General features: G+C 38.2%; 1 long non-coding RNA gene across 2 annotated transcripts; it reads right to left on the bottom strand.

Moving 5' to 3' along the window:
* Window positions 1-58,810: 58,810 nt before the first annotated feature.
* LOC134300025 (uncharacterized) lies at window positions 58,811-122,637 on the bottom strand. 2 transcript variants are annotated; one of them, XR_010007286.1, is made up of 6 exons: window positions 122,327-122,637; window positions 121,523-121,608; window positions 87,350-87,502; window positions 76,366-76,396; window positions 75,867-75,997; window positions 58,811-64,466 (listed from the first exon to the last, which is right to left on the bottom strand). It is a non-coding gene; the product is annotated as an uncharacterized LOC134300025 (long non-coding RNA). The 2 variants fall into 2 exon arrangements; XR_010007285.1 differs by having other exon boundaries at window positions 76,366-76,507; window positions 122,327-122,636.
* Window positions 122,638-144,179: the final 21,542 nt, after the last annotated feature.

The raw sequence follows: 144,179 nt of genomic DNA, 5'->3' as shown, positions 1-144,179 counted from the left end.
CAGTGTTACAGAAGGCTAGATGCTGTGTTTGATGTGGGAGAGCAGTCATGAAGATATTTGAATAGAGAGTAATTTATATTTATTGATTGAATATCCCATCTTTCTCCCAATATGGGTGATTTGCTATCCCTTCCTTTATACAATATTTTGGGGAGAGCAATTTGTATGCAAATAGCCTACCTTACAGAGGTGTTCCACAAGAAAAAATACAGATAAAATCTTCATAAATTCCATTCTCTTGGACAAGAGCAAATAATTTTATCATTTTTTCTTTGTGAGAAAGTCATTGAAAAATTGCACAATTTCTGAAGACAACTTGTAGTTCAAAATTTATTCCATGCCTCCCCCCCACCTCCCCCAAAGCAAATTCATATAGAACTGAAACTTCTTGAGCAGTTAAAATGTATAACTGCCCTAGTTACACAGTTATCCAGTGACTCTGGGCACAAACCCCCAATCAGACATCAGGTATTGCAATTGACAGTGGCCCATCTCCCAGCTGATTGGAAAGGAACTAACTAAAGTTCTCACAAACTCCCATGGGCAATATCCATTGAAACAAGCAGAAGTGAGGTCTCTACTACAATCCCCCCATACTCTACCCCATTGGAAATTACTTGTGTGGTGGTGCAAATGTCATTAAGCTTCTTTCCAAGTAAAGGGAGAATGTACCCTCTCAGATACAGTGGCTGCTTACTAGTCAGGGGGGATTATGAGGTTTTCATAGTTCCAATGAAACCCACTGAACTAGGACATAGATAAGGATTATTAATATGTGGGGATTGTAAACTTTAGGTTACACATTTGTAGTTCTCTAAGAAGATTATGGCCATAATTCTTTGTTTTGCTTCGAAATAATTTTTGATGTCAACACATTATATTATGTACAGAAAATATAAAAGGCAAATGAAAATGTGGAATTATGTAAAAACACACTTGCTCTCTTGAAAAGGGATTTGATTATTTATAGATTTGGTCAAAATCTCTAGGTTCTCCAGTATGACTATAATAAATTTCAATTGGAAGCTGATCATAGAGTCATGCTGAAGGACCTAGAGATTCCTAGAAAGGACACTTCCCTAATTATTTCTAGATCCTCCAGTGTAGTTCTGTGGTCAACTGCAGGCAGAAGTTGACCATAGAATTCCACTGGAAGACCAAAAGATTCCTAGAGAGATATTCTTTTTGGGTCAATATTGTTTCATTTGTGTTTTTTCACTTTAATGAGAGTCTTGTGTCCCTAACCAGGCAAATGTGGAAAGCTAACTGTACTATGGAGAGGGGGGAGGGGGAATAGTTCCAACATGATGGCAAGATAATTCTATTCATGTTTACACAGAGCTTAAATCCATGTAACTGAATGGTATTTATACTTTTTAGGAAACTATACATGAATTTTCAGCCTTTCTTTACGATATTCCTCTTGCTTAATTTTCTAAAAGTCTGTTTTTAAACCCACTGTCTTTTTTATATACACTGGGAATATATTTTTAGTAGAGAGGGGAAAATGGATTGGTTAAATAGACAAAGCCCTGCATTAAAGTGCCACAAAAGTGAAGGTGTTTTTTAAAAGAAAGCTTCTTCTGTTACACAGCCATCACTCAAACTGACAGCATCCTTTAGATTAAGTTTGGATTCCCCAGCACAAATTAATTAATCTGTCCAGGACTTCCTATCTCACTGTTTCAATCAGCCAACAAATAAAGCCAATCAAGATTTCAATTCTTTCCTGATTAGGCAGTAAACTGTGACTGTAGACTTCTGACAAGGCTTCCAGCACTCTCGTACCAGCTCATTTTATTGTAGGTAACAAATGTTATGATCAGTTTTTTGCTGAAACAAGTAAGAAGGATGCTTTGTTTCCTTTGCATCTATCTTTCGACTTTTGTGATAATAGATGCTTTGGAGAAAATCTGAGTTTTGTCCAAAGCATAAAAATGGAGTGCAGAATAAAAGATGTAAAGACTGATATCTTGAAAAGGCATGTACAAATCATATAGAATAGCAACATGAAAGAGATTCTCCTATTCTAGCAGGCTGATACATTTTCCTTTTTTACCTGCAAGTTTTTTCATGTATTAGGTTGCTCAATAGCTATAGCTTTTCACAATTGAGAAAAACTGAATAGCAGGGGTGCTGCAGAAATCTTACACTTTGTTGCAATGCATGCATAGAAGCTGCCATCTGTTGACTCAGGGCAGATATATATCACACACACACACACACACACACACACACACACACACACACACACATATTGAACATGCACAACTATAAAGTCTACCTATATGAATGTTCTCTCTTTACTGCATCCATGTTTTGCACAGCTTTGCTATTTCCTCTATCAATATTTTGCACTCTTTTCAATGATGCAATTTATCTTTTATATATATAAAAATGGACATGTTGCATGAATGCCAGCCTGCCATTGACTAAGGTATGTCATAGCAGTGTTTTGTCTATATGCAAAATCAATACATTTAACTATGGAAGCCTCCCAATATTTGTTTTTAAAATGATACTGAATTTGGAGACCATGACAGAGGGAAGTTGGTTAGAAGAGGGAAGTATCATTTACGTATTCTGCATTTTGTTAAGAATATCATTTTTACTAAGAAGAACAGAGGTTGGATAAAGGGAACATGTCTGTAAAAGTTGCATGAATGGTGAATGAAACCTCCCTCCCATATTTACCCAGAGACAGGGCTGTAGTTTACTCATGAATTTTAATTGATGAACCAAATCCCCATGAGTATCCACTGAGGTTTATCAATGGAGCCTGATTTCTAAATTATTTTGTGTTATAGAATTACTCTTCATGATTCGCAAAAGAAGTTTCAACTCCCTCCCCCACCCCGAAGTTTTTTTCTGGCTATGGTCCTGCCTAGAGATGTCAGTCCTTTGAAAAACATTGCCTTTTCTGACAGTTTCAGAATGCATTCAACTCCACACACAGTAGGAAAAGCAAGATTTTGCTGTTTTTTGTTGTTTTTTTTGCATCCATGTACTGATGTGAACATTTCCAAGTCTTAATTTCACTGTAGTTCTCTAGAGGTGTGCATTTTTGAAATTTATCATCATAAGTCATATCAAATTAGTTCAATTTGTACTTACGAGGCAATGTCCGACATGTGGGCATGGCCCGCACCATAAACTTAAGAATTGAAACTTACCCAATACCTTTTTGTTTGCCTTTTGTAAATCTCAGAAGACACCCAAAGTCAGTTTTATTTTCATCACATGGAAGCAAAGGAAAGTCACAAAGGCTGCATTTCCTCTTTAGAAATTAGAAATTTAGAAATTAATCCCCATTAGAAGAGGGGAAGCAGGGAACAGTGTTTGCTGGGAAAAAGACTGAGAAAGCACAGAACTCTGGGAAATGTAGTTTGGGAAGGCAAGGAGCCCTATGCCAGAGAATTCAAAAGGCCCTACCCTAAACTACATTTCCCAGAATTCTGCTCAGCGTCAGAAAGCTCCCAATCAGGATAGGGGAGAGATTTGTCCCTCTGTAGCAGTAGCCAGCCAGAGTTCAAATAAATAATTGTATCTACAAAGAGGAGGGCTGACTGATACTTTTAGTAAATAAATCTTCTTGCTGAACTGGAAAGAAATCCCTAAATGAATGACCCTTAGGGCCCCTTCCAACTCAGTAGGGGAAACGTATCAGTTAGTTTAGAGGCTGGATGGCCACCTGTCCTTCTGCCTGGAAGAAGAGAGTTGGACTAGATAGCCCTTCAGGGTCCCCTCCAGCTCTAGCATTCTATGAAAATGTAGAATTAATTAATATTGGTTTCTATTGGTTGATATGAGTGGCATTCAATGAAATAGCTGTTGTGGCTTTTTAAAAAAATTTTTTTTGTCAAAACATTTTTTTAAAATCCCTAAAATCACTACATGTATTAATATTTCTGAAAGTTGGGAGAAATGATCTCCCGTTATCTTGTGTCATTGTATACAAAATTCAAGGAGATAGCTCTTGTAGTTTTTAAAATGTTATTTATAAAAGACTTGAACATTCCCCAAAAATCAGTGATTAAGTGAAACATTCTGCAATTTGATAGGCTAATAGTGGTACACGTGTTCTATTATTGTAGCCTTTTTCACACCAATAGCTGTAAAAATAAGGGAGAACAGAGCCACTGAAGTTTCCCCAATTATAGTAATTACGCACAATGTCAATTACTATAACAAAAAGGTAACAAAATTTCATTACTCTTGTTACAGCAATGAAATTTTCACTAACTATACTTTAGAAACACTTTGAAAATGAAACGCCAGCACCCCCTAATTTTGTAATGACTTTTGAAAAAAATATTGATCACCCATGCCTATAGTTCTCTATCTCCCACTATGAGATGCTGTTTACTGGCTAGTAGGTTTGTGCATTTTGGCTTAAAGCCAACCTTAAAAGCTGTGGCATAGACACTGAGAACTGGGAAGCCTGGCTCTTGAGCGCTCTAATTGGAGGTCAGCTGTGACCAGCAGTGCTGCGGAGTTCGAAGAGGCACGAATGGAGGGCTTAAGGGAGAAACGTGCCAAGAGGAAGGAGTGTCAAGCCAACCCTGACCAGGACTGCCTTCCACCTGGAAACCAATGTCCTCACTGCGGGAAAACATGCGGGTCAAGAATAGGTCTCTTTAGCCATCTACAGACCCACCCCCAAGACACCAGAAATGGAAGACAATCGTCCTTGACCTACAAGGGATCGCCTAAGTAAGTAAGCAAGCATTTTGGCTGAACCTCAATCCGTTTCTGCTGGCTGGATACCTGTAGACTCCCATATCCACTTTTGCAAGCCTCCTGAAAATGGGTGCACAACCGGATGGTGCTTTTGAACTGCAGCTGAAAAATATGGTCAAATCCAGCCCAATGGCAGAACCTTCCCATCATTTAAGACAATGCAATTGTTTGTCCTTATATCCTTCATTAAAACCTGGATTAAAAAGCATCAGAGTTAATATATCACTCTTTCTGCAATTTGTTCCTTTTGGTCTGTAGAGAAGGCCTCTGTTTAATGTTTCCTTAAAGCTGTTTCAGCTCTAGAGGAGACAGGCGCTGCAGGTACACACACTCTCTCCCTGCATGCAGCTTTCCAAGACATTTTAAGGAGGCTTCCAACTTCCCAGGGAAGGAAAAGCGATGACCTGAAGCTATCCGACCCTGGGTTTCCTTTAAAAAATTCTCTCTTTAATCTTGACTGCACTGCAAGCTCTGCCTGTAGTGGTGTATGCCTCCCCCCCCCCCCCACGCCTTTCTGCTTTGGATTGAATGCTTCCTTAAAGCTGATTCTACTTTCTATTCTAGAGGAGAATAGAGGTGGTAGTAGTTTTCTGAGAATGAGGCTTTTCTTTTTGTTTGTTGGGATTACTATTATTATTATTATTAATAATAATAATCTTTTAGAAGTATTTTCTGAAGGACAGGAGGGGAGAAGAAAAATAAGCTAAAAGGGTGACTTTCCAAGCCCCAAATGCACGTGCGCACTCCACTCACTCGTCCCACATTGTCCAACTCACAGTCAGTCCCATTAAAAGAAAAAAGAAAATAATAAAGGAAAATCAAAAAGATTCAAGAGAGAGGCCAAGCCAAAGGCCAAGCCAAAAAAATACACTGAAGCCAGGATGCAACTGTGATGCTGAATAGGGGAGGAGGAGCTGTGATTGGCTGCCATGTGGTTCCTTTATGGACGGGAAAACATGATGGCTGGGCCCTTGCTGTTACTGCCATCCATTAGAGCCAAAGAAGCTGGCTTGGCCGAAGTAAAATGGTTAAAACGGATCCGTGCACAAGTCTATTGGCTAGCATCCTGTTAGACAGTTATTAGACTTGATGAATTCATAACTGCTTCATAGTCACACACAATTAAGCAAAGATGTGAAAAAGTACTTTTTGACCCACATTTTCTGGAATCTCCAACTCACCATGCTGTCTAAAGAATTCTGGGAGATGTATATGAAAAGTAAACTTTTCAAGTTGTACAACTGAGTTAAATCCCTCCCTATTATTACTATAAAACTAAACTTGCATTTATCTAATTACATTTTAATAGTAAAATTTTAATATTTTAAATCACTTTGCCAAACAACAGCAAAACATCCAAGTGTGAACCAGTAATATTAGATTTCAAATTATTTTCATTTTCCTGATTGTAGTTCCAGTAATATGCAAATTGATATTAAAATGCCACCTTCATTCCAACAGTTTTCCAATAGAATTGATGTAATTAGATACATTAGAATTTTCAAGGCATTGAGGGGCAGATTAATAATGAATCATAAAATATTTAATGTAACTCTTGCACAGAAACTGTATTATAAATTAAGAATACTTGGTTTAGTATAGTCATTTTTTTTATTCGTAATGTAATATCACTGTGGCTGTCAAACAACAAGGCATTCACATACACATTGATGAACACTAGTTCCTCCATTCAAACCTATGATTTCAATGAGTTATGAGCCTTCCTTCATAAACCTAAATTCATTCTGTTTCTCTGAATCTCAACTGAATTTTATTTCCACCTTAGTTTTGCATTAGACTATCCACACAGAATGTTGTACACTTTTTTCTAATTCATAAAATCATAGATTTGGAAGAGATCTCATGGGCCATCCAGTCCAACCCACTGCCAAGAAGCAGGAAAATCGCATTCAAAGCACCCCCGACAGATGGCCATTGAGCTTCTGTTTAAAAGCCTGTAAAAAAGGAGCCTCCACCTCCAACTGTGATTGGTACCGTTATTTACACATTTACCCCATTGATTAAAGCATTTTCACTTAGACATACATTTTGGTCACTCACATTTTAAAATAACTCTTGCATATATATTTATTTCTCTGAAATCCTCCAAAGCTTTACAATTATATGACTTCTCAAGACAAAGTGGATTTATTTTCTTAAGTCTCAGGAAGTGTGAAAGTGATGTTTTCCTAGGCTTTTCCACAGTGGTGACAGAAAATGTTATTATCAACAAAAGCTATTATACAGAACTTTAAAAACAAATACTGATGCCATACATTATGCTGTAGTTCAGTAAATGATCCCCTGTAAATATAAGTTCTAAATTATCCCCAAAACACTTGTATATGCATACACACAACCTGTTGAAATATTCATTTCAAGACCTGTTTTTAAAGACAAGGGTTATTCTTAGCAACAGAGCTTGGTATCTATTTCTTCATATATCTCCAAACTATATAAATCTCAAAATTGTCATTATTTGAGATGTGTGTAGTTATGAGCAGCAATTGAAAATATCACACTCAGGTGTACACATAAGAAAATATTGATATTTAGAAAATAATATAACTGTTTTAAAGGTATCTCAAACCCCCATAGTTGTGGAATGTGATAGATTTCAGTGCTTTCATTTGGTCATATCAAGAGTGTCACTTCTCTTCTCACATCAAACGTTCCATCTGATGTGATCCAATGCAGAACATCAAAAGCTATGCCATGGGTGTCATCGCAGAAATGCAAGTCGATACTGTTAACAGTAATCTCATGGTTCATTTGATTGCACAAGACACTTAGGTGTATACAAAAGAAAACAAAATGTGTTTTGACTCATGAGATCAGGCTAGATACCAGCTTTAGAAAGAAGTGGTAGTCTAGTGAAGAAGGTGACAATATCAGTGTTTATCTCCCTGTAGTGAGGATTGCTGAAAAGTGAACATATTAGACTGAAGACTGCATGATTTTTGCTGCATTTACTAATAGTAGTTCTTCAATAAATTTCTACATATTTCATCTATCAAGGCATTTAACTCATAATTGGCCCTCAAGGGTGAAACTTGTGTTCCTCCACCAGGTGAAAGCTTCTACCAGTGGAACAGCAGACACCAACCCTTCATAGCATTGGGGAAAATTGGGGCACATTATAAGAAGATTGTGGGAGGATTATCACATATCCTTTTGACGGAAGCCTTAGGTTGGTTGGATTTCACCTTGATTTTCTTGGAAGACTGTGCAACAGGTTACACAACATATGTGCACCCACTCACACAAACAAAATCTTTCTATTAACTCAGAAAATAAGTGGCTACTAGGCACGTGCAATCATTAAAAATAGTTCAAAAGTACTTACAAAACTGGGGGAAGCTGGCGGTTAGTTTCTAAAGTGTTTCTAAAGTATTCATAGTGAAAAACTAATTACTATAACGAGACTAGTGAAATTTCATTACTATTTTGTTACAGTAATTGTGCATGCGCATAATTAAATAATAACTATCACTGGAAAAACTTCAGGGGCTCCTTTCTCCATCATTTTTAAAGCTATTGGAGTGAAACTTGCTACAATGGTAGAACACATTTACCACTGTTAGCCCACCAAATTTCAAAATGTTTCACTTATCCACAGATTTTGGGAAATTTTCAACTTTTTATAAACAACATTTAAAAATCTACAAGAGCTATCTACAGTATAGTCTTGCTTATCCAACAGAAATGGGCTGGCAGAATGCTGGATAAGCAAACAGTTGTGGATCTGGGTGGGAGGCAGACTGTGTTGGATAATACAGGACACTGGGTGAGCGAAGGTTGGATAAGCAAGACTCTACTATACTTGAATTTTATATACAATGCACAAGATAACCAGTACATCAATTCCCAGAAGTTTCAGAAAAATTCATACAACTCTGGATTTTTGAAGATTTTTAAAAGTTTAGACAAAACTATTTATCCCCCAAAAAGCGACCCTCTGAATGTCCGTCTGTCTTTATGACACACAACCACATAACTTCAACTTACCACAAATTTATACTATTACTTACTTACTTTAGTCCTTTTTGCAGATTCAATACTTTTATTTATTAAAAGGCACACTCTAAACAGCTGGCTGGTTACAGCCCTCATTGGGTCCATCAGATGCTGAGTAAGCATTGCATTCTGGGAAATGTAGTTTAGGGCAGGATCTTTTGCATTCTCTGTCACTGGGTGGCCTTGCCTTTCCAAACTATATTTTTAAGCTTGTTGTGTTCTCAATCTCCTGCCCATAATCCCACCCAAAGTGCCTTCTTTATGGCGATTGGGCCAAAGACCGACAAGCAGACTGGGTCTTAATTTAAATGCTAGCAATGGCCTCTTTGGCTTTGTCAAAGTTGCTTAATGTTTCTACAGAAAATCAAACTGACCTCGGGAAACATCTGAATGTTACAGAATCTTAACGAAAATTATTAGTCAGTGTTTCAATTTCTAAATTCTCCTCCTTTCCTGCATGTTTCTAATGCTGCACCTAGAAAATGGGAGGCCTCCCGCGTTCCACTGAAAACCACAGGGTCAGTGCGGGGGGAGGCCGTACGGTGGGGAAGCATCACTGGTGGTGAGGCATGGTGCTGGGATTGCTCCGCTGCCTCTCCAATTTGCCATGAAGGCTGGCAAATTGCCCCTCAATGTGATGACTTCTTTTGTCTAACCATATAAATATGCAAAGTTTTAAAAAAATGCATCCCAAAATATAGCCAAAAGTTAACAGAACACTCACCTATATTTAACATGGATTCCATTATTTCTTAAGGTTCTCTGCCACCCCACTTCATCATTGGATTTGGCTCTGGGGGTTGGTGCTCATCTCTAAGCCGAAGACCTGGCGTTGTCCATAAATACCTCCAAGGTCATGTGGCCGGCATGACTGCATGGAGCACTGTTACCTTCCTGCCAGGGCAGTACCTATTGATCTATTCACATCTGCATGTTTTCAAACTGCTAGGTTGGCAGAAGCTGAGGCTAACAGTAGGAGCTCACACCACTCCCTGGATTCAAACCACTGACCTTTTGGTCAGCAAATTCAGCAGCTCAGCAGTTTAACCTGCTGAGCCACTGGAGGACCCATCTACACAGCCCTAAAACACGGATTGGTAGACAGATTAGCCTGAGGTGTCCAAATGACATTTCAGACTAATCCACTTAAAACTGGAGTAAACTGGATTTACTAGGTTTAATCCAGGTTTTAAAAATACTTCTAAATATCCAGACCTTCTCTGAAGTTCCAGATGTTTGGAGGCATTGGGCCAGTGGAAACAGACACCCAGGATCAACTTCTGGAACCCCAGTGTCAGTTTCCACCACCATTTCTATTCCCCAGATTCAGGCAACCTGGAGAGGAGAAATGGGACTGCCATATTCCCCTCCCTACCCCCCATTTCCCCCTCAACCTACTGGAAGAAATCTCCAAAGCAAGTCTGCTTCTTCCTCCCCTTTCCTTTGAACAGTCAACAGAGGGCTTTGGAGAAGGAGTCCTCCTCCCCTCCCCTCTCCAAAGCTACCTGTCCGCTCTTCCAAGGGAAGAAGGAGGGAAAAAAAGGCTTCAGGCCTCCGTCTGACTCTTCCTCTTGTAGGTTGAAGGGGAAATGGACCGCAGGGAGCAGGAGGCTGGCAGTGCCCCTGCCCAGAGTTTGGGACTGCTGTTTGGACTAAATACCGGGAGGAACTGGGATTTAAAATCCCGGTTTTGGAATTTAGCCCTGCCTGGAAAGGCCCTTAGTACTATATCCCCAATATTGAACTTTCTGAAACTGACACTTTTCTGTTAAAACTGCACTTTTTTTTTTTTTGCTGTACTGGGATTCTATAACTCAATCTTCAGCAAGCTAACTGGAATAATTTAGTTGTGAAAGATCAATACAAATATGCTGCACAACACAGAACTGTAAGCATTTAATTTCCATAGGATGCTACTGTATGTACATTTTTAATAGGCACCATGTACATTTCTAATAACTTCCCTCCAAGTAATATTACTCCAAGGGTATTTTAAACCTTCTACATTATTGTATTGTCAAAGGCTTTTAAAAAGTTGATTCTTAGGAGAGAAAGCTTCTGGAACATGCTCATACAGCCCATTTTTAAGTAACAAGTGAGAATCAATAAGTTGGTCCAAAAAAGAAAGAAATTGAAAAACCATCCTTTGTAATATGCTGCTACTAATGTAGTGAAAGAAATATTATACAAATGGAAGTGTGTCATCTTATTCAGAAACTCATCTGATGTTGGGATTGTATTTTTCTCTGCTCTAAAATCACTTAGAACAGAGGGGGGAAAAACAGTTTCAACAACATATCTTGAATGGGAGATCTAGCAAGCTGTGATGTGAACATAGTTTGAGAAACCAGTCAATCCAACCTGGCTTTACTACTTTATTTTGTGTGACACCCGTTTAACACACATTGACTAGATATGTACTAGAACTGATAATCTGCTCACTTTGGACAGCTGCAAAGATTTTTGCGATTGTAATTCAGTGTCCATCAAACATACATATACCCGAAAATGCAAAAGAAATTGGTGTCAGCAAAGCTTTCATGCTTTATAGATTTGGTTCTAAATCTTAAGTGAAGTTGACTTGGAAAACAATACAATACAAAGGCCTTTTTAAAAAGTTGATTCTTACAATATAATCCCCAAAATGATAAGAAAGAGAATCACATACGTTTTCTGCCTTCCTGCTTCCCCCCGTCCTCCCTCTCACACATTTCCACTGTTTGTATGATTTTATTTCTTATTCTATTAAACATAATAGCATTTGTCCTATTTCTGCCCCCTAGGGTAAAAATCAGAATGGATAATTCAAAAGATTTAAATCCCTTTGAGACATAGCCCTTCTAGCAATACTGTAAATTCTTTCTCACTCCAAGGTTAGATGTTATGTTGGCCTTGATTTAAAACCCTGGATTGTGTACAAAATGCAATGATATCTCGCTCTGACAAATTGAATTGGTCTCAAGGTATTGAAGGATGACTAATAAATCTGAGACCTGATTCCAAAACTTTTTATACAGGCAATGAGTTGCCTTCTTGACGATGTTTATGATATTGTTAAGTGTTCAAATTATGCTGCACCACTGATTGAGTTAATTTACTTAAGCCATGACTGATTTTTTCCTTTTGGTAAAAAGTGAAAACTTTAATGAAGTTGAATACATCTTGGCAGTATGTTAGGTGCAATTTCAACTTGCTCCAGATGAAATCCAATGAATTTTTAAAATCAGGCTTCATAGTACAAATAGTATTTTCTTTCCAGTCAGTTAAAAGTTTTGATGTGTTAAACAGGGAGAGAGGATACTTTTGTTGTGGTTGGATTATTCAGATAAGGTCTATTTCACTTTTACCAAGACTTGCCCTGTTTCATACTCCCAAAACCTGTGGAGAAGTAATAAACCTATGAAATCATGTGTGTGTGTGTGTGTGTGTGTGTGCAGTCTGCTCAAATGTGGATAATAGCACATATGAGGGAAGCCCATAGAAATGCGCACACATTAAAAGGATATTAATTTGTATAGTCTTATAGATGACTGCAGATAGTTTCCAAGGATAAAAACACTTTCCAATTTTGATGGCACTTACTGGAGGAGGGTCTAGCTTTATGAACTATATTAAATCCACACTATCTAAATGCCCCTGGTGGCACAGTGCGTTAAAGCGCTGAGCTACTGAACTTGCGGACCAAAAGGTCCCAGGTTCAAATCCCGGGAGTGGAATGAGCGTTCAGACATGACTGAACTTAACGTCAAGGGATACCTTTACCTTTACCTATACACACACACACACACACACATATGCAGGGACTATATATATATATATATATATATATATATATATATATATATCACACACACCAATTTAACAAAGTTTCAGCCACAAAAACAAAGTTTCTGAAGTAGAACAATGACTTTCACAGTAAAGACAACCCAATTTAACAGGAAATAAGACTTTCAAACCAGGAACAGATTTCTGCAATTATTAAAAAATGGTTTATTATAAAAGCTATGAAAATTCACCAAAAATCAGAGGATAAGGGAAACGTTCCAAATTTTGGTGAGCTATCAGTGTTAAATGTGTTCTACCACTGTACCAAGTTTGAAGAAGATCACTCAAAAAATGAGGGCGGGAGAGTCCTGTAAAATCTCCCCTCGTGCTGTTTTTTTTGGCCACTGCGCATGCGCGTCCGCCATTAACGAATTACTTTTGAAACTAACGAATTTTCATTAATTTCGAATTTTTTGGGGGGCAAAATTCGGAAATGACATCAGAAACGAAACGCTGGCGCCCCCTACTTTTGAAACGAGTTTAGAATCAATTTTTTCATGGATCGCTCAAGCCTATCATGTAAAGTATAGTTTTCAGACTGGGGAAGTCTGAATATGCCAGGCATTAACATTGTGCATTTTTAGGACAGTGAAATATAGCCAGTACAATATTAGTTTGCCTCTAGCTTTCAACACATATGAAAATATAATTATTAATTTTACTATAGGATAATATTTTCCAAGCTTGATTTCAATAAATGTGTGCATCTGTCCCTTCTGTATCACCTGTAGCCTGCAACTTTATTTCCACCTTTGTTTTGTATTAATTTTATTTTTCAAAAATCTCCAGGTTAGTTTGCAATAAGTTACAAATGAAGATAGACAGAAATTTTCCTGAGGAATGTGCTTTGGAATACAGTTGATGGTGACTGCAGTTTGAACAAAGTTGAAGTGTGACCTAAGGATACTTTAAATTGTGTAATGGAATTTTGCATTTAGATAAAAAAGGTAAAGGTTTTCCCCTGATGTTAAGTCCAGTCATGACTGACTCTGGGGGCTGGTGCTCATCTCCATTTCTAAGCCGAAGAGCTGGCGTTGTCCGTAGACACCTCCAAGGTCATGTGGCCGGCATGACTGCATGGAGCGCCGTTACCTTCCCGCCGGAGCGGTGCCTATTGATCTACTCACATTTGCATGTTTTCAAACTGCTAGGTTGGCGGGAGCTGGGGCTAACAGTGGGCACTCACTCTGTTCCCGGGATTTGAACCTGGGACCTTTCGGTCTGCAAGTTCAGCAGCTCAGTGCTTTAACACACTTTGCCATCGGGGCTCATGTATATATAGTATACATACACATACACACAATGTGGAGAATATGTGGAAAGGTAGATAGATAAGTTGGGAGCCACAGCGAAGGCACCTTCCTGGGAGCAAGGTCTAATAATAATAATAATAATAATAATAATAATAATAATAATAATAAATCCCTTACAATATCCAAGATGGCTCACTGCTACAGAATCTTGGGAGCTTTAGTTTGGTATGGTACCATTATTGGCAGAGAAAGCTAAGCTGTAGGAGTTGAAATCCAATCATTTATCCTCCCTATAGAATCAATTTTATATGCATTTTTAGCTACAGAAAAGCTAAAATCAGGACAGTAAAAGAACAACACCCAGAAAATGGGAATTCCAGACAGGAAACAATCAGGGCCAGCTAATACCTCCCAACAAAGGATTCCCCCAGGTAGGAAGCAGCCAGGCTTTGAAGCTGCAAGGCTATTCAATGCTAATCAAGATGACCAATTGCAACATTCACACTTGCCTCCCACAGACAAGAGTTCTTTCTCCCACCCTGGACCTTCCACAGATATATAAACCCCACTTGCCTAGCTTCACACAGACGTCAAAACCTCTGAGTATGTCTGCCACAGATGTGGGTGAAACGTCAGGAGAGAATGCTTCTGGCACATGGCCATAGAGCCCGGAAAACTCATAGCAACCCAGCCAGTAGGCTGTTGCTGAACAACCTATGAACTTTTAGCATTAAAGGAAAAAATGCCCAAGATTTTATCACTTAATACTGTTGGCATTTCTGGAGAAGAAGAATAGAATGCTTCTATACCAGGCAAGGGCAAACTTTGCCCATGTCTGGAGTTAGGAATTGTAGGAGTTGAAATCCAAAACAATTTGACAGAAAACTGGGAGTTGTAGTTTGGCATGGTACTGGCTCTCTTCTGCAGGGAAGGCTACGGACTTTGTAAAACTACAGCTCACATGATTACATGGCACTGAATCTGTTGCAATTGAGCTGGTGCCATAATCCTTTCCGGGAGATCTCCTCAGTGGAGATATCTCTTAAAGGGATATCCTCTGGCTCTAAGGATTCCGTTTAGGAAGGCAAGCCTGGTTCTGGTATTCCCCTTTAAGCCAGTGGCTGGAAAGTCTGGAAAGAAGCAAAACCAAACACGCGGCTCCAGAGGAGAGAAGGCCAAGCGCAGGCAGGCATGTCTCTTCTCTCTTCTCTTCCCTCCCTCCCTGCTTCTCTCTCTCTCTCTCTCTCTCTCTCTCTCTCTCTCTCAGAGAGAGAGAGAGAGAGAAGCAGGGAGGGGAGAGAGAGAAGGGAAGAGAGCAATGCGGAAGGCTTCTACGGGGCCGCGTCTCAATGGCATTTTTAAAATGCTAGCAGATCGATGGCCATGCCTCTCCCTCCCTCTTCCGCTCTGATTGGCTGAGAGGCATGCCAACATGGCTTCTCCTCTCAGAGGGGCTACAGCTACATCCGAAGACATCAGAAACAAACGAAAAAAAGGTACTTTTATTATTCAAATTCGTAATATTTGTAAGGCAGTGAGCAGATGGTTCAATATCAATTCAAAAGTAATTATGAAACGAATTTTAAACGAATTTAACGAACTAACGAAAAATTTGCTCAAGCCTATTACATGACTATATTCATTGGTACAGTAGAGTTCTGGTTATCTGTCTTCTGCTTATCCAACACTCCGTATTATCTGAGGCACCGCCAGGGGCTTGACGGCATGTCACATTCTCCCCGCTGCCGCAGCGCTCATGGCTGCCTCTACTGCTACATCTACCTCCTCCTCCTCCCTCTCCTCTGTGCCACCTCCTGGGGCAGCCCAAGGAAGGGAGCACTGCTGAGCCGGAGGGAACTCGAGAGAGAGGAGGACTTTTCCCTCCCTCTTCCTTGGGCTGCCCCACGAGGATGTGAAGGAGGAGGCAGAAGGGGAGGGGGAGGCAAACGCAGTGGCAGCCATGGAAGGTTACACGCACCGGGTTTCCCTTGGCCAGGCCATTGCTGGAGGAAGGAAACTCTTTCCTCCAGCAAGGGCTTAGCTGAGGATAATGCGCTCTCCACATTTCTCTGAAGGCCAGCCCCTTGCTGGAGGAAAGAGTTTCCTCCCTCCAGCAAGGGCTTGTCCCTTGGAGAAACACAGTTCAAAGCAGATATTGTGGGATTTTCTGCCTTGATATTCTGGGATAAAGGCCTGTATGGAAGGGACCCTGGAATGCTTTAATCTGGATGAATCAGGCGTGAAGATCACTGCAGATGCAGACTACAGCCAGGAAATCAGAAGATGTTTACTTCTTGGGAGGAGAGCAATGACCAACCTCGATAAAATAGTGAAAAACAATTGTGAAGGTCCACATAGTTAAAACAATGGTATTCCTCATAGTAACCTATGGATGAAAGAGTTGGACCATAAGGAACGGTGAGCGAAGAAAGATAGATGCTTTTGAACTTTGGTGCTGGAGGAAAATCCTGAGAATGCCTTGGACCACAAGAAGATCCAACCAGTCCATATACCAGGAAATAATGCCCGGCTGCTCACTGGAGGGAAGGATATTAGAGGCAAAGATAAAGTATTTTGGCTACATCATGAGAAGACAGGAAAGCTTGATTCTGTGGGAAATGGAAGGAAAAAGGAAGAGAGGCCGACCAAGGGCAAGATGGATGGATGGTATCCTTGAAGTGACTGGCTTGACCTTGGAGGAACTGGGAGCGGCGACGGCTGACAGGGAGCTCTGGCATGGACTGGTCCATGAAGTCACGAAGAATCAGAAACGACTGAGTGATTGAACAACAATCAGGTGAGTGTAGGCATGTCCAGAGTTTGGTCTCTTTCTCTGCATGACCTTCTGTATGAGATAGAGTGTGATAGTTGACTGTTAAATGTCTCCTTAGTGCATTAGCTATTTGAAAGGTCCACTACAATTTTTCACATTTCCCAATGTTAAAGACATGGGACAGAACCATTTTGGTATCTTATGCATTCTCAGTAGAAATAGCTGGATCCTTTTGTCCAGTGGAGAACATCACTTCAATATTGCAAGAGCAGAGTTGTACATACAATGCTGCTGTGAACATGGATTTACAAGAGATACACATGAGTTCTGTATGAGTCACACATGACCTCGGCATTTGGTTGTTCACCTGGTTGCACATTCAGGTGAATGTCAATGGTAAAATATTGCCATTCAACACAAGGGTTATGTACCACTGCTCCACATGGGGACTTTTATGTTTTGCAAAATGTAAGATCTCAACTATACTTGTTTCATGTTGCATGCAAGGTCTCATTTACATATGTGAATGTATACATTCAATTTAAAAGAAGATTTTAGATCATAATCATCACAGTTTTCCCCTATACATAATTTTCTATGCAGTTTTTTTGTGAATCAAAGATGTTTAATTTAACTTTCAGAAGGAAGTTTTCGTTTTGACATAGTTCCTCTGGACTGCCATTCTTGTTGTTGTTATTTACTTTTTGAACAGAAACCAGTCATTTCCCTCCAGTAAATATTTTAATCAATGCAGTTCCTTTTCAAAGAAGTGCTGAAAAAACAAACTTTTTGGGGCTGGTGTGTGTGTGTGTGTGTGTGTGGAGGGGAAGTAATCCAAAGGCTTTTCAAAACATCCCTGTCTTCCCTCAGGTCTTGTATGCCTAACTGTGTAAAATTTCCCCTAACACACTGTGTAATGAAAAATAGTAAGTAGTATAACATAAAAGATTTTTAATCGTCCAGAGTGGTAGCTCTGTAGTACAAATCAAGGAATTAGCAAGTGCTGATTATACATACCAGATAGAACAGAAGTGCCTTGAGGCAAATTAAAAGACAAACTGTACTCTTTATAAAATGCACACCACTGAATTTGATTCACAGTAAGACTGAAACGTGCCTTTCATATATTAGCTCCCTGTAATATGCTGTGTGTTTGAACTCATCTAACTTAAGTAGAGCAAGTTAATACATACATAAAACACTTCGTTTTGTTTGGGCGAAAATATGAAAAGTAGCATTTTAGTTTCATTATTGGCAATGTGAAGTGCGGTATAAGAGGGTCAAAGGGGTCGGGACACCTTGTTGTGAAATTTGTATCTAGTACTAATTCTAAAGTAGCAGTTTATTGATTCTACACATTGGCTTGGAAGTTCAGCTCTGAAATTGGACTTGGCAGTTCTTCTGATGTTCTCAGCTGAGATTAAAATCTGTTGTTTCTCTTATACTTGTTCTCATTCTGCAATAGAATTGGACAGCTACAGAAGGTTCAGAACAAAAGTGGCCCCCCATTCCCCATGCCCTGCCTTGGGGCACATATGCCCATTTCCCCTTCAAAATTGGAAGGTCACTGCTGGTTCTGAAAAAAGAAAATATTTAATAGGGCTGGGCTGTGATGCAGCTGGTTAGTAGCCAGCTGCAATAAATCATTACTGACCGCGAGGTCATGAGTTCAAAGACAGCTCAGGTCGGATTAAGCGCCCGACCATTAAATAGCCTAGCTTGTTGTTTACCTAAGCAACCCGAAAGACAGTAGCATCTGTCAAATAGGAAATTTAGGTACTGCTTTATGTGGGGAGGCTTATTTAACTAATTTATGACACCATAAAAAAACCTGTCCAGCAGCATGTGGAAGAATGAGGAAGTACTCCATCAAGCACTCAGTGTCACAGTGGACGATGAGGCAGCAGCTCCCCCTGTAGCTGGAATCGAGCATACCCTCATGAAGCCAGAAGCTGGAAAATGTTAAATTGCCTCTGTGTGTCTGTCTCTGTCTGTGTCTGTATGTTGTATGTCTAATGGCATTGAATGTACATTGTGATCAATCCTGAATCCCCTTCGGGGTGAGAAGGGTGGAATATAAATGCTGTAAATAAAATAAAATAAAATTTAGGGGCCACAATTGGTCCTATTATGTGACATGGCAAATCAAAGCCCTTGAAGGTTTCTGAAGGGATGGTTTTCCATTTGGTGACTTCAATTTATTACAGTGATGTAAGGTAGTAGTCTACACTGAGACTTTCATGGGTCTCTCCTATTCCATGTTTTCTTGAATGAATGTTTTTGAAGAGCTACTGAGCCATCTGAATGTATATTTAGGGCAACATTCTATGTTTGAAGATATTTTGAATCAATAAGATGTCACAATAAAAGCTAGTTTGTAGTATCCACAAACCATAGTCTTGGGGAGTGGGATGAGCTCATCTATCTCTTTGGGCTGAGATGTCTCCTTCCCCTCTTTAATCAAAGGATTCTCTTTGTTTGTATGTTTTAAACGTAATTCATGTTTTATTTCAAGACAACTAGGTGTGGATGGGACATCTCAATGAACGCTTTACTGATTGTTAGACTCAGTAGCCCATGAAGACTCTTCCAACACTATGATTCTATGGCATTCTATGATAGTGCAACATCTAAATTGCATTTGATTGTATTTTGTATTTCTTTATTTAAGGCTTTATGGTTGCATCTAAATATTTCAATATTACTGAGCAAAGCAAACAGAAGAATCCTGCACCAGGTTCATGGAGCTTTGAGAACAAGTGATATTTGTTAAATTTAATAGTTGTAGTGATACTAACATATTTATTGGGACCTAAATTGTGACTGTGTTTGCAATACTGAATTATAGCTGCTTCCATAGAACCCACTGGATTTAGTCCTACTTGCATATTGCTTGAAACAATTAAAATCACAGATTCTGTTTATTTAGACATAAGTTAGCAAATTGCAGTTGTAAAATTGACTCACTATTGGAAAGATAGGGCTATATTGCAGAGGAAAGACCTGGCAATAACTTTTCTGGGCATACCTTGCCTAATAAAATTTTACGAAAATCATAGGTTTGCTATTAGTTGACAGGCAACTCGAAGACACATACAGACTGTCTTCTACAAGAAAATATTTTCCAATGTTAGTCATTTAGGAGTGGCTGATCAAAAGCAGTACTTAAAAACCACTTTCTTATGACCAGTGCAAAGCATTGTAAGTGGCAAAAAATGCAAACCAACCAAAGTGTCAGGTAAGAGTTTATTATTTTGTTGGTTACATGGGCATAATCGACTTTAAAATGTTTTTAAGCATAATATTTACTAAAATAAGCAGGCTGATGAAAAATCCATTTTTAAATATTTTCTTCACCTCATCATTTTAAATGAAGAGACTCAGACTGGATGTTATGAAAATAATAATGTTGGGCTTCTAAACAGATGACAAAATGAATTTGCTCTTACCAGACACAACCTTCATCTGCTTCTGCTTTGCTTTTTCATTAATCAGGCATCAACATATTCATACTGTGTTCCCAATAAACAGAAAACAATTTATGCCTCCTATGTTTTTCCTCTCAATACAAAGCCATAACCATTTAGAACTGGTGTTGCAAGTGTCAGACATGCGAGGCAGCTTCTGAATTTGCAAGGTAACACAGCATTAATGCCAGAAATAGACTCTGGCAATGAAAAAGAGTGAAGGCTTTGAGATACCCCAAAGGAAAACAGTGCCGCTTCCATATTTTACAGCATTCTAGATTAGAAAGTTTTTTTAAAGAATAACAAATAATATTCCAAAGACTCTGAGGAAGAAAGTATCAAATACTGTCCAAGAGCAATGGTATACTTCCACACAAGCAAAATTCATTCTCTGTTTAATTCTGATAAAAATGGATGGTAAGGGAGCTCATGCAGTCACTTGCAAAAGCTGTGGAATTTTTGAGTTCTTGCTAAAGGATGTATGTAGCTAACCATCTATACTTGTAGCAGGTACAAATTAGGTGCCTTCTTGGAAGAGAAGGTCCAGAGCATACCAATAGCTCTAACCGTGCGGGAGAAAGGAGCCCCTGAAGCTTCCCCATTGGCACAATTCCTTAATTTTTTTTCATGTCAGAAGCGACTTGAGAAACTGCAACCCGCTTCTGGTGTGAGAGAATTGGTTGTCTGCAAGGACATTGCCCAGGGGACGCCCAGATGTTTAGATGGGTTTTTTTTTACAATCCTTGTGGGAGGCTTCTTTTATGTCCCTGCATGGAGCTGGAGCTGATAGAGGGAGCTCATCCACGCTCTCCCCAGGTTGGAGTCAAACCTGGCAACCTTCAGGTCAGCAACCCAACCTTCAAGTCACAAGGATTTAACCCACTATGCCACCAGGGGCTCCAATTCCTTAATGAAAAGTAACAAAAAAGTAGTTAATGTGTTATAGTTATGATACAGACCCCGTTCAATTTCAGAAATACTTTAGAAACAATCCTCTGCCCCCTAATTTTGTAATGAGCATTGAATTTTTTTAATTATTATTATTGATCGCACAGGCCTACTCATTACTAAATTGGGGGGAGGCAGCAAATAATTTCTACAGTGTTTCTAAAATATCAAAAGGGGTCTGTATCATAACTAAACTATAACAAACTTTCCTTACTTTTTCGTTATGTAACTGTAGAAGTGGGGGAGCTTCCAGGGCTCCTTTCTCCCTCATTTTTAGAGCTATAAGGATGAAACTTGCTACAATGGTAGAACAACATATTTATCACTGTTACCTGCCCCCCTCCCAAGCTTCAGAATGTTTCACACATCCACTGATTTTTGGAAATTTAAAAAGATTTTTGGAACAACATTTTTTAAAAAAAAAACTACAAGAGCTATCACCTTGATTTTTTTGTTTTTGATGATACAGCATAATCTGAACATCATTCCCCCCAAGTTTCAGAAAGATTTGCATGTCCACTGAATACAGTAGAGTCTCACTTATCCAACACTCACTTATCCAACATTCTGGATTATCCAACACATTTTTGTAGTCAATGTTTTCAATACATCGTGATATTTTGGTGCTAAATTCAAAAATACAGTCATTACTACAAAACATTACTGCGTATTGAACTACTTTTTCTGTCAAATTTGTTGTGTAACATGATGTTTTGGTGCTTAATTTGTAAAATCATAACCTAATTTGATGTTTAATAGGCTTTTCCTTAATCCCTCCTTATTATCCAAGATATTCACTTATCCAACGTTCTGCCAGCCCGTTTATGTTGGATAAGTGAGACTCTACTGTATTAGGGAATTTTAACTAACATAAACTTAACAGTACTATTTCACTGAAAGACCACAGGGGCCACCCAGTCCATCCCCTTCTGTCTAGCAAGAAAAGCACAGTCAAAGCACCCTCAACAGATGCACATACAGCCTTTGAAATAATAATAATAATAATAATAATAATAATAATAATAATAATAATAGGAAACCTACTAGGTGAACTTTGAAGTTACTGCCTCTCAACTTTGACTTCCTCACAGGGTTAATTTAACTCCCAACAATCCCCTTTTATCTTGAAATCCCTTTAGAGAGTGAACACCAAAACCTTCAGGGAGGAATTCTGGGAAATGTGGTTTGGAAAGGTAAGGTCCCCTGTGTCAAAGATTTCAAAAGGTCCCACCTTAAACTACATTTCCCAGAATTCTGCTCGCTTCAGAATACAGGGCTGCCCACGTTAAAGCCTAAATGTGAATGTAGTCTCTGCGTGTCTCTCTGGTCCGGCCATGTGCTGGAGGAGCTGCTTTCTTGCATGGCCATCCAGCCAGACATCCTTCACTCCCACTCGCCTTCCCTGAGTCCCCCTCGACACCCACTTTGGGTAAAAAGTGGGATTTCTCCCTTGACTTTGGGCCTAACCATCGTCCTGGGGCCCTTTAGGGGAACCAAAGCCAGCTCTTTTGGGGGAGGAGCAGCACCTGCGACTGAGACCTGAAGCCACTTGCATAACTCTTCAAAAGAGTCATAGGTCAGTGTTTTGAATCTTAAGATTTTTGTGTGGGTACCTCCAGCGTTTCTTAATATCACTAAGTATGTACGAATCTTATGAAATAGATCCGACATATGATGCATAACTGACTTTTTGCACATCTCTAGTTGTTAATTGAATATTTTCTGTATTTCAGAAGACCCTATGAATTTTAATTTAAATAATAATTAGCAGACTCCAAAGCTCCCATCACCATTTTTCACCTGGTTGTGTTTATTAGGAACTCAGTATAGCTCTGTAACTCAAGGAAAAAGCTTAGATAATTTCCAAACTAGCCTAACATTTGCAACGATAGACTGTAATGCATTTTAAAATGAATGGACTGAAAACTGAATGCCAGCTAAAAATAAATGATGGTACTTAAAAAAAATAAATTATAGAAAATGTCCCCTACCTTGTCCTTTCTATTTTGCCATTGTCACTTAGTTTATCTGTCACGTTTCTGCCACTCAAATCTCACAAAATTGTTTGGAATATAAAATAAGACAAAAATGACCATGCAGTTGTATATAATAAACACTTGATAAATTAACTCGACTTGTTGCAAAAGAAATCTACTGCTCACAATTATTTTACTTGTTTCTTCAATGATTTCCCCTTATTCTGTACTCACTCTCCTTTTCTCTCAGATGTTTTCCTAAAATTGAATATAATTCACATGTCTTTTATTTGTTCTCCACAGCGCATCTTTTATCTGTATTTGATGTTTCTCTTATGATTAAGACATCCTCTCAAGGCTTTCAACGGTTGATTTTATGGCTGCTTTTTTCACGTTCTGCCCTGAGGCTTAATTGCTTTTTAAAAAATCATACTTTAGATGTGTGGTGCTTTTCTATGCATGTTCAGTCAGAAATAAATCCCACTGTGTCCAGTGAAAGTTACTAGATGTTCTCCCAGAGAACATGTCTAAACACATTACATGCACATACATCTGTAAGACATCATTTAACTTTGGCAGGAGAACACCTTTGGCAGATAGGATTCAATAACCCACACAGAGCTAAAGGGGAACTTTATTTTATGTATATGAATCAAAATACAGCTTCCATTCAAGATACGTTCCAAGGCATTTTGTACATATCTGAAACCACAAATAATAGCAACTTCTATAAGTGTATCAGGGATACATCATAGAAAACATTGGAAGACCTTTGGAGGCACACAAACACTTCCATTTGTGGGCCTCTCTAGATCTTCCAGTGCTGTTCTAGGTTTTGCTTGGGCTAGGAGCATACAATAGAATAGCTGGAGATCTTGAGAGCTCCACAAATACTTGTAAGGGGGATTTTTGATTTTTTTTTGGAGCATGGGTTAGAGAAACCACCGATAAAAGTGTTGTTCTACAAACACAATACTGATAGTGCCTTTCCAGGCTTCTTAGACATACTACTACACATTTTTTTCATGTTGGTGGCAGATTTTTACAGTCCAACACTGGTGCTGATGGTTAGAGCATCTCAGAAGACATTCTAAGATGTAGTCTGCTTTTGAAAAATACATTGTTGAGGAAAGAGAGCCCTTTGTACTAATGTACTGAATGCTTAATATCTATTTGAGGGGCAAAATCAAAAAATTCAGTCCCGCACAAATTTTGGAGTCGAGGGTACTCAAAACTGACTGAGCCCTACTCTTCTCTCCTTTGTCTTACACTGCAATTCCCAATGGACTTAGGAACACATTGAATTCATGAAGACATTTATTTATTTATTTATTTACAGTATTTATATTCCGCCCTTCTCACCCCGAAGGGGACTCAGGGCGGATCACATTATACACACATAGGGCAAACATTCAATGCCCATAAACACATCAAACAGAGACCGAGACAGACAGACGCAAAGGCAATTTAACCTTCTCCTGAGGAGATGTTCGATTCTGGCCACAGGGGGGAACAGCTGCTTCATCATCCACTCTGATGGCACTTCCTCATTCTAGGTCGTAAATTATTTAAACTTGCCTCCCCACTTTTTTTTATAAGTGGTACCTTATTTCCTACTTGATAGATGCAACTATCTTTCGGGTTGCCAGGTCAGCAACTAGCAGGGGCTATTTTTTATTTTTTATTGACGGGTGCTCACCCCGCCACAGGCTGGCCTCGAACTCATGACCTCATGGTCAGAGTGATTTATTGCAGCTGCTCAACAGCCTGCGCCACAGCCCGGCCCCTGTTACATGTGACAGAATAGGTCCATGAAGGATGGAACTTCATATATTTCAAGTTTGCAGCATAGGTTTCATATCTGTCTGATTTTATGATTAATTTTTATTTTTGTTTTACAACACTAAATACTTTAATAGAAATATCAGATAGGAGTCAAATAAATAAGAGTTACATAAAATTGCATAGTTACCATTTTTTCAAGGCACTGCTAAACTGTTACTTGCTAATTTGAAAGTAAGCAAATAAACACATTTACATTTTGTGCCTTTTCCAATACAGATTTTCCAAAGGAAAGAAAATAAAGGGAAATATCATAAAACAATCTCTGATTCTAAAGGATTTGAGCAGCTATTGATGTGCAAACGAAAAGCAATTAAGCCTGCACAATGGTTTAAAAGAATTCTATGTTTTATTTATGTATTTATTGAATTAAAACAAGTGCATACCACCCTTCGTTGAAAAATACATGCAGAAAACATAAGAACATTATTTTCAAATACATTAATAGAATTTTAAATTTGTTTTATAGCTACTATTTTCCAGTTGTATTATTTTATTGACTTTATTATTAGACTTGTAGATAGTTTTAAAATAGTTTATGAATGGTAACATTAAGAAAAACCAGTGTGTTCTCATGCGCACTCTCCACTTTTTTGGAGCAAGCAAAATTTCCACAAAATATGCCATATGTGTTTTATGTTAAATTATATTAAAAGACGTGTTTTGTGTTAAATTTCATATGTTTGTTATCTGGGGATAAGTTATTTTTATTTTTTTGGTGTCTACTTTTATTGATTTAGGTTATTTGCTATATATTTTATGTTGTTTTGTTTTCATCACTATTGGCTTGTTGTAAGCCACCCCAAATCCCTCTGGGGAGATGGGGCAGTATACAAATAAAGATGATGATGATGATGATGATTATTATTATTATTATTATTATATGCATATGTCTGAAAATATTCAAGATACTTTGCTTTACAGACAGGAAAAGACTGCTGGGATTTGTTGTTGTTGCTAGAAGGACATAAGTGAACATTATGTCACTATCAAATCAAAATCTTTATTAAGGTCATAGACCAGCATAAGTGGGGTCTCATAGAAGCAGTCTCATAGAAGCACTGTACATTAAAATCTAAAAGGCATTGTATATTAAAGTCATTATGTCACTATTAAACAATAGGGCTCTGCACAGATCCATTTTTCAAAATAGGCTCTGGCTGACTTGGCTCTTCGACCAGTCTTAATGGCTCAGGCTCACCGCCATTTTTTTTTTTTTGCTAAAACAGACCATGCAGCTGCTGACCAAAGTTACTGTACTTTTGGTTTCATTCAGCTACATGTGGAGGGCGGAGAGGCAGCCACTCGCCTGCATGGGGGTTTCTTTATGAGTCCTGCCTGTTGAGCCAATCAGAATAGAAGAAAGTCATGATGTGACTTTTAGCCAAGCTGGGCCTCCATTTTTCTGTTGCAAGCAGGCTTCTGAGATAGTTCATGATCCAGTCTGCTGGTGATCTAAATTCTCAGTGCCACCAATGGTGCCCTTGCACATGACACAAGCGTCGAATGTGGGGTAGCGGTATTTTGCCATTTGCCATGTCATAAAATGAGGAGGTAATTTATATCTTTTTAAAAGAATGTTAATGTTTCTCCAGGTGGTGTGGCTCCACTGCAATAACTGTTTTAAAAGGGTGCCTTAACTTAGCTTCATTGAAAGGGTGTTGAGGGCAAACGATCCCAGAAAGGATGATTTCTTAAGTGTGATGCCTTAACTGAGGTCTTATTGAAGGATATAAGGAGAAAAGATCCCAGAAAGGGTGGCTGATGCCCTAAAAATGATGTAAATTGCTGCCATTGGGCCAAATCTTCCCAGATTGACAATGGATCTTCTGGCTACTGGATCAAAATTTAGGGGGGGAGGCACCGAAATCCAGACACCAAAAATAGCACGGGATTTAGCTGAATTGCACACCCACATTACACAATGGTTTCCTAACAAGCACATATCTCTGTAGTGTTTCAATTCACACATAATGTTATGCGTCTCCTGTTTAAATTATATAGTGGGCTGAAATTCCATGCAGGGTTGGAGCATTACAGTAAGACACTTGGCTATTCTAAGCTCAGTTTCTTGAGTCACTTGCCATATAACAGAGAATACTTGGTTTTGTTTCCACAGTGCATTTTAATTCAATATCTACTGTTATCAGGTCATGCAGAGACTAACACAAATTATTTTAGTTGTAAATGTATTTAACAAAAAGGTATATGTGTGATGCGTGCACATATACCTCTATATTGGTCACTAATACATACACTTTCCAATTATACCTTTCAGGAGACAAAAGATTAATCTGGGGATAAGTGAACAATTAGCAGAGTCAGCATTTTCAGGCTGGAAGAAAGGTAATTCTGAAATTATTGTGTTGCTGAAATTGCAAAAATCTTGCAGGAGATGCTCTGAGGAATAGACATGAGATTGCATTCTGTGGCAAGTTGGAACACAGCTTGGTTTCTGTATATTTTCAGCTTCCCCAATCATCCCACTCTCACCATTAAAGTGCAAGAATATTACTAACTCATATATAAGTCTAGACATTTTGGTGAAAAAGTAGGCCAAAAACTCTGTGTCAATGTATTCAAAGATCAATGTAAGCACTAGTCTGGTGCAAAAGTTTCTAAAGTTTCTAAAGACGGATTAAAATTTGTAAAATCTGTACTTCCAAAGTGATTTGTAACACTTGGGCGTGGCCTGCTCCTAAAATGTAAGAATCAAAACTTATCCAATCCTTTTTCATTTGTATATTGTAAATCTCGTAATCCTCCCTCTCAAAGTCAGCTTCATTTTCATGGCAAGCAAGCAAAGCAAAGCCAAAAAGGCTTTCATTCCTCTGTAAATTAATGGTCTCTTGCCATTAGGAGAGGGAAAGCAGGGAGCAGTGTTTGCCAGAAAAGGTAGCACAGAATTCTGGGAAATGTAGTTTGAGAAGAAGAGCCCTATGGCAGAGAATGCAAAAGGGCCTGCCCTAAACTACATTCCCCAGATTTCTGTTCACATCAGAAAGCCCCAATCAGGATAGATTTGTCCCTCTGTAGCAGCAGCCAGCCAGCAACCAGCCAGCCAGAATTCGAATAAATTGTTGAATCTGAGAAAAGGAGGACGGAGACTGACTGATACATTTTAATTCAGATTAGAGTGATACAAAAAGATAGGGAGATGGAAGCACAAACAAACATTAAGTCAATAATCATGCAAACTATAAATTAGTGGTATAAGCACACTGAGGTTGCTGCCACTTCTATACTTAACAATTAAAAATTATATTGGAATTAACACAGTTTGAATTTGTACACTTATTGGATCCAGATAATGAAGGTTTAAATCTTCCCCATACCTACATTAGAGTCACAGTTCATGTTTCCCCCTTTACATTGGTTTTTTTCTGAAAAAAAATTCACACACTCTAGAGTAAGACATGTGATGTTCATTCGGCATTGAGTTAAAGATGATGGAAAACATCTCAACTAAAATAGTGGATCACTAGAATACACAATAGAATGGCGGTGCAGCATGTACATTCAGGCCTGTAACCTGAATGTACATTAGGGATTCAACCCCCCCCCCCCCCAAATTTTTCAGGTTAAAAAAACCTGATTGACTCATGAATTTTAACTGGTTAACCAAATCCATATGCTAAGTCTATGAGAAGAAAAGAATTAAGAGTCCCCCCAGAACTGCAAGAAATTAGGATTCCTCACCACTGTTCATGGGAGACTTGTCAGAACAACATCCATGCAACTTCACCAACACCAATGGAATATTATAGGCTACATGTGTACATCTCATTTCTGGACTTTCCCTGCAGCCAGCTTCAAGAAAATTTTACAAGGTACAGGAAAGTAGTTCAGGAACTGTAATTGTCCCCCCCTATTAATTGTGGCCATTAAAAATCCAACTTGAACAAGTGCACACAACTTTACAATAAATGCCTTCAAGATACTGACACACTGATGGAAGAATTTGACCTGTGGTGTAGAAAATGGAAAAAGATTGCATCTGCAGAAAAACCATCAAATGCACTGGAAGCATATCTTGTCTGTGATGGACAAGTTTTTTCCAAATGTGAAGAAACTTATTCAGATTTCTACACCATTTCCAGTGTCAACAACCACAAATGAAAGGTCATTTTCAACTCTGAAATGTTTGAAAGCATACATAAGAAGCACAATACGGCAAGAAAGACTGACTAGACTTGCATTTTATCGATGGAGCCTGATTTCTGTCAAAGTGTATTGACATAGGGTTGTTGTATGTCTTTCGGGCTGTGTGGCCATGTTCCAGAAGCATTCTCTCCTGACGTTTCGCCCACATCTATGGCAGGCATCCTCAGAGGTTGTGAGGTATGGATAAACTAAGTCAGGAAAGGAAAGAATATATATCTGTGTAGAGTCCAAGGTGTGGCAAGAGTTCTTTGTCACTGGGAGCCAGCATTAATGTTTCAGTTAATCACCCTAATTGGCACTGGAAATGTTTTGTCCCTTGCCTGGGGGCATCCTTTGTTCAGTCAAGTCCTCATTGTGTTGGTTCCCATCTACTGTTTTGATTTTGGAGTTTTGTAATACTGGTAGCCAGATTTTGTTCATTTTCATGGTTTCTTCCTTTCTGTTGAAGTTGTCCACATGCTTGTGGATTTCAATGGCTTCTCTGTGTAGTCTGACATGATAGTTGTTAGAATGGTCCAGCATTTTTGTGTTCTCAAATAGTATTCTGTGTCCAGGCTGGTTCATCAAATGCTCTGCTATGGCTGATTTCTCTGGTTGAATTAGTCTGCAGTGCCTTTCATGTTCTTTGACTCTTGTTTGGGCGCTGCGTTTGGTGGTCCCTATGTAGACTTGTCCACAGCTGCATGGTATCCGGTAGACTCCTGCAGAAGAGAGAGGATCCCTCTTGTCCTTCGCTGACCGTAGCATTTGTTGGATTTTCTTCATGGGTCTGTAGATAGTTTGTAGGTTGTGCTTCTTCATCAGCTTCCCTATGCGGTCAGTAGTTCCCTTGATGTATGGTAAGAACACCTTTCCTCTGGGTGGATCTTTGTCTTGACTCTCATGGCTTGTTCTTGGCCTTGCAGCTCTTCTGATGTCTGTGGTGGAGTATCCATTGGCCTGTAGAGCCCAGTTTAGGTGGTTGAGTTCACCTTGGAGGAGGTGAGGTTCGCAGATTCTTTGTGCACGGTCTGTCAGGGCTTTGATTGTGCTCCTTTTTTGACTTGGGTGATGGTTGGAGTTTTTATGAAGGTATCTATCTGTATGTGTAGGTTTTCCATTCTAACAACTATCATGTCAGACTACACAGAGAAGCCATTGAAATCCACAAGCATGTGGACAACTTCAACAGAAAGGAAGAAACCATGAAAATGAACAAAATCTGGCTACCAGTATTACAAAACTCCAAAATCAAAACAGTAGATGGGAACCAACACAATGAGGACTTGACTGAACAAAGGATGCCCCCAGGCAAGGGACAAAACATTTCCAGTGCCAATTAGGGTGATTAACTGAAACATTAATGCTGGCTCCCAGTGACAAAGAACTCTTGCCACACCTTGGACTCTACACAGATATATATTCTTTCCTTTCCTGACTTAGTTTATCCATACCTCACAACTTCTGAGGATGCCTGCCATAGATGTGGGCGAAACGTCAGGAGAGAATGCTTCTGGAACATGGCCACACAGCCCGAAAGACATACAACAACCCTGTGATTCTGGCCATGAAAGCCTTCGACAACACATTGTATTGACATAGTTTTCAAGTGTTTCCAATAGATGTTTAGTATTGTTTTGTAACCACTAAATTACCAATTAAGAACAATTTTCATTTTTTAGACTTTTAACTTTGTAACTAAAATTGAAATTTAATTTAATTAGGTCTTTATAAAAATACAGAATAAATCATATAATTTAAATTATTTTGTGTTATGGACCTACTCTTCATGATTTGCTTTAAAATGTTTCAACCACCCCACCCACAAAAAAAGTTTTCTGGCTACGGCCCTGTGTGCATTCCTGTACGTTCACTTTCCCAGAAACATTTCAAGGTGCCCTGTCTATCTGCCTGGCATAAAGAGGTTACTCACTACTCAGAATACTGGGTTGGACAAGTTGGAAATAGAAATAAATAACTGAATTGCAGAGATTGCTCTTTGAAGAGAAATGTCCTGTATGCAAGTTTAGGTTATTGTGGATAACAAATACCCTCTTTCTCCCTTGTTTTATTCTACCTTCACACCAATTACTTTGCATTAAGCACTACCAAGTGCATTTGTCATCTATTAGTAGTGTTATTGAATGCATTGTTTCTCATTATTTACTGTTCTTCCTAATTCTAAATCACCTAGAAATCTGGCTTCCCTTGGCATTGCCCTATTCATTTATTTAATAAAAAGTAAAATACTGCAGAACATTGTACCCAATGATAGAGCACTCGGCATGACACCAACGGAGTCACAACACCATAACTTTTAAATGTTGCTTACATTATGGTTCTTGCTTTGTTTGCAGCCTTTAGCATAAGGAAGTAAAAATTTTGAACTCATTCTTTCCTTCTTTTAGAGATAGGGGACTTTTCTGCATCGGAAGATATGGCTCTTTGATAGCCCCTTAATAAATTCCCTAAGCTCCACAGTTTCTCAGTTCTCCAAACTCCATGATTTCCCAGTCAGTGGAAAGTAAAGAGAAGCATAGGAAAAGTGTTCAATTATTTTCCCAAAGCTGGGCATTTAGCAAGAGGCATTCACAGGGACATCCAAGGGTCTTCCTATAGATATAGCATTGCTCTGCATTAAACTATAGGAAGATCACTGAATGGTTGCGGGCTGCTCCCCTTGATCTCCACTGACCAAGAAATGACTGGCTGATGACAGTTGGGGGGCTACAGCTGAGAAAATATGGGTTTGGGAAGGCATTTTGGTCATCGCACATTTAATGGTGAATCTGGATTCTTGCAACAACCCCAAAGGTGTGTTGTGATTATAGAAGTCTGACTTACGCCATTATAATTCACCAACAGGGTATCAATCCAGTTCCATGTAGTCTGGGCTGACCTCTTTTCAAACAGGAAGCCTCAGGGTTAATTCGACATGCACCTATAAAGTTTGCTGCTTTTCATGCAAATAAATCCCTTAAAAAAATTGTGGACCTCAGTCCTAAGAATTCAGACTGGCTTTTGTCATGGTGCTTTGGTTGCATCTGTTGTGAGAGAATTGGCCATCTGCAAGGACTTTGCCCAGGGGATGCCCGAATGTTTTACCATCCTGTGGGAAGCTTCTCTCATGTCCCCACAGAGAGACTGCTAAAAAGCCAGAAATGAATGAACTCCCCAAAATGACCATACATTCACTTCTAAATTTGGAATATTTGTATTTGTATGGTAAAAGTGGGTGAATTATTTATAATGGGAGATCTTTTCTCATTCCAACATGCCAATAGTCATGGGCTTAACTTTGTTGTAGACATGGAAGAGAGCCATTTTGATGGTCTCTTTGAGATTTTCAGGTTTGTTTCCCATGAGAGGCTCGGTTAACCCTTTCTATACTCTGTTTCTACTGGCAGGTATACATCTTCTTATTATGCTTTTGAAGTCATAGAAGAGCCTTTTAATGAGGTGTGCTGTATTTTCATCTTTTTACAATGTTTTGAATGTGTTTTAAATAGTTCTAATTTTTTGTTGTTGGATAAGCTTTAAACCTTTGTGCTATACCTGGGTTCAGTTAGGGTTTGTTTAAAATGAGTTTTTAGTTGTTTCAAATACATATTTTAATTGATAGCTTATTTGTTTACAAACCCTTGAACTATATAATGTTTCAGCTCAATTTTTTAAAAACGTATATACTGTCAGTCACTTTGGATTCTATATTGAGAGAAATACATACATACAATTCACATTTTTTGATGTTTGAAGAAGGATAGTTCAGAGGAATCTGGGAATGTCATTCCTTGACTAGATTTGGCTTGGTGAGTAATGTGATTGACATGTTTTGGATCTTGGTAAACTTTTATTGTCTACGGGAACAGATTTACTGCCATTATATTCAAATATGAATTTAGTCACTGAATATAATAGAATAGCTTTATTGTCATTGTGCTATTGTACAACAAAATTAAATGCCTTCCCCAGCATACACCACAAAACAACACACCCATCCCTCCACACCCCAGCCACCATCAGGGGATTGCTGTATTCATTTGCTTCAGTCTATTTGGAAACTCATTGACAATTATTGACATGAAGTCATTACAACTGAGTATTGCACATTTGGGGCTGTGTTTATGCCTACTCATTTTCATAACAGGAGAAAAATGAGATACAGATTTGCATTCTCAATAGTCAAAACTGATACTTTGTATTCTTATTTTATTTTTCCATATGTGGCTATCCAGAAGTGATCCAGCCAAATATATGTACCAACAAAGTAGCATAGGCAAAATAAGCAACACCTGGAAAGGCATCTTCAAGAAGGTCAATATGATGTGGGTCTCTTTTTGCTCCGAAAACTAGAGCATCATCTTATAATCACAGGTCAGTTTGGAAAGGCTTCTAAAAGTTTTACACCACACTTGAATATTCAGATTAAGTAAATTTGATTGTACCATGTGCAGTGGCAATACTCTATGGGGTAACGAGTAAAGAAAGGCTAAGATTTATGAACCTGGGAGAAAGAGTTTCACAGCTTCTCTACATGGAAAGCAAATATCATCAGATAGTGTTCATGTTGTTGATGTACACTGACAACCTCCATTAACCTGGTAGGCTTCTGTTGTATGAAAAACATAGGTAGCCAAATTCATTGTGTGCCATCCACACAGTGTCATTTCAATAGACTCCTAGCAGAAATAGATCTTCCCTAGAAGACATTTAATATTTTTAAAGGCTTTGCCTATCATCCCCTCTATTAGCATAAATTAAACTGTGCTATATTTAGCTTATGACGCAGCCTTCAGACCTGCATTACCTATACACTGTCCTTCTCCCCCACCATCCTTTTCTTCAAGAGAAAAGAGTTTGGCAAATGAACTGGGAAATAAGCACATAATCTGGATCTTTCCCATCTTCCTTTTTTGTGTGGACACACATTTCTTTTTTCTGGACTGACACAAGAAACTTGCACTAAAGCAATAAACTGTGGTTCCTGGGAAGGTACAGTCCCTGCCATTTGTAGCTACTGGCTTCTTCTATTGCTGTACCTACACTGTAGAATTAATGCAGTTTGACACCATTTTAACTACCATGCCTCAATGCTATGGAATCCTGGGAGTTGTAGTTTTACAAGGTCTTTAGCTTTCTCTGTCAAAAAGTGTTTGTGCCTCACCAAACTACAAGCCCTGGGATCCCACAGTATTGAGCCACAGCAGTTAAAGTGGTGTCAAACTGCACTGAGTTACAGTATACATGCATCCTGTGTCAGTGGGACGTTGAAGCTGTTTTGAGTTTTAATCTGAATTTTAAAGGAGTGATCCAAAGTTCTGCATCTCACTGGGGTAAATAATGTATCAAACTTTGGATACAGCCTTAACATTTGGATTAAAATCCAGAGTTGATTCAATGCTAGACTGATAAGGAAGCCATCATTCATAAGTGTCCCTTCTATCCAACTGGCACAACTATTGCTACTGTGGTGTGCGGCATAAAGCTATGGATACTCCTTTTATTGATATCTGTTGTCTAGGATTGTTTATATCAATATCAATATTGAGATCACATGTGTGCATACAACACACAGATACAAGCACACACTAACATCTCTATTCTGTCTGTGCTGTATAGTTCTCTTTCAATTCATCTTCACTGAATCCTGTACTCTCATCCTGAAAGCACGACTCTCCCATATTTTTAAACAGATATTTCTCACTGTTTGTAGCTTTCCCAACCCTAAAAAACCATGCTTGTAATTTAACATTCTCCTGTCATAGAATTAGCAAGAGTATAAGCATAGCATTCAGGAGGAAAGTGCTCCTTATGATCATCAACACAAATCTTATGAATATTTGCAAATCATCATAGTAATTTGACTTGTATTAATTTCCTGGTTTTCCATTGTCTTTATTTTATTACAGTGAATGTCTTCAATGTTTCCTTTTGGTGGTGAAATTCAGAATTTGGCATTGTTAGGCAACTGCAAGAGGGTAGAAAACCTCAAGATGGCCCACAGTCACTGTTTGTTAATCCAGAAATTTGGGGTTCTTTTCTTTTGTGACACACTTCTGAAAGGATAAGGTACTAAGTGGATAGAGGTAGCATATGCTCCTGGCCACCATCAGTTGCCTGCTCTCAGAAAATTAAACTGGAGAGGAATAAAGTTTTGAAGGACTAGTGGAAGATTCCGATGACCACAAGACTGGGAATCAGGATCTGCAACCATCATATGGGCCAAAGCTTTGCCTATCCCTGCAGCATAGAAGTAGGACAAGCAAAGGCCTGCCAGAAATGTGTTGCCAAGATTCCTTAAAAATATAGAAGGTTTCACTTTAAATACTTTTCTAGGCTGCTTACCAATTTTCAGTGTTTGTCTAAAGACTAATGTGATATAGAACGTTGATACTGCATTCTTTGAACCAAAGTACATTTGCCATCTCTATTCATTTACATCCAGATCTAGTCTCAATAGTTAAGATGGGCCATGTCTGCAGAGATCATACACATTTCAGGGCTTTTTAAGTCCTGTGAAGCTCCTCTAGGATTTGATCCAGCTCAGTGAGGGGAAACTCAATTTTGAATTTAAATACAGCAAAAGATTAAGGTCTCCTGCCAAGCCCGACATTTATAAAAACTCAGCACTTCTGGCGTTTCCTTATTACATTACTTATTTGCATAGGGTAAGCAAATCTCAGAAAATAGTCTCATGTCCCATTTTACTCTCGTTCTATATCCATTACTAATTAAAATCTATTTTTGGTTAAAATTTGGGCTCTATGCCCACTTGCTGAAATATAACCCAAAAAGTATATTTCTTTAGAGGTACTACCCTTAGAGATACTATAATTGATGCATCCATGGAAATGTCATTATCTGTCATCTTTTGATTTTGCCTATTAAGCACTTTTAGCATAATCCCCCAAAAGAAAAATAGAGAGCTAGAGTGGCCATATGGCCCATTTCCCCAAATCTTCCCTATATTGTGAACATTCCACTCTGCACCAATTTGAACAGTTTGTTGGTTCAAGTTCCCAGTTTCTTTTTCTTTTTCTTTGCTTTCCTTTGAATCACATCTTTAATCCAGGTTATCTTTAGTAAATGTAGTAGCCAAAGCCCACACCCCAGGATCCACTGAGGGCTGTAAGTCAGCCATCACCGCTATTTCTCCGCCATTTCTACAGTGGTGGGAAAAAAACGTAATTATTTTCTTCCTTTTAAACCTTAAAATTGGGTTCCTGAAAATACACGTGAGGTCCGATCCCCCCCCCCCCCGCTTTACTACACATCAAAGCCATTGGCATGCTAATGTAATCTTCCTTTGCCCCTATTTGTCCATGTGCAGGGGATATCACAATTAAATAACATATAATTATGACATTATAGCATTTTCCAGCTTGCAATAATGCTCCTGGAAACCTACATACTGGGAAGCAAGGCACATACAGTATGCCCCTTGTATCAAAATACCATTTTAGGATGCTTATGGAAGCATTGTTTTTCTCTAAAATTCAATGAAAAGAAAAGGGCAATAGCAAGGTTAGTTCTCTGCCACTAATATAATAGATTTGGTGGAGATCTAGAGCGATGATCCAAGCAGGAATATGAGGGCTATAAAAATGAGTGACGGTCCCATGCATACACCATGGGCTTCAGGTTTCCTATGCCTGCTTTAACCCTTTTAGATATAGACATAGGATAAAATGTGCAGACATTAACCCTCCCCAATTTAGCCCCAATTACTCTCTTACTTGTGTTTGTTAATAAGGAACAGGAGTGGCCTCTACTGACCTGCCTCCTCCAAAAGGGAAGTGCCACCTTTTCCATAGCACATTGGTGATAGACAGGGAGGGAGAGGAGAATGATATGATCCCCAGCTCCCAACTGCCCCATCCATGCCTGTCTAAGAAATTCCTATCATTCAAGGAGAAGGAGGAAGTGACAGTGGAGGATGCTGTTCTTCCAAAAGAAGAACAGCCTTCATTTCATTCTTTGGAGATTTCCAAACTCTGTGGAGCTGCATGGAGTGCACAGCTCAGTTTCAAAGAAGCAAGGGCTCCATCTGGGCAGGTTTTGGAGCACAGATGTCATCCCTACTTGCTGTTCACCTTCCGAGGCAACTGCTCCATTTTGACTTAGGGGGAGTCTTGTCCTGATGAGGGATGGCATAAAGAGGCTTCACCTATAACAAAACAATGATGTCCAAAGGACATGAAGAAAAAAAATATAACTGACAATTTGAGTCTGCAAAATGAAATTTTCTGGTTCTTTTCAGCCTGTTTTTTTGTCCACTGTGACAGTAAGGCACTTCTTCGAAGGCAGCCCCAGAGATCCCTGCAGGGTCTTGTTGCAATTGCTTGTTTCAAACTGTTCTGTCACAACAAGTGTGCATGCTTCTTTACTCAGATCCTCTCCCTAATACCTTGAAAATCCCAGTGTCAGTGATGTTGCCTAGCATCTAAGGAGGGAGTTGTAGCACTCATCATCATGAACATCTAATGAAAAATGTGAGATATTTTAAGTCCTGCTTATGAAATTGTAACTACTGAACAGGATTCCAATTCATGTGTGAATTTAGTGCACAGTAAGTCCCAGATTGCCTGCTTTGGTGTCACTGGACAGCCACCCTTACCATTCCCCTTGTGTTCTTGACTGGCCTGGGGATGGCAATTACGGCCTCCTACTGTCCTAGGTTTAGCAGCAACCATCAGGCACAAAATGATGTTGTCTGGAGAAATCGATCAACAAAAGAGAGGAGAGGTAGAAAAGGAGGAATTGCCCTCTCCTTTCACCCTCCCTTCTATGATCACTGTGGTGCTCGGGATAGTGAGTCCCGGGAAGGGATGGCCATATGAACAGCTGCAGATGGCTCTGACTTAGAACTAACCCAACTGTTAACACTGCTATAAAGCTCCAGAGCGTTGACTAACTTTTTAAAATACGGGAGTAGGCATGTTAACCTTTCTTGGCAGGCATTAGGGTAAACGGGCCCTGCACACCATGTGGATGCCATTGAGTCTATTTACTCCCATGCTACCTTGGTAGATGGGTCTTTAGTTTTATTTCAAAGTGTCCTTTGAACAAGGGCTGAGTGGAATCGGTCCTCCAGATCCCTTCAAAGACAGCTATGGCTTTAGCCTGTACAAGGAGGAAAGAAACAACCCATCTTCTTGATGAAATGGAAACAAGTGTCTCAATTCACCACCTGGGAACGTAATCTTAAATGGTCATTTTGCCTCAGGCCTATCAAAGACTAGTATATTTTTAAACAGCCTATTAAATATACATTCAGGGTAAGTCCTTTCACAAATCATAAATTATAACCATGCACTACTAAAGTAATTGTAAACTAGATAGACAACAAATTTTACTATTTTCTAATTAATCCAAATTAAGACAGATGCAGTAAGATGCAAGCTTCACAGCAAGTGAATGCAGAGAGTAATTTAAGCAAATCTTGTTCTTTATCTTCCTGGTGTTAATTTCTGTCCTGATTAGAAATTAAAGAAATGGCAATTGAGCAATGAATCAAAACATTAAGAGTTTCCATCTATCTGCAGAGGAAAGTTTACCATAGTAATGGCCTGTTTGCTGGAAAATAAATGTACAAGTCCAGAACTAGAGGGCATTGTAAGGAAAATGCAAACCAGGTAGCGTTAAATTTTATTGCACTCAGAGCAATATCAAAGCATGGCATGAGCGCAGCAATGACAGTGTTTGGTGTGCGTTGACAATGACACACTGAGCATTCTAAGCAATACTGTTTATCTCATGGAGGATCTGAAATATTCATAGATTCTGGCACTAGAATAAATTTATTATCTGCTCTGAAAGATATAAGAGGTTGATAAACTGCATTTCTGACCTTGAAGAACTTTGTCACTGCATTAAGGGACTTTGATACATAGCAGGGAAAAGATAGTCTCTGTGATTTGTTAGATGTATTCTGCATGGGGACTGCATGATCAGGTGCACTGAAAACACAAGGACCTCTTTAAATAGAGCAGCATGTGGGATGGATGGGAGTGGAAGCAGCACAACTTCACATTTTTGTTCTATCCCTGTGGAAAGGACCAGAGATGGAAAAACTCGGGAGGAAAATGCTGAATTGCTACTTTTAAATGCCCAACTGCATCTCTTTCTTTAATGGTTTTGCCTTGGCAATATTATATCTGTATTCCCCTTTTCCAGAATACCTTTGTTTTGTTTCTGAAATGAGTTTTGCTGCTGATGTGCATTCCTCTGTAGAAACACAGCATCTGACCCAGCGTACTTTGTTTATCAAGGGCTGCCCTCTCTTATTCACTGGGACTGTAATGAGTGACAGAAGAGCCTTGAAAAGTCTAAGAGGGAGAGAAGGGAAAATGAGAGATATGTAGTGTCTGTGAAGCATTAGTCTGGAACTGATGCATACAAGGAATCAAAAGTATGACTTCTTGTGTTCTTCTTGCCAAAGTGAAGTGCCCATCAAATCTGGGGAAAGTGCTGAAGAAAAGTGGCACATAAGCATTTTATATGTAGATCAAGTGATGTGATAAGGGGGAGACATGAGCAATGCATTGCTCTGCTAAGATAAATTGTCAGACTCGTAAAAGTAATACTGTACATTAAAAGCACATAAACAACATTTAGTTGGTGCCTCAGATTTTGTTCTTGAAGTGATTAGGTCACAAGGATTTTTTTTTTAAAGATGTAAATATTTGTGTTTCTGATAAATACAGTCTCCCTATAAAAAACATTTTCATACATTTTGTTACTTTCTAAATCACTCCCTGGGGAATGTCACTAGCCTTATAACAACTCTTCTGAGATCCTGTTAAAATTCCTCCTTCCTTTTTAATATGAGAAAACTAAAATCTCTCAGTGCACCCAAAATTCATTTTAGGAAAAGGCTAAATGCTACTTCAAAAGCAATTAGTTACAGTTACTATTTTGGTTATGATTTTTAATGTACTGATCTCACTATCCCCATTTATGTACAGAAAAGTCTTTTGTGTAGAAAAATCCTCTGAAACATTTCAGGATTTTCCAACATGGGGATAAGACTATTCAAAACTGCTGCTATTTTATTACTCTTCCTGAAGGGCTTTCCCAGCTGTTAGAAAACCTCACCATCATCTATTTTACCCCCCCCCCCCAAAAACCCCCAAATACTAGAGAATATAGGAGAATATTCTTTTAGAGCCCTTTTACACTAACCTAAAACCCGAAAGGAATCAGGTTTCAGTCCCCATCCCCAACCTAAACACAACCCAAACCATGGGCTTTCTGTAAGGAGTGGCTAGATGGCATAATGGGTCACCCAAAGATTGACATTGGATGACATCCAGCCTCCCTCCAGGCCTCAAAACATATCGAGGGGGCCTTCAGGTAGTGCATGCCCCTCTGTACAGGACTCCTGATGTGAGAAAATGACATCTAGAGGTGGGAGAAGGAGGAAGAAGCCAACCTCTCCTTCCCCCTCCACTTCCTGACACAATTTTCTCACATCAGGAGGGCCTGCGCTGCCTACAGGCTCCTCCCCTAGGTTTTTTGGGTTTGGGTTGGGAGGGTTGGCGGGGGGGCTGAGGGGATGAGTTGGCACCTTCCTGCTCCTTCAGGTTCCAGGACCCCAAAGAATCGGGATGGCTGTGGGGGTTAATGCCTGGGACTGAGGAAGCAGTCTTTGGAGTCCATCCCCACAGGGCCCATACCTGGAAAGGTCTGGACCTTAACATAAGATCTTAATCTTTCCAGGTGTTTAATTAATGTGGAGTAAACTGGGAAAACCCAGTTTATTCTGTGTTAATTCACTTTTACCTGAGGTCTCATTTGGATGCCTTAGGTAAAAGTGAGACAGGTCCCACATTTTGGCCCTGTCTGGAAGGGCCCTAAATCTTTCAGCCATTCAACTATATAGTGTAATATGAGATTTATTACCATACGGAAATTGCAACAGAGTAGCATGTGGACACCTAAAGAAACTAGAAGGCTTAATTACTTAGAATTTCATATCAGTTGAAACAAACCTGATTCTAAACTAGGGTTTATCATGACCAGTACAAGTTAACAGGGGGCTCCATGCTTCCTATGACTTTATTACTGGACTGCCTTCACAGAAGAGTCCCTGTATGGCTGAGGTTACTCACATCCCTGTAGCCAACCTGAATTAAATGATATATGTATTGTCCCCTTTCATAGTTGGTGCCTTAGGATGTTTACCAGGTAATTTATCTCAGGCAGGTACTGAGTGCCCATAGCATATCAGTTGTGAAAAATGCAGTCAAATAGCTGAAATCATAGCCTGATAACAATGACTATCATTTTGATACAGTATGAAACAGGTAAATAAATAACCAAAAGCAACCAGGGCACAAAGGGAAATCCATTGAGCTACCTAATGGACAGCAGGAGAAATCCCTATGTGGAGGACAGTAGGGTAGCCATTCATGGTGCAGAAAGAGCTGACTCTTTCTGCACCATGGAGACTGTATACAGATGCAATGTCCTGACATCACTTCTCCCTTACAAAATGTAAGGAAGGCCAAATTCATATCCAGTTTATCATCATGGGAATGGCATTGCATCAACAACTACAACAGAGCAGGAAGCAATAGCCTGGGCACAATACAAGCCAGCATTTGAACTATTTGATAATTCTCCTCCACCATTCTCCAAAGCCACACCCCATAACTGGAAAAGTAACTAATAAACTTCACTTTTTTTTTTACTTGTGAAGGAGTGCATGCCCCAGTACTGTCTCATACCACCTTCAAATGTCCTTTTGTACAGTGATTGGCAATAAGTAGTGCTGTTGCATGGCCTTCCATTTGGTTGGGAAACATGAAAGTTTTTGTGAGTGTTTCTCCATAGAAGATGCCAATACTAACACGTGGGCATCTAAAAACGTGGCCAGTGATACTTCGAAGTAATAATAGCATTCTACTTTCATGGGAATAATCCAAGAACTTATCTTTCTAGTCTGTGCTGTTATCCATCATTTATTTTATTTTTGTCTTATCTTGAGGCCTCTCTGTACCTTTGGCCATTGTGACAGATGGCAAGTTAACAATTTTGAGCTTATTTGTTCTTAAGCACATCTTCTGTGCTATATGTCATACTGACAAGCAGCCAATGTTCTGGATGTCCAAACCATTACATTCTTGATGCAAGGTTATAGTTCATTGGCCAAATCCATGCAGAAGATGTATGGGGGATTTGGTGACTGCAACTGAAAGCTCACTATGGGAGTATGTGTGCTTACAATTGAGAGGGAAGGAAGGAAAGAATAATACAGAATGTCAGTGAGTCAGAATAGGATAAAATTGAGGTCAAATGTGTACAGCTGTGGATCAACATAGATCAGAGAAGATTATATTTCATTATCTACCAGGTAACATACCCATCATTGGGCTGATGTTGATGAATTTCCTTATGACGAAAATGGAAAATATCTTGAGAGGTGGTAGCTACAATCCTTACAATTTACCTCATATAAGGGTTTATTGGAAATAAAGCAAAGACAGTATATTTCCAAAACAACAACACTAATCACACAAAAGCCAAAGCTTGCTTATTGGTCCCAAAATTGAATAAAACTATTTCATATCCCAACTTAAATATGGACAATTATGGATCAATGGGTGGAGCTGAAGACACCAGCAAAAAGCAAGAAAATGACAGCTGTAAGGAAAGTGTAACTGTTACCTCTCACTCTCTCTGCATGAGCCTGGAGATAATAGTAATTCGTATAGTAGGCCATTTTGTGAGCACTGTGTGTTTCAATAGCAGGTGTGGCAATTATGTAGATGTTGTTGGACTGCAACTCTGGGTGGGCTTAGTATACCCAATAGTGAGGGATGCTGTGAATTGCAGCCAAATAGGATCTGAGGGGCTGCACTTTTTTCATCCATGTCAAATAGGATTCTAATTCTTTTCTCTTCCACTTCATCTCTTAAATGTTGAAACTTGGAGAAGTGATGGTCATTTGATTTTATACAAAATACCTAATAAGCAATTACTACCATCTCCTATTATAGGCACTGGACATTTCAGAAGCCTGTGGTATAGCAGTTTGCTATACCTTTGCACAAATCTTACCAAGAAAACCTTAGAGTGTTGTAAATCAAAAATAATTTGAAGGTGCTCAACCACTGGATATATAATTTGTTAACTTCCTGTGCCTGTGAGAGTTTTAAAAAAAACATGTAGATAGCCAAGCAAGAGAAAGAGCCCTTGCTGAACCAAATTTTTATTTATGGAATTGTATGTCTTCTCTTTTCCTTTGTGAAGCTTTGAAGAATCCCCCATGAATCACCTCTCATGAATCAAACTTCTCATTTTATTTTGGTTTTTACTTTGGTATTTGCCCTTAATGTGAAAGAGATGGAGACAAATTACCAGCTCTATGCCATTCTAAAACTGTTTGGCAAAGTCCCATTTTAATCATTCGGATTCCAGACATTGAAAAAAATTTAAATTTTATTGGAACAATAAAACTTGTTTAAGCACAAGAATGTAAGTCAGTAAAGCTCACTGAACTCTGAATGCTTTTAATGAACCCCTTAAAGGTCTATTTCTGGACTATAAACTTGCTCTTTAGTTAAATGATCATTCATACGTTTCTATAGAAAGAATCCTGACCATAGCATGATGCCTTTCAAGTGGGCAGCAGGGAAAGAAATGAGATGACTCCACAATGCACCCGACTTTTTGCTTTAAATCTGTGCATCAAATTGCCAGCACAAGACAGTTATAATAACCATTTAAATATATTTCCTGCTAGAATGGGACATAAAACTGCTCCCACTCTTTTTCAACCTTGTCACATGGCTGCCAGAGTTGCCCCATTTCATTGGGGGGCATGGGGAACCCAGCACCCCATGCCCCATATCACCTGGTTCCAGCTGAGAGCAATCCCATGTGGGGGAGCATGGTGCTCACATGGAGTTCGTGGCTTCCTCCAATGGATTCCAATGGCAACACAGGAAGCTTGCCATGTTGCTGTGATGGTAGCATTTGCCAGCTCCACCCTCCTTCACCCATAGAGCCACAGCAATGTTGTTTGATGGGAGCCGGCAGGCTCAGTGGGTGACCTGGGCTAAATCGGCACATGCCACTGATTTTAGCCCTGTGTGAAGAGGCCCAAGTGCTGTTTTCTTTTGACAGATAACTAAATCTGTCTCTTTTCATTTTTAAGTCCATATATCAGAAATATTCCATTTAAAATAATATAAATGAAAATTTATTTTGAATCCAGATTTAGGCTATATAAGACAAATAAAGTGAATTCACTGCTCAACTACTAGGGGGAGATATAATAATAAATAATAAGAATAAAACTTTATTTATATACCGCCCTATCTCCTCAAGGGACTCAGGGCGGTTTCCAATAATATATACCTGGATTTGCAGGAAGAATGCTATATCCAATGGTTAATCTAGTGTAACTGGAAATCAGATTTACTGGAAGCTCTGAAATAATCCTGGTATTTTGGAGGGGTGGACAGCTAGATCAGGTTGAACACATCTAACAGATCTACAGCTGTGTCACTGACCACAAGCAGCTCCTTCAGAGGTTTGCTAGTGACATTGTTTCTGGTGAATTCACAATAGAATGTCCAACCATGTGACCAGGAGAAGCAACAATACCAGTGAGGATCTTTGAGGGAACTCTTGTGTCCAGAAAACAGTAGTAGTCCCCAATGCACCCTCAGGCCAGCTGGCTTTAGGATGCACCAGGGCAGCTCTGGGGCAGTTTACTTGGAATATGTGGATGATACACATAGATCCAACCTTAGTCATACCACAGCAAACCCATTGAAAGTCAGAATTCTAAAGATAGTGATGAGTAATTTTCCCAATGATTTCACTGGGGGACATTCACACTACTGAGCTGTGGCACTATTAGTCCATTTTAACTAACATGGATACATTTTTCAGTTTAGAAGGGTTCATTTGGAATGATCAGCCAGAGGGCTGTAACGTCTAACCAAGCTCAGGAACCTAATGGGTGCAGCCAAGGCTTCTAAAACCAAATAATGACACTTTAATTATTTATTGTGAGTGGGCTCTGGGTCTCCTTTAAAAACAACTTAAAAACTAATATTTATGAATTCATTTGAAACAAAATACACATATCTAAACACATTTATCTCAAAGTATGCAGTCCTAAATATATTTTATTATAAACACATACATTGTCCCCCCTCCCTCAAAGGCTGAGAAGAACACAGCAAACTTCAAAGAACTGCATCACCTGGAAAATAACTTGCATTCCAGCATGCACAATAGTCTGGAAAGTGTGGATCACTGTCAACTCATTTTAGAATTTGAAATAGAACACATTCCACAAGCATAACTAGGACCATCACATTTTCTCTTCTCTTCACCTGCTGTGTCACACATCTGGGGCTCTGCTCGCTACAGCAGGTGCAGGGGAGAAAACATGACATGACCACAGAAGGAACAAGAGAGAGGAGTGTAGCTATCTTGTCTATCAGTGGGACATTTTTAAATAGCAACCTCTGAAGTCTGGATTTCAGTGTGAGAGCCCTATCATGTATTGCAAATCAATCTTCTACAGACCTCTATTAATGTCTATGTTCACTCAGGAAGGACTAACTGAGGGTTGGTTTTTTTGCCTAATTTTCCCCTTCATTTCCTTTTAACTTCATTTGACAGTATTTTAATGTGTGAGATATCCTAGGATTCATTCTGAGAACTGAAACATAGTTTATAAATTAAGTATACACACACATTTAGAGAAAAACAAAATCACTGGGATGTATACAAGGTTTCTCAGCAGCTGCCTTTATCTCTAGGGACATAAGATTGGCCCAGTCCTTGCTCGGTTTTTTCACCAACAGGGTTGAAGATTTTTAAACAAAGAGATTGGAATCATGTTTGGTAGTTACAATTATGTAACCTACAGCCAAGCATTTGTAGATGCTTTTGATTCATAATCCCCATGTGTCCCTTAATTTAGGGCTTTGCAGGAACTGTGAAAGTCACCAAAATTCCAGCTTATCAAAAAGCAGCTGCTGTGATCAACAGGAATCTGTTCCCATATCCATCAAGAATCAGCTGCCTGACATCCCCCCCCCCCCCCCCAAGAGATCTCTGGCAGTTCTTTTTCTGTCCATTACATCAAATTTCATTCACAGAAGTAAGTAAGAATGTCAGGTAGCTGTTTCCCAATTGGCAGGAGATTTTGTTTCCAGTGGCTGCTTACCAATAAGTGGGATTAAAGGAGTCTGGCCAGAATCCACTGTGTTGCATCATAGTCACAGGTTATGTAGTATGTAATGGTTATGAGAACCTAGCAAGATATTTTAAGGACTGTTTTAATTCTACTATTTTTAAAAAACAAAAAAAAACATTTTAATGGTGTGCTTTAAACTGTGTTTAATGTTGTTGATAATTGAACTCCATTTTAATGAGGGAGATGTTACATTTTATAAACAACTTCATTCCCTAGAATGTGCAGCCAATGCCCTCTGACCTTTGAGGAGTGTAACAAATGTACTCCTATAAAATAGACACCTTTCTCTGACAAAATGAAAATTAAAAACAAGTATTGGGGCCGGGCTGTGGCGCAGGCTGTTGAACAACCAGCTGCAACAAATCACTCTGACCGAGGTCATGAGTTTGAGGCCAGCTCGGAGCCCCGTGTTTGTCTTGTCTTTGTTCTATGTTAAAGCATTGAATGTTTGCCTTATATGTGTAATGTGATCTGCCCTGAGTCCCCTTCGGGGTGAGAAGGGCGGAATATAAATACTGTAAATAAATAATAAATTAATATTGCCCTATTATCATTTAGGTAGAGCCCACAAGATGTACAGTGTTGGAATAGCCATCATGGAATAGTGATCTGAATACTGGATTAGGGCCAGAATGGATGGCCAGAGTTTGAATACACTCCCTCTCAGCTGTGGAAATCTACTGGTTAACCTTGGGCAAATGACACTCTCTCAGCCTAAGAGGAAGGAAATAACAAGCTTCCCTTGAATAAAACCTATAATAGGCCAGCAATCACTCAGAGTCAACATGAAGGCACATAAGCACAACAACAAAGCAGCAGAGAGATTTCCATCCAATCTATAATGAAATTGTCCAAAGTCTCAGTGTTTTGACAATGATATATTCTTGGCCTAGAGCTGTACAACATGGGTTAGACTCCTCATTCAGAAAGTTATTCAGAAAGTGGAAACACAGAATCCTGCTCACACTGATCTGGTTGCAAGAGATTCAAAAACTCCAGATTCCCCTTCTCATAAATGCTCATGCAATCTCGCAGTGGCACATTTATTCTCATCACTAACCTCAATGTGCCACTGCCCATTTACATAAGAACACAGAAAGTCAATGGATAATCTTTGGCCTGTGTTATAGAGATCAAGTTATTTTCTTTGGACACCTCATGGAAGCAATGATGATTTGAAACAGTGAAAAGGAATGCATTTAATCAAATCTTTGGAGTTTAGGGAGATTAAAAAGCAACAAAGACTATGTACACTGTAGAATTAATGCAATCTGACACTACTTTAACTGCCATGGCTCAATCCTATAGAATCCCAGGAGTTTCATGCTTTTAATTTCATTTCAGCAGAAATGGACCTCCCAGATTTGGGTGATAGACTACTGCTTAGCATCCTGGAATGATATACATGCATTCTTTAATAAGAAGAGGGAAACGTAGATGTTATTCCATACTTTTTTCCAGTGTATCACAAATTCAGTGGATACAGGAGAAAATACTGTCCTGAAATTATCAGTGTTCATTTCATTTTTAATTTATTTCCCTGTGCTCTTTAGAATCCCATTTTGTGTTTTTTTTTCCCTCCCCTCTTTTGAATTCTTAATGTGGGGAATTCCTCTAGACAGTTTTGTCTGACATGACTTTTTTTTGGTGGGGGAGGCACAGCATTTATTTCCAATCTGATTCCAGAAGCCAAACAGTCTGATGGGTATATTAGTGTAATGTTATCTTCTTTCCTCTGACAAGATTATAACACGAACAACAAAGAGAGTTCCTATTCCCTTTGGGGAAGAACTCTCAACTGACAACAACTCTAAAGGAGAAAGGCTGCCTTGTACCAAATCCATTGAGATCCAGAGATAAGACTCACACACATGTCATCAAAGCTTGTACCACAGAATGTAATATTAAAGGTTATGTTTCGCTCTGCTCAAGCAGAATTTCTTAACTTGGGAGAACATGAGCAGAGGCAGCCTGTTGAGATTTGACATGACAACCATGCTCATCTTATTGAGGTAAAGCTTAGACTAAAGATGTCCATTTATAGTGGAAAAATCTGTCAGCCCCTTTGAAATATTTGAAAAATGTATTTCTCAAGGGAACCACTCTGCTCCTCGCCATCACTACCTTCTCAGGACAAAAAGCTTCACAGGCTCCTTCATGTCAAAAGATATAACCCGTTCCCTCCCTTCTTTCTTTCACACTCTACGAATGATGGCTCAGGACGAACTCATAAGATGAATAGCCTCATCATTTCCCCAAAGACAGCAAGACTTAAAGCAAACCCTTGACTAATTGCTTACTGTTTATAATTAGGGCTATACATTTCTCAAGATGTCATAACACACGTGAAAGGGAAAAAGAAAAAAAGGTGTCTTCAGAGTCAAGAAATATGTGTTCCTATTTCCTTTCTGAATATTTTAACTTTGAATCAGAGAAGAAACATTTTTATATAGTAGAGTGTCAGTTAACTGGAACTCATACAATTGGGAATCTCAAGCAACCAGCAAAATTTTTTAAAAAATTGACAGCTGTGTATATGATTAATTACAACTGCAGAATTTATCATCCAGTTTCTATTTGTCTGATTCCCCAAACCTGATGTTGCCATATCCAATTTAATCTGGTTTCAGCTTTCTTGCAGGACTGCTACTGACTCCCCACCCCACCCCCACCCCCGCCACACACCTTTATTTACCTTCTGTTTTTTTCCCACAATTACTGTCCTCTTGGGAACTACTGTTGATCCCTGTGACCTTCTAGCTCAGGGTTCTTTTTAAACCTTCTTCCTGAGTCAAAGTCCAAGTCTCATACCTCTAGGCTCTAAAACCTCACTCTTCTTCTGGTTTTCCGAATAGAAAATGCTATTTTCTATGCAAATCAATAATGTGAAAATTCCACACTGAATAAATTTCCAACTTTCTGTACACACAAAAGCAGCAATTTATTTGAGCAGTAATAAATATTTCTACAATGAAATATTATTTTTCATACAGAAAATATTGTTTCATGTGCAGAAAATGCAAAACAACCATATGGGATTTTCCCCCCAGGATGAGTCTCAAACTGGAAAAGTCTTTAAAAACATCTTGATTTTAAAAGACTTTTCTTACAGTGGGAGGAAAACTGCTAAAATTACTTGCTAGTTTTGAAAGTGGAACGTGGTAAAGAATTATATCCCCATTCCAGGTTATTTTACTCTGCATGTGTGAACAGTGAAACAGAGAAAAATGAACAGCAGGGAAGTCTGATTAATCAATTTAATATACCAATCCCAGTATATTAAAGAAACAGATATGTGTAAGTCTGGTGGCCAAAATGGAAATAATAAGTAAACTGGAGGCTGTCCCATTTCACACATTCATATTTCGAACAAAAAATGGTTGAAATATGTCGAACTGTTCTCCTTTTTATGGTGCAGGATCTCTCCCTATCCTTTCCATGGTATTTATTCCTATAATACCATTTTTCCATTTCATTAACTGGGATATACCTGTATCGACATGCAAGGATACAGGTATATCCCCGGAGTGTGGTGGAGGCTCCTTCTTTGGAGGCTTTTAAGCAGAGGCTGGATGGCCATCTGTTGGGGGTGCTTTGAATGCGATTTCCTGCTTCTTGGCAGGGGGTTGGACTGGATGGCCCACGAGGTCTCTTCCAACTCTACGATTCTATGATTCTAGGAGCCAGGAGATTAAAGGAAGCACTTCAAACAAACTGGAATTTGGAAAATTTCACTTCAACGGCATCTGAAGTCTACAAGACTGCACAGTGCTCTTTTCTTATTTGTCAAATAAACATGTTATTACAAAATCTTACAAACCATATACTTAAATCCACATCATTGACTGAAAGCAGTTTGTGACAGTTGAAGATTCTAATCTGAATACAGAATAAAGTTCATTAAAACATGAATCCATCAAAGGGAGACCTCCAGATGTCATTCAAGCAGACTCTCCAGGAGTTCCTGTAAGATGCTGCTGGAGTAACTCAACTATCATTATGATTCATAAAACTAGTAAAAGAGAATCAAATATTTTCAAAAGTTACACTGTTGCTTTATCTCTTTCCATGTTTGATAAAACACTTGAATCATTCTTTAATCTATCAAGTCTGGAATTTAACTTCTCTCTTTTATGCATAGTCTCTTTAAGGGTAGTCTCCCAGGATAGAGCAAGTTGGGCATGCTTTTCACCACTGTCTAGTTAAGAAACTTGCTTTGGTAGAGCACTTATCATTTTGAACCAAAGCGCTTGCTTTCCCCTCTGGATGTCTCCACTAAACCTCTATACTTCCCCATATTTTCTGCAAACTCAAGACCCTCTTCCAAGAAGCTCTCTTTCTCTGTCACTGGTGAATAACTTCTCTTTTTCTCTCCGCTCTGCACTTTAGTCTCCTCCACCACAAACATAAATAGTTCATCCATTTCTTTCCTTCACTTTAAACAGTTTGGCTCTACCTGTCAGACCCCCCGCCCAAACCTCTGCTCCTTGGCAATATAGTCAACCTCATTAAAATTCTCATGACATTTCCCCACTCCTGTTTTTTTTTTTTAAATACTGCTTTTATGTATTTCTCCCAACTTCTTTTTTTCTTTAATTGGGTCTCCTACACTGTCTCTATCACTATTAGGAGATTGAGTTGACTGGTAGAGCAAGTGGTGTACAGCAGTGGAAGAATCATAATCTTTTAACGGATTGGGTATAGCATCCTATAACAGCAAGTGCCAGAACTGGAGACAGAAAGTATAGATTCAACCAAAATTATTCAAGATTATCCAATGCTTTAACCCATGGCTGCACTCATTTTCTGTGATAGGCAACTAGAAGATGGATCTCTGTCCTATAAATAAGACAATAACAAACCAAGGATATTGAACATCTCACATCTGAATAAATATGAAAACCATACAGCCACATTGCTAATTCTTTTACTACCCTGTACGTTAACAACTATCTCTGTATTCTTGAACTGCAAGATAGATGTAAAATTACCTATCAGGATTACTGCACACAAAATAATGCTTTTAATGCTATTGAGCAGCTATTAATGCTTGGTCATTATGCTTGCATGATCTTAGAATCCATCTTCCTGGTATCAGAGGCCATATTCAACATAGATACCACGTTAGATACCAACATGTCCTATTCCCATGCACCAACAGAATGATGACAATATCACAACATAAAGAACAGCTCAGTATAAACACAGCAGCCCATCAGATTATACTGTCAAGGAGACACTTTTTTCATTTTTAGGTGTAGAGAAATTTAGGCTGAGATCTTGTTAATCACTGGTGGAATATACCTTGTTCAACATTTGTGTGAAACTCTGCAGGGATGGTTACCTAGCAGTGATGTGCCAGTTAAGGTTGTGATGGGCATTCTAGACAGTTTTAATGGGTGTTCCAGAAGCTATTCCAGTGGCTATTCTGGGATGTGGCAGAAGACTGTCTGGTACTCCAAACCAGTTTTTAAGCTGCCCATTGCACTGCAGATGAAAAGAGAACTTATTGCATTAGGGAGTACTGGATACTTCGTTATGAAGGCATTTAAATGGAGGTGGGGGCAAGAATAGCTTGTGAGCAACATGTAGCACCTGGAGTCTCTAAAGACCCATAACACAGTGACCAAAGGATTTATAAAGCCCTGCTACAAACCTTGTGTTTAAAGCCTTGCCCTTTGACAAAGCCATATATCACATCCCACTTCCATACCAGTGAGGTAGGTTCCAGGCCAAAATTCAGTGAATTTATCCAAGGTGTTGAAAGTATTTGGGAAAATAGGTTCAGTAGCTTGCATAGTCTCTTTGCAATTTTAAAGAGTAAAACTCAGAGGAGATATACTTTTGCACTGACATGGGAGCCACGATTTGCCACTGCCTATCCCTGATACCCATTCTAAGATTTGGAAAGAAGGAGAGTGGCTGTATTGTTTTTGGTTAATTTTATTTCAGAGCAAGGATTTTCAAAACCTCTGCTGAGGCATATATTTACACATACCTTAAACATGTGTTAGGAGAATAATTATTTTTAATGTGTGCTTGAGAACAATATTTTAGTGAACTATTGGCTATTGGTTATGAGATGCAAAAATAAAATTATGTGTGTAACATCCTTTCAACAGGAGCAGCTCTTAATCTGTAAGCACTCTGCAACACTCCAGGCATTTCGCCTACTTATTATCTTGTTCTGATTTATCAAATTGCTTGTCTTACCTTGGAGACAAAAGTTCATGAAATGAACCTTTGTGACAGTTCGATTTTCACAGCAGAAACATTTTAATAATTCACTATATTTTTCCCAGGCAGCTTGGATACATCTGAAAACAGAAAGAGTAGTACTGCTAGAAAGCTAGCCATATTGAGCATGGACACCAAATCACAAGGACCAAGATGAGAAAAACCAAGCCAATGTTGCCTCAGCATTTCCATGTCAGGATGGCTTCAAGATAAAGTCATCTCAAAACCAGGTCACCTCAACATTCCACTGGTATGGTAGTTTTAAAGGAGTGGCTTTATGATTTATGAAATAGGCATGCCATAATAATAATAATAATAATAATAATAATAATAATAATAATAATAATAATAATAATAATAACTTTATTTTTATACCCCGCCTCTATCTCCCCAAAGGGGACTCAGGGCGGCTTACATGGGGCCAAGCCCGAATAAAAACAATAGCAATATAAAACACAACAATAGACCAAAAACATGCACAATTATAAAAATTTAAACATTCACATTGAGATTGCTTTGAGATGACAGAGGGCTTAGTTTGAGGATAGAGTTCCTTAGAGCTCCAGAGAGCTTTTGCCTGCCAAGTGAGAGCAACAAACAATGGCACAGGTAAGGCTAACTGAACAGCAAAGCTGAATCTAGACAGTGAGGAGACTCTGTTCCCATAGCTGACATGGATCAGGAGCAGAGTATTGTGAACACCAAGGCAGAATCTAAAGATGGTTCAGAGCAGCATTGTTTCATACAAACCCCAGATTTTGTTGCCCCTATAGATGCATCCTAAAATCATTCTCACTTTTAATTAGGGCCTGGAGATACAGCTAACTGATTCTTTAGGTCATCTATCACAGCATGGTAGTCCATTTTCAATGGGAAAATTGCATAAAACTTCCCCACCATAATTCACTTGACATAGTTGTATCCTTGCTAGGATTCCAGTATACCTGTGATTAAAAAGATCAACAAAGAAAGTGTTTGTAGTAGCTATGACACAGTGTCACACTGTCACTTGGAGAATCATTCACAATTTTCTCCTTAAATGTGGCATCAATGAGATGGGAAGTATGGCCATTCATTGGAGCAAAAAAAAAAAAACCAAAACAAAAAACATTCATTGGAGCAAAACCATTGAATTTGTATTCAACAGGAATGTATCAGATTTGTACTTAACTGTCTCACCATCTTTTATTCCAGGTGAGGATTTTCAGGAAAAGGACTAAAATGAAAGTTAAGATACTAGATTGTGTTCAGAAATGAGATCAATACTATTTTCCAGAAGTTTAACAATCCACTTTTAATTTGACTAGAGATGTGTTATAAACAACCTTGGTTGTTTCCCCCTCACTGTTACATATTTCTATTGAAATATTTTTGACACACAGTGCACATTACAATCCCCTTCTCCCTCCTGCTCCTCTGCCTCACACTCTTAGGAAATACTTTCCTCTCATTTTTTCATTAATTAGCTGGCTGATGGTCTATGGCCAACTCTACAGCTCACTGAACAGCCTAATATTAATATCTCGTAGCTTTGTCACTTCGCGCAAATGCCACATACCTTTTCCTCGTATGAGCAAACACCAGCTCAGTAATGAGAAAGTAGACCCTCTCCCTGCTCTTCTTTTTTTAAAAAGAGAAAGAAATGAATATTGCTTCGTATATTTGGTTAAGAGTTCAGAAGAACAACAGGCTATCCTCAGTCCATGAAATATTTCAAAGAAGCCTAAAACAAATGAATGACAATGGGTTTTGTATTGATGTACACTGTTCAGAATAAATATGGGTAATTGCCACGTTCACATGAGGCTTCCATTATTGAAAGAGATGAGATGTAGAATACTAGGCTTCATAATAGGCTAAATGGAAGATGAGAGTTTAAATGGAAGATGGTTAGGTAATAAAATAACTCATATGGAAAATATGGAGAAAACATAAGAGAGCTTGCTAAGGCCCAAGGCCCCTTCTACACCACCATACAAAAATCCAGATTATCTGCTTTGAACTGGATTATACGGAAGTGTATACTCATATAATCCAATTCAAAGCAGATAATTGCTTACATGGATAGGGCCCTCCCTATGGGCTGCTCTGTTTCATGCGCGGCCATTGAAAATTTCAGTACATTTTTGGAATGGGCCCTCAAATCATATATAGGATTGAAGGAAGTGGTTCACTACCGCGATGATTTTTTGTTTATTGGAAAATTGGGGACAGGCTAAAGTGTTGCATTGCTGTCCATCCACTCAGCTGATGTTTTGGACAGAGATAGATACTGATCAACAATTTTCAAGTTTGTCCTAAACTAAGGGTGCTGATCTAATATCTGGAACCTAACAGTTCCTTCCCCAGAACAAAACAACACACAGGGAATTCCAGGAACTAATTAGCCACCTTAATTTTGCTTGTAGAGTGGTGGAAATCAGGAATAGGTTTACATCCCGGTGTGCACCTAAGGCATCCCGTTGTGGTGTAGGCCACAAACGGGAACTCTCACCCACATTTTAAAGAACCGAGGTGAGGGTGAACAGAAATGGCCTTGAGCAGGGAGAGTTCTGGTCTCAATATCCTCTGGAATTGGCATGGAAATCTCCATCCATTTCCTTGAGCGGTTGCTCTGGAATCAACAGTTTGTTGTATCCTTGGACCCGGGTGTTTCGCCTATGGCATAGACACCAAGAACTGGGAAGTCCTGGCCCTTGAGCACTCTAACTGGAGGTCAGCTGTGACTAGTAGTGCTGTAGAATTTGAAGAGGCACAAATGGAGTGCAAAAGAGAGAAATATGCAAAGAGGAAGACACGTCAAACCAACCCTGACTGGGACTGCCTTCCACCTGGAAACCGATGTCCTCACTGTAGAAGAATATGCAGGTGATGAATAGGTGGGTACAGTCACCTATGTACCCACCGCCAAGACACTACACTTGGAAGGCCATCATATTTGGACAATGAGGGATCACCTAAATAAGTAAGTGTGTCGACTTTATTTTGGTGGTTTGGAAGCAATGTGGATTATCTGATTTGATAATCTGGATTATATTACAGTGTAGCAGAGACCTAAAATCCCTGACAAACTATTTTGTGTTTTCCCCATCTTTTCCATGTGAGTTATTTTATTACCTACCAATATCTCATTTAACTTCTCATTTTCCATTTTGCCTATAAAGAAGCCTAAGGGACCTAAGTTTCTTCTTAAAGTATTTTTAGTGGGTTGCTGTGAGTTTTCCAGGCTGTATGGCCATGTTCCAGAAGCATTCTCTCCTGACCTTTTGCCCACATCTATGGCAGGCATCCTTAGAGGTTGTGAGGTATATTGGAAACTAAGTAAGGGAGGTTTATATATCTGTGGAAGGTCCAGGTTGGGAGAAAGAACTCTTGTCTGTTGGAGGCAAGTGTGAATGTTGTAATTAATCACCTTGATTAGCATTTAATGGCCTTGTGGCTCAAAGCCAGGCTAATGCTGTCTTTTTGTTGAATTTTTAGTACTTTTTTCTGCTGTGAGTAAGTCATCAAAAGCCATACAGTTTTTGAAGGCTATTTGCAATTTGGGAGTTATTCTGTGCAAAATTCTTATGTGAGTGTTTTGTGCTCCTCTTTTTCCTTTCCTCTGAGTTGTGACGCATGGCCAGGAGCTCTTTGGAATTCTGTGCTTGCTGTTATGACACAATAGCACAACACACTTAGGGTGTCCATATAGCGGTGCCAAACTGGATTCAACCCCATTGGCGGTCTGGACTCCATCCCACTATGGCAGTGGGGTGGAGGTGAGCAATTATTGCCATGTATAAATGTTCTTTGAGTCTTTGGAGCAAAGTACTTAATTTTTATAAGACATCTCTTCAAGTATTGAAAAATGACTGTTGTATAATCACTTAACCTTCTCTTTTCTAGGCTAACCATATCCAGCTTTTCTAAGCCACTCCTAAGAGGGCATGGTTTTCCGGCCTTTTACCATTTTGGTCTCCTTCCTCTGGACACTTTCCAGCTTGTCAATGTATTTCTTGAATTGTGGTGCCTAGAACTGGACACAGCATTTCAAGTGGGATCTATTATTTTCCTGAACAGAAAATGCTGCTTTCTGTACAAAACAGCTACATGCAAATTTTGCAAAGAATACGTTATAGGCTGTGAAGATTCTTGTTAGTCCAGGATTTTTCTTTTCAGGTTTTTTCAACAGCCAAAAATGTATTTTTCAAATATTTTTCAGATATTCTTTCTATCCATAACAGATAGATTATTCTATTGTGGGTGACATAATAAAGCAACTCTGTATGTTGAAACTGGGATGTAAAAAGAAAGACAATTTTCAGAAGTGTAGCATTTTCTTTTTCTTTCTTTCACATCATTTAATGTAACGGTCAAAAATACATAATCAGTGACACAGATGATTCTGTGAGTTAGGTCTATATTAGAAATGAGAAATGTTAGTATGACCAATGACTTATATTGATCCTCACTCAGTGTTGCACCCATGCTACCAAAACTCCATAGTGAATTGCACCACCAATCTTTCAGAGGCAAACTATAAAATGAGACATTTAAACAAGCAATATTTTGATTGCCCTCCAACCCCCGAAATAATGAGCAGACATAATAACATTGGATTTAAAACTGGGCAACTTTATTAAATGTTACCTAATTAACTTTTAATTTGATGACTTGAATCTAATTCTCAATTGTCATCTATGATTTTGGTGAGGCATAAAGCCTTTCCCAACCATCCATTTAACTGAATTTATGGCAAAACTCCAGGTCCCCAACATAACTAAACCTGGATGACCTAAAGGGGAATGTGGTAGAGAGTTCTGCCTCTGAAAATAAAACCTAGTAGAGGTTTTGCTGAATTGTTAAATATAAGGCCTCCCCCGAAAGTAAGACCTAGCAAAGTTTTTGTTTGTAAAGATGCCTGTCAAGCAAAACACCAGAGCATGCAGGATTAGTAAATGTACATATCATAGATTGTTGTACATGGGAATAATGGTAGAACAAGAAATTCTTTGTCTGGTTATGCTGGTTTGTGATGATAACTACTGAACAGTACATAATAAATGTTCATTTTTGTTCAACAATAAATGTGAATTCTTCATGAAAAAATAAGACATCCCCTGAAAATAAGACCTAGTGCATCTTTGGGAGCAAAAATTAATATAAGACACTGTCTTATTTTCGGGGGAACATGGTAGTCTCCCATTCCTAGGCCATAATTGTTTACCCTCACTGGGGCTGTATGAACCCTAGGTGAGGGTTCATGCCTCTGGCCTACACCAAAACGGAGGTGCCTTGTGGTGAACACCAAAAATATGCAATTCCCCTATGTATTCCCTATTCAACCCTATTTAAATGACCACCTCCCAATTTGCCACTATAAGCAATATAAGGTAGGTGAAGAACCCCCCCCCCCCCCCCCACGAACATAGGAGGGAAAAAATTCTTACCCGGCCCTACTAAGCGACCACACATATGCTATACTCACTGTTAGTGGCAGGTGGGTGGTTCGACAACTGAAAGGTGATTGACAATGGGGGCGGATAGCTCCCTAGAAACCCGCCCCCAACTAGCTTTTCCCCCTCCCTCTCCCAGCTGCGTGGGGGGAGGGGAAGTTTATTGTAATGGGCTTTCCACAGTTCTATGATTTTTTTTATAACAAGCTGTAAAAAAATCCCTACAAGCAAATATTTTTATTTACTTTGATATTTTTTACTAGAAAGCTTCTGAAGTTCAGAACTATGTTTTTCTGCCAAGTTTCATTTTTGGGAAGAGCCATAAGGAGATGGTTCTCACGTGGTCTACAGGCCATGAACTGATCACCTGAGGAGTACGGTCCATGGGAGATGCATTCCCAGACATGTGGATACATGAAACCATGAATAATGGCAAACTTTATTTAAAAGAAGGATGTTTGGCCCAAGAATGTCATTGCGTTATACTGGAGGACTTAGAAAATGTTTGAAGAAGACATATTTCATCAAATAAAACAGTGGTTACTGATCCCACGGATGCAGAGTTTGTATAGGAATGATTAGATTTCTTTGCTCAAAGCAGAGCCAGAGAATAATGTGAGAAATGGTCAATGAGAAATGGATATCAGAAGTGAATGAAAAATGCTTGTGTGTAGGTGCATTCATAAAAGTCCAATCCTACAAACGAGAATCTTTTAAAGTATAGTCAGCCTTACATACTGATAATTTTAAAAATATGACGGACATTTCACAGCTCTGTAAAATATCCAAGTACTTGACAGCAATATTCCAATGTAGCAGAAGTGATAATAATTCTTGTTCTTTCTGTATATATCTGTGTTGTTAGTACTGAGACAGATTCCTTGATGACAATGATCTGTGTATCTTTCAAAAAAGAGTCTTAAGGATTCTTAAGTTTTTAGTTTAATCCATTGTAGTAATACACAAAATGCATTTTGATAAGTTCTATATAAGCACAACTCTAGGGCAGCTGTCAATCTAGTCATGTTTTATATCTTTCTTTTCTTCACCATTAAAAACAATCAAGGTAACCATAGAAACAGCAGTTCTGCCACATGGAATTTGTACAGCTTTTCAGTGATAAAATACGTTAAAGAAATAGGTAGACGACAGTCATGCATTGTGAACTTCTTCCTTTTTATGAAAGGAACATTATACCGTCTTTTCAGAAAAGTTTGTAGTTGTTGTTGTTGTTGATCTGTTTAGCAGCATCAAGATTTCTGAGGTCCAGACAATAATCAATTTTGAACTCAGAAAAAGCAAAGGGTGAATCTTTGAAATGAATAAGATGCTTTTTTAGGTAAAGGGGTTTTTAAAATGTGAATAAGTCTGGTACTGGCGCAGTTATGTAAAATGTGTGCTTGCTTGTTTATCATGAACCACCCATTCTTGGTTTGACACACTTGTATAATTGAATCTTCAAGATAGACTACTGAGATGGTGGATCATCTGAAAGCCCACCTTGACTGTCCTACCAAAAGGGACGAGAAAGAGGAGCTCCATCCACCCCCCCCTTTTTTTAAACTATTTATTTCAGAGTTTGTAAATTTACCCTTAGTCTATAAAACTGTTTGGAGCCACTACACCTCTCTCTCCATCTCATCTTTTTTCCCCTTTCTGACATCAGACTTCCAATGGTAGAGGGTTTAGCAATGTTGATTCTTCTGTAAGGGGAAAGAGAGAGGACGCAAAGGTTGGAAATTGGAAGCTTAGAGATGTCTTAAGTCTCAAGTTTTTTTGTGTGGCGGGGGGTCAGGGTACAAATAAAGACAATAATAAGAACAGTATTAGCAACACCTTCGATGTTAGAGCTCCAGCTTGGACCCTGAGCAGTCTCTTCTTGCAGTATTTGGGTAGATATCCTATTGGTCACAGGATTACGTTCTAAATGCCTCTCAGTCTAAACACCTGAATGTCTTTTTGTGAAGCTCCAAAATCATCTGTCTCATGGAAGAATCAGCTTTCTGGTATTTCATATGCATAAAGCAAAGCAAAAAGCCCATGTATTTGTTGAATATGAGATGTATACAATTTGCACTTATGTTTATATCTGAAGAGGCCTAGTACTGCCTGAAAAAATACTTATATACACTTTTAAAGAATAACAGATTAAAAGTATTTATATGATCTCCTGGTTAAAATTTTCTTAACTGAAATATAACTGCCAAGGTTGGAGTAGCTTCTCATTCTCTTACCAATACATAAAAGGATGTTTGACCTTTTCCTTTTTGACAACTGATGGACAGACAAATATATTGCAAAATAGATCCAAAATTCAAAGGAGGCAAACATCAACTTCACCCCGCCCCAAAGACATATTTGTTTGTTTTTTCTTTACAATGCCTGCTATCACAGTGATGTGAATTCCATGAATTAAACCCAACATATGTTTGCAAATGACTTGTTCCACTGGAAGGTAAGATGAACCTTAATGCATAAGCTCTTACATTTCCATGGAAATGACATTTACTTAGATTGCAATACTGCATTTATTGTTGACAATAGCTGTTTATTGGCTGTTGGTATTAAACAAAGGGGAATTTGAAATGCATGGTGTTTATAATTCTATATTGTGCTGAAGGTTTTACAACTTGATTTTATTTGTAAACCCTTCCATTTCATTTGTGGTAAATAACAATCAGCTGTAAATTCAAATTAACTGTTATGGTGTCATGGAATGAATTATCCCTGTGATACAGCCATAAACCACTTACACTGTCTCAGTAGCATGCTCTATCAATTTCATAACATGTACAGTACCTTTAAATAACACCAAGCAGATGCTAGATTCGATTGTCCATGTGAGAGGCAATACAATTAAGTGGCAAGCTGTATATGTTTATGATACCAGTACTTTATGGATATCACAGGTAGTGTATGAACCTCTCTGTCACAAACACACAATTCAAACAATTTCTTAGTGGTTTTTGGAGATGCTTTTGTAGGTGGTTTTCGGGATCTCTTTTAATCTTACAAAATTCTTCACATGGGCTAGAAATTAAACAAATTGGGGAATACACCTCAAAACTAATTTTATTGAATGGGAGTCAAGTTTTTAACGAATGTTGATAAATCTGGTATCTTCCAAAATCTCTTTAATAGTGGTTAAAATGATATACAGTAGTAACATTATCTGAAACTGGTGGCCTTTGCTTCCCAGAGTAGCTGCACTGCATTGGAAAAAATTCTGGATGGAAAAACCATTATATTCTGGGAAGGATGAATCAACTACCTGTTTGTGTAGGTATTTTCTTGTTATTATTATTATTATCATCATTATTATTTTAAACTAACAATGTGTAATCAAATGGTTGCTGCTTTTCTGAATATCTCACTTTTTGTTAGTATGGTATTCTTTACAGCCCTCTTAACTCTACAGGCTTTGTAGGGCAACAGCGGTCCCTATCCCATTTGTTTCCAAAAGGTACTAAATCCATCTGAACAGTTTTTTTAAAAAATAAAAAATGTGCTGAGTATATGGATTCTTTTGTATTAAAATGCAATGTCCCAAGCACTGTACCAAAGTGATTTGATGCATTCTGATAGTTTTGATGCTTACATATTATTCTATTCCTGGCGAAAAATGTGCTGTAACTCATTTTTCTTTTCTTTTTCTTTTTTTTTAGATTTGGCACCTTTTTAGAAACAAACTTCACATTTGTTTCCTAACATGTGTTGGATTTTTTTTCCCCACCACTATAGGAAACTGAGGAAGAGAAAAGGCCGAAGAAATACAAACTAAATATTCTGTGGCAAAATGTTGCAATCAAATAATCTATGGAAGCATGCAAAATTATGGACAAGGACTGATGTGAATCAAAGTACCATTTTGTTACCTCACTTTTCAACTTGTGATATGTCTTGGAGGGTGCAGAATGTTACAACTGAAGGAAAGCAAATTCAGAATATGTTCTTTGCCTCTGCATTCCTGTTCCTTCCATGTCAGCAGGCTTTTGCGTCAATTTTTCTGTTTTCATTATTATATGTGTATGTGCACACACACACATATTTATACACAAGCATATGTTGGGTGGGGAATGTCTCTGGCATTGTATCCAACACATGTATGGATTAAAGGGTTCCTTTCCTAGGACCTCTTGAAGCTCCCAAAGAAAGTCATTCTGCCTCCACAGCAAAGGATTTTCCTCAGACATCCTTCCCAATGCCCTTGCTTATCGCCACAACATTACACTTTTAATAATAGACGGGGCCTGCTGTACATTTGCCATTTCAAAAGATATATTTACAAGCAGCCCTCACTGTGTGGTAGGTAATGACGACTTTGTACTGGTTGGTACACCACGCTGGCCAAGTGACAGGTGTAAGCAGCAGATAACAAATAGAAGGAGGCCCGCTATTGCCACGTACTAAGCTGAAGCTGACACTCTTCTTGCCAGACAATTTGCTTCTGCCTCCCTGTGCTCCTTCAACTTTGTAATCCCTTAATATATTTTCTGCAGCTATGCGGTGCCATCAAGTTGCTATCATATCACTCCGTAATGGCACAGATGGGTCCAAGAGCAGTTGTTTGAACAGTAGTACTTTGACTTTTTCCGTCAGACACCACTTTGATCAAAATGCAAGATTCTAAAGTTGCGACTCCTGCTTCAGTTAGAAAAATATGAAAACTCTTCTTACAATAAGAACACTGGCCTCTGGGTTTTTTCCTCTGAATGCTTAGCAGAGAAGAGTAAAGAGCTGATTGTGGGTGAAAAGAGACTGCTTTCTCTCTCACACTCATGGGTGAAATAGTTATTACTGCAACAATTGTCTCTAGAAATAATGTAGGACAGTTTGCTTCTTAGTGGCTGGTATTTTCCTTTGATACTTTCGCTTATTCACCCTTCTCTATATCTTTGCTTTGTTTTACTCATCTTGCAACACTAAATGCTATCTCACTGGCCCCTTGGACTGTATGATAGGTAAAATCCAGGAACAATGAAAGTAAAGGAAGGACTAAAAATAGTCAGTTCCAGTAATTGAAGGAGAGGCTGTTCTTCACACTTCTGCCTTATCTTTTGAGAAGGGTGAAATGCACTTCTTTCTCATCTCAAAGCCAGACTGGCTTCCAGAAATTGTTACTTGGAATGTACTGATAGGAAATGATTCTAAGGTGGTTTGAAAGCAGAATTGTATCCTGACTGGGCAAAGAGGTGAAATTTGTTCTAGCGTCATCTTACTCAAATTTACCTAATTCCACATTTTTAGCCCTAGATGTGAATTGAAACTCTGTTATTCTTGAAAATATGCAGTTCTGATACAAAAAAAAAACAATAGATGCACACAAGAACACCCATACATTTCATAATACATTTCATGGTATGGAACAGCATAAATAAAATTATATATACCAGTTAAAATAGTCTTGAAAATGCCCAACACTGGACCAACTGCATATATATATATTATTAGATGAAATTGCAAAAATTACAAAAATAAGTAAAGAAATTCCTCATAATATACAAGTGGAATCTTTCATAATTGAATCTTGTGGTTCATTTTCTAGTCTTTGGAGAAGCTTGAACTACCTTCTATGTGACATCCCTTCAAATATTTAAATATAGCTATCATATCACAACTTTCTGCTCTCATCCAAACTAAACATATCCAGCTCCCTAAGGCTGGATCTACACTGCCATTATATGTAGAGCCATATAATTCAGTTGAACTGCATTGAACTGCATATAAGTCTACATTGACCATATAATGCAGTTCAAACTACATTGTATAGTAAATTTAGCCTAAGCTGTTTTTCATAGACCTGGTTTCCAGACCTTTTATCAGCTTGGTCACAGTTTTCTGTATACAATACAACTTGTCAATATTTTTCTTGAACTGTGGTGCCCCGGACTGAACACACTATCCCAGAAGATAGTTGAATAGATCTAATTATTGTTTCAGATAATCTCATAATAACCAAATCAAAAGAAATTCATGAAAAATCAAATGGACCTGTGCACACACTTTCAAACAGAAGTGCAAACTTTCAAATGCTAGTATGAAAAAATGCATTCGTTCAAAGAGAAATGGGAACTACATTTTTCGGTTTCATTCTAAGAGATAAAGTCTCTGATACATAGTAGAAAGTAAACTTGTTGAATCTCATAGTCTCTATGATCTCAGAATGGCTCCAGTTTTCACAATGGAAATCCAGGATCCACTTGTGCATGTAGCCTCAAGCACGATGAACAACTTTTGCCAGAGATTTCTAGCTAGCAGAGCTCTGGTCTGTATATACAGAAGTAGACATTTTCTATTAAACGGCAATACCATTGATGGGATGAAAAGGAAAAATCATCCAGGAATAAAAGTGAGTGGGTTTACTGTACCAATCAGGCATGCTGGCAAAGTGGACCACCTGCCAGAATAATCTCTCCTTGAGACTCACTTAAGGAACTAAATAACCAGCTTAAAGTTTTATTTAAGTGAAATGATCCAGAAAACACTGTACAGCTTTTCAGCAGCTTCTCTCAGGGATGACTCTTTCTTGCCTGCTGCCCTTCTTCCTTGAGAGAGGAAGGGGTGTGCTCATTGCTCATTGCTATGCCAAACAAGAAGAAAAAGAAAGATGATAAAGTATGGAAGAGTGAACCCATAGATGACAGAATAGCTTTTCAAACATGTTATAATTTACATTAACCAATGCAAAGGAGTCATTTATAATCTTCTCCTGGTGGTATGGCAAGTATTGGATATAACTCTGAAAGTGGGCAATTCATGAACATTTAGATATTTTGATTGATATTTCTATCATCCCTCACCATTGGATATTCTTTCTAAGTCTGATGGGAGTTGCAGTCCAAAATATTAGAAGGGTCACGAGTCGCTACCATAAAGCCACTTTTACCCAAGCTGATGGTAACCAGGTCTTATAAGGAACAACTTTTTCGACTGGATTGTTGGACTCAGAAGGGCATGACCTGAAGTTTTTATGGTATGGACATTAATGGTACCATAAAGTCACAGTGAATTTTGAGCTTCACAGCCACTTTCTTAGGCATGATTTTTTAAGAACATGGAACAAATAGAAACCAAAATTATGCCCTCAGATGTCATTATGGGATTTCATCACAGGAAGCATTTTTATAGGCAAGAAACAAAAGCAAAAGAAAGATAGCTGTTTTACTAAAAAAATTTAGAACAACAAACAGAGTCAAATGAAAAACTGTTGGCAATGGTATTCTTACAGACATATATTTTAAATATTTAAAATGGACAAAAATGTATTTGATTTCGAATAGACTAAACTAGAATTTGGGAGTAAAAAACATAGCATGATGTTAATAAACATGAAAGTTTAATGAATTCATTAAACTAATGAATTCTGAATTGCATTTGTTGGGAACAATAGAGGACCAAATGGAGAAGAAATATAGTAAATTGCTATGATACATGACCACAGTAACAAGACTACCATGCGCAGAAAAATGGAAAAGCAGAACTACACCAACTGTTGAATGTTAGCTGAATTGAGTAAATGTCAAGATGCTGTTTAGACTGATCCTCAAGAAACTGTACATAAAATATTAATCCCTCTAACTAAAAAGGGCATAACTAGGGGTAAACAGTTAGGGTCTTTGTGGGGCACAACATGTTGAATGTAGTTTTTGATAATTAATGGATTAGTTGATTGGTTTAAGCATAGAAGCACCTAAATGCTAATTACATTTGAAGAAGTTAGATTACTTAATTATGTATACTTATTATTAGGAAATTTAGAAGTTATATATATGTTATTTTCTTTCTTATTCTTTACTATGTTTCTGGATCCCCCAGTGGCACAACGGGTTAAAACCTTTGTGCTGGCAGGACTGCTGATCGACAGGTCAGCAGTTTGAATCCGGAGAGAGCAGGTGAGCTCCCACTGTCAGCTCCAGCTCACCATGCGGGACATGAGAGAAGCCTCCCACAAGGATGGTAAAACATCAAAACAACCGGCCATTCCCTGGGCAATATCCTTGCAGACAACCAATTCTCTCAAACCAGAAGCCATTTGCAGTTTCTCAAGTCACTCCTGACACACAAAATCTAAGTTTCTTTTTTTCTCTATTAATTTCTGTTATCTTTTTTCGTTTTTCCTTGAGGGTATAATTTTTATTGCATCTAAAAATCTTAAATAAAATCTCTTTAAAAAAATCAAAAGCCAGGGCTTTTGGATCTGTGCAGTTCTTCCATGCACTAAACTGCTGAACTAGCATATTATCAGGACATTTTCTTCATCCTGTTGACTAACTACATGCAACCAACCGGATCATTGATTTCTCCCTTTCAGGAAAAAATCAATGGTCCAGTTGGGGCTTCCTGTTGCATCTGAGCCTTGCTTGAGAAGCACAATATATCCTAGGCTCCAGTGCATTCCTGACTTCTTGATTGCTCTTTGGTCTTAACTTCTATCCCATTTCACAGTCCTGTTTTTCTTTTTCTGTCAGCTCCAGCTCCCCATGCAGGGACATGAGAGAAGCTTGCTCCTCCATCCTATCTCCTGGGTTCCCCTCATTTATTTTCAAGTAATTTCAGTTTGCTCACTGCCATGATTTTGCAGTGGTTTTGTTCAAACAGAATTGACAAACAAAATGATTTTTAAAGGCATTTCAATTTAAAAAATAGATATTAGTTCATACTTACACTAAAAACATAGATGAGGGTTAATAAATTAGAAATAAACACCTTTTTAAGAAAAAAAAACAATAAAAGGAAGGGTACATTCATGATATGCATTCTGCATCCTTCCATTTTCAAACAACATTGTAATTAAGCAGACATTGCCATGTTAGATATCAGGGAACCATTCTATTTTTTGGACTGTGTATCTTCATCTCTGTAAGGACAGGAGAGATGCTTTCCCAAATTAATTTTGCAATTAAAACGCAATTTCCTTGGGTTTTTTTTTTTTTTAGTTCTCCCTCTCTCGATTAGGATAAAAAGCAACATTTGTTAAAATTATCCATTCTGGCTAATAAGAGAACAACACTGCAGCATGTAGCATGCTAACGTTTAAAAAAATCGCCTTATGGCATCAATAGACCCACAACGTAACAGCCAATTAAAATCTAGTGCTGTGGTCTAGTTAGAAAAACAGGGAAAAAGCTCAAAATGAGAGGTCAGACAATTAGCTCTAACAAGGCTCTTTTGGCGCCAGTTCATATAAAAATAATGGCAGAGTGTCAATTGTATTCAGAATCACAACATACACACTGCCTCCCCTTCCCCCGGCACTTTTTTAGTTTTGAATTAAAACTGGAACAATCATCATCTGCAAAGTTCACAGGTTCTGAGAGAAGAAAGCCAAGCAATTTCTCTTCTGTCAAGTAAAATTTTACTTCTACTGTTTATCTGTGATTCTGGAGTCATAATACGTCATAAATTAAAAAAAAAAAACCCACAGAGCTAAATCAAGTGTTAGTCATAGAGCAGGGCACATGCAATAGTAGTGAATTAAAATTTCCATTCATAGAATCATAGAATCATGGATCGAAAGAGATCACATGGGCCATTTAGTCCAACCCCCTGCCATGTAGGAAAAGCACAATCAAAGTATTCCTGACAGGTGGCCTTCCAGCCTCTGTTTAAAAGACGCCAAGGAAAGAGCTTCTACTACATTATGAGACATAGAGTTCTAATGCTGAACAACTAATAGCTCTTACAGCCAGGAAGTTCTTTCTAATGTAAAGGTGGAATCTCCTTTTCTGTAATTTGAACTCATTGCTCCAATTCCTGCTCTCCAGGGCAGCAGAAAACAAGTCTGCTCCCTCCTCCTCATGATATCCTTTCACATATTTATACATGGCTATCATGTCTCCTCTCAACATTCTCTTCTCTAGGCTAAATATATCCAGCTCTTCACGTTGTTTGCTGGAATCACCACACATCATGGCAAATCCGGCAACCATTGCCAGGGGTTCATGGGGAAACTGTCATTCCATGCCCCCCATTGTCCAGCTTACCCACAGGGCGGTCCTATTGGGTGAAGTGGTGACCGTCTGACTTCGCCCCATTGCTCCAAGCCAACACGGGAAGCCTCCTGTGTTATTGCAGCCATGGCATGCTCCACTTCCCCGCCTCTTTAAGCATGGAGTCTCGCGGGAAGAAGTAGCATGTCATGTAGTGGGAGTCAGAAGACTCTGTGCTTAAAGGGATGGTGACGTGGAGAGCATATTGTCAATTTTTCTCTTGTCTGATCTGATCACAAGAAGCTCCCTATAGAGCATGGTCTCCAAATTTTGATAATTTTAGTACCCTCCTCTAGACATATTCAGTAGAACTACAGGCCGACTCAAAGTAATAAACATTCGACTTACAAACAACTAATAGTCAAAATGAGGGACAAGACAACAGGAAGTCAAAGAAATCTACCCCTTGGAAGGGAAATTCACTCCTGAAAGAGTTATCATGGGGGAAAGATATTTCCACTGAATCTTTATCATTAATCTTGGTTTTCCTATGATATCCAAAGCTTTTTCGTCACTGCCCAAACTCTTTCCCCCTTGCCTCCCTTGCTGCCCAGACCCTTTTTTCCTCAGCACCCAGACAATTTTCCCATCACCTCCCTCTTTGCTGAGATCCTTTTCCCTTCACTTCCCTTGCCACCCAGACCCCTTTCCCCTCGTCTCCCTCACTGCCTAGACCCTTTTTTCCTAACTGCCCAGACCCCTTCCTCTTTGCCTCCCTCCCTTGCTGCTGAGATCCTTTTTCCTTCGCTTGCCTCACCACCCATACCCTTTCCACCTCTCCTTCTTTGCTTCCAAAATCCTATTTCCCTCCCATCGCTCAGGGGGTGCTTTGTGCTTTTCCTGCATAGCAGAAGGGAATTGGACTGGATGGCCCCTGGGATTGCTCCTATTACTTTTATTGCTGCTGCTGCTGCTGCTGCTGCTGCTGCTGCTGCTGCTGCTGCTACTACTACTACTACTATGATAACAACAACAACTATTATGACAAAGGCTGGATTGTCACCTGCCACTTAGTGTTTTTCCTTTCATTTTTTCCATGAATCGCACATGCCTAGTATAACCAAAAAAAGTCCTGTTTGGACTATAACTCCCAGAACAAGCAGAAAGCACTTAAAACAATTATCACTTAGACCGCAGGAGGTCTGGAGAGTTGTGATTCCAGGAATTCTGTGGCATTACTACCTAACCCCACAAAAACTAAAGGATAAATGAAGTCAATACTCTGGTTTCTACTGATGTCGGCTAAATTTAGGACTGAGAATAATACATGACATTCAGCACTCCTGGTGATCCGATAATCTTGTATTTCCAGCAATTGAACACATAGACAAAGTTCTAGCTTGCTTAGAATTCTGTTTGTAGATGTGTGGTCAACCCCTAAAGGCACTGCTGTGATTATCACTATTTTGGCTGTGTTACTCAAGCAAGGCAGTTGACTGTTATCTCCCACGCACTGTATCCATTCCAAGGGATGAAGGCAAAATCCTTAGCTACATACAGGGGTGGGGATATTAATTGTGAAACCAAAATGTCAAATCAATGGAATTTTATCAATCTATATCAGTTGAAGAATGGTCTGAGAATGATTGACACCTAAAGGGAAAATTGTTGCTATGTGCTCAAAGCCTGTGTGGTGAACCAAGAACCAAATCATATCTTTCCGGCAACAGTGGTATTTAGGTTGAGCCAAAGTTGTAATCAGCTTTCCTGCAGCTGCTGAATTTCTCTGCTCGACAGAGTTTCACTAAAGATGTCCCACTGACTTCTTCTAGAGCAAAAAGAGATGCTTGAAATGATCCAATGGCTTAGACAGTATGAGAGAAAAGGCACAATTTTTTCAAATGTACAGTAAACAGGGTCTTGTTCGGGTACTTTTAAGAGCAGCATTTATTTTGACAAATTATTTTGGAAAATAATTTTCATTATTATACTTTCTCTTGAAGTAATGGAAAAAGCTATGATTGTTTCCAAAAGCACTTAGTACTATTTTGTTTTTATTTCTTTAAAATACTTTTAAACTGCTTCCCCTACCCCTTAAAGGTTTAAAATAGGTGACAAAAATGTTGACAAATATTCTGATGTTGAAAGAGATATAAAACTAGTGCATAAACATATTTCAATAAAACATACCTCAATGAAAAGTCAACAAAGGAATATCTAAGGTTGCCTAATAGCCTAATTAAATTTGAAAACATTTGCACCCTACGGATTTGCATGGTGTTCTAATATTTAGGGGTTACTATGAAAAAGACGTTACAATTGAGTCTCATTCACATATGAGTCAAAAGCATTTTGATTTAATGGAAGTATTGGTTTTGACCTATAAAGCCCTACATGGTTTGAATACAGTTACCAAATTACATGAAGATTTGTTAAACATTTTTGGATGGGAAATATTATTTATGGTTTAGATCTTTATAAGAAAAATAGAACTGAGAATAATTCATATTAATGTATAGGTTGCAATCTCTGGTATATGGCTGTACACACACACACATCTTTGGGATGTGAGCAGCAGAAAGCAAGCACAATTGCAACTTTCTCCTGAAGTCCATATCATCAGTACCACTGACCAAGGATCTATCTGTAAATATATCACTTTTAGTTCCTATGGGTTGTTAGTTATTTAGCTGACAATCCAAAAATAAACTATATTATAAAAATGAACATAAGTTCTAGCAGTGCAAGATCAGCAACATCCCTGATTGCTGGCAGTGTGATGCAGCTGACAACTATTTATCAATCATTTTGCATATACTCAAATCAGCTTGTGGCATAGATTTATGTCTGTAAAAATATAGCAATATGTGACCTAAACAAGTGATGAAACAAGCTACTATTGTAACATGAAGCATTTGTAACTGACTGTAGCAAATTGCACAGGTATCGCATTCCTACATGTCATCATACATTCTCGGTAATTTTTCATTTTTATTTTCATGGATTTACTACTTCACAAGATTTTATAAACAGTTCTGTTTCTCAAAATAGAGGAACATTCTTATTGAGCAGCTGAGGCTCGCAGCTGCTTTGAAGTCCCATAGTCACATTTAAAAAAAATAAAAAGGGGAAACAAATTTGACAGTAGAAATAACAACAAAAGTTGAGGAGGTAACTCTTAAAAAGTGTAGAAGCTTCTTACCAAGAAAAGGGCGGGGGGGGGGGGAGTCCCCCTTTTCTAATTAAGTCTAGTTTTTCCACCAATGCTTATGAGAACAGCATCCCTATCAGTACTCCATTGACTATTATACTGTATCTTTTCCCAACATCTCACTTGGAACAATGCCACAGGGATTCTGTGAAACACCATCTTAGGTTTCTACAAAATATTAAGAAGAACTTCCTGATGGTAGAAGGGGGTCAGCAGTTGAATATATTGCCTTGAAGGGTGGCAAATCCTCCTTCAAAGTCCTTCAAGCAGAACTTATATTGCTGTCTTTTTAAAATGCTTTAGATGTTATTCCTGCATTGCAGAAGGTTGAATTCGATAGCCTTTGAGGCCTCTTCCATCTTTATGATTCTTTGATTATATGAGGTAGTATTCTTCCAAGTATATCATTATGTTTTCCATTGTGTTGTCAATAAAAATGAAGATATATACAGAAGAATGGAATAACTCTGATTTATAATTCTGACTCTGGCAGTCCCTTGGTTTTGTTCCCTCTCTCCTCCATTTCACTCCAACTCAGAAAACTAAAACCTAGGTAATTTTCAAAAACACCACAACATCTAGGAGACCCAAGTTTCCTGCTCCCAAGCAAAGTTTAGAAATGTTACTTCAATCTTGAAGTAACTTGGGAGGGGAAAACATGGCTCTCCTAGATGTTAGGCTGTTTTTGGTCATCAGCATAGAACATTATGTTATTTCGTATTAGCTATTGAAGGCAAAAGACACACATATCAAACAGTGGTGCTTGGTAAAAAAAAAACCCATTGAACTACAGAGCTTTTATCATCTTTCTATATATGATATAGTTCAATTCAGTCTTTACAATTAATTATTCAAGTAAATCCTCAGTCACTTCTCAGAAACCTACATACCATACTGATAGAAAAATTGCATCATATGATTTAAACACAGGACTGACTCTGAAATACACTGGGCCTAGGCTGTAAATCTGTAGGTTTAGTTCTAACTCATACATCCTCAAATGGACTACAGACTATCTAGAGCAGAGTTCCCCAAACTAAGGCCCACAAGCAGAATGCGGCCCTCCAATATCATTTACCCAGCCCCCACTTTTTTTTTCGTGTCAGGAGCGACTTGAGAAACTGCAAGTTGCTTCTGGAGTGAGAGAATTGGCCATCTACAAGGATATTGCCCAGGGTACGCCTGGATGTTTTGATGTTTTACCATCCTTGTGGGAGGCTTCTCTCATGTCCCCGCATGGAGCTGGAGCTGATAGAGGGAGCTCATCCATGCTCTCCCTGGGTGGGATTTGAACCTGGCAGCTTGCAGATCAGCAGCTCAACCTTCAAGTTACAAGACTTTAACCCACTACTCCACCGGGATAGTACACTTAAAGTTACCCTAAATCTGAAATGACTTGAAGGCACACAACAACAATCCTAATTAAACTGACCATCTCATCAGCCAAAAGCAGGCCCATACTTCCCACTGAAATATTGTTAAGTTTATATTGGTTAAATGGTTCTTCGTTTTAAATATTCTATTGTTTTTTTGTTTTATTTTTTGCAATACAAAAAAGATATGTGCAGGGATTTATTCAAACTATAGTCCAGCCCCCCAACAGTTTAAGGGGCTGTGAACTATCCTTCTGTTTTGAATGTTTGAGAAAGCCTGATGTAGAGTCCGTGTTCTATTCAAAATGGAAACAGATTGGGTCTTGGACTATGTTAGGCCTATACAATGGTTTCTAAAACTCATGGCAATACTTATAGTGAATATGAATTTTTGATGTAGATTTCATAATATCTGATAATCCAAATGATATCTGAATTTAATTGGAAGGAACTCAGCCATCTACCATACATTTGTTATTGCCTTTTCTATACTCTTTCTCCATTTGATGTTTCCAAGGTTCAGAAATAGATTTTCTTAGAAGGAAATCAAACCTTAATGGGCAATGAAATTCAAAGGCTTAAGGACTTTATGATCCAAATATTACAAAACCCATTGAAATTTGGAACATGGGCAAATACTGTGTTCTTTTTACAGGAGTCATTCTTTTGGGATCTTTGAGCTCATTCCAGTCTTTATTATCCAGCAGCCAAATGTCTGATCTCCAAGAAGAAGTTGTCGAGTTCACCCTTCAAGCCTGACAATCCGATGCTAAAACCAATTTAAATGCTCTATGAATTTTGCAGTTCACTTTGGGAGAATTTAAATGCTGCAGACATAAAAAATATCTCAAAGCCGTTTGAATAGTATTTTAGCTGCTATAAAATAAAGCAACCTTTTTAAAATATTGAACCGTTTTGGAACATAAACAGGTTATGGACTTTGTGTGCAGGGCATTAAATACTCTCAATCCCACTAGTCTTGTTCTTTCTAAAAACTTGCTTTTGTAAATTGAGATTTTTTAAAAATCGAGACTAAATTGTTAGTTTTTAATTCAAGGCAACACCCAGAAGTGAAGAAGGGAGAGGAGGCATATCACAAACTACAGAATCATTAAAAGAACTAGCGTTGTCAGATTCTCTTTCTCATTATGTTATGTCTTTGACTTCCAACTTCATCACACGGGCAACATTGTCTGGCCTATGACAGTTTGACCTCACTTCAGGCACAGAGCCTGTCAGATCTCATCACATGACGTAGATCTACTTCCAGCAGGGCTCTGTGCCTGAAGTGGCTTGAACTGTCGTAAGAGGAAGCGCCAACAGCATGGGAGGCTTCCCATATTGCATAGAGAAGAACACGGGGAGCCGGGCAGCAATGATCCCTCACATGAGATGAGCTAAGGGACAACGTAGGTGATGCAGGGTGTGAGGTGCTTGGTTCCCCCTGCCAGATACCTCACGATCTATGGCAAATCCTCCCTTATTGCCTGGCTTACTTACAATGTGTAGGGTTTCTGTCAACAATTTTAAAATGCTATTAGATGAAGAGATGCATCAAAGAAGAAGAATGCAAACTCAAAGGAGATCTAATTAGATAGTAAACTAGTGTGTTAAGTCAAAGATGACCTGAAGGTTGCTGACAATGACAAGTGTCTACAGCACTGTAGAATGTAGAAAACACAGGGAAACATCATGAAAGTATTTATTTACTTATTTAAATTTTTAAAGGCTATTCTCCTGACTAATTTAAAACAGTAAGCAAAAATACAATTTGAAAAGGGAAAAACACATTAGGCTGAATAGTGGCTATTTCTGCTACTGTTTGCACTGTATTATTCTTCACTGATAGCTTTGATGATATTTGCAAACTCCTAACATACAATTGAAATTGCTCCAGATTTTTTTTTAAAGAGAAGACTCTTAAAAAGTCAATGATCTTCAGAAAGCCAAGAAAGCATTCACACCCAGTTGGAGAAATGCGGATAAGAAATGCCAGTGTTAAAAGTTCTTTGAATAAAGTGCTGACTGCAATATAGGCTCATAATGAAAGTTAACATGAAATTAATTAGCTAATCACCAACTATGCTTAATTAAGTGAACTTTTAAAACTATTATGGAAAGGGGATATTTTCAATTTTTTAATTAAAATATGTGTGTGTCATTACACTATTAATCATAGTGTTTGTATGACCTTCTCAGTCTGATTTATTAGATAGCCTTACGGATTCTTGATGAGATGCATTTCACATATCAGAATATTGTTAAATGAGCCTAGGATTAATCAGAGCTATAAGTGCTAAGAATTCACATTTCATTTTCTTCTCATAAGACTAGTGTGTGTGTGTGTGCGTGCATGCACGCGTATGTGTATGTGTGATCTTTCTGTTAAGAGAAATACAATTATGCATGCTATGTTGAGCAAATAATACCATTATATTCTCATTTGGATATTGATGATTAACAGATTTTTGTTCTGTGCTACTTCTGTGCCGAAAACATCTTCTCTATATTTTTCAGTCAAATTTCTAGAAAAGAAAATGTTTTGAAATTTTCTCAAACAAGATTGTTTTACTGAGATCCTAATGTGATGAATAATGTTTTGCAGATACTAATTATAAAATAGGCAAGGTGCACTCTCTCATCCTTGTATGACTCTGCATGTGTCCTTCTTTAGTTATACAGTCACTATACATGATCCAATCTGTACTCCAGTCTCATTTGTTTCCCACATTCAATTAAAACCTGAGTGAGATGTCATAAGAAAACTCCTCTTTTGTGTATGTGTTTTAAAATCAGGAAGCACAGACAGCCAAGGAAATTTGCAGTGATGGAAATATATGTAAAAGAAAGAAAGAAAGAAAGAAAGAAAGAAAGAAAGAAAGAAAGAAAGAAAGAAAGAAAGAGGGAATGATAATATATTTCGTTGCTAAATAATTATAAAGTAGGTTAAAGATATTATCTAAAGATATTTGAATGGCATAGTACCCCAAAAACAAAGCCCTAAGATGAAAGTTTGTTTGATAGAGGAAGAAAACTTTCTATTTAAAGCAGGGGTGAAGCACCAAAGGTAGCTGAACTTGGACTCCCGTCACTATTAACTTGGATTGATGGAAGAAAAAACATGTCATGATTCAGTTGCAAAAAATGGATTGTGTTAATCCTTTTCTTAAAACTATATGCACAGTTGTGTCCTTTGATTGTTTGATTGTTTGTTAGCTATGCATTCTGCTTTTCCTAAATTATGTTCCTGAAAAATACTTGTCACATGAGGTAACTTTTGTGTGCATTAGACTCTGGTTCTAGCCCCCGGTTCTTCTACAATATTAGTGTACAATATAATATTTGTACCCCCTCTTAAAAATTATGGTGACATTTAAATTGTCAGCAATTAGATGTTCGTGATATCGACATATTCTTTCTACTGAAGTACAGTAAGCCCATAGGGATGGATACACTCTCTCACACACCTTTTAATAGTTTGCGCAATTTGATCTGCCACTTCTCAGTCTTCACTGGAGTGCGTTGTTCATAAATAATTCTCCCCCTGACTAGTGTGAAGCATTCCAAAAGCAGAGGTGTTTTGAGGTAGGCTTTACACCTGTTGACATTTTGAGACAAGAGATCAATAAGAAAACACAGCCTTTAAAGCTGATCACAAACTAAATGGCCCCAGGGGAGATCTACACGCCTGCCATGGTAGTAAAGGAATCTCAGTATGAGAGAATTTAATATTTGTCAGGGCCTATTACAAGCAACCATGGTGACATGACTAACAGTTTTGGTAATCCAAGATGAAGAAATATTGGGAAACAACCTCTGCATCTTCTCTATAGTGCAGTTCATAATGCCTGCATTTCGACATTCTAATTTCAGCAAAATAAAGCAAATATCTTGCTAATCTGACATTGAATTGTTAGTTATGTCATCACAAAGACTCTTCAGATGAAAAAGCAATGCCACCTTTACCTGGTTCCTCCTCTCCGTCCTGTAGAAGAGACTGAAATAGAGAAAAAACAGGGTCACTGCACTGAGTCTTCTGAAAATCTACTTCTATCAAACCTTACTCTTCCTCCATCAGATGCCAAGTGGCAGCCGCCTTTATATCAGGCTAAAGTAAGGGAAAAGAAATGAAAAAGTATCAGTCCATACAATCTGTGGAGAATTTACTTGAGTAGATTTGTATGGTCCTGTTGGAGATACACAGTCTGGATAATCCTCCTGTTCAGGCTACTCTTGATGTAATCAGGCCTTTTCTTCTAGAAGAGGTCTAGAAAAAGATAGAAAGTTAAGACAGAATTGCACAATCTAAATCAACAAACAAGGCAGTTCCGGCTTCCCGCATTTTTGAAGAAATTAATGTAATCTCCCACAAGACCAACTTAAGTCCAAAGCCCCAAATAGACTAATGGTGCTATTGCTTCTCACAGGCTTCCAACAGCTTGAGGTGAAGACAGGAAAGCTCAGTACAGCAAAGTATTATTTCATGTTACTAGATATATTTATTTGCTAGTACATGGAACCTCCAGTCAGATGTCATAGAGCAGTACTCAACTTGGGGTCCTCAGATGTTTTTGGCCTTCACCTCCGAGAAATCCTAACAGCCGGTAAACTGGCTGGAATTTTTGGGAGTTATAGGCCAAAAACATCTGGGGACCCCAGGTTGAGAACCACTGTCATAGAGGTATGTTGCCTAAATGTACTTAGCATCATCCCTCTCTGACATGTTTTTTTCATTCTATACCAATGGAAGAAGGAATAATATGCAGGAAAAGCTGCTTTAATTTTTGGATGTTCTCTACATAATTTAGAAGAGATAACAGAGGTAGAAGAAGGTCTTCTTACTATCCTTTCCATATTTTCTCTTTTCTCATATTTAGGTTATCAATTTCTAGGATGCTCAAATAGAGCAATGGCGCCTTCTGGATTTAGTAGAAAGCATACTGCATTTAACCCTTTTGTTTGTTGTGGAAGTTCCAATTAATTCTTCAATATTGAATATATATATATATATATATATATATATATATATATATATATGGCATAAACAAATACAAACACACACATAGATACATACACTTACCCACTCACCAGTATTGGCACCAGTATATGAGGCCAAATAATATTTTTGTTTTTAATTAAACTTTGTATAATTTAAAATATTAAATATAAGCACTGCGCTAACTGCATGCAATAACTATTTATTCAAACCCTATTTCTGTACCTTTGGTAAAACTTTATTGGAAAGCAGCTCATAAAATCTTCCATTTATTTGAGTATAATTTCAAATAACAGCCTTTAGTGATGTTTAAAACGTTAAACCAGAAATTGCCTTGTAAAATGTAACTGCTGCCTAATGCACAATAACATTTCATTTCAAGGTTTCTGTGACATTTTTTGGATAATATTTGAATAAAGAAAATGCATTATTAAAATAGTCCTGTATCTTATTAAAAATGTATTAATTGCTTCCAATTATTTAAAGACATTTTGACACCATATTAAGTTATCAAAAGTATTTACTTAAGATAAAAGGTATCACTTTTTTAAAGATAGGTAGATAAGATGGATGTGCTGTGTTTACTGAAGAAAGATTTTTGAAGGAAAATTTGCTGTACAATATACTGAGGACTATAATGAGTTAAACTGATTTTGTTGTCCAGTCTGAATCACATCCAAATGCCTAATGGTGATGTAAAAATTAGTTTAGATACAGATGGTGTAACTCATATATAAATAAATAAAAATAAAACTTTATTTATATACTGCCCTATCTCCCTAAGGGGACTCATGAAACTGCTAACAGAAAAGGAAAATCAACTAGACAACCAAACAAACGTAAGAACTCAGCCTGAAGCAGATTTAATATCAAAAAAATGTTTTACTGATGAGTCAAAACTTTTCCATAATTTAGGTTGAATGGCTAAATGTAAACAGAAACAAATTGTGGGATGAATTTGTATATTCTAACTGCAAAACAAGTTACAGTAATACAAATGCAGCAGATGGAAATGTAGTATTTAAAATTAATTCAATACTGCTTTTGCCTGCCATTTTTGAGATTTAATACATAAATGTAAGATCAAAATTATGGAGTTAAAGAGCAAGGTTGTTCTAGTTTATATGTATGCTAATTGCTAAATAATTCCATGTTTAAAAGAAATATTCAAGATTAGCAAAGATTTTCTCCTTTTTCAGATTTTTTTTTTTTTGCTACAAAGATTACTCTTTTTCCGGCTATTTGTGGGCAAATTGCTTCTTATTGTTTTTCCTGAAACTATTTTTCACGTCTATTGATGCCCTATTCTGTTTTTTTCCCTTTAATTAAGGAATTAATTAAGGAATAAGAATATTTCCAGAACTCTTAGAATGCCAAGGGTAAGCTCAGTGAAATTATTTTGTTTTAGACAAGCTACAGTCTTTAGCTATCCTTTCTAGACAGTATATCTGTAATTTTCATCAAGGTGTCCCAAGGGCATTTGGAGGTGTGCTGAAATGCATTGGACCTTGTCAGACCCTCCACACTTTTGATGGATCTCCACAGCACATCCCCCAAACACAACAGTAATTCGAGAATCATTCTAGCGGGATGATGCACTGTAACAACTCCTTTTGAGTAATTACAGTGCGCTAGGTCAATTAAAGTAAGGATGTTGCTGAAATACCAAAACTTTTATAGTGAACTTGGAGTAAGTTGGTGATGACATTGTGCCTCTCTGAGAGCATTTGTTTCAAAGTAATTCCCACTGAAAACTCATTGAGATTGCAATTCATCTTCTGTTTAGGTTTCTCAGTTTCCACAGATATGCAATCATGCTAGTGCTTCCTAAAAAGATTACCCAAGAAAAATAATCCTTGTATATGATTTTTTTTGTTTTTTTTCACAAATAGTCTGAGAGCCAAAACTACTCATAAAGAAATTTATAGAATAAAAACTGGAATGTTATTATGGCATCTTAATAGTTATCCGAAGGGTTGTGCTGTGTTTTCCTACTGTACCCAGTTATTTCACAAGCATAGCCTCCCTCTCATTTTTATCTTGTGGGTATGAAGTTAATTGATGGTTGTGCAATGGATGAGCTGAAGGTTATATTGTCCGTTACACAACTGGTTGCACATCTTTGTATCCTGCATACGATATGCTAAAAAGCATATTTAAAACTAGTAATAAAGCAGCTGCAACTTAAAAATACAACATAAATTTCAGAATTAGTAAACTATCTGGCATTTCCTAAATTATAACAGGGTTAATACCTCAGGCCTAACCATATGCAAAAGTGCTGTTTCACTGTAATCAGGGTTCAGAGGCTGATGCAATAGCAGATATATAAAAATTGTGGCCTCCCTGATGAGGGTTGATGAGGAATGGATGGTGGTTATTGAAGAGAGTTGTTTCAAAATTGCTGTTTGAGTGGAGAGAGAGAGAGAGAATCTGTAAAATTTGTATATCTTATATATGCTGTAGACATTGCTGCAAGAAGAGAAAAAACCTTCCTGCATATTTTTGGAAAGAACAATTGTGTCTGTTTATCGTTGTTCCTGCAGAAGTCCACTACATCTATCTGAGGGTATCTGGTTCTGTAACTGGAGTTATTGAAGTCCCTTCCACACTATTATTGTATAAAATCTCTGATAATAAATGCATAGGCTAATATTGTATCAACCCATTTAAAACCAGTGAATGAAGGAGTCTACCATGTGATGGAGTTCTACAATAATGCCCCCAAAACTTTAGGTGGGGGGCTCATCCATTATGCGTAATAGCCTGACTGGCCCCATGAAGTTGACAGCTGAATTCTGAGCCACTGGAAGCTGGCAAACCATCTTCAAAGATAGTTTTACATGGCTTAGTCATAAAAATCTAGTCTGAATGTAGCCATAGCATGAATGGTCATGACAACTGTTCTTGAGGTGGGGCCAAAGCTAGCCAAAATAGAGAAAAAGCACTCACGGTCACAAATAATTATTATAAAAGTATAATCTAAAGTATTATAGTAAAACATAAAGTGACACTTTAGATTCTTTATCTTCAGAATTTCCTTCCTTAAACATGCCTATCTGCATATACGGATATTGGGTTTATCCCAGTGGTTCTCAACCTGTGGCTCCCCAGATGTTTTGGCCTTCAACTTCCAGAAGTTCTAACAGCTGGTAATTTCTGAGAGTTTTAGGCCAAAACACCTGGGGATCCAAAGGTTGATAACCACTGGGTTATCATTTCATGCAATGATTGGCAAATGTTTGATATTTATTATTTTAGATATTTTAAGTTTGCAATTTCAACTGCAGTTTTGTTGTCATTAGCTCTGAACTCTTGTGAGAGGGAAAAGTACAAATTTTGCCCGGGCTGTGGTGCAGGCTGGTGAGCAGCCAGCCAGCTGCAACAAATCACTCTGACCAAGAGGTCATGAGTTCGAGGCCAGCTCAGAGCCTATGTTTGTCTTGTCTTTGTTCTATGTTAAAGGCATTGAATGTTTGCCTTATATGTGTAATGTGATCCGCCCTGAGTCCCCTTCGGGGTGAGAAGGGCAGAATATAAATACTGTAAATAAATAAATAAATAAATAAATAATATTATCAGTACATCTTTCATTTCTAAGAAATTTTACAGATTAGGTAAAGGGCAAGCTTTCAGCTTTGGAACAAGCTCAACTGAAGCATTTTAAAGACACAATTATAAATCACTTGTAACTCTTTGTGAATTTTAACTATGTTTTAAATTTATTTTAATTTGTTTTAATAAATATAATATAATATGGAATAATGACAATGTTAATTTTGTTTACTAACTACTGTTCCTGATTATTATTTCTCATTACTGAAAGGGTTTCATAATTTCAAATGTTGGTTTACTCATATAACTTTTGTCAGGGATGATGAGATATTTTGGAGACCTCTTGAAAAAAAGATATCTGAAATAAATTTCTTCAACAAAAAGGAAAAAAAAACACAACTCATGGAAGGCAAAGGGAACTCAATAATACCCCCCCCCCGCCTTTGCAGCAGCAAAAATCAGTGCTGATCCACCATAAGAAGTGCAGAAAACTTCATTGTTCCAATAGATAAAGCATTTATTTGAGACACTGATTGATTACTTTGTTTAGGTCAGAGTAGAGTATCTGTCACTCCGAAAAGCTCAGCTATTGCTGTTTTTTTAAAAAAAAAAAAACCAGTAAAGATAAGAAAACCAAGACTTCTCAAAACTTTACTGAAGTTTCCAAATAAATATTTGGAAGAGATTTCTTTGTGTCAATCTTTTTGACATTTTAAAAAGTCAGAGAATAATCTATGCAATTAGGTGTTCATTTTTCATTCTATAGTGCTCCCAACAAATTAAAAAGAACAATAGAATGTGATTTCTTTGTGAGATTTCTTTGTTTAAATCGTGTTGACATTTTAGAAAAGTCTGTGGAATTAGGTGCTCATTTTTCATTCTATAACGCTCAAGCAAATTAAAAACAGAATGCTGATGTACATTACCTGATAATGTAATATTATAGAGTAAGATCTAGTCTATAAGATCTGAGCATCTGTTCAGAGTAAGCCAAACACAATTCTCTAGGGCTAACTTAAAGGTAAACATACATACAATTGCAGCCTGAATTGTCTCTTGACATCTTTTATCAATGTCTGTCTCAAAGGAAATGAAGGAAATAAGTTTTTATAGAATATCTGTTAGAACAGAATATGTCTTCACAGATATATTAGTTGTGGTGCAAAAAATTTTGTGCAAAATTCAAACCTGATTTTATTTTTTAAATCTGCACAGATTATAGTGTTTTTATACAGAAAATATTTATTCTCAAAAAATGCTGTTTCCTGTGCAAAATACTGTTTTCTGAACAGAGCCATGAAGTCTTGAATTGTGAGTAGTCTTTGAAAACTGCATGATTTTCACAGAGACCAGGCTCAGGAAGTAGTCCTCATAATGGTTTTATTTGCCTGTTTAGTTGGGCAATGGGTAATTTATGCCCATGCATCAATGATAGGTGAACCTGGTGAATTTCTAACGAAGTGTGAATAATCTCACATAACTTGCTCCTAGATAAATTAATATTTGGTCAGTTTTGTAGTGATTGGGTAGGTCAAATATTGGAAACATACTTTAGCTATGGATGGTTTTCATGCATTCTAGGGGCCACAAACCATACTTTCCCATTTCCAGTGTAGATAGTTAAAAAATTACACTGAATGCTGAAGCACTCTATGCTTGTTGTCAGCCCTTATTTCACTTTGAAATCCCTCCAGGATATGAAATACAAAATGACAATGATGCCAAATTGAATAATACATGGGCCTTTCAAGGTGGTCTCTGTTATTATGATGCCGAGACACAGTTCTTAATATGTAATCTTTCTTGTAAATCCTACTGATCTATGAACACTATGAACTGTTGGGGTTTTGTTATTACTCATTTTGTAGAAATCAAATTACTCAATCTGTGTTATCAGTTAACAAACATATTTTGGAAATGTCACTATAGCCAAAAGAATTTGTAGGACAAAAAGAACTGTTATTCGGTTTCATTTTGATATAGAAAAACATATAGAATAAATTGTGGTTTTTGTGTGTGAAACATCACACATATTTTAGCTATGGAGTAGAGGCACTACAGAATCCTCCTAAAGATTTGTGAGTATCAGGGCATTGACAAAGGTGTCCCAATGGGCATTTACAGTTCTTCCCTGTGGTTCTGATGTGCATCAGGAGTGGTGTGCAAACGTTTATTTTACTGACTCTTGTACATAGTAACATGGTAGAACATGAACGTGTGAAACAGTTTCCAGCAAATATAAGTCTACTTACAAAGACCCAAGTCCCATACTGAATTCCAGGCAGTGAGACTAGAACTGGAATATATTTTGAAATGTATGGGGTACTGGTAGAGTGCTATCTGTATGTATGTGCCTTCAAGTCACCTGTTGCCTTATGGTGGCACTGTGAATTTCACAGGATTTTCTTAAGCAAAGAATACTCAGAGCTGGTTTTTCAGTTCCTTCCCCTGAAATGTCACCTACAGCACCTGATGTTAACTGGCAGGTGTACATTTATAATAAAAGGCCTGACCCTGCTTAGATTCTGAGATCAGATAGGGTCTTGTGCCTTTAGGGTATTTAGGTTATCTGGAAAAACAGAAATAGCACATATTGCTCAACACATTTTCACACTTGGAATATAATTCAAAGTAAATATAGTGATGTTCTGGATTCAGATTTTAAGCAAAACCACCAGATTTGCACAAACATCCAGACTATTAACATGGACACAAAACAAATCAGTTTCATATTTCAGGCAGCATTCTCATCTTCATGTCTGAAATGTAGACTACTGCATATACCAGTCATTGTTCCTCTTTGCAAGGAAGCACTTCAAATCTTGCTAAGTCTATTGTATTAAAATGAGAAGAAAAAGTTAAAGCAAACCAGATGGCAATGATGTTGGCTGGAATGTATCAAGAATGTGTGTATTAATATTGTTAACTCTTTTGTACTCATCATCATATTTTAATGCTGCAATAAAAGAAATGCAAGTCCAAACATGAAGGACATTAGCTGTATGTTGACACTGAGGAAAGAGCACCACCTACTGAATCATATCTAATCTATATTTGTGACACTTGTTGCTGTTCATAAATTTGGAGCTTCTGAGCAAGACAAAATTTTGGCAGCATCAAGTCACAAAGGAAATAGTGCAACTATGTGCAAGACTAAAGTTATCTTTGGATTACTAGAATAGGTTGATTCTTACTCCCTCACTCAACTGTGTCTAATGCACTACAAGGCAAATACATCTTAACACAATTCAAACATGAGAAATATGACAGCAATACTTCTGCCTTACTTGTATAACATATGCCTATGCGGCATACTTTACCACATCAGTTTCTGAAAGCATTAATCTCCAACAGAATCGCATGTAAAAGGTTTATGACAAAGAAGAGAGCAGCAGCTCATGTCAGACAAAAAGAGGGGAGGAGGCAATGTAACAATTGTAGATCTGGTCCAAGAGGAGGTACAGATGGTGGAATGGGAGCGCAAAGAAAGCCTTGGGTGCTAAATTAATGGAGGAGGCAGCTGCTCATAACAGTGTCAGGGAATTGAATTGCCAATGGGGAGGAAAGTGATTATTGGATTTTATCTAATTTGGAAGCCTGCGAAGGTACCAATTGTTTAACACAGTCAATTCACTTGATAGCTCAGAAAATTAGTGCAACTTCATATGTGTTATGGGAAGTAGACTTTTGTTGTTTCTTTTTTCTAATAATAGTATAAAGGGTCTTGATGACATACAAAACTTAGATTATACAAGAAACCTTTATTATAATTGTCATCTTGGACACTGAAGGGCAGGTGTAGTGCAGCCAAATAGTGGACACAGATTATGGATTCAGAAACAAATCCTGAAAACTCTCACAGCTCCCAAACAACCTGTTGAACTTCCACTCACTTCAACTTCAGGTACAGTCATTTAAAAAATTGGTAACTCCAGGAGATGTAAGGTGGAATCTTGAATGGACATTATGTCTTCGTAAGTAGACTTGCACATGCAGAAATGAGAATGGGGTAGTTTCATCATGTCTGCATCCAGTATAGGTTTGCTGCTAGGTTACTATGTAACACAACTAGTAAAGTAACCGGTATACAATGGGACCAATGTAAATTGGGACAGATGCACGCCTAACAAGTTTTGAGGCCAAAATTGTGGATTTTGATATAACCCATGGGTACGTCGAGGGTCATAACGTGGAGAAGGGAAAGTGCCTGGCCTTCCATTGCTCTTCCTTGAGAAAGAGATGGTTCCTTTTTGATAAAATATAGGGTGATGTATTAATGCAGCATTTTTAAGGAGATTCACCAAAGCATTACACTATCACTGCCATTTGGTTTTTATTAGTCCGTTCTTAATAACTATCAGCCAATCTCTAACCTCCCCTTTTTGGGCAATGTTCTAGAGCAGGTGGTGGCTTCTCAGCTCCAAGGGTTCTTGAAAGAAACCGATTATCTAGATCCACTGCAGTCTGGCTTCAGGCCTGGTCATGATATGGTTGCCTTGGTGGATGACATCCACAGAGAATTATACATGGGGAGTGTGTCCTTGTTGGTTCTCTTGGACATCTCAGCGACTTTTGATTCCATCAACCATGGTAACCGTCTGGGTCGGCTCTTCAGAATGGATCTTGGGGGCACTGCTCTGCAGTGGCTCCACTCCTTCCCCAGTTGGTGAAGCTGGGGGACACCTGCTCGGATCCTGGCCTTTGACCTGTGCTTTTCAACATCTACATGAAACTGCTGGGCGAGGTCATCTGGAGGTTTTGAGTGCAGATGACACTCAACTCTATTACACTTTCCCAGCTAATTCCAAGGAAGACTCCCAGATCCTGGGCTAGTGCCTGGCCACTGTGATGGACTGGATGAGGGCTAACAAGCTGACGCTTAATCCAGACAAGACAGAGGTTATCCTGGTCAGTCATGGGGCCGATCGGGGTATAGGGTGGCTACCTGTGCTCAATGGGGTTACACTCCCCCTGAGGACACAGGTCCACAGTCTGGGGGTCCTCCTGGACTCTTAATTGATGCTTGAAGCCCAGGTGTCAGCAGTGGCCAGGAGGGCCTTTGCACAGTTAAAACTTGTGCACCAGCTGCGACAGTACCTTGAGAAGTCTGACTTGGCCACGGTGGTCCATGCCTTGGTTACATTTATTTATTATTTATTTATTTACTACATTTATATGCCGCTCTTCTCACCCAAAGGGGACTCATCTAGATTGGACTACTGCAATGTGCTCTATGTTGGACTGCCTTTGAAGATGGATCGGAAACTGCAATTGGTACAAAGGTCAGCAGCCAAGTTGCTAATAGGAGCTAAGCAGCTCCACTGGCTGCCAATAATTTTCTGGTCCCAATTGAATGTGCAGGTTATGACCTACAGAGCTCTTAATGGTTCGGGTCCTGCTTATCTTTGTGACCATGTCTCCCTACAAACTGGCACAGCCTCTCAGATCTGTGGGGGAAGCCCTTCTCTCGCTCCTGCCTCCATCACAAAAATGGTTGGTGGGCATGAGGGAGAGGGCCTTCTCAGTTGTGCCCCCCTTCTCTGGAACACTCTCCCCAGAGAGATCAGATTAGCCCCACCCTGTCCATATTCATTAAAGACTTGAAGACATTGATGTTTCAATGTGATTTTGAACAACAGGTATGCTTGTAATTTTTCATTGCCCAGTCTGAATTGTTTACTGTCCTGACCTCCAGCACTTTATTCCATCCCTGTTCCTATTATCTTGCATTTTCCACAAGCCCTGCCCTTTCCCTTGCAATTTTATTTGTCCCACTACTTGGTTCTTCAGATGCTTATTGGGGTATTTTGATGTAATTTGATGTAATTCAGATGCTTATTGATGTATTTTGATACTTTTATGCTGTGGTTAATTGTTTTTATAACATTGTTATTATGTGTTTTTATTTTTTGTTTTTATTTTATATTTTGTATACTTGGTCCCCATGCTAAGTCCCTTCAAGGACATGGAGGCCGGTTATAAAAATAAATCATCATCATCATCATCATCATCATCATCATCATCATCATCATCATTTTCCCAAGAATTCAGAAGCAGCACCACAGCAGAGAGAATAGAGGTTGTTAGTACATCTCTTAGATTCTTCCTGAATGGATTAATCTCTTGCTTTTCAACACTCTACTCAGAGAACAGGGTGGTTTCTTTTTTTGACAAAAATTAAAGTCGGCCCAGGATTTTGGGGTTGGTTTTTTGACTAAAATTTCTAGATGTATACATGAGTATATATGTCAGTTCTGTATTTTTTAGGCCAATGCATAATGGTAAATAAGTACCAGTTTATAATATTTAATGTACTAAATAGTAAATACTGCTCCAAAAGATACATGCATAATTCTGAAAACGAGTTGCTGCTGGAACAATGTGACAGTAAAATATTACCTTGCATTTGGGATAGAATCTATACTGAGATGAGTCTTCTGTGCTTTGAAATATTTTTTTCCTCTCTCTCAAAAAGCCTTGAAGGGAACTGTGAAAAATTGACTTCTGCTGTGAAGCTGTAATTCTAATGGTCACCAGCCTCAGCTTTCTAACCTGTGAAATTTCAAAGAACACTTTAATATGTTTGCATTTTCCACAGCATGAAAGTACATTTTCCTATTTATAAACTGAAGTATTTCTACCGATGTTAAAAGGAATCTGCCAGTGCACCAATGCTTATTTCTGAGCCGATTCCTTAGAGAATGAGCCTCTGTGGTGAAGCCTTGTAAGGCAGGGGACACAGACTTATTCCCACACAGCATGACTCATTACAAGACTCTGCAGAGTGCAGCTAGTCATATGCTAAACAAAAGCATGTCATGCTGCCAATTCTGACCATGCCACAATTTCTTCTTAAGAAACAATCCTACATACATTTTTCTAGAAAAAATAAAAGCCTACAGTGTACATTAGAGAGCCATGGGTAGAGTGAGGCAAAACATCTTAGGCAGAGAATCGTGGGAAGAAGAAGCAAGAACTTGAAAATGTTTCTTGTTTGGACTACCACTCACAGAATCCTCCATCTGATGTACCTATTAGGCTTGCTCAAATAATTCGATTTTCCCGTTACCCGTTATTAATTCGTTATTTTCGTTTGTTTTGAAGCAATATAGAACCTTGGTTGTCCACACGTCTGGATATCGCGGTTTCGAATGGCGAGAGGCCGTTTTTTCTTATTTCTTCGTTTTTTTCGTTAAGAAAAAAAAGCTTTTGCAAATCACCCAAACTCCTTTCCTTTTGCCCCTCAGCCAATGGGAGGCTCAGCCAATGGGAGGGGGCGAGGGGGAAGGAGACCGAGGAGGAGGAGGAAGACGGAGGGGGGAAATGGCTGCCGCCGCCGCCTCGCCTCAGCTCAGGCCTGGAGAGACCGAGAGGGGCCCGGCGGTGAGGAGGAAGAGGCCCGGGATGCGAGGGGGTGTGGGCCAGGCCCGTCCTCGGCTGCTCCCAGGGGCCCAGATTCGCACCCTCCCTCCCCCCAGTACAGGTCTCCAGTCCATACCACGCTACATGAACTTGAATGGATACTGTGGTTGTGTTGTCGAAAGCTTTCATGGCCGGGATCACACTGTTGTGGTATGTATTCCAGGCTCTATGGCCATGTGCCAGAAGCATTCTCTCCTGACGTTTCACCCACATCTGTGGCAGACATAGAGGTTTTGACGTCTGTGCGAAGCTAGGCAAGTGGGGTTTATATATCTGTGGAAGGTCCAGGGTGGGAGAAAGAACTCTTGTCTGTGGGAGGCAAGTGTGAATGTTGCAATTGGTCACCTTGATTAGCATTGAATAGCCTTGCAGCTTCAAAGCCTGGCTGCTTCCTACCTGGGGGAATCCTTTGTTGGGAGGTATTAGCTGGCCCTGATTGTTTCCTGTCTGGAATTCCCATTTTCTGGGTGTTTCTGGGAAGGTAATGGCACTCCATGTAGTCATGCCGGCCACATGACCTTGGAGGTGTCTATGGACAACACTGGCTCTTGGGCTTAGAAATGGAGATGAGCACCAACCCCCAGAGTCAGACATGACTGAACTTAACGTCAAGGGATACCTTTACCTTTACCTACACACACACACACACACACACACACACACACACACACACACACAAGCAGGGACTATATATATATATATATATATATATATATATATATATATATATATATATATACACACACACACACACAATATATATATCACACACAAACCAATTTAACAAAGTTTCAGCCACAAAAACAAAGTTTCTGAAGTAGAACAATGACTTTCACAGTAAAGACAACCCAATTTAACAGGAAATAAGACTTTCAAACCAGGAACAGATTTCTGCAATTATTAAAAAATGGTTTATTATAAAAGCTATGAAAATTTGCCAAAAATCAGAGGATAAGGGAAACATTCCACATTTTGGTGAGCTATCAGTGTTAAATGTGTTCTACCACTGTACCAAGTTTGAAGAAGATCACTCAAAAAATGAGGGCGGGAGAGCCCCCTAAGTCCCCCCCCCCTTCGGGCTGTTTTTGGGCCACCGCACATGCGCGTCCGCCATTAACAAATTAATTTAGAAAATAACGAATTTTCGTTAATTTCGAAAAATTTTGGGGGCCAAATTCGTTATTAGCAACAAAAACGAAAAACTGCCCCCTCTAGTTTTGAAACGAGTTTAGAATCAAATTTTTCATGGATCGATCAAGCCTAGTACCTATGTTCTAGAATTGTAACTCTAACAACGAAGTGTTTGTTTGCAGAGTCTCTGGAATGAATGGCACAATTTAAATGTCATAGTGCTGGGAGAGTGGGTCCTGTCCCTCCAAACTGCCCTGCTGCAATGCCAAGTGTAGTGAAATATACAATGTGTAATTACTGGAATGTGGAATTTTGTACTCCAAACAGCAGAATATTTTGGGCTGGTCCTGACTTCTTCATAGTATTTGTAAGTTCAGATTATCAAGGAAAAGATAATCAGCACAAAATAAAGTAGCAAAAACCATGTTAGTCTAATAGATTTGTGTCTTTCTTGAATCTAGTATAGAATCAGCATGCTTAGAAGCCCATAAATCCTGATTCCCTACCCACTCTTATCTTCCACACTTAAGAATACTCACTCACAAATTAGGTTTCCTCCATCTTACTGAAAAACAAGTGCACCAAAGTGGAAGGTAGTAGGAAAAGTGGAAGACCACATTATCAGGGGAGAGACTCAATCAAGGAAGCAAGAGTCCTATGTTTACAAGACCCAAGAAATACCTCTTGGAGGTCTTTCATTCATGGGGTCACTGTAAGTCAAAGTTGACTTGATGGTAAATTACAATAGCAAAAGATTACATCCATGTTTTTTGACAGAGTTACAAGCTTGGTAGATTAAGGGGATGCTGTAAATAGCCCAAGCCAAGCCACAATGGTGAAGCCTATGGCAAGGGGAGGCCTTTGAAGTCCTACACGAAGGAGGCCAGTTTGAGCTTTGAGGAGACTGGCTAACTTAAGTCTCCTCCCCTCTGCATGAGATAAGGGGCAGAGGAATCTATATATAGACTCAGCCCCTCACAACATCCTCCTCTTTCAACTTGGAAGACCCATTCTTCCCCCCTCAGTATAATGTGAGTTTAGAACTGGTTGTGTAGTGCATAGAAAAACCCCTCCATTTAATCTGGGTTTTTTTTCCACCTGTACACTATTTCTGTTGAAGGTGGAAATTGGATCTAGGTAGAGTCACTTAAATACATTGTCATTGGCATGCTAAAAATTAAAATTAGATTTGGTAGGCCCCATGGCATCCCCTTTGTGGTTGAAGGGTGGGCTTCCGGAATAGTCTTTCTAGGGTCTCTATCTTGGCAGACTTGGAAAGGGTTCACTCTTGAGGCTAGAATGAGGGTTCATCACTCTTTTAAAACTCCAGAATGGCCTTCCTGTTAAGACTGGCATGGATGAGCAACCAAAATAGTTCGGGTTGCGGTGAGTTTTTCCAGCTGTATGGCCATGTTCCATATCTTCCCTGACATTTCGCTCACATCTATTGCAGGCATTCTCAGAGGTTGTAAGGTCTCTTGGAAACTAGGCAAGTGGGGTTTATATATCTGTAGAAAGTCGAGGTTGGGAGAAAGAACTCTTGTCTGTTTGAGGCAAGGATGAATGTTTTAAATTGTCAGCATGCTTAGCATTTAAGTCTTGCAGCTTCAAAGCCTGGCTGCTTCTTGCCTGAGAGAATCCATTCTTGGGGGTGTTAGCTGGCACTGATTGTTTCATGTATTGAATCCCCCCCCCCCATTTTCTGAATGTTGTTCTTTATTTACTGTCCTGATTTTAGAGTTTTTTTTAATACTGGTAGCCAGATTTTGTTCATTTTCATGGTTTCTTCCTTTCTGTTGAAATTGTTCACATGCTTATGGATTTCAATGGCTTCTCTGTTTAGTCTGATGTCGTGGTTCTTAGAGTGGTCCAGCATTTCTGTGTTCTCAAATAATATGCTTTGTCCAGGTTGGTTCATCAAATGCTCTGCTATGGCTGACTTCTCTGGTTGAATTAGTTTGCAGTGCCTTTCATGTTCCTTGATTTGTGTTTGGGCACTGCATTTGGTGGTCCCTATGTAGACTTGTCCACAGCTCCATGATATATGATAGACTTCCTCTTTTCCATTTCTTGTGCATGTCTCTTTTAAATCTTAGCTCAGTTAAAAGTTCTTTGGACATCCATTCTGCTTGTTTTACACTTCTATTTTTTCCCCTTGCTGACACTGTTTGCAATTATGTCTACAGTATCTCATTTTTAAGAAACTCCCATTCATCATTAACTTCCTTCTCCTTTAGTATTTCTGTTCATGAAATCACACTCAGACTTCACTTAATTTCACTCTTCCTTTGTATCACAAACTCTAGGAGCACATGGTCACTCCCACCTAAGGATCCCACCACTTTCACTCCATTGACCAAATCTTCATTGTTGGTTAGCATCAGATCCAGAATAGCAGATCCCCTTGTTACCTCTTCTACCTTCTCGACAATAAAATTGTCAGAGTAGTTGAAGTCCCCCATTATTACTACGTCTCTTCTTTCTGCATGTTTGGTCATCTGGTCAAGGAAGGCTTCATCCAATTCTTCCATCTGGCTTGAAGGTCTGTAGTAGACCCCCATAACTACATCTTTTTTGGTCCTTGTTCCTTAATTCTCACCCAGATACTTTCAACCTGGTTTCCAGGGTTGAAGTTTTGCATCTCCTCACGGGTGTAAATATTTTTGACATATAACGTTACTCCACCCCCTCTCCTGTTTGGTTTATTTCTGAAATAGGTTGTACCCCTCATTGCTACATTCCAATCATAGGACTTGTTCTACCAGGTTTCAGTTATGTCTATTACATTGCAACTGTTTTGCTGTGCTAGGAGTTTCAGTTCAGCTTATTTATTTCCCATGTTCCGGGCATTAGTGTAAAGACATCTAAGCCAATGGGAAATTTCCACTAAATGATTATTTAAGATTACTGCCTTCTTTCTGCTTGATACTTGTTGTGTTTGTCCAATCCTTTCTTCAGCCTTTTGTCTGTTCACTCTGGGCCTTGATAAACTACTGTTCCCAAGGATAATGTCACCTTCCCTCACACCACCTAGTTTAAAATCTGCCTGAGCAGGATTGTCAGTCTCTGTGCAATAGCATATCTCAATTTCAGTAAGGTTTTTGACAAGGTTCCCGATGACATTGTCCCAAAGTAGCTAGACAATGCTACTGCTTGGTGCACTGGGATTTGGTTAACTGGTCAAATCCAAAGGGTGCTTACCAATGGCTCCTCCTCATCTTGGAGAGAAGAGACCAGTAGGGTGCCACAGTGGTCTGTCCTGGGCCTAGTGCTGTTCAACATCTTTATTAATCACTTGGATGATAGATAGAAGGCATGCTTATCTAGTCTGCAGATGACACCAAATTGAGAAGGGGAAGCTTATAAACCCAGAGAAGAAAAAATGACTTTAACAGAGCTGGGCCAAAACTAACAAAATGAATTTCAACTGCAAGAAATGTACAGTATTATACTTTGACAATAACTTTTTGTTAAAAAAAAAAGGTGACTCAGTCTCCATGTACTTATATATACTTTCTAATGTGCTAAAACATTTCCCATCTCTGGCATGTGTTTTCCGCATACAAATAAGGTGTTTCAGATGAAATCCTATATTCCATTGAGCAAATCCAGTTGAATTAAGTGATACTTATTTCTGAGCAAAGATGTATTTGCAATGCCAGACAAAGAAGGCTATGCAGAAGTATATCAACCAATATCATGGTCTTTTTCATTGTGGCCTTTATTGTAGTTTAATTATTGTTGAATGTTGTATTTTAATCATAGTTTTAGTGCTCTGAAATAATCATAAACATATTATTTATGTATTTACTTTATTTATATTCTACTTTTCTTCCTGTGTGGGCTCGGCGGCTAACAACCACACACTTTGATCACAAGTTTCACCAGGGAGATAGGGCGGAATATAAATAAAGTTTTATTATTATTATAGGTTAAAAACAAAAATTAAAACAGATTGTGTGGATTATGTTAAAATACAGTTAAAAGGTAATGAATACCATTAAAATTGTATTTAAAATTCACAATACCCCCCCCCCCAATCCTGGAATCCAGCTGGCACAGGAAAGTCTTTACCAACTTGTGGAAGGCAAGCAGGGATGTGGCCATTCTGGTCTCTCTTTGGAAGGAGTTCCACAGCTTAGGAGCAGCCACCAATAAGGCCCTTTCCTATTTTCTCATCAAATGCACTTGACAATAGTACATGTCTTTTATAATGAATAAAAGCCAAAAAATGAATTTGATATGGGAAGTAGATGCAACCTTCATAACTTGATAGCTACCATGCTTTAGTGGATTCAGTGTGTGCACGTGTATGCATGCATGCATACATACACATGTCTATGTGTGCACATTGCATGTTTGTATCTCCAGTGTTACTTCTGACTAACTTGTCATGTAAACTAAACTAAAATATTGAATTAATCTTTAAAATGAGATCTTCAAAACACACTGATGGAACTGGGTGATTTTTCCAGGCCAGCCAGTGGCCTTTGGCAAAGCCAGTAGCATGGTAAATGTCTGCCAAGAAAGAAACAGGATGAAAGAAACATTGCTGATTTCCCTTATTTAGTGGTAATTTCTTTTCCCCCCAGATCATGATTAATAGATTGCTCACTTTGTTAGAAGTAGGCCTCCATGAATCTTACCTCACCAAATTCAGATGTTTGGTAACACAGTATACATCTACAAGTGAATTGATATAAGCCAAAGTTATCAAACAGATTTCTTTGCTTTGTAGGTGCTTAGCGTAAATAAATGGGAGAAAAACTGCAACACTAAATACACATATTGAGATGAATTCTTTAAACTCTATAAAAAGGAAAGGCCAAGTATAGATACTACATTTGAAAAAATTACATTTCATCAGGCCAATATTCATTTTTATAAATTAGAAATATTAATTCAGAGCTACAACATTAATCCAAGGTATTTGTGGAGGATTATGTATCCTACATGATTTTTCACCCAGTTCACTATCTCATCTGGAGAAATCTGCTTTCTATAAGTCATTGTATATCCACCTCGATTTAAATTATAAGGTAAACGTGATGATTTTTTAACTTTGGACCACAGAACTTCCAAATGGTGCTTGTCAATGCAGCAAATCAAAACTGAAAATATGGAATATAGGGGAGGAGCATATGGAACTCACAAGACTTAAATGCACTGAATCCCTTTAACTGTGAAATTATTTATTTGGTAGGGTGATTGGTTGATTTCTTTCTTACCTTTCACCATAAATTATTTCAAGGTGAGAAATTATCAAGGCAACTATGAGGAAAAAAGGCTTGGCAATTATAAAAGTACAATATCAAAGCAATAACACAAAAATAAAGCATCAGCTGGCAGATAAAACTCCAGCTCCTTTTAAATTCCATTGAAATAATGAAAACCTTATCTTGTACCTGTGAAAGGACAGATTCCAGATGGTTTGTAAAAATCAAAGCTACAGCAATCAGATTTCTTTAAGAAAACAACAGAGGGAAGATAATACAGTGATAATTGAAATAATGCTTAATTTTTCAGCCTCCAAAACCAGCATTGTTGCCCATCCAATAGTTAAGCTATTGCTAGATCATCATTTTTATTATATTTATGCCAGATCATTGTCAACTCATTATAACAATGAATAAAACATTATCCTTAATTCTTTCCCTGAATTTGCCTTGGAGCTGACAGAAAACAAATAGGAATTCAGTATAGTGTAGGTAGGAGATGGTGAGTCGCCACTTGAAACCTCTTCATCTGATGTGCCCTTGAGAGTCATAAAACCAAGAGAAGAGCCTCCCCAAAGATCTCAAAGCCGGGATAGGTTTAGGTAGGAGAAATGTTTGGTTAGATTGGTGCCACTCAGTATAGAGCTTTATAGGTCATTACTAGGACTATTGACATATCAGTAGTGTCTTGTTTCCAAGCAGACAGCTCCCCATACCAGGGTTTAACAGTCCATAGTTACCAATAAGGCCAACTACAGCCAGGGCAATTAAAGCCCCAAAACCATTCAGCAAGGGCTAATACAAATGGTGTATCCACACTTCGATTTACAACAGTTTCATCCCATTTAAATTGCCAAGGCTGCCCTGCTTCCAACCTATGGCATCTTGGGTTGCATAGTTTGGTAAGATACTTAGAATTCTCTAGTCTAGTTCTCCTAAATTACAACATTAGAACTTCCAACTTTCTCTAAATCCCAGGATTTCATATGATGGAGGCATCACATTTAAAGTTGGGTTGCTGTGCATTTTCCAGACTGTATGGCCATGTTCCAGAACTATTCCTCCTGATGATTCACCCACATCTATGGCAGGCATCCTCAGAGGTTGTGAGGTACCTCATACCTCACAACCTCTGAGATGTCTGCTATAGATGTGGGCAAGATGGCAGGAGTGAATGCTTCTGGAACATGGCCATACAGCCCGGAAAATGCACAACAACCCAGTGATTCCGGCCATGAAAGCCTTCAAAAACACATTTAAAGTTGTATTAAAGTGATGTAACTGTGTAGTATGGTTATACCTCAATAGATTCCAACTACAGATTCAGGTAAAACAGGTGAGAAGTATTCAAATTGTTGTTGTTGTTGTTGTTGTTGTTGTTGTTATCCTGCTTTTTCTCTCTCTAAAAAAGAAACTCAAACCAAATTAACAGTTGAATCAGTCCAGTTCATAATAGCATAAAAGAAGCAAAGTCAAAATAGAGTCAAAGGTTCTCCATCACCAAATCAGGCGCAAAGTCACAGAAAACGTCAGATCAAGAGACAGAGCCAAAGATATCCCCAGTCTGAGAGTTCTAGCATCCTCCCATGAGGCAAACTCCAGAACTCCAGCAGTACAGCTATTTAGTGAGAAGGGACCCCAGGTTGCCTTAAACTGGTCTCATTTCAACATCTTAATCTGTCAGGATCTGAGAATTTTAAATATTCAACTCTGCAAGTGAAAATCCTAGGATTTTATAGGATGCAAATATGGCAGGCAAAAGTGAAATCTATGTAATATGAAAGGGACCAGGAATGGACATTTATACGAAAGGACTGCGAGTTCTCTCAACTCTAGAACAGCATATATAGGTATTGCACATACACAAAGGTTTCCTGTTCTTAAACTCTAGGTATATGACTTTTGGACCTTAGCTTTTTGGAAGGAACAGAACAGCAAGCAAGACAGATAGGCCTGAGGTCTACCTGCTCCTGCTGTAAAGTATGTGGGAAAATCTATAAGTGCTGAACAGGAAAAATAGAATAAACCAATGCCATTATAAAAGCAGACTTTTGTCTCCCTAAGGGACATGGCTTTTGAGATTCCATTACAAAATTTATTTGCTAGGCTCAAAACATTTTATCAAAGTTTTTCTTTCTCTGTTTTGTTTTTAGGAAGTGGGCTTTTAATAGCCAGCTTTAGTGACTGTATTTGGTGACAGCAGAAATCTCAGGAACACATTGCATCAGTGCTGTAGCTCATGAAGAAACGGACGCAGTGTAGTGTATCATGACAGACTGAAATGGAATTCTAGCCATGTGAAGGTAAATTTTCCAGCTGTGCTAGCACAGATTGGAATAACTCACTCATGACTGCTACTGAAGAAAGTGTCAGTCTATATCTCAAACTGGAGGTATCAACCACTTTGCAGTGTTTTGGCTGAAGCGGGGGGGGGGGGGGGGATTCCAAAACAGCAAGGTGAGAGAAGAGCCATCTTAACAGCATTATTGGCCCCTGTGCAAAACAGTGCATGGATCCCTGCCTATATTAACCACTCACAGGAATAAAAGGGGAGGAGAATGAAGAGGAGGGAACCCCCTTAATGCTCAATTGAAGGGGAGGCAACACTTCCTTTTTTCTTTGCCAGCAATGCCAAATGCACCTTGCTTTACACATGCACCCTCTGCCCCCTTTTCATTTTTTTCATGGATCCCACACATCTAGGGAGGAGGAGGAGGAAAAAGATCTGAAACAGTAACAAAAATGAAGTGCATGCCTTTATTACAAGCAATAAAAATGGCAAAATTTATCTCACAAATGAGTCGTATGTTTTTCTCTATCTACTGAGCTAGTGAAGATATGAATGTTGAGGCAGGTGATCAAAAATTAGTGTTAAATTCTGGCCTGTGTATAGATTAGCATGAGGCAACTGCCCAACATGCCCATGATTAAGACGGCACTGGGTAAGAGGACTTCCTCTTTCTAAGGAAACCTGCAGTTTGTATGCATTTTTAAAAACAATTTTAGCCTCTTTTCAATCTTCTTTTTAGCCAGATTTCCTTTTACCTCAGTCTGTGCACAGTTAGGCATTCCAGCATTCCGTCTATCTCATTTGCTTGTTCAAGAATGCAATCCATCACACTAATGTTTGTGGTTTTGTCACTTTTACAAAGATGCCAGTTCTTGGTGCTTCTGAACCTCCAGAATAGAGAGGGGAAAATGCAGATCAATGTTAAAGTATTGGGATTTTGCTGATGTTAATAATAACAACAACAACAACAACAACAACAACAATAGATCCCAAATGTAGACTCTGCAAGGAAGCAGATGAAACAATAGATCACATCCTCAGCTGCTGCAAGAAGATTGTACAGACAGACTACAAGCAGAGACATAACACCGTTGCTCAGATGATTCATTGGAACTTGTGCCACAAATACCATCTGCCTGTGACAAAGAACTGGTGGGATCACAAGCCTGAAAAGGTTACAGAGAATGAACATGTCAAGCTACTCTGGGACTTCCGAATTCAGACAGACAGAGTTTTGGAGCACAATACTCCTGACTTCACAATTGTGTTAAAAAACAAAGTATGAATTGTCAATGTAGCAATCCCAGGTTACAGCATGATTGGGGAGAAACAACTAGAAAAGCTAACACGATATGAGGATTTAAAGATCGAATTGCAAAGACTCTGGCACAAGCCAGTCAAGGTGGTCCCAGTGGTGATCGGCACACTGGGTGAAGTGCCTAAAGACCTTGGCCTGCACTTAAACACAATCGGCGCTGACAAAATTACCATTTGCCAGTTGCAGAAGGCCACCTTACTGGGATCTGCACGCATTATTCACCGATATATCACACAGTCCTAGACACTTGGGAAGTGTCCGACATGTGATCCAATACAACAGCCAACAGAGTGTCTGCTGTGGACTCATCTTGTTGTGTTTCAAATAATAATAATAATAATAATAATAATAATAATAATACACTTTATTTTTGTATCCCACGTCCATCTCCCCAAGGGGACTCAGAGTGGCTTACATGGGGATGAGCCCAATCAACATCATAACATCATAAAACAATCAGTTTAAAACACATACATCATTACATAAAACAGAATAATCAAACAGCAATTTAAAATAACATAAAATTATAGAAGCATAAAAACAATCTTAAACAATAGTCAGTGAGCCTATGAAAGGTCCAATCCTAGGCATGAATGGGCAGACTGTCGCAACTCATTATAGATTAGGACTGATGAATGAAGTGCATGAGTGAGAATAAAGTGTGTGGGGTGGGCAACACAGGGTGGGGAAATGACCTTGGGGTGGAGAACAACAGTAAAGTGCCAGAACAGATTTCGAATCCTAATAGGAGCCAGGTTATAAGGGACTTGTCTAATCAAATGCACAGTGGAACATCCATGTTTTTAGTTCTTTGCAGAAGATGGAAAGGGTAGGTGCATGACATGTATTGATATGTTAGATGGAGAACTACAGCTCAATCTTTTTACAATAAAGGCCACTTTTAAAGAAACAGAAAATAATATGAGAATAAATCATTATAGTGATTACTACCACGTTAAGGAACTTCATATATGGAAGAAAAACAGCTGTATTTTGCTAGCAGTAGCAAAACACCAAAAACATCAAATGAAATTTACCACAGGACTTCAACAAGATCCCATATTTGGCAACGACCTAGGACTCCAATTCTTTAGTATTTTTCATCACAGGAAGCAAGAAGTAGATTGAGCAATTTGCTCTCAATTGTTGAGCAAGTCTTTGAAAACCTGTTTTTGCCATGTACTCGTATATACTTTTTGATAATTCTGTACAAATTTTGCATGCAATATTTAGGCACAGAAATCAGTATTTTCATGCATAAGTAATTGTTTTCTATACAGAAAATGATTTTTTTTCTACACAACCAAACTCTCTGTGAATTTTGCATAGAATAAATCCTAAATTCTGAAGATTCTCATCTGTTCAGGATTATTCTTGTCAGGGATCTGCAATACTTAAGTAACAAGGGGGTAATGTTTTAAATACATTTTTAATATTCTTCCCATTTAGGCAATAACATGCATAAAAGAAAAGAAAAACTGTGACATTTGCTGTCAAAGGACAAATTGTTATACCCCAGTAGCTACACATGATTAGACTTCTACCAAATGGGCCCAGCAACATCTTCAGAGATGGGAAAATCTAGAGGATACTGTGAACATGGATTCAAAAATTGTGCTTCTAAGATCTGTAGAACTTCTTGTTTAGAATACTTTAATGCATTCTTTGGGGTGCTGTTATTTATGAAAATGGTCACAAAAAGCTGACACAAAATACCAAAGCTCAGATTAATTTCTACATGTGAAGTTGCTGTGAAATGTAGTTTCTTATCTTTCAAGGAGAAACACCACTGCAACTTTGAATTCAAACACTAAGTACTTTGGAGTCAGTCACCAAAAGTATAAAAATACCTCCTTGAGCAAGGCCAAACAGATTGGTGGTCATTTAGTATCATTACCTGCTTCTATGAGTTCTATGAGTCACTTGGTGTCCTAAGCACACAGGTTGTATGCAACCATGCACAGAAAAGCAAGGAATTAATCATTTTATTTTGCTCTGAGTACCTAAATGGAGGGGGGGAGGGGAATCAAATTTCCCCATCACACTCAATGTGTCTTTTCTTTTCATTCCCAGTGTTCTCATTTCTGGGTCTATCTTTTTGCCACTGTAGCTCATTGCCTTCCTTCGAGTCTCCAATTCACATTATATTACTCCAGCATTCTATAATTACATGGCACTAGAATGGCTACAACTTTCTGAAATATAATTCTGTGTATTCAAAATCAAGGAGCTTGAAGACACCTGGGAAGGATTACAAAGTCATCTTTAAGATTTTCAGGACCTGAGACAGATGGAAAGTGAATACATGAGATGGATATTGCCTTCTGACAGGTATCCCTTTAGTGCTTTCCACACCTGCTAGTGCTGAAGGTTACCAAGCAGCTGTCCCTCATTCAGCTCAGTCAACTTCTCTTTTTCTGCAAGGCTGCTCTTCTGCTTCATCTTTCACCAATCAAAAAGATAAACCAGTTGAGGATTGCAGCTGGGGGTATTTGGATTTGGCCATATTCATTTTATATGCAACCTGGATGTCATGTAAATTCAGATTTCCAGAGATAAAAGATTAATTGACCAATTCACTACATATAAGATGAAATTTGAAGCATTGTGGATAAAGTTTTCCAAAAGGAGTTCCAAGATTGCAGGGCTAGATGAACACAGAATAGTAATACTTTGTTAATTTCCAATATTTTGTCAAGGTGCAATTTAGTTCTATATTAGAAATGTACACAGATCCCTAGATTTCGATCATATCATACTCAATATTTTCAAATGTTTTGCTTCATTTGGCCCCACCCACTTCAACCTAAGTTCCAATCCTCAAATGAGCTTTGGAATGATGAAGACTCATATCATCCATTAGTAATCCAGGGAAATGGGACAATTAGGATGGGATAATAATAGAGGAAAATCATAGCTATAACTTTTATCCTTTGCCACCATTGGATTAGATGTTTAAAAGCAATGCTTTGAGGATGGAAAGATTAGCCGTTTACAAGAAACGCTGCTCAGGAGGTGCTCTTCTGTATTTAACTGTATAGCTCAAATTCTTAATCTGACTGATCATATCGAGTTTTAACAAGGTCACTAATACAAATACCTCTGGACAGCTGTTAATGTTTGACCATGATGCTATCAAGGACCTCTGCCTGGTTTCAGAGGTCAATTTCATTACATTCCCTTCTATTAATGCCCCTTAGAAGAGTACAAAAAGCTAACTGCTTATATGTTGATGTATGTTGATCTTTGCCCTTAAGAAACTAAACAATTATACAGTAGAGTCTCACTTATCCAACATAAACGGGCCAGCAGAACGTTGGATAAGCGAATATGTTGGATAATAAGGAGAGATTAAGGAAAAACCTATTAAACATCAAATTAGGTTATGATTTTACAAATTAAGCACCAAAACATGTTATACAACAAATTGGACAGAAAAAGTAGTTCAATACGCAGTAATGTTATGTTGTAATTACTGTATTTACAAAATTAGCACCAAAATATCACGTTATATTGAAAACATTGACTACAAAAATGTGTTGTATAATCCAGAACACTGGATAAGCGAGTGTTGGATAAGTGAGACTCTACTGTAGCAGTTTTCAGCCATAGTCCAACAATATCTGTCACATGTGGAGATAAGCTTTGCCAATACTACACAGCTGCCAATGCAGAATAGTTAAATTCTTCATTCAATAACTGGATTGCAATGTGAAAGCACTATGTACAATGCAGAATGCTTCTATATTTACAATTCCATTTCTGCCACTGGTAAGCTTGGTGAGGCATTGAGGAATTCTGGTAGAAGTACTCAAATGCCTCACCCTAAACTGAAAAATCCAGGTTCCCATAGGACAGGCATTCTCAAACTGCAGCTCTCCAGATGTTTGGGCCTCCAACTCCCAGAATTCCTGACCATTGAACAAACTGGCTAGAGCTTTGGAGAGTTGGAGACCAAAAGAGCTGGAGGGCTGCAGTTTGAGGATGACTGCCATAGGATTTTGCCAGGACTGATAGAGTGGAATCATAGTGCTGTAATTGTGTAGTGGGAAAGAGACCTTGTAGAGTTCCTACTAATCAGACTACTAAATGGAGTAATGCTCTGACTCAGTATAAAGCAGCTTCCTGTAGTCTCTCCTAAAATGTGATTCACACCTAATGAGATGCTAGATGAAGCAGGAAGTAAAGATCTTTAAAGTAAGCAAATTGCGATCCCCTATGGCTCTGTTGATATTTGGAGATTAATCAACGCGCATCAAGGAAATCATCATCTTTGGGAGCAACTAGTTTATTTCACTTTACCTAACAATTAGATCCTAATAGTGCAATTACTTACACAACCTAGCACACTTATTTCTATATTTTATAACCAGGTAAACATATGTGAGGAGCTTTCAGTTTCATAGCTTTAGGAATTGGGGGGAGGGAGATGTGCAACACACCATTCTGAACAATCAGCTATGAGTCAAATGGATTTGACCCTTCCACAAAGCTTCTAGGTTTGTTATTCATTTATCTTGTATGTCAGGGCTCCGCATTTCTTGGTGATGATGTGAAATGTGAAAGTGCATTCTGCATTGTGGCTATTTTTGTTAAGGATGAAAATAGACTAAACCTCAGTCTTTTGGATGAGATTGCTGGAAAGAAAAGAGAAAGTCAACTGAAAAAAATGTTATCCCTCTAGCTTCATAAACAGGGTGAATTCATTTAAATTGTTTCTTCATGTCCATAATAAAAGCATTAGCATAATAATGAGTGAACATCAAAGTAATGTCTTCAAAGCATATTGTCTAATACCAACACAGTTTGTACAAAACATATTGTAGACTTATTACAAATTGTATTTAATTTTTCTATGGTTTATTCATAGTGAAAACTAAATCTTATTGCTTATCATATTGTGAAGGCATGAGCCCAATAACAAGATTTGAAAAAAATAAAATAAAACCCCATTAAAATTCAATTAAACACCTTCAAATACAACCGTGCTAATTCTGCAGAATGATCTATAGGTGAATGTACTGCTTTGTATTAAAAAGACACTGTTACCTAAACTTCACATACATTTAAAAATAAAGAGGCTAAGCTGTCTAAGATATTGTAGGGTCGACTACAAATATAGTAGAAGTGAAATGTATAAATATATAATAGTACCTCCACACTCATTGCCAGATCTGACATAAAAGTGCAATTGACAGAATTGCCAAGATGCAATTCAAGTACCTGCAAATGTGTTTGAGATGCATATTTAATGAAAATCGCATACTTGAGGATTCTAGTCACTAAAATGGGGACATGTTTTATTTCACTCTGTTATCGTGCAACCATTCTGCCGCTTTTGATTGTCTTTAGAGTATGTTAATCAACTATACCAAGGTATGCTGGGCACAGCCCTTGGTGCATGTAACTGAAAAATGCTACAAAGTAGGCTATGGTTGAGAAATATAAGCCTAATTACCTTATCAAGTTTCTATATCCCAGGAGATCTGTAACAACATTCAACCAGGCACATTTACAAAGACCTCTTCAGACCTTTGCATTCAACTCATGAAGTTCTAACTTGCTTCCAAGTGCTTGCTGAAGTTGCGGAGGTTGTATATGTGCTCACAACCTGTTCCCAAGCTTTAGCCCTATACATAACCATAGGTCTTATGTATCATTTAAATGCATTAGGTTGGCTCCGTTAATTTCTGTGCTTTTTGAAATATTTTATTACCCTTCAAAACTGACTTTCTGAATCATTTTTATTCCACTGCAATAAAACTGAAAATCTGAAGGCATTCCAGAGGGCACAAAGGCCAAAAGAAAGCATAGGTGGTCTTTTCAAGAATTTAAATTCTTTCCAGAAAAACAGTGTGATTTAATTACAAGTACAAAAGACATAAGTCCCTTGGAAAATGTAATTTGAATAAAAGGATAACAGAAACCGTGATAATTATGCATTTGGACAGTAATTACTGCTTTTAGAACAAGTCAGATGACTCCCCCAGATTATTTCCATATGTTCTGTTTTCTGCAAAATGTTACATTAATTTTCAAGTTGGGTAGTTTGTTCTGTTTATGTTAAATGCTTTTGGAATTGGGTAGCTTATTTACTACAGTATTTTATAATTCTTAATTTTACAATCATTGCAACAAACAAATTTTAGAAATAAGCAGAGTTCATAATGGTTCAGGATACACTAGAATGGAAGCCTCTTATAAACAAACACAGGAGGCTATAAACAGATAAGTAAAACAGTCCTATGGCAGACTAATTGAGAGTAAGAAAAATTAATTCTGGTGGTTTAACCAGCCAGAGTAGAAGGTGGAGGTGAATGGTCCTGTAAACATTGTGTCTCATCCAAAATGCTTGGGACCAGAGGTGTTTGGATTTTTTCAGATATTGGAATACCTGCATTTGCATATGCATACATAATGAGATATCTTGAAGATGGGACCCAAGTCCGAACATTACATTTCTTTATCTTTCAAAAAATATATTGTACCTACAGCCTGAAGGTAATTTTATACACAGTTTTAATATTTTTTTTACATGAAACGAAGTCTATCTATGTTGAACCATCTGAAAGAAAAAGTGTCACTCTCTCAGCCACCCATGAAGACAATTTCCAAGTGCTTTGATTTCAGAGTTCAAGGAAAGAGATGCTCAACCTGTACACAATTACTCCTCTCATTGACATCAGTGGAAGCTCTGCCCTAGAAAAACGTATTGCAACCATTTCTCTTGCTGTCAACAGTGAGCAACTAGGTGGATATCCTCCTTATGAAGGGATATACTTGTTAACCATCAAAAGCTGGCAGCAAGGCATGACCATATCATCCTTCCCCTTCTAGGCATCAACATTTAGAGGCTAGGATTGCGTTCTTAGTTGGATCAAACCCCTTCTGTGTTCAGAAGAGATCCTTAGTCCACAAAATAGTTATTTTGTTAAATAGGCTTGATTTTCTTCCATAAAAGTTTTTAGTACTTCATGTATTTCTTGGGCTTTCCTCCCAAAATCCATTTTTGGTTTTACAGCTGTTTGCAGTAGCTGTTGACATCCATTTCATCATATCTCTGGAGGAGAAAACTTTAATACAATGTGTAGTCGATAAGATAGGAATTTTAGCCTGGTGTGCCTTCACCTGTAATGGAAGTGCCTTAAGAAAACCAACTATTTTTAATTCTGTTTCCTCTGTGTTCCTACTGCTATACAGCTGCTGGTCTTGCTTTCAGCAAAATAAAAAGAAAAAAAAGGAGTGGTAGATATTTCTTTCCAAGGTAACAACTATTTCCTGTTATTTCAATTTGACCGAGGCAAGAAATAAAAGTTTTTTTAAAGGTTTCAACTACATAAAAATTGTATAGTGCACAAAGCTTGCCTCCCAATTAACAACCTCAACAACAATGCTACATCCATTCCATTCATACCTGAACCTCAATAGCAACAAAGTCTCATATATCTAATTTACAAATTATATCTCTGCAAACAGAGCTGGCAAAGACCCTGAATTGATGCCAGAGTTTTGATACATCAAAATACCTCATCAAAGAACAACAACAAAACAAATAAAAAGGTGGTGGTGATGGGAGTATTGCAATATTTTTTTCATTTTGCATTTTTTTCCATAAAAAAGAAATCATGAAGGAGATTTTTGAACAAAAAAGTGTTGAGTTTGATACACAAAAGTTTTGCACAAAATCCCATTTTAACCACAATAATTGCAGTTCTTGAAATTTTCAATGAAAAATCCCAGAACCTACCACTAGGAACAAACAAACATTATTCCAAAAACAGTCCTATAGAGCTCTATGGCCCTCAAAACAATGATTTCCATTAATAACCAGAAGTTGAAAATATATTTTAATTGTATTTTTCTTCTAAATTCCTGTAATGTTTTTTGTGTGGTTATTCCTGTTTTCATAGGACCTAATTTTTTCCTAGACTCTAGGCAACTCTGTATAAAATGACTTATGAATAAAGCATCCTTGCATTGAAGGAATATGCCCTCCAAGAATACACAAAACTATACTGTCTTTCCTTTGGTTAATCCAATTAGAGTATATTCATTCAATTTGTTGTTGAATGGTGAGTCAATTCATAGGAAAATCCATCTGATTCAATGATTTTCCTCTAGATTAACAATAGAATTGATGCCTATGTGAAAAAACTGTACTCGTGAAACACTGATTTCCCAGCCACGAATCGAATACAAATAGGGGCAGTTCAACCATTAGGCGAAGTAAGTGGTTGCTGAAGGAGTCATCCTCTAGGGGGCGCCTAGGAGGCGACGTTGAGGCACCTCCGCCCAGGCGTGGCCTTCCTGCCTCCGCAGCCTGGCCTGCCTCTGCGGCTACAGCCTGGCCTTCGCCCTTGAGGCTTTCTCTCCTGACGGTAAACCCACACCTATGACAGGCATCCTCAGAGGTTGGGAGGTCTGTTGGAAGCTAGGTAAGTGGGGTTTATATATCTGTGGAACGTCCAGGGTGGGAGAAAAAGCTCTTGTTTGTTTGAGGCTAGTGTGAATGTTGCAATTGGCCAGCTTGATTAGCATTTAATGGCCTTGCAGGTTCAAAGCCTGCCTGCTTCCTCCCTGGGGGCATCCTTGGTTGGGAGGTGTTAGATGGCTCTGATTGTTTCCTGATTGGATTTTCCCTGTTTTCAGTGTATTGTTCTTTATTTACTGTTCTGATTTTAGAGTTTTTTAAATGCCAGGGGCCAGATTGCCTTTCGGTGGCCTTTTAATTCCTATGGATTCTTAAGGACCCTCAGGGCTCTTCCACACAGCCATAAATAAATAAATAAATAAATAAATAAATAAATAAATAAATATAACCCAGAATATCAAAGCAGAATAACCCAAAATATCTGCCTTGATCTGGGCTATCTGAGTCCACACTTCTATATTATCCAGTTCAAAGCAGATAATGTGGATTATTTGCCTTGATATTCTGGGTTATATGACTGTGTGGAAGGACCCTCAGGGCTCTTCCACACAGCCATATCACCCAGAATATCAAGGCAGAATAACCCACAATATCTGCTTTGAACTGGGTTACTTGAGTCCACACTGCCCTATATCCCAGTTCAATGTTTGGTGCTAAATTCGCAAATATAGTATTTCCTACATAACATTACCATGTATTGAACTGCTTTTTTGTTGATTGATCTCTCTATATATACAAATGGTCTGTCCGTTTTTATCTTAATCTAAACAAAGAAACTACAACACCCAGAACCACAAAACTTAACAACACAACACAACGCCCTTGCGGCTGGGTTTAGACGACTAAGCCACAATTCACATCAACGTCCGTGGCCAACACAAATCCAAAAACCCACAAAAACCACGTGCGCTTGCACGGGACAGGTCTAGTGCACGAAACTCACCCACCCCACCCCCCTCCTCCACGCTCCCTTGCACCCTCGCTCGCCAGCTACCGTGACCACTGCCATCTTGGCCACCAGCCCCGGCACATTGCCACTCGCCGTCTCACAACTTCCCCACACGCTCCTAAGTGGCAGGGAAAGAGAACGGCAAAATCGGCGGTTTTCACTATCCTACTGATCTGGCAAACGGGCGTGAGCAAGGTGCCTTCCCTGCCTGTGAAGCTACCAACAAGGAGGGAAGGAGGAGGACAAAAGCGGCAATTTCTTCTCTCCTTCTCTTTACACAAATGGCCAAGAGCTAGGTGGGTTTCCCGTCTGAGGAGGTATCAGGAAGCAGGGAAGGAGGACGGTGAAACTGCCGCTTTTTTCCCTTCTTGACTTAGGACACCTATTGACCCTGGAGGGGGGAAGGAGAAAAGACGGTCTAACAGCAGTGGCAGAGCTCACCCGCAAAGGGGAATATCAGAGATTTTAAAACACTGCGCCACCACCACCAGAACACCCACCCGCTTCCTTTCCTACTCAAGTTTTTCCTACCACAAAACAGGACACAATTCAGTCCAGACAGATGGCCATCCAACCACTGTACTATCATAAAATCCAAGGGTTCTCTAACACCACTCAGGAACAACCACTTCAACTTCCATCTACCATAACACAGGACACAATCCAAACACTCAAAACAGATGGCCATCCAACCGCTCTAATATCATAAAATCCTAGGGTTCACAGAGACCCATCAGCAACAACCATTTCAACTTCCTTCAACCATACAAGAGGACACAATCCAAACACTCCTCACAGATGGCCATCCAACCTCTCCTTAATAATAATAATAATAATCATAATAATCATAATAATACGATAACAATAATAATAATCAACATTGCATCACAGAATCAAACAGTTATGACAGACCCCTAAAGACCATCCAGTCCAACCTATTTCTCCCACGGAGGACACAATCCAAACACTCCTCTCAGATGCCCATCCAATACCTCCACAATAATAACAATAATCCCATCAGACGATTAGGTGGATCTGTAATTGGTTAAGCGAATGAACCCAAAGGGTGCTCACCAATGCGTTATCTTTATCTTGGAAAGAAGTCACAAGTGGAGTGCTGCAGGGTTCCGTCCTGGGCCCGGTTCTGTTCAACATCTTTATTAACGACTTAGACAAAAGGTTAGCAGGCACGATCATCAAGTTTGCAGACGACACCAAACTGGGAGGGATAGCTAACACTCCAGAAGACAGGAGCAGAATTCAAAACGATTTTAACAAATTAGAGAGATGGGCTGAAACTAACAAATGCAAGATACTTCACTTTGGCAGAAAAAATGGAATGCAAAGATACAGAATGGGGGATGCCTGGCTCGACAGCAGTACGTGTGAAAAAGATCTTGGAGTCCTTGTGGACAACAAGTTAAACATGAGCCTACAGTGTGATGCAGCAGCGAAAAAAGCCAACGGGATTCTGGCCTGCATAAATAGGGGTATAGCATCTAGATCCAGGGAAGTCATGCTACCCCTCTATTCTGCCTTGGTCAGGCCACACCTGGAATACTGTGTCCAATTCTGGGCACTGCAATTGAAGGGAGATGTTGACAAGCTGGAAAGCGTCCAGAGGAGGGCAACTAAAATGATCAAGGGTCTGGAGAACAAACCCTATGAGGAGCGGCTTAAAGATCTGGGTATGTTTAGCCTGCAGAAGAGAAGGCTGAGAGGAGACATGATAGCCATATACAAATATGTGAGGGGAAGTCATAGGAAGGAGGGAGCAAGCTTGTTTTCTGCTGCCCTGGAGACTAGGACATGGAACAATGGCTTCAAACTACAGGAAAGGAGATTCCACCTGAACATTAGGAAGAACTTCCTCACTGTGAGAGCTGTTCGGCAGTGGAACACTCTGCCCCAGACTGTGGTGGAGGCTCCTTCTTTGGAGGCTTTTAAGCAGAGGCTGGATGGCCATCTGTCGGGGGTGCTTTGAATGAGATTTTCCTGCTTCTTGCAGGGGGTTGGACTGGATGGCCGTGAGGTCTCTTCCAACTCTACGATCCTATTATTCTATGATCCAAACACTCCTAACACATGACTATCCAACCTCTACATAATAATGATAATAATCATAAAGATAATAAAAACAATAATAATCATAATACAATGATACAATCCAAGAGTTTGGAGAGACCCTAAAGGGCTATCCAGTCCAACCCTTCTACCATGCAGGACACAATCAAAGCACTCTTGACAGATGGTCATCCACCCTCTACATACACCACAGCAACGCGTGGTCGGGCACAGCTAGTTTGTTGTAAAACATGATGTTTTGGTGCTTAATTTGTAAAATCATAATGTAATGGGATGTTTAATAGGCCTTTCCTTAATCTCTCCTTATTGTCCAACATTTTCGCTTATCCAACGCTTTTATTTTTCAGTGATTGGTTTTTTTTGGGGGGGGGGGTGCCAATATTCTGTTCGCTTACACATGAAAATTACCTAGGGCCGGCCCTGAATACAAATATTGCTCAACAACCAAAAAAGTGCAACCACATGTGAAACAGAATTTAAACGTGTATAATAACAACAGGATTGGATTATAATCTTCTGGGAAATAAATTAGCTTTATTAGCTTTATTAAAGCCAATTCTATACAGGAGCTACTCTTAGGATGCATCTACACTGTAGAATTAATGTAGCTTGACACCACTTCACCTGCAATGGCTCAATGCTATGAAACCCAGGAATAGACAATGGGTCGATAATGACTATGCAGTTTGTTCTGTTATAACTCTTGTATATAAGGCAAGAAGAAAAGAAACATTCTTTTGGCTGTGATTATAACTATGTATGCATAAGGACAAGTATATTTGGAAGTTCAAACACACACTGCAGAATTATAGATGACTGATGTACAACCATTTGCTTATGCTGATCAAATTCTGAAACAGGAACTGATAGGAGGTGATGAGCAGCAAAGTTGCTGGAGAATAGAAAATGAAGACTATGCAGTTCATAATTATGGTTATATAATAATATTAAAGTCATGTCAGGGAACTAAAATAGTGATTAATAATCCAAGGATCATTACAAAACTGATCACATTTTACACCTATGTTAGAACATATAAGTAGTTCATTTGATAAAATACTGCATATAGTTAAAACATTATAGATACAGTGTTCAACAGTATGGAATATGTTACTATTAAATGGTGGGGAAAGCTCATATTCTTTACTGTTATTGTCAAGTATCTTATCCCCAAATAAAGCTAAATTTTTGCATGCAATATTTTACAGTACATAATCTTACTTGTATAGTGAATTTAGTCAGAAAGGTAGTTTCAAATGTCATGCTTGAATCTTCAGGATTTTGAGCAAGAAAGTAACCAAAAGGTGCATCTAGACTATAGAATTAATGCAGTTAGACTCCACTTTAGCTAAGATGGTTCAATGCTATGGAATTACAAGATCCATAGCCATCTCTGCCTAAGAGAGTTGCTGCCTCACCAAATTACAAATCCCAGGATTCCACAGCATTGAGCCATGGCAGTTAGTGGTGTCAGATTGCATTCATTCTACAATGAAGATGCACTCAAAGTCTAGAATCATGCAGCCCACAAATTGTTATCAAGTCAGGAGTATCTCAAGTCCAGAGATTTCAAAACCTAAGGTCTAGGACAGGCATCCTCAAACTGTTGCCCTCCAACTGTTTCGGACTCCAGCTCCCAGATTTCCTGAGCCTAGGGCTTCTGAAAGTTGGAGGCCCAAACATCTGGAAGCCGAATTTGAGGATGTCTAGTCTAGGCCCTAGTCATGTTAAAAGATGCAGTGGCTGGTAATGCAGCAGCTGGTAATACATTAAGTATAACCAAAATTTCTCAGAGGATGCCATTCAAATGTTTCTTATTGTTCACAACCTGTAAAGAAAAACACTTGCACAAAAAAGTAAAATAGTCTGCAGAAATGAAAAATACATATAGGTGACATATGGACATTCCTCCAACTAAGGGATACCTTTATGTATTCACAACATCTAGGTCATCCCCAGAAGTGTTTTAGAATGGCACATGTGCCCTTACAAATAGGATTATATCGTTCCCTCCCCGCCCCACAGTTTCTTATACTCTATATACCTGCCATCTGTTAATGCAGCAATCTTCTTGACAGGACATCTGATTGAATTCTGAACTGACCTGCATTTGGAGTTTAGTAAATGACACTTCTGTTTGGCTTGAAGCAAAGTATGAACTGTCTATATGAAATAATGAATTGTACACTTATGATCTTTTCTGCTTTCTATTAATGGATACTGGAAGACCACATGTACATTTTTAGTCTGAATATTTGTGCATCTCTAAAGCCTATCCATGTCTAAAGAGGAGTAAGTCCCATTGAGTTAAGTGAGGCTTTAGCTCCAAAATGAGTATGACGGCTTAACGTTCCAAAGAAATAAAAAATGAGTAGGTTGCTAGTATTATGCAAGCTAGGGCAAGTACATCCTCAAGAAGGGAACAAGAATCAAAGCCTGGGTCAGAATCAGAGAATTTCTCCCTTACAATGTTGTGAGTATTGTAAAACCTCATAATACAGACATGAGGATTCACAGAATGCAAAACATTAGTGCCAAGTATCATGGCGTTTCTGACTAATAGCTGCTGCTATTCCTGTGGATGTCAATTCTATCAAAATGTACCCCTTTAACCCCCATTCCTTTAGAAACAGGATCTTTGTTTATTCTGTGTTCCTTGGCGAAACAGTTTACGAAACACTGTGTCCTATTAGAGCACACTGGGCATAAGCTATAGCTTTGCCTTTTTGTAAGAATGTAAATTGCTAATGTATGTTTTGCCCACCCTTTCACCATTGTTCTCCCATCACTGCTCCTTCCGCCTGCCTTTTTGTGATGTAACTTAGCCAAGCCACCAAATAGGGCTAAATAGCCTGTTCCGTGCTGAATAACCCCTTTGGCAAGCAATATGGCTGGCCTGCAATTTGTTCAAAAGTGGAGGATTGCTGAGGGCCTTTCAAGCAAATGGCACAAGGAAAAAAAATCACAAATGAGCACATGCCATTAGTAACCAGAGCCCTCAGAGAGCTATTGTAGTGACTGAACATATATTATGGATTGTTCTATATAATTTAATTCAGCAATTGGGAAGCTCAGGTGGAAGACAAAAAGCTGAAGAACAAGACGGCCCCATGACTCTGGCTCACTCACATGCAAGTGGGGCAGTTAGAGAAAGGTGGCAGTATTGAATGCTAGCATGTATGAGGGGAAAATGTGTTGTTTAAAGATTGTGGAAAATGTGGACATAGCAGGAAATGAGAACATAACACAAGTCTACCCTGCTGCATACACCAGGATTGACAGGTTTCTGGAAAATAAAGAATTCCAGCAAGAAGGAGGCATTTGAAATTACACACAAGATGTCCGAAATGACATTTAGAATGCCAGTACAAAGCAGAATGCCATTTTAAACCAATAATTCCCTTAAAGAATGTGCATTCCCCCACATACTCATTAGTTGTGATTGATAAGCATTATCCTGTATCAAGTCTTAGAAGAGAGAAGAAAGAGGTTGAGGGAAACCAATTTAGGCCATCAGAATCATGTACTGAAACATAAAAAATGCATGTTAATTGTAGGTTAACTGCCTGAAGAATATGTTTAGGTAGAAATATACTTACCTACCATAAGGGCTAATTAGCAAGTCAGAAAGATAAGGCAAAGTGGAGCATTATTTCAAACAAGATCAAGGATCTTAATGTTTTGATGGTGAAATGGAGGTGTTCCAGACTGAGAATAAGAGCTAAATGTGGCTACAAAAAAGGACAAAATGGAGTATCACAGGCAACAGATTTTCCTTTTTTTAAAAAAAATTAATTGCAGCATTTTAGAGCACATCTGGGAATTATATGGCCCTCCAGACATTATCGAACTATAATTCCCAGCATCCCAAGCCAATCTAGGTGTGCTGAGATTTATAATTCTATAAAATCTAATGAGCTGCAAAATTTCCACCAGTTTTATTATTTATCATTTAATCTCAGGTGCCAAAACCACAGTTACCACTCACTTCACTTCTGATCATAAGCAGGAGGACACTCATGAAGCAAAACTTCTAAAGAAGATCTTGGTGTGGGAGTTAGTTCACAATGCAGAAAATAAATCTGTTTTGTAAAACCTACAATATTTCAATATTCTTTCTCATTCTCTTTAAACCGTAACCTTGTTTAATCTATTTAATGTCTATAAAAATATGAAATTTACAGAATTCAGACATATTCTTAAGTGTGAGAAGGAACACGTATTATTTTTACCGGACCCTTTAAAAAAATGAAGTCTTTTCAGAGTCCTACTATAATTACTGTTTCCACAGATCTGGCTAGCCACTCTTTCTTACTATCCTGACAGGGTGAATAATATCAAATAATCTTTATCTGCCCTTTCTATAGTGTCTCTCTTATTAAAACAGCCAGGCACTTTCTGCTGTATATTTGCCTCAGCACCTTTGCTATACTATTCTCTCTATTGCCAAGAGTACATTTAAAGGAAAGAAGTTCTGACACAGCGAAGAATATGGACCTGGCAGCATCAAACAGAGCAGTCAGGTAGAGGTGGAGAGGTTGCTGCCGCCCCATTTAGGTTAGAGTTGCAGAAGGAGACACAATGGAGGAAGCAGAAACTGTCAGCTAAGATGTAAAAGACTTGAAAATTGGCCCTCATTCAGCATATTTCTTCAAATATGTCAAGTTCTAAAAAGTAATTTATGGATTTTAACATTACAATCACAACATTGCAGGGAATTCAGTGAAATATTCTGCCCAAAGAGAAGAAACTACACACTTACCAGAGAATTAAGTTTGTTTCTGATGTACAGATTTCAGCTGTGAGCAAAAAACAAAAATGCAGCCAGCTGCCCATGATTAAGAGCATTCCTCCTGTGTTTTGGCAAGGAACCTTATTGGCCATTTCTGCTCTGCTATCTTTTTCACTCACCAGGTCCATGAAGATGGAGATTGTGTTGCTTTCTTAGTTGATTCCTCTGATAGGTCAGCTGCCAGTGAGTTCTGGACTTTTTTACCACTTGAGTCTGCCCTTTATCATGGAGAGCTGATTCCTGGTCCATGACAGGTGTTACTAGAGTCTCAAAAGATTGGGATGGATTCCAAGGACCACATGTATTATCTAAAGGGTTTAATTTAGCCCACAACTCTCATAATTCCCATTCCTCCTTCAGAGCATTAATCGACTCTTTATTAGAGTTGGGCCCAAATCACTGTTAACAATTTTTTTTCAGAGGGCCGTTTTGTGCTCCTTACTTGAGATAACACCTTTCTAGGACTAATTTCTCCAGAATGACTCTATGGATCAAACCTTTTTCAAAGAGGCATCCTGTTTAGGAATCTCTAAGTTCTCCAAGTATGACTCCATGACCTTTGGAAGAAGTTGACTATAGATTCTTAGAGAGAACACTTAAATCACATCCATGAATAATCAAACCTGCAAATGTGGAGGGCTGATGTACAATCAAAACCTGTTCTGACAACCAATAAGCCCAGTTATAATTGTTTTAATGAAAGTTATCTTCCTTTTGACAAAACTTTGGCTTCTTTTTATCCTTTGTGCAAGAGGTTTTCTTCCTGTCTTGCAAAAAAAAAAAATTGCTGTCGGGAAATCACTGGAAATATGATCCCCATATCATTTCTTCCAGGAAAGCGACCAACCTCTCATGATTTAAGATGAAGTTTTAAAACTACTTATGCTTGTGATTAGAGATTAGAGTGTAATGAGGACTGACATCACAGTTTTGCAATGAATCTGTAATTATAGATGAACAGGAGGCAAATACAAAGTGAGCAATTGAGGTTGATGCCACTCAGATTTTGAAAAAAAGAAAGAAGTTCATGAAATGTTTCCATTTCATTTTCTGAAGCTTAATCAAAACTTACTCTGCTGGAAAGATAAGGAAGGATGGTGAATATGCAAGATTTCTAACCCACCATTTGCATTAAGACACCCACTACTCTTCCGTTCAGACCAATTTCTTGTTTTAAAATAGTCTTGGTGAAAGAGCGAACTGTTATTAAATATGAAAAGGCTGAAATGTATGAATAATAGCTATTAATAGCTGCAGCTGAATCGCTGTTTCTATAGCTTTCAGAAAATACATACATATATACCAGTACATCTGCAAGAGGATGTACACCCTCCCTTGGCTCCCTTAGGGACAGACATGTTCCTTTCCAAATAATTTTAAAAGTGTTAATAACTTTCAAAAAGGCACATAAAAGTAAACTTTCTGTTTTGGACATTTTTTTTCATATTTATATAAGTATCAACAGGTTGTAGGAATAAGGGTCCCAAAATAGGTCTGGTGAGTTCAAATCCATGCTTAGCCAAATTGATCTCTCTTTCCCTCAAGGTTCAGAGATTCATAGGTTTTAGGATCTATAATATCCCATTTATCAATGTTTGCTTTTTCCTGAACCTAATAGGAAGATGAAGATTCATTTCTCCCTTCCTGTGGAGTTAATAAAATACAAGCTATTTTTGCACTTAGACCTCAGTTTGCAGCAACTGAAGGACACTGTGGATAAACTTTGGAAATAAAAATGAGCAACTGGGACATTTTAAAATCAGCTGCAAAATAGAGACAACTCAATATTAAGTGAAATTGTCCCTGCCAAATTGGGACAATTGAAAGTATATCCCACACTGCTGCTCACCTTAAAATGTTGATGCTCCCTTGCAAATGGGCACATGCACACAGATCTCTATAAAGCCCTATAAAGCCCTATATGACTTGGGCCCTGCTTATCTCCATGATCGCATCTCCCCTATGAACCGGCATGGACCTTAAGATCTGCTGGGGAAGCCCTCCTCTCGCTCCCACCACTGTCCCAAGCGCGGTTGGTGGAGATGAAGGAGTAGGCCTTCTCGGTGGTGGCCCCCTGCTTTGGAATGCCCTCCCCAGAGAGATCAGTCAACCTCTACATTGCCCTCTTTCCCCAAGGAACTGAAAATCTGTTGGTTCCTGCATTTCTTTGAGCAAGATTAGTTTGGTTTGCACAGTATTCACCCCCAGGCCCTATGATATGCTGTTGGGCCCTGCTGCAGGAGAGACTCTGGGGCCTGAGTATTTGCCATCCAGCTTTACCCCATGGTAAGACCACTTTTACTAGCAGGCTTATGTTTGGCCTGGGGGGGGGGGGGACGTGATTGGAAAACTATGTTTTTAATCTGTTTTATTGTGTTTATGTGTTTTAACTGTTTTTAATTTGAAATGTTATATTTATTTGTATGTATAATGTGCATTGAATTTTGCTATAGTCTGTGAGCCGCTCTGAGTCCCCTTCAGGGTGAGAAGAGCGGGGTATAAATATAGCAAATAAATAAAAATAAAAATAAATATGCTGATGTACAAGTCTTTATCTATCCTCTATAATTGACTATGTCTATCTCGCAGCCCTGATTACTGGTATTTGACTCCTTGGTGGAATATACTGATTGTGTCCATTTTAATTGGACTGTTTTTTTTACTGTTGTCTTATGATGTTGTTTTTATGTTTGTTGTGTTCATGTTGCTGTGTGATGTTTTGACTATTGACTGTTTTTTCCACACATGTTGGAAACAGCCCTGAGTCCTCTCAAGGAAATGGAGCGGTATATAGATGATGATGATGATGGTGATGATGATGGTGATGATGTTGATGATGATGATGATTATTATTATTTATCTCTGAACTCTTCTGCAACAAAAGGGATGGAAAATGGTAGTAATAGTCCTAGGACCTCATCACATTAATGTCCCTAATGCAGGCGATAGCAGGGGAATTTTTCAGGCAGTGTGGCAAATCTGTGGGGCAGTGGGGAAAACTATTGTCCCACACCCAGCATCACCACTTTTCCCATCACACAGGGGAAAGTGTCACCACCCGGTTTTCCCCTCTGCTGACCCCATTGTGGGCTATGAGAACATGGGTAGCCACCAGTGTTCTCAGGGCCCCATTCTAGCGCCCTTCCAGAACAGTGCCAGGATGGAGCCCTGTCAGAAGTAGCCTTACATCATGGAAAGGGCTCTGTCCTGGTTCCATCCTGGAAGTGTCCTAGGACAGAGCCAGAAGTGAATGTGATAAGGTGGCTAGTATGCCGCTGAGAAAGAAGAGGGAAATCAATTCTTTTTGGAGTCACTATTGCATTATTTTAATTCTCTGTGTTCTTCCTTCCAATGAAGGGCTGGAAAGAAACACAGGTTGTGTACAAAGTTCTAATGAGGTGGTAGACCAATAACCTAACCTGCCTCCATCCCACCGACCACCTATTAAAATGCATGCCCATAAAGACTAGGCCAGGAGTTCTGTCTTCTGCTATTTGAGATTTAACTTCCAGGGTCTTTATCAGTTGATCATATTTCCTGGGGATTCTGAACCTGAAAGTCCAAGACATTTGAAGAGCCAACCTTTAAGTACTATTGAACTAAAATACCCTACACTGGGAAGATTACAACTTTCACACAACTAAGTGATTCAGCCTAGGTTCAGGCTGGCTGCAATCCACAAGAGTGGTTTTTTGCTTATTTAGTATCATATGGTTAGCCTTGGTTTTTGTAAGATAAAAGAGATAAGTCTATGAATAACTATACTTAACTTCATCCACCTTACTTTAAGGCAAGGACCAGAAAAATTACAAAGTCATAAAAAGCCCTTTGTTAAAAATCAGTTTCTAGAGGTTTGCTGTAAAAGAAAGGTCTTAACCCAGAACCATTAATGACTTTTATATACACTAGAAATTAAATACATGAAGACTTGCTCTGAGACACCAAAGAAGGTGCTAAAAATTAAAGAAAGATTGCTGTATTGTGATACTGTGTTTCTGCTTTTTAACAAGTCTACATATATTCATAATAATAATAATAATAATAATAATAATAATAATAATAATAAATAAATAAATCTAACTGAGTAAGCTGAATGAATTGATTAAGTCTTCATTGGTGTTAGTTTAATATGAACATTCAGTAAGGCCTAAATACTCTTATGGCACAAAATCCTATATGATATTGAAAGCTAAGCAGAATCAGCTCTGGTTAATATTTAGACGAGAGACTGCCAACGAATACCAGATGCTGTAGGCTATAGTTCTAAGGAAAGAACTGGTAAAACCATATCTGAATATCTTTTGCCTAAGAAAACCCCGTGAAATTCATATGGTCATATGGACAGGTAAGTTGAAGATATACACACATGCATTCTTGTAGACCAGTGGCTCCCAACCCAACCAGGGACCACTTTGTCCAGGGACTACTCTATGATTCTATAGCCAAGGAGACATCCTATGCCCAGGGAATATTAACTTTTAAAACAGGAGCTTCAACTATATTTTTCAGAATCTATGAGCTGAAGGTGAGAAGGGAGAGAGCAAAATCATTTTACTATAGTCCACTTTTTGTTAGCATGGTGATGAACACAAATCTAAAATTTACATAAAATGTCATCTCTCATGTCATAATAGGTATGGTTAATGTTTTCACCATGAATTCTTTCTCACAGGAAACTAGATTTCTTCTGGAATAATAGAGTTGGAAAGAGACCACATGAGCCATCTAGTCCAACCTTCTGCCGTGCAGAAAAAACACAATAAAAGTACCCAAAGTATGCAAAGACTTTCATATTTACCCTTTGACTGTAAACTTAACATGGCAGAAGGTCCAGTGAATACTAGTGCTGTGGCCTCTATTTCAGATGAAGGAATTGGGAAAGCTATCTCTGAGTATTCCTTGCCTTAAAAATAACATAAAATTCATGACATCATAAATCAACAAGTGACTTTAAAGATCATAGTTATATTCAGTAGGTCTACTTTAATTTGGAATACTTCTACATGTTGTTAGAATGAAGGTGTCAGCAACCTTAGCCAGCATTGCCATTGGCACGAAATGCTGGAAATTGTTTTCCCTATATTTCGAGGGCCTCATAATTCCCAATTCATGCATTACATCAAAGATTGTGATTTTTTTCTTTCATGTTCATAGGTGTATTCTAAAAGTATTATGTTTGTATGGTGATTTTAAAAGTTATTGCTGGCTTCCAACTATTTATATTCCTTACTGTCAAGCTTTAAAATTAATAATTTAATGGCTTATGGTTAATAAAATATTGTTACTTTTAGAAGGTAAATTACTGCTGCAAGAGATGTGATTTATCTTCCTAGCTAATAATAGCTTAAGCAATAAGAAGAGCTATCCTACCTTTAATACATCTGCCACTGAATAATGGTGTTCAGCAATTGCTTAGTGCTTCTACCAGAAAAAACCCAAATGTTTATAATTTCAGATTTTTTTTAAACCAGAAAAGATCTTAGTCTGCCTTGGAGTATTTCATTTAATTTCCTTCTGTATGACAACTAGCATTATTCTTTTTAACATCACAGAACACAGCTTTATCAAGCATTTCAAATGTTTGGATTAATCTTTGGGTTTCACACTATTCAATATTAATTAACTCTGCTCATTTTTTTGTGATTTGATACCTGTTCCTTTTGGTATCATATTATGCAAATTGACATTAATCTATCACTTTTGTATCCCACCATTTCTCTAGGAGCTTTTGACTAAGATCCAGACTTAGGACCTCATCATACAATGGAAATTCAGCGTACTAGGATGCTTCTGCCCCAGTTGACCCACGGAGCCCCACACCGCCCATCATATGATGTAGCCTCACTTCCGACAGGGCTCTATGGGTCAACTGGGACAGAAGCATTGGGTGTGTGCTGCCAACACGGGAGCCTCTCTGTGTTCCTTCCCCGTTGACTGCCTAGTATTGATACATGCTGCTACAGGGTCTTCATCAGATGACGTATCTCAACGTATCTCTGGTTTTTGCAAACTAAAGTATTGTGGCATACATATTTGCTAATCCTAACCAAAGCATACGTAGAAGCTTCCTTTTCTTGTCATTTCTTTTCTCCCCTCTCCCCCCACTGCAGTCAGGAAGATGTATTTTATATATTACAGTTCCCTGGATAGCTTTCACACAGGGAAAATTCACTGCCATTTAAGCAACCAGCGGAGTATGAGGAACACCCACTGCTTTACAATACAAGTACAGAAGTGGAGGACTTAGAATGAAACTAAACTGTGGTGGAAAAAATAGTTTATTTCTCTCCTCCTCCCCCACCAACCCCCGGTAGGCGAGTGAACTGCACCATTAACAAATAACAGACATCATTCTCAGCAGGGATGGTGGCATTTTACTGGTGCCCTTAAGCTACATTTATAAAAATTGGGAGTAGCTGCTGTCCATCACAGTTCACATTACACCCTAACCAAGCCTGGAAATGTTTCCCCTTTTTAGATAGCTAGTTACTTCCAATGTGCTAGTAGTTATTCCTGGAATCTGGAATGACCGACTCTGGGGGTTGGTGCTCATCTCCATTTCTAAGCCAAAGAGCCGGTGTTGTCCATAGACACCTCCAAGGTCATGTGGCCAGCATGACTGCATGGAGCACCGTTATTTTCCTGCTGGAGCGGTACCTATTGATCTACTCACATTGGCATGTTTTCGAACTGCTAGGTTGGCAGGAGCTGGAGCTAACAGCGGGCGCTCATTCCGCTCCAGGGATTTGAACCTGGGACCTTTCGGTCTGCAAATTCAGCAGCTCAGCGCTTTAACACACTGCGCCACCACCAGGGGCAGCAAATATCATGTGATATTTGCTTCTGGTCTGCCACTTCCCTGTGATGAAACCATTCCCAACTATTGATGGGGAAACTCCGTCAGTAGCCCTTGATCATGCCATTGAGACAGGACTTACCTTGATCAGTAAGGTTCAGAGACTTCTGTGGTGGCATGCTGATGACGAGAGGAAGCGGGATTATTTTTTACTCCCACACTTCTCTGCTGAAAAAAAAAGGATTAAATTATTAAATTCTACATCTCACACAATTGCAAAGCATATTTTAATTTTTCTTCCAAAGAGAGGGAAGCAGCACAGCAAATGGTGGAGTTACTCTGCCCACCCAGAATTATGGCCTCGCATTGCTGAGGTGTCATAATTGTATAAGAGAATAACAACATTGGTAAATTGGTCTTATTGCTGGTCATGTAAATGTCAGAAGATAAAGTCATAAAGTCCTGAGACAATATTTCATGCACAAAATTTCCATTATGTTCCATAGGGCTTATTCCCAAACGTATTTCCATTCTTTATGGTTTAATCCATTATTTTGTTAATTAGTGATCAATTATATTCCTTTGGCTTCAATTGCACATTCAGTTATAAATAAATAATAGAACTTTATTTATACCCCACCACTATCTCCCTGTGGGGACTCGGGGCGGCTTACATGGGGCAGCGGCCCAAACAACATAAGGACAAAATATAAGCAACATAATACAAATCACAATATAAAAAAGATAAAACAGTAATACAATATATCAATTAAAACAACAATACAAGATAAAAAATTGCATTTAAAACACATAAATGTTTTAAATTGCAGTTGCTGCAATTGATAATTTTCTGTCTCATGAAATTGTGATCAGGTTCAAGATTACAGGAAATATTATGTCTCTTAACCTTTAAAGATAGTAATTGAAGGAAGTTGTAGTTATATACCTTGAATTCTCAAGTACTTTGGAATGAAGATAGTCTTTGTTCAGTTGCTCCAGTTCCTTTGCAATGATGTTAAACTTTGCTACTTAAAATATTTGATATTATGGTCCACATTGACTGTGATGTCTTACTTAGTTTTTCTCTCCCCTGCTTATTTCCTGGTTTGTTGCTCTTGGGTGGACTGTTCCATTAGCTCTTATTTTAGGGGTGGAGCTTAAAATTCCCCTGTATGTTTGGGTAAGATGGTTCAGCCCTGCAGCCTGAGAGCTCATCTCTAGAGGCTTTTTTCCCTCCAATTTCATTCCAGATCAAAACGTCTTAGAGTTAGGTCAGAGAACTGTCTGGGTTCTTTTGGCCTGGAAAACCAAACAGGTAACCTATATCACATACTTACCACCATAGCTAGTACTTACCATACCTCATAGTTTATGTACTTACCTTATAGTTATCTCATAGCCTAGTGCATATACAGTAGAGTCTCACTTATCCAAGCTAAATGGGCCGGCAGAAGCTTGGATAAGCGAATATCTTGGATAATAAGGAGGGATTAAGGAAAAGCCTATTAAACATCAAATTAGGTTATGATTTTACAAATTAAGCACCAAAACATCATGTTATACAACAAATTTGACAGAAAAAGTAGTTCAATACGCAGTAATGTTGTAATTATTGTATTTACGAATTTAGCACTAAAATATCACGATATATTGAAAACATTGTCTACAAAAATGGCTTGGATAATCCAGAAGCTTGGATAAGCGAGGCTTGGATTAGTGGGACTCTACTGTACCACCACTTCTTGTGCTTCCATTATATAAAATACTAGCTGTGCCCGGCCACGCGTTGCTGTGGCAAAGTGGTGGTGGTATTGGTTAAAAATTGTTGTGTAATTTTTATTTGACTTTTTTTGCAATTTTTTTAAATTTTATTGTAAGTTATATTTTATTTATTATATTTTATTATTTTCTTGTATTATTTTTAGTTATTTTCTGTTATTATAGTATTTTATTGTATTAATTTTTAGTGTTTTTTATTATTTTTATTGGGTTGCTAGGAGACCAAGTTGGAGGAGCTTAGCCTTCTAACTGGCAGCAATTGGATAAAAGCAATTATTCCTCTTTCTCTAATTAGGACTTTATTTTTCTTTTCTTTTTGTTGTATCAACCTAGAGGCGTGGATGATGGGTTGTGTTGTCAAATTTCGAGGTTGGGGGGCCTGTAGTTTTGTTGTTTTGTGGGTCGCTGTGATGCCATCACTCTTTTATATATATAGATTCATCTCATAGCTTGTACTTGCCTCACCTTATAGCCTAGTACTTACCTTACCTTATAGTTACCTCATAGCTTTGTGTGCTTACCTCATATAGTCTTTATAGCCTTCATTCACAATCAATATAGTTTTATTTCGTTATAATTTCAGTGATTTTACCTTATATTATTTCAATTACAGTAAAGGGTTTATTTCCTGTGTTCAATAAACATATTTTTTGTTATCTTTAACCAATTTCAAGAGTGTTTACTTGAAGGTTTTGAGGTATATTAAAGGATAAACTGATTGCTGTTGGGTAGTATAGCCTTCCTTTTCCCCCAGCGTTTCGTCACATTGACCATAGTTTAGTAGGGATCTTCTAGATACAAAACATTTGATCTGGTTCAGATTCCAGAATGTCTACACAGATCTGTGAAACATTCCTACGGACCTGACCTGGATGTAAAAGTTGTTACAATTGACGATGCTAATATAGATCTGAGTTCTAAGGAAAACATCCTTTGTTTCAGTCATTTTACTCAAGTGTTATTCTGAATACCTTTCACAAACATCTCCATATGAATTTCATGTTGACTCTTGTTTACTTTTATGTTGACAATGATTCAAAAGAGTGCACATGATGTTGTTCGTTGCTGTTTTTCCCCACACTCACTACTTTAGACAGTGGCAGGATATGCAAGATTTTGCAAGATTTTGAACCAGTTTACCTTTCTTTCTCCTTTCTGGCCTTGAGTAAACAACTGGAATGACAGTAGTAATTCCCCTGTACATAGAAAACTGTGCCTTGGTAACTGCAATCTTTCTTAATTTCAGCAGTATAATTAAAAGTGGTGGGAATGATTTTACTGTGAAAGAAATGTGGGTTGCAAATCTGTGCAGGCATATTGAAAAACATCTGGATATCTATTTAGATCTATTTTCTGCATTCCTCTGCTTTAAGCAAGACTTTTACATGCAAATTCACTATTTGGGATATTAATATACTGACCAATTTAAGAGTTCCTCTGATGGATTGGATGTGTCATAGCTGTAGGATTCAAAGATGGTAGCCATTTATAGCTATTATAGTGTTTGTAGTTCAACAGAGGTAATTTTTTGTTTAGGGTAGAACAGCTTTTACAGCTTTCTAAAATAAAAGATCAAAAATGGCATATATGCAACATCACACACACACAGTTTCTCCACTTAAATTTTTCTTGGGAAGCCAGGTTGACCAAAATATCTTTAGCATCTTTGTACATCTATCTGAGATAATATTAAGAACAAAAACGGATGTTGTGATTAATGACCCATGCTAATCATTTCAGCAAATTACACAGATATTGCTTATTTGATTCCACCAACAAATTAATTTTGTATTAATCATTAATGTCATTCCCTCTAAAAGTGAATGTGTGTACATGTGCATACACAAACATTGTGTGCGGTCCATATTTTATCAGGTATAGAATAATAATTGGCATATGAGAGTTGGTTTAAACAGGCAATTAGTGAGTAAAGTTATTGAACATTTCAAACAAATATGAAGCCGGAAACCCAAATTGAAACTGTTCAAAAGAATGTAATAGCATTTTGATTGCACAGGTGTTGATGCTTTGATTTATAATATACCAAAAATAAAGCATGAGATTCAATTATGTAACACATTTTTGTTAATTTTCATTAGTTTGAGCCTCTGTTCTGTGAACAGCATTGAGCAAAATATTTGAATGAAAAGTAAGATTTATGGTGGTTTGGGATACATGATGTGACCTGCTTTCATCTTTATTATTGCCTTTCTAAGGAATGTAACAAAGAGACTCATATAAGATGCTTTAAATGTGGACACTGTTGTATTGCGATGTTTCTTGCCAATCAATTGTGTGTCCTAATGCAACAATCAGCAAGTGACCCAAGGACCAAGAGGTTGGAATGCAAGAACAGTTGAGCAGATAAGAAGAAAATCAAAGGAAGAGATTGGTTATCAGCTGATTCGGGATTCATTATTACAAACTACTGTGTTTCCCCGAAAATAAGACAGTGTCTTATATTATTTTTTACTCCCAAAGATGCTCTAGGTCTTATTTTCAGGGGATGTCTTATTTTTCCATGAAGAAGAATTTATATTTATTGTTGAACAAAAAAAATTAACATTTATTCTATACTGTACAGTAGTTGTCATCACAAACCAACATAACTAAACCAGACAAACTGTGACTCCTGTCAAGAATTTCTTGTTACTATCATTATTTCCATATACAGCTGGTATGTAAGCTGCCCCGAGTCCCTCTGGGGAGATGGAAGCGGGGTATAAAAATAAAATTATTATTATTATTATTATTATTATTATTATTATTATTATTATTATTTTATTGTATGACACAGCAAACAAGATAGACATGCTGGATTTCATATCACAAAATCACAAGTCAAACACTTCCCAAGTGTCTAGGACTGTGTAATTTATTATTATTATTATTATTATTATTATTATTATTATTATTATTATTATGTACATTTACCAATCCTGCATGCTATGGTGTTTTGTTTGACAGGCGCCGGGCATGCTTCCAAACAAAAACTTTGCTAGGTCTTACTTTCGGGGGAGGCCTTATATTTAGCAATTCAGCAAAACTTCTACTAGGTCTTATTTTTTGGGGATGTCTTATTTTCAGGGAAACAGGGTAGTAGTTCAGATAAGCAAAGCTAGCAAGGAGTGAAACAGGGCCATTCCAGACAGGCCCAAAACGCAGGACCCATCACAGGTTTACTGATGTGTCCTGGGATTTTCCAGTTTACTCGAGTTTAATAAAACACCTGGAAATATATAAGGTCAGGATCTTTCCAGATGTGAGCACTTTGGGGATCCCCACTGTGATCCCAGTTCTTCAAGCTCCAAGAGCCCAGAGGACCAGGATGGCATCCCCATCCCCCTCCCAGCCCCCGATTTACCCCAGAAACTTATGTGAGGGTCCTGGCTGCATGCTTAGGCTCCTTTGGCAAAAGCTCCTGGCATGTGAAAATGACACATTGGGATGTTTGGGGGGCAGGGGAAAACTGGGACTTTTACATGTTTGCGTTTTATTTTCTCTTTCTGTATTTTTTGTCTTCAATCAATTTTTAAAAATAGTCAACTTGTTGTGTTTATTTCATATTCAACTTTGATATCAGACTCTCTCCCAGGAATATTTTTAATTTTACTTCATTTTGGGGGTTTTCATTCATTTTATTGGATATCTTCTTGAGTATCGTTTCTGGGAAGGAAATAGGGGTTTAAATAGAAACAACATAAAATAAATTAGAAAACCGTGTGTTGGCTTTAAAAAATGCAAATTAACATAAGAGCAGATCAAATAAATCTACTCATTTCTCAAATCTCTTTAGACTATCAGTGCTGCATTGTTTTCTCAGTCAGCACATTCCCCACACCACATATCTGTGATATGCATCTTCTATAGCTAAACTGGACATGTTTGGTACAACTAAAGTTTTCTGGCCCTCGGGTGCCTTAATCTTAGCACTCTCCTGCTGTTTCCAAGCAGTGTTCAATTTGCATTGCTCCTGTAAGCCTCAGGAAAAGCTTCTTAGTATTCAGTATTGCACTTACAAAAAACCCTTAAAATATGTCTTCCATCTTCAAAAGGCTTTTTCTCCTCATTTTATGTATTGCTGATGTTCTGTAAGTAGCGGTTTCCGCAGCTATCTTTGCCTTGGATGTTTCAGTGTGTATGATACTGGATTTTTCCTCATCTCCTGCTAATCACAAAGTTAGGCATGACATATTGGCATTAATCTTTTCAGCCTTTTTAGGATCTGATAACTTGTTGTGGTTGTGTGCCCTCAGGTTGTTTCTAATTCATGTCAACCCTAAGGTAACCATATTGCAGGATTTTCTTAGCATGATTTATTCAAAGGGGGCTTGCCCTTGCCTTTCTCTTAGGCTGAGAGTGTGGGATTTGCCCGAAGTCAGCCTGGTGAGTTTTGTTGCTGATAATGGACTCCATCCTTGATCTCCAAAGTCATAGTCCAACACCACCATACCACTTCACATTTGATAACAGGTGTAAAATATAACTTTTGGGGGATGTTGCATATTTGGATTGGAATACTATTTTTATTATTCAGATTGCCATAATGGCAGGGCCAGTACAAGACATGAGAGACTCCACAATCCACGTATAGAAGCAGACCAGACTGGAAACCGAGACTTATTTTAATTCTTATATTGGGATACTGTTTTCCCCTGCACTAGAAAGCAGCTAAATAGCTTAGGGAACACAGAGTAAATGTATGACATTTCTACATTTCAGCTTCTGTAGTGCTGATCTGCTCTGCCAAATGGAAGGCTGTAAGACATATGTTTTCAAGAAAGCCAGCCCTACCATTATACAGAGTATGGACACTGCTCTCTGGTTCTTTTTCCTGTCCCACTGATGGTTGTCTTCTACTAGAGTATATAGTTGGATATGACACAAACTTGTTTGGAATCCTAACAGTAGCTTGCTACTCTTAGTGTGCATACACACTGTAGAATTAATGCAGTTCGACACCACTTTTACTGCCATGGCTCATGCTCGAATCCTGAGATCTGTAGTTGAATGAGACACCAGTATTCTATGGCAGAGAAGGCTAAAGACCTTGTAAAACTTCAGCTAGCATGATTCCATGGCATTGGGCCATGCCAGTGGTGTCAGACTGCATTAATTCTACACTGTAGCAGCATCCAGTGTTGCAATACATTTTATGGGTATTTGCGTGTCCATTGGGAGATTAAGGAGTGATAAGGAGACAGAGAGGAAGTGGGGCGGTGGAGGCTGCCCTCCTTCCTACCAGTTCTCATATTCCCGGGCTTGCACATAAACCATCCCACCCCCAGTTTTTGAATGGATGGATAAAGTGTATAATGCATGCATGCATGAAAGAATGGATCCACATGCACCCAGCCCCATTCCCAAATATCATTCATAAATATAAACACACATATATTTGCTTATATCAAAGCCAAAATGCTTCCTCCATCCCTCCCAAAAACCCAGTACAGTGTTCCCTCACTTATCGCTGGGGTTAGGTTCCAGAACCACCCGCAATAAGTGAAAATCCACGATGTAGGGTCACTATATTTATTTTAATATTTATACATTATTTTAGTAGTTATACACTATTTTAAGTCTTTATCAACCAATCATGTGTTCATAAATCGCCTCCTTCTCCTCCCATTGCCGCTTGGGCTCCTTTTCTCTCCCTTTGGCTTCTCCTTCCTCCCTTCCTTAGGCTGTAAATTGTAATTTTTTATGATTTATAATAGTCTTTTAGAGTTTATTGAAAAACTGCGAAACAGCGAATCCACGGAAAGTGAACCGCAAAGTAGCGAGGGAACACTGTATATGTTTGACGTCCCCTCAGTAAAAATGATCTGCATATGCTCCATAAGGAGAATGTACACATTGGCTGGTTCTACAAATGAGCCACTTAGCTCCTATATTACCCCTAACATATGTATCATCCAGCTTTCCACTGTCATTTCCATCTGTTTGGCTCATTTCACAGGCTTGATTTTTAAAATCAGCAAGGCATTTTGCAACACAAACAGAATTTTGAACATTGTTGTTTGGTTTTAATAACTGAAATGTGGTTCCTGTTTGTGAGATTTGTTTATGTGTTTTTCATTTTTCTCCATGCTGTCCTGTGACTTGATTTTTCTTTCTTTCTGTTGAGCTGTCTTTTTTCCTCTTCTTGACTTCAGATGGTTCCTACGAGTGCTCGAAATCAAGGGTGAGTCCAAGTGATCACATATATGAGGGCACAGAAGAGATGCTTCCAGCCTATGGGGAGCCTAAGTACATGACAGTGCTTCTGAAAGCAAATGCACAGCTGCCAATCTTAGCCGGGGAGTCAGCCAAGAAGCCAGATGCTACAAGAAAAAGAAGATCGTCTACAGTTTGGCACTTGTGAGTCCCACGAGTGCCATTCAAACACAAAAAGGTCCAGAGTGTTTCACTGAACAATATGATAGGATGCAAAATACCTCACCTGTTAAAAAGGCAGCCTGCTGAATTATGACAGCCCCAGACAAGGTAAGAAATAAACGGCGAGAGGTATGCAAATTAAGCATGTTGAACTGAAGCATATTTCCAAATTAATTTTAATTTACACACCAAGCTTGGAAATCTGTGGAATCCAAACCCTTTGCTAGTGCTGCAGAGAGATAGCAGTAACTAATGGAGCTTGACCAAGAATGCCAATTTGACCCAGTTTTACGATATGGAGAACCATTTGCTAATAAATGGAACAGATAAAGCTTTTAACTCGGGTGATTTCTAGCAAATCACTCCACTTACCTTCAAAAAAACATATTTGCCTCCCATATGGCTCAACCAGTTAGTACAATATGTGGTGCTGCAGTAAGGTAAGTGCAAAAATATTCAGTATGACTGAGTTGGCTCACTTTATATTAATGTCTGTACCTAGCTCTTGGCCATAATCGATGCTTCCCCTTCTTCCTTCTTTCTTGTTTTCTTTCTTAAGTTTTTTTTTTTTTTTTTTTTTTGGTAATCAGACTTTTAAATTCCAGTGACTTTTTTTAATGGAAGCATACCTTTGATTCAAAGAAGGCTTTTTAGTTTAGTAGAAAAGGAAAGGCACTGAAAATGTTTGCAGTTTTGAAATTAATCCTTTTCAGAGTACTAGCTGAATATGAGCTGCTGGAAATAAAAGCAATGGGCTTCTATCGCTCTTATATCCTGTTTGTGGACTTCTCATAGATGACTGATAGGCCTTTGTGTGATACAGGACGGTGGGCTAGATTTGGATTTGGATCTGTTGAATTAGGCTTCTTAATCTTGCAAAGTTTTGGGCAATTTTACTAGGGCCATGTTCATAAACATGCACATTAATCACGGATTACACAGAAAGTAAGGTACACACATGTGTCAACACAAGGCCCATGTGGCCTGCAAGGTTTTTAATGCCAAGGCAACATACTGAAATTTATGCAGTCGTACAATTAAAAACAGCCCTTTCAAGGCAACCAAAAGGCTGATGTGGCCCTTGGTGAAAATGGGTTTGACACCACTGGTATAGAAGAACAAAGATAATATTGTGTCAGTAAAAGTTCCAAATTTTCAAGCCAAAATCGAATCTAGACGTTCAAGCGATGTCTCTGTTGGAATAGACATTCTCATCACCACTCCATGCCTTTGAAATGTTTGTATTTCGAGTTATTATGATGTATATTATCTGATGCTTAGAGCTATATCTCTATATATCTCTAAGTATAGGATAATACTAGCTTTAATCAAATAAATTAAATATACTAAAGGAACAGAAGATGTGTGGTAAGGGAGAGACATATGTGTTTAATGTTCTGCATAATGTGTATCAGGGAAACCAAATTTGTATTTATCTGAGAACACAGGATCTAAGCAAAAGCATGCTGTAAAAGTTTGTTTCAGCATTGCCTTTGAAGAATGTTTGCATTCCTGGATTTGCTGTATATATTTATGAAATGCATAGAATTTTAATATGCTCTGAGATCTAAGAATATAGAGTGTTAGAAAAGTGCCTATGACCAATAGTAGAAAACTGCCTCTTCACGCTTTCAATGTTCAAAATATATTCAGATGTAAAGGGGGGAAATCCAATAATTTAATTGCAACAACAAATGCAGTGATGTGTGTTTATCTTACTTTTACACACAGGGATTTACTAAAAAATTACCTTATGGAAAAGTAGTTATGGGTCCAAAAATCCAGACTCAATGGAGCACTGCTCACAAAAGTTATTAAAATCAAATGGTTCTTTTAAACTTGAAATTCAAGTTCAGAGAACCAGCTAATCCAAATGGAAATTGAATGATATATCCTCTGGAAAATGATGAAACTATTGCACTCAAGGAGAAATATTGAGTGATGGAATAAACGACGAACAACTCAATTCTTTGGGTAAAAATGAATTTTCCAATTATGTATTACCCTTTTGCATTTACACTATACAATTCCTAAGAAGGGCACCTTTCTCAAAACTATTGGATCAACCTTTGGTCCCCTTGCTATAATTCAGCTCTTTTAGACTTTCTATGTATTGATGTTTTCATATTGTAGAAAATACAAATGTCAAATCTATAACAAAGCAATCATATTACCAATACACAGTTTTTACTTAATTCTTTTTAAGGCAATGGTAATGTGACAGAAAAAAAATCTTGTTGCCTACAAAAAGTTTCTATTGATTATTTTGGCATATAGCACACAAATCTTGTATGTCTCCATTACAAGTGTTTGTATATGACACAAACAGAATGCAAATAGGAAAAAAAAACATTTATGTGAAATTCTATATAGCTATATAACAATTGAGCATCATTAGTGGGCTCTTAATAACATCTGGGTTTTTGTTCCCAGAACCAACACACACACACAATGCCCCCCCATTCCATGAATACCAAAATCTGTGGATGCTCAAGTTCCCTTATATACAATGACATAGTAAAATTGTGTCTCTTATATAAAATGGCAAAATAAGCATTTACTTTTTGGGTTTTTTTTAAACATTCTTAGATCGTTGATGGTGGAATCCATGGATCAGTGGAAATGGAAGGCAACTAGGTGTCTTTAGATGTCTCTTTAGCGTAAACCCTATTCAGTTGTTCAATGAACACAAGAATAACAGGAACAGCCTCGTTCCACCACATTTCTCTATTATCTTGCTGAATAGAGAACAATAATCTGAAGAAAACAGTGGCTTCTACACCATCAGAAACCCTGGTTTTTCACCTGATGTGGAGGTTCTCTATTTCAAGTGGTCATTGTCCATTGTATAAATGCTAGAAATAATAAATATAAATAAATAGGTACTTTGTTAAGAATCTCAAGTCAAATGGATTTCCTCCCTTTACATATATCTGAGTAACACTGTTTTGGTATCTTTAGTTTGTTGTTATGGCTTTCCATGGGTTTGACACCTCATTTCCCATGCTGTGAATCAATTTCCCCATACATTTTAATTTCTTCATAAGTACAGTTGGTTAAAGCATAATAGGTAAATGATTTCCTACTTATTTTTGTGAAATATGATATTGGACATTCCAGTTGTGAAGTTTTCATAGATGGAGTGAAAGACATTTGGCTAAAATTCTTCAAGCACACCTTTTAGAAAGGCTTTGTGTTCTTGGCTTCTTTTCTGCATAGGACCATCTTCAGAGTGATCTATCACTTAAGCTCCTCATTCAGATGATGTATTGCTCAAATACATCATCAGCTTGAGTAGTCTTACCAGTGATTTATATGCCTAGTAAATCATTAGTGAAGCAGGCTGATGATGCATTATTCAAGGATGGTGCCACAGGAAGTTCTAGATGAAGATTCAAGAGGATTACAAGATGAAGAGGCAGCCATCCTGAAGACTACATCTTTTGAAATTTGAAGAGCAATCAAACTTGGTGCTAGGAGTGTAATCCTTTCCTGCTTTCATTCTCAGAGGAAGGAACAAGCATTCTTAGCAGTTTTCTACCAACTGTAAGAACAAGTCTTCAAAAACTGCAGGTTTTGCAGTTGAACACTTATTCTATACAAATTTCACATGTATTTTTGCACAGAAGATTATGTTTTATATACAGGAAATGCTGTTTCTTGCACAGAAATTGCTGATTTGAACATACACATAAAGTAATGTCCAACATTTTCTCATAATAAGTCCAAAACTGTGAATATTCTTATCAGTACAGGTTTCTTTTTGTCACACTTTTCTGATGTTCAAGAACACTGTGGTTGGTATCATGCATTGCAAGTATGGATCTGTAACCCAGAGGTATAGATCCATAACTTCCCATATTCACCAATGCTATGTGTTTATAATCATAGAAAGATGGCCCCAATCTTAAATGTCCCTACAATCAGCACCTGCACCAAGTGATAGAGATCTCTTCTGCTACTAATTGGGGTACAGTAGGATGATATTTCCACCCCCTCCCATAAGGTTTATTGCACAGAATTTGAATCGTTCCATTCTTGTGTTTGAGAAGGAAATAAGCCAAGTTTTAGATTTGTAAAATATTCAAAACTACTGTGATATGCAGAAATGTAACACAGAAGCTTTCCTCTAATTAAATTTTCATGTAAAGAATGTTTTCAAACACAAATAAACAATTAAAGATGTATCTCTATAATATCACTCAGCAAAGTTGACTGTTACCACAACTTCAATTTAAATAGAGATTATTTTAAAAGACATTTATATGGGGCAGTTATAGACTATAATTGAAGTTAATAGTGACTGCCTTTGAGCAAAGTTAACATATACAAAATCGATCACAGGAACCTTTAATTGCAAAAAGGTTACAGCCCTTATAGGACTATTCGGAGATGAAGCACACTGAAGATTGTAGCACCTATTATATCACTTGTCCTTTAAACCATTCAATTTAGTCAGTCAGATAGGTACAGATTTCCTGGAGGCACAGATTGATTGCCCTAAGGAGCTTCTCTTAACTTTACTATTTTGCTGTCTAACTAAGTCAGTAATTAAAAGTATTATGAAACATTTCCAAGTAGCATAGTAGCACTTCTTCAAATATCTTAGATTACAGTGATATAATACACACGATGCTTATTGTCCTATTGTAATCTATCATAAACATGTAACGTCAATACCAGAAATGAATGTGATCAGCCAGGATATGGCCAATGTATTTTGTTTAATCTTTGTATACAGAAAAGAAGCCACAGGTTATAAAAATAGGGGTTTCATGTTCAGGTTAGCCATAAGACATATTTAAAAATCCATACTGTTGGGAAAATTAAACCAACTAAAAAAAGTTCAAAAACCATATAATCTTTTGAGAGTGTCTGCTACTTTAATCTGGCTGAAATGACAAAAAATTAACCTTAAGGTCATGTAAGCAACATTTTCTTTTGAGAGTTTACTCTGTGAGGAAGATGTGAGAGAAATCCCCAGAGATTTAGGAGGAGAAATGGTAACCAAGGAATACAAAGATATTGTTTGAGTATGCACAGCCACAATATTATTTGGTTAAGCTATGCCATAGATATAGCATGGGACTGTGATTTCAAGCATCACCTGACTTACAACAGAAGAAGTTTCACATGATTGAAACCCACTGCATATAACCTTAAAGCCCTTGCCTCAAGACTCCTTTCAAATCTCAAATGTTTGGGACTACTGCTTCCAGCATCCAATACCATTGAGCAAACTGATTGCAGCTTTTGAGAGCTGAAGTCGTAAATACCTGGAGGACACCGTTTGGGATGGTATACCTTAAGGGGATACCCAAGAGTTGGAGCTTCCCCTGACTTGACAGATCCCATCTTCTACTGAAATAGATCTGTCCCAATGCCAAACTGGTATGTACACGATGACATAAAATGAAAGGTATCCTGCTTTTGAAGAAGTGGTTCATGAAAGTAGTGTGAGTGAGGGTGACAATATTCTTGCGAACAGTACTACTTTATCAGAACCTAGACAAAACAGCCCAAAGGCTAAAGAGAGAGTTGGACAAATAGAACAGGCACTAAGCAGAGAGAGGACAATAGTTTTAAATACCCAGCTAGGGAAATGTCCCATGGGCTCTGATATTTCTAAACCAGTGCACAGATCATGAGAAATAAATAAGGTGAAGTGGAACTTTTAGCACTACGAAACAGTTACGATATAATAGGCATCACTGAAACCTGGTGGAATGAGCCTATAATTGGAATGTAGTAATGGAGGGGATATAACTTATTTCAGAGAAATAGGCCTGAATAATATCAAAACTCCGCATAGTTTCTCTCCTGAAGGACCTGAGTAATATGCCACCCCTTATTGGACCACGCTGGACCCTGCCTTGGTGGAACAGCTAGTGTTCCTCAAGGTCAGCCTCCCCCTTTGGGGCTTCCCGGAACTGGACCCCTAGCTGAAGCGAGCATGACAAGCAGTTATTTCATTTCATTTCATTTCATTGGCAGAACACTGTCAGAAAAAACTTTATCAAGTGTTCTTTTAGGGATGGTAGAATTCTTTAAACTCTCAGATGAAACTATCACAGGGTTTTCTAGGCACAATTTAATTGGAGTGGGGTTGTCTATGCCTTCCTTTGAAGCTGAAATTGTGACCCGTTCCCTAAGATTCTTTGTCTGGGCAGGGATTTAAACCCGGGTCTACAGAGTCAAAATTCTACATTCAAACCATTATACCATGCAAGTCATCTATACAAGAAAATGTGCAGTATCTCAATCCTACATATCTCACATTCAGAAATAAGAATTGCATGCATGATTATTGTTTATAAGTCTCATTGATATGAGTGATTTAGGAAAGTGATTTAGGGTCCACTCTATCTTTGTAATCGCATTTCCTATTACAAACCTATACAAAACTTACGATCTAGGGGGAGGCCCTTCTCTCGCTCCCACTACCATCTCAAACGCAGCTGGTTGGATAAGGGAGAGGGCCTTCTTGGTTGTGCCCCCCCAACTCTGGAACTCTATTCTGAGAGAAATCAGATTTGCTCCCTCCCTGGCCTCATTCCAAAAAGGTTTGAAAACCTGTTTTTTTTTTCCAAGCCACCTTTGATTAAGATGAACAATTGACTGAGTCCCTACCTCCACCCATATCCTAGGCTCTGCACTTTATCATTGGCCCATGTTATTAGTATTCCTAACATATTGCACAACTATAATTTTATTCCTCTGCCCCAAGATTGAATCGCCATTGTGGCCCCCTTGGCTACTGGCTAGGCTTTTATTATGTGATGTTGTGATTTTATAGTTCTGATGTATTAATTTGTTGTAATTGGAATGTATTTTACGTTGTTATATTTTAGTGTATATAGCTGGGCTGGTCCCCTCGGGGAGATGAGGTGGGATACAAGAATAAAGTTATTATTATTATTATTATTATTATTATTATTATTATTATTATTATTTATTTAGGTTAATCACATGTGCTTAAATTGAAAAAGTTATTTAAAATCAATGGATATACTGAATGTTATTAAACTTGGTAGGTTTTCTGCCCTGCTTATGTTGTCTCGCTGTACCACAAATTGAGTGGAGACATCTTCTAGTTTTTAAAAATATTTTTAATTGAAAAAACATTTTAAAATTCCTAGAAATCAGTATATTAATTATACTTTCTGAAACCTTGCAGGATTGATGGCCTGTTTATGTTGTCCCATTGTGCAGAAATTCAAGGGGATACCTTTTGTAGTTTCATTTAAAAATATTTCTTGACATTTAAAATTTTCTAAAAATCAGTGGATGACCAAAATGTTCTGAAACTTGGCAGGCTTAAAATTGTAAATGGTGCCTACAAGTGTGTCAAGTTTCATCCTGATAGCCATAAAAATGAAAGAGAAACAAGCCTCACAATTTTCCCCACTGCTGCTAATGGAATGAATCTTAATGAAGTAATTATGAAGCCTTGGAGATTCGAATTACAAATTGAAATGGGACCCTTCTGAATCTTTACAAATCGAAACATGGACCATCCAAATCTCTTAAATTAATTACTAAATGGATTTCAGCCATTTTGCACACCTCTGAATCATTTTATATGATTTAATTGTTTTGGATTTTTAAAAATTACTACAGTAGAGTCTCACTAATCCAAGCCTCGCTTATCCAAGTCTCTGGATAATCCAAGCCATTTTTGTAGTAAATGTTTTCAATATATTGTGATATTTTGGTGCTAAATTCGTAAATACAGTAATTACAACATAACATTACTGCGTATTGAACTACTTTTTCTGTCAAATTTGTTGTATAACATGATGTTTTGGTGCTTAATTTGTAAAATCATAACCTAATTTGATGTTTAATAGGCTTTTTCTTAATCCCTCCTTATTATCCAAGATATTCGCTTATCCAAGCTTCTGCCGGCCCATTTAGCTTGGATAAGTGAGACTCTACTGTATTTGTAATCCATGTGTCTTGTTTTGATCCATGTTGTGAGCTGTCTTGGGTTCCATTTGAGAGACAAACACATCAAATTTTCTGGAGTTGTTGTAGATCAGCCATCATGGCCTGTATTCCATCAAGAGATGGAGTTGGAAACAGATGAGGCTGAGGATTTTGCAGACAATTCTGCTTCAAGCCAAGGCCCCATGACCTTGCAGATGCCTGATATGGTGATTTCAGAAGAACCACTAATTGGCAGACATTCTGAAGTCTCTTCATCATTACCCACACCAGATGGTGTTGACCTGGGTAAAGATGAGATGTTTAATCAGAAGGAATTTGTTACTAGAGATAGAAGCAAGAAAGATGGAGTGAGAAGGTCTTGAAGATTAGCTCACAAGTCGGATGGCTAACTTTCCCAAGGGAAGTTTTGGGGGTCCTGTACTCCTTAATCTTACAGGCTTGGGATTCCTTAAAGGTGCCCCTTACTGTATTCTTGTTGCCGTGTCAACTTTGCCTTTCCTCGGAAGAGGTTCCAGTTTCCAGCTCCTTGCCTTGTCTTCTGAATCTGTGCCGAGTTTCCAGTTTCAGGAGAGCCGAGCCGAGCCGCGACTCCCGAGTATGCCTTGCCTTGTTACCGTGACTTCCTTGTTCCTGAATCGAGATTGACTTCGCTTTGTTTACCTTGCTTCTTTGACTTTGCTACAGGACTTTTCAAGCGGATTTGCAGTGCTTTGTTTCCGCTATTGTTTCATGGACAAACTTTGATTTCTAAAGGAAGCTATCGAGCTTCACTTGTGGATTACAAATTGGACATTGACAAACACTTTCTGAATTGCAATAGACTATATATTATGGACTATTCCTTACTCTGACTTTCCACCTTAAATGTGCATAGAGATATATATTCTGCTTCAATAAACGGCTTGTGTGTTATATTGGCTCCGGTCTGGTTTTCGGGTGCTCACTCTGCCTTGGGGTACAACAGGAGTCCTAGTCCAACACTTAAACTACTGCAATAAATTGGTTCTTTAATCTGTTGGACACCACTCTTCCCCTTAATTTCAGTTTTCTTTAATCTGTTGAACACTGCTGTATCCATGAAAATCATTTTAGATAAAGTTATTTCTTTCACATTTATGGTTACAAACATCAGATATTAATGTGCTCAATGATTTTTTGCTGTGGTTAATGAATACATCCATTGCTCTGTTTGGAGCTTAACTGTTCTTGTATTTTCTTACTGTTAAATGTTATGGCCTTTGGCTAATGCAATAAATCAATTGATTTGATGAATCTAATATTTTGACATCACTGAAGGAAGAAATATTGCTGTACTTTGGCAACATTGGTAAGTTAATAATAGCTGTGGTGCTGGTTTGAAATGCTATGTAATTTGGCTATTTTGCTTTCCCCCATCATAGATTGGACAAATATGAAATATGAATCTATATTTCACAAAACACTGCTATCTTAGAGAGAACAAAAGTATTTCTCTTTTTAAAAAATGAATCTTTATGAAATCTCCATGTTAGAATTTTCTTTAATGGTTTCCAGTTTTTCTTGAATATTGACTTGATTCTTTACAATGGTCCTGTTTAAATGTTAATCTATTACATTATATTTTACACAATGAACTAGATAGTATGTAAATAATAAACATTCTTATATATATGAAAGAAGGATATCTAAAAATCTGATGATATATTTCAATATTTTTTAATGAATCTATAGTTGCATTCTTGTCCTTAGATACAATAGCTGTTATCTCTTGAGCTATGTTATATAAAATATACATACTTTTTTCATTAAAAAGTAATCGTAACTTTATTTGGTTACAGGACCTGCAGAAGTTGGAAGATCCAAATGGGTCACGGACCCCATTGCTAGCCACTGTCCAATCTTTCCTGAGACAACCTGCTGGGCCACCCCAGCTGTGATCTGTCTCAGGTTCCCATGGTTGTTGGTGCAAACTATGCCTGCCCCTGCCTAAGCTGGCAATCACCATCCCACATAACGGTCAGGATTCCACTCTGGAAATCTTTAATTCACCAGTAACCATTTGCAGTGGTGCCCATATCAACTACACAAAATCAAGGCACATGGACTGACTCATAGAAATTTAGAAATTATTCTGCTTTTAAATTTGTGTCTATTCTATTAGAAAGATGCAGTTTTCTCATAAATAAAAAGTAATAAATATAATCTAAAATTTGCAAGGATGCAATCCAGGGAAAGCATATTGATCCAGAAATCTCAAAAAATATCACCAGCCGCTACAAATTTGTAGTGGAATTGATCCAAAGGTGAAAGCCTCATCACCTGTGTTATTAATTTATTGCACAAATCATCTATTTCAATAAACATTTCAAAGATGGCCTTAAAAACCTATAAAATAATAGCAATCAGTAAAACAGAATAAAAATAGCAACACAAAATGTCTCATCAGATTACATCAAAGTACCATCTTCAGACTTCAGACTACAAATCTAGAAAGATAAGGTTTACTGATGTTTTATGTGACTTCAATATCAACACCATTTCTTAACCTTCAAGATTCCACCCTATAAGGAGAGGAAATGATAAGCTGAGGTGGTATCACCAGTAGGAATTTATCCTATATATTCATGTATAAGTCTAGAAATTTTAAGTAAATAAGCAATCCAAATAACCTGGGTCAACTTATCCATGGGTCAATGTGAGTACTGCACCTTAACTCTTATCAAAAAAGGAACCATTCCTTTCTCTAAGTAAAGTAGCAAAAGGCAAAAGCTTAATCTGTTGTGGGAGAACCTAAAAGAAGTGGCAGCCAGAGGCAAGTAGCCCCCTGAGTTGGCATTGGTGCTTTCTCTTCTGCATGGAATGACCCACAACTTACCCACTGGTCATATTAAAATCCATAATTTTAACTCTGAAACCTGCCTCTGACTTAGACACAAGGTTGACTTATACATGTATATATATATAGTACCTTAATACAGTGTTGATTCTACTTTTGGATTCTTGGTTATGACAGGTTTTGCTATATGTATTCTGTGTCTGTTCTTTTGCTTATGGTCATAAACAACATTCTATTATGCAATGAATTTAGTATAAGAATGCGGCTTTTTAAAATCACAGCAAATCTATGCCAGTGTTTTGTTGCTGGATTTCTCTTTTCATTCAAATGTGCAATCCCAGCTAATATTGTTGGGGTATCTCTGCAACCAATTGGTGACTAAGAAAATCCCAAACACCATCCAGCAGAAACTTTACAGCCAGAAAGAAAGAAGAGTCATCCTTCTTCTTGAGCTCCTATATTCTTTTTGGCTGCAGGAGTGTCCTATTGATCTACATACATACACTATAGTTATGTCAATGTATGCCACCAACAGGATGCTTACCTCATTTTTTTTTTTTGCCCAGCCATTTCCAGAAAACCTTTGTGGACCTTAGCAAACTTGGTGTTCAGGACAATATTTGTTGCACCAACTTTATTCTTAGTAGTTCTACATCCACATTTTATTCTCAGTTGACCCAGTGTGTGAACATCAACTATACAGAGGGGAATGGGAAACTGCAATTTGTTAATTTTACTATGTATGGCAACGTTTGAAACACCTTGTATTTGTATGCTCACAAAAATGTCTGGCTGGTACCCTTTTACTGAATTACAATGGCAGAAGCTAGACATATGCCATTGTATTCACTACTGAAGAAGAGTGTTAGACTTATGCCATTGCAATTCAATTTTATGGTTGTTATGTAGGCTGGGATTCTGTTCCAGTCATACAATGTCCAAAACCTCTAAAAACAAATACACATGCAGCTAGATTTTTGTAGATCAGTGGTTCTCATTCTGGGGTCCTCAGATGTTTTTGGCCTTCAACTGCCAGAAATCCTAACAGCTGGTAAACTGGCTGGAATTTCTGGGAGTTGTAGGCTGAAAACATCTGGGGACCCTAGGTTGAGAACCACTGTTGTACATGAACATGTTACAAGGATGTCATCTCTGCAGATACCTGTCACTGTGCAACCAACTGCAGAGATAGCCAGCTAAATGCAATCATCACTCGTCTACCTACTCTCCAACTTCACAATCATGGCCATATTGGGAGGAGGGGGAAGGAATTCTGCTTACAAGGTGATTTGGGGTGTAGTACCAGGAGATAAAACTATAGAGAAATGGCTACAAAATACACCTGATGAAGGATTTCAGCTGTTTTTCTGGTTTCATTTAAATCACTATGAATGTTAAATCTGAGTCCAGAATACTGCAGCTTTCTGGGATGGAATCGGAAGATGTGCAGTACAGATGGCACCTAAAGAAGTACAACTCTATTCTGAATATGTAAAAGGCCCTGTGTGAGTAAATGAAGAGAAAATGCTATGATGTCATATTTTTCCATCCAGCTTTCTATTTCTTTAAGATAAGCAAGTCAGACCAATTTGTTGTTTCAATTTATAACTCAGCAGGCATCACCTGGTTTGCTGAATATCAAGCTGTGTTGCTTTTGCTTTGTTGAGACAACACCTGTCAACATTTCCACTTTCTTTTCCAGAGGTTTCTATTAAACAGCATTGCCAGATTTGTTTCATAATCCAACATGAGGGAAAAACCAAGGATGTAATGCCTATCCAGTGGGAGGAGAGAAAAGGTTTGCGATCAGAATACCATTTTAGCTCCTGTGGTCTAGTCATTGTGTTTTAATATTGTTAACTTTGATACCATGTATTTTAATAGGAGTTCCATCATTTATCAAGTTATTATGTTTAGCTTTTGGCCACTAAAAGTAGGAGTTACAGATCTCTGCTGGCTAAACCTGGTTTATTTAGAAGGTTACTAGTTTATTTATGATGAAGGATGAAGCAACAGTCAACACTATTATGGGATGGTGAATTGTAGTACAAGAGGGAGTTAAAATGTTTGAAGATCCAAGCCTATATCATCTTCCTTGGGAGCGATGAACTCAATAAGGATGACTACTGAGAAGACATACATGGGGTACCTCAAGACTGTAGAATTAATATAGCTTGGCACTACTTAACTGTCATTCCTCCATGCTATGGAATCCTAACATTTGTACTTGGTAGAGGTGCTAACCATGAAGGCTAAAGGCCATGTAAAACTATAACTCCCATGAATCCATAGCACTGAGCCAATTAAAGAGGTATTAATTCTATAGTGTAGATGCATTCATAGTATTGTGCTACCAACTTTGTAAGGTATGACTACAATTGTTAATGATATGAAAAACTCTCTAAAACATTGTATTTTACTGAGAACCATCTGTATTTGTATCCTATTTGCATGCTAACAAATGTGTTCATTTAGATTTGTGAGTGTTTGTTCCTTCTTTCAAATTTTGAAAATTCAAATGGTAATATGTTTCTTAATATTTTTGTTCTACTTGCCTTAACTTCACAGGTTTTCTAATGTACACATTGTGTACACACATTCCCTAATGATCAGAGCATACTTGCAGGTATTTTTCAATAATACACATTTTTGTTGGAGTTTTTAAAAATGTTTGTATTTCATTTCATTTTCCCATTTTCCAGGGCAAGATATGTTTGGTTTATATGGAAATCTAGGAACCTCATCACATTAAAGCAGAGAAAGCTGGAAAAAGTGGGGGAAAGCAGAGGGAAAAGCTTCTGTAGTTAGGAGTCAGGTAGCATCCTACTCCTGAAAACAGTCTTCTCTCTGTTTCCCTGTGCTGCCACTACAGAGTCCCACGGGCAACAACTAGAACTGACCTTGTGTCATGTGATGGCTTCTGTGGGGGTCTGTTTCAGCAACCCTGATAAATGGAGAAAAAACAGTCTTTAAACCAGCATGGGATGAAGTTCTAGGTTAACAAGAGGAAGATAGTTCACTTCCCTAATTATAAATGCATTTCTTTTAATTTTCCAACTACTGATATAACAGTATCAGTGCATGCCCATTAAAACTACATTCCCAAAAGCTGAGATGCACATTAAAGATACCTTAGAGATGAGCATATATTCAATATTTTCATGAATTGGTTTTTCCACGATGTCTTTGTTTGCAACCTGCAGTACCATCTTCCTAGGGTTCATCTACACCATATGGATGAACAGAAATTCTCCAAAGCTTTAGGTGCTCTTACTGTCTATTACAGGGAAAAGCAGTTGATCTCTAATCCATCTAAAACACAGACGGGTGCTTTTCACCTTAAAAACAGACAAGCATCTCAGTCTCTGAGAATTACCTGGGAATCCCACTGGAGCATTGCAGCACACCAAAATATTTGGATCATGCTCTGTGACTTACATGAAGCATTGCTTGACTATCAAGGAAAAAGTGGGCACTAGAAATAACATCATGTGAAAGATGACTGGCACAACCTGGGGATCACAACAAGACACAGTGAAGACATCTGCCCTTGTGTTTTGCTACTCTGCTGCTGAATACACATGCCCAATGTGGAATACATCTCACTACATTAAAACAGTGGATGTGGCTCTTAAATGAAACATGCTGCATTATAACACGATGTCTACTCTTCACACCACTGGAGAAATTATACTGTTTAGCCAACATTACACCACCTGACATCCACAGGAAATAGCAGCCAGCAATGAAAGGACCAAGGAATTGACATTTCTGGCCTATCCCCTGTTTGGGTATCAGCCAGCATGCCAACGCCTTAAATCAAGAAATAGTTTCCTAAGATCTACAGAAATACTCGCAGGAACACCTCAGCAAGCAA

The sequence above is a fragment of the Anolis carolinensis genome, chromosome 6 (assembly GCF_035594765.1).
Source record: "Anolis carolinensis isolate JA03-04 chromosome 6, rAnoCar3.1.pri, whole genome shotgun sequence".
In the NCBI taxonomy this organism is placed as follows: Eukaryota; Metazoa; Chordata; class Lepidosauria; order Squamata; family Dactyloidae; genus Anolis; species Anolis carolinensis.
The sequence above is the reverse complement of the archived record's forward strand: the minus strand, read 5'-3'. Positions and strand labels throughout refer to the sequence as shown.